Raw genomic sequence first — 144,179 nt, forward strand, 5'->3', positions numbered from 1 at the left:
TGGGTTTAATTCTACTAGCTTGGTAAGTATGCCTTCTTGAAGGTGTTGGGTTTAATTCTACTAGCTAGGTAAGTATGCCTTAAAGGTGTTGGGTTTAATTCTCCTGGCTTGGTAAGTATGCATTCTTGAAGGTGTTGGGTTTAATTCTCCTGGCTTGGTAAGTATGCATTCTTGAAGGTGTTGGGTTTAATTCTACTGGCTTGGTAAGTATGCCTTAAAGTTGTTGGGTTTAATTCTCCTGGCTTGGTAAGTATGCCTTCTTAAAGGTGTTGGGTTTAATTCTACTGGCTTGGTAAGTATGCCTTCTTAAAGGTGTTGGGTTTAATTCTACTGGCTTGGTAAGTATGCCTTCTTCAATGTGTTGGGTTTAATTCTACTGGCTTGGTAAGTATGCCTTCTTGAAGGTGTTGGGTTTAATTCTACTAGCTTGGTAAGTATGCCTTCTTAAAGGTGTTGGGTTTAATTCTACTGGCTTGGTAAGTATGCCTTCTTGAAGGTTTTGGGTTTAATTCTACTAGCTTGGTAAGTATGCCTTCTTAAAGGTGTTGGGTTTAATTCTACTGGCTTGGTAAGTATGCCTTCTTAAAGGTGTTGGGTTTAATTCTACTGGCTTGGTAAGTATGCCTTCTTAAAGGTGTTGGGTTTAATTCTACTGGCTTGGTAAGTATGCCTTCTTCAATGTGTTGGGTTTAATTCTACTGGCTTGGTAAGTATGCCTTCTTGAAGGTGTTGGGTTTAATTCTACTTGCTTGGTAAGTATGCCTTCTTAAAGGTGTTGGGTTTAATTCTACTGGCTTGGTAAGTATGCCTTCTTAAAGGTGTTGGGTTTAATTATACTGGCTTGGTAAGTATGCCTTCTTAAGGGTGTTGGGTTTAATTCTACTGACTTGGTAAGTATGCCTTCTTGAAGGTGTTGGGTTTAATTCTACTAGCTTGGTAAGTATGCCTTCTTGAAGGTGTTGGGTTTAATTCTACTGGCTTGGTAAGTATGCCTTAAAGGTGTTGGGTTTAAAGGGCGTTGAGGGCTAAAGTGTCTGGGGGGGGGTGAATGACGTCACGTTCTGAATGTGGAAATGTCAGCTACTGTATATTAGTGGTGATTTAGGATCAGGTTTCAGTCATGTTGTTTTCAAAGGACAACAGGTTTCATTCTATTGATTTCAGAAGCCTTGAAGATTAAACAGAAATGACTTTAAAGTGCCTGGGGTTTGTGCTCTGCTGGCATCACCTCAGGTTTTTTAAGAGGCATATGGGTTTAACAGGTGTTGGTTTTCACCTGTGGCACTCAGGTGATGCCCATCTCAGACCCTTACCCCCGCTCCCGCTCAAATCCCTCTCCCTCCCACCCTCTCTCCCCCAACCCCTTCACCCTCTCTCCCCAATCTGTCTACACTACCAGGGCAGGTGTACCCTTACAGGTGGCTTTCTGCTTTAAGAGAACAGCTCCGCTCCCACAACTCATAAGGTCACACAGGTGTCACTATCACACACATAATCCCCCCCCACCCCCCCCACGCCTCCCCCTCAGTCCCACGTCTTTATCTGGCTCACCAACTGCCCTCTGTGTTAGGTTTATGGAGGAACCACACACAATGCTCCTCTTACCCCATGAGAGCAGGCGTGGGAGCAGCTGTAGCCACGTGAGAGGTTCTTTGCCCTTTGGGAGGGAGACAACAGAGGGACCTGAGTCATTGTCCAGCCCACCATAACATGTCTCACTAGGGCTGTGACAGTCTTGGAATTAGAGGTGACTGTAATTGGCCAAGCCAATGGAGGGGGTCACAATTCTGTTCTGTACACTTGTTTACATGGAAATGCTTCTTAATAAAACCTATTACACTTCATTATTATCATGGCATTTCATTATTATTCAGGTTATTACATATAAATATTAATCAACAAAGAAATTCCAGGTTGGAGAGGATCTGTAGCATTTTCGTATTGACACAACATTAACGTAGTCAAAAGACATACGCCTAGCTTGTTCTCGTCATATACATATACAGATACTATTTTGACCCACAAACAATTCAAACGAAGTCCGATGGGTTTTCCCAAAAAATATTCACATAACTTCACAAACCCTGCTTCTGCAGTCATTCGATGGCATCGTCGTGACTTGACTTTAACATTAATCTGATGACTGTTATTTATCTAATTAACTATGTTTAATTGTTACCCGATTTAAATGAATCATGTAACAATTATCTCATTAGGATTTGGGGCACCACGAGAGCAGTTCTTTAAGAGTTACCATCTCCTGAATTAAACTCTAAAGGTATCACATCTATAAACAGTCAACTTATTAATCATAACCTCATATCGTATCATCATTCTGAACTGTTGTAACCTTTTTGCATCTGCAAAAACCAGAGCCTTACTTATGATTCAGTACTCCACAAATTGGTTTAATTATTTATTTACTAGCTAACTAAATGGTAACACAGGATGAAGACACTCTTAATACATTAAAAACCATTTTCGCGGCACACTTGTAAGGCTCTGATTGTCCAAAATGGTTCCAACATGTATTTTCCTGTTGTTCTTTGTGGATATCCGGTGACTTGTCACGTCGTCCTGAACAGAACTACAGAGTTTATTTTCCTTCCATTCACTCTTGAAGATGCTTCTTTGAAGATAGGCTAGCCAGCCGTGTCGATGGTTCCCAGTGGGGTGATGAGAGTAGCGTAGTACGATGGTTTGAGCAGTGTAGTAGAATGGTCCCACTTAAATTCGCTTATCTAGATATTTTACTGAGGACAGCTAATCAACCGTACCAGTGATTGTCCGCGAGCTAAGTTTATCGTCTCTACCTTGTGTTGAGATTCACAGTTCAAACCACTTTAAACGTGCAGCTGCAGCTCTACGTCTCTCTGGTATGATGTGTTAATTCTAAACCCAGCATTTCATACAGTTTGTTCGAAAGGGCGGTTCCGTCAGGCGAGACGTTCTCTGACCTCACTCGGGCGTGACTTGTCACTGTGCAAAGTTTATGTTAAAACAATTCTCTCTTATGGCTCCTAAAATCACATCCCTCTCTTAAAATAAACACTTTCATAATTGTTCATATTACATGCACAGCACATAGGATGGACACTTCATACATGTAGTGGGTATACTTTCCAAGTTACAGTATTCCCTGTAAAACACTTTTAATGACATCACAAAATAATAAACAAAATTACATTAGTGTTCTATAGATCGGCTCTGACCATTCCCCACGTTCTATGTTAGAAATATTGTTCCAGCATTTGCTTTAGAACATGTTAGAGTTTTGGTGGGAAAACTCTCTTGAAACAAATCCTGATCAAACCTATTTGGATTCTCGTGGACAGTCATGACAGCATTGTTCTTCAAGAGAGGATGATGCATTGAGAGAAATGATGTAGCCTAAGCTACTCATGACAGGAGCGTTTGATTTGTCATTAAATAGATGGAGTCCAGGAATGTTACTTTAGGAAACTTTCTGAATGAACATATAGGCCTATAGATATATAGAATCAGCGAACTCACACACGCACACCTCAGTAAAAGCACCCATCAATCAAAGCCACCAGAGTATGTCAGACACAAGCAAATATTTGTCCTTTCCTTAAAAAAAAATCCTGAAAGTAGGCTCTAAGATAATGAATTGACAGTAAAAGTATGAATGGGACGGCTATTCTATAGTATGAAGACAATTGACAATCATTGAAATAGAGACAAATACACGCAACATCTCTATAGCCTGTTCACCAGCAACTCTGATTATCCACGGGAGAGCGTTGGAAATATGTTTCAAATACTGTGAGGAACTACTTCGTTGACTGTTTGAGAGGAAGACAAAAATGTGCTGGGCACTTTTCTACATTTGACATCTGCAAGAATCAGGACAGGAACTTCTATGCCTGCTCTGTCAACATTTACAGGACAGGAACTTCTATGCCTTCTCTGTCAACATTAACAGGCCATGTACTTCTATGCCAGCTCTGTCAACATTAACAGGACAGGTACTTCTATGCCTCCTCTGTCAACATTAACAGGACAGGTACTTCTATGCCTCCTCTGTCAACATTAACAGGACAGGTACTTCGCCTGCTCTGTCAACATTAACAGGACAGGTACGCCTGCTCTGCCAACATTAACAGGACAGGTACTTCTATGCCAACATTAACAGGACAGGTACTTCTATGCCTGCTCTGTCAACATTGACAGGACAGATACGCCTGCTCTGTCAACATTAACAGGACAGGTACTTCTATGCCTTCTCTGTCAACATTAACAGAACAGGTACTTCTATACCTGCTCTGTCAACATTAACAGGACAGGTACTTCTATGCCTGCTCTGTCAACATTAACAGGACAGATACGCCTGCTCTGTCAACATTAACAGGACAGGTAATTCTATGCCTCCTCTGTCAACATTAACAGGACAGGTACTTCTATGCCTGCTCTGTCAACATTAACAGGACAGGTACGCCTGCTCTGTCAACATTAACAGGACAGGTACTTCTATGCCAACATTAACAGGGCAGGTACTTCTATGCCTGCTCTGTCAACATTGACAGGACAGATACGCCTGCTCTGTCAACAATAACAGGACAGGTACTTCTATGCCTTCTCTGTCAACATTAACAGAACAGGTACTTCTATACCTGCTCTGTCAACATTAACAGGACAGGTACTTCTATGCCTGCTCTGTCAACATTAACAGGACAGATACGCCTGCTCTGTCAACATTAACAGGACAGGTAATTCTATGCCTCCTCTGTCAACATTAACAGGACAGGTACGCCTGCTCTGTCAACATTAACAGGACAGGTACTTCTATGCCTGCTCTGTCAACATTAACAGGACATGTACTTCTATGCCTCCTCTGTCAACATTAACAGGACATGTACTTCTATGCCTCCTCTGTCAACATTAACAGGACAGGTACGCCTTCTCTGTCAACATTAACAGGACAGGTACTTCTATGCCATGCTCTGTCAACATTAACAGGACAGGTACTTCTATGCCTGCTCTGTCAACATTGACAGGACCGAGAAACTAGACATGCTCGGTGCGTAAATTATGGTGTGAAATAAACTCTGTAAACAACATTTCCACTCTGAGAATGAGAACGGTAAATTACTGTAATTAATACATGCATCAACATACATTTCTTTAACCAAATGATAGGGATTAATGATAAATTGTCTGTTTTACAAACGGTAGGCTACCACATGGGCATTCATGAAGTGCATTGTGGGCCGACACTGTATTTTGTATCTCCTAGGGCAGCATATCGGCCAGGACCGAGCTGGTCAGTCTTGATTAGTCTATAAATAAAGAAAAGATTCTGTATCTAATGATACCATGCCAGGTTGGAGAGGATTGGTGTGTTGTCCATTTGACACAACATTAGTGCAATATAGGCCTCATGCTACAACAACATTTTCGACTGCTGTTGAATAATTCATGAATAGTCAGACACATCCAAACTTTGACTGCTGTTGAATAATTAATTAATAGTCAGACACATCCAAACTTTTCAACTGCTGTTGAATAATTAATTAATAGTCAGACACATCCAAACTTTGACTGCTGTTGAATAATTCATGAATAGTCAGACACATCCAACTTTTTAAAAAATGTATGCATTTACTAGAAAGCAATGAAAATGTGCATTTGTATAAAAAAAAGTCCACACATCAAACCATTTTTTTACTGAAGTGTCATAGCCTGTAGTGCTCTACACCCCGCATCTAGCGCCTAGCTGCTCCATCATCTTGCGCCAAGCTGCTCCATCATCTAGCGCCTAGCTGCTCCAGTGTCTAGCACCTAGCTGCTCCATCATCTAGCACCTAACTGCTCCATCATCTAGCACCTAGCTGCTCCATCATCTAGTGCCAAGCTGCTCCATCATCTAGCGCATAACTGCTCCATCATCTAGCGCCTAGCTGCTCCATCATCTAGTGCCAAGCTGCTCCATCATCTAGCGCCTAGCTGCTCCAGTGTCTAGCGCCAAGCTGCTCCATCATCTAGCGCCAAGCTGCTCCATCATCTAGCACCAAGCTGCTCCAGTGTTTAGCGCCTAGCTGCTGCAGTGTCTAGCGCCTAGCTGCTCCATCATCTAGCGCCAAGCTGCTCCATCATCTAGCGCCTAGCTGCTCCAGTGTCTAGCGCCTAGCTGCTCCATCATCTTGCGCCTAGCTGCTCCATCATCTAGCGCCTAGCTGCTCCATCATCTAGCGCCTAGCTGCTCCATCATCTAGCGCCTAGCTGCTCCATCATCTAGCGCCTAGCTGCTCCATCATCTAGCGCCTAGCTGCTCCATCATCTTGCGCAAAGCTGCTCCATCATCTAGCGCCTAGCTGCTCCAGTGTCTAGCACCTAGCTGCTCCTTCATCTAGCACCTAACTGCTCCATCATCTAGCACCAAGCTGCTCCATCATCTAGCGCCTAGCTGCTCCAGCGCCTAGTTGCTCCAGCATACAGCTGCTCCAGCATACAGCTGCTCCAGCATCTAGCGCCTAGCTTCTCCATCATCTATAGCGCCTAGCTGCTCCATCATCTAGAGCCTAGCTGCTCCATCATTTAGCACCAAGCTGCTCCAGCATCTAGCTGCTCCAGCATCTAGCGCTAAGCTGCTCCATCATCTAGCGCCTAGCTGCTCCAGTGTCTAGTGCCTAGCTGCTCCAGCATCTAGCACCAAGCTGCTCCATCATCTAGTGGCAGCTGCTCCAGCGTCTAGCTGCTCCATCATCTAGCACCAAGCTGCTCCAGCATCTAGCGCCTGGCTGCTCCATCATCTAGCTGCTCCAGCATCTAGCACCTAGCTGCTCCAGCATCTAGAACCAAGATGCTCCAGCATCTAGCATCTAGCTGCTCCAGCATCTAGCACCTAGCTGCTCCAGCATCTAGCACCAAGCTGCTCCTGCATCTAGCATCTAGCTGCTCCAGCAGCTAGCGCCAAGCTGCTCCAGCATCTAGATGCTCCAGCATCTAGCGCCAAGTTCCAGCATCAAAGGACAGAAAGAGAAAGAGGAGGAGATGGAGAAAGTTTGAATTGACATACTACTTAGCAAAACAATTGCTTATCATCATTAGTAAACGCCCCTGCTATTAGGTCAAGTTGATCGACATTAGAAAAAAAGAAGGTTAATAAAAATAAATCCTAAAAATGTATATAGGCCTATTTAAACAGTTTTGCCGGTTATTCATTTTCATGACGGCCTTCATCCAATACTGTCAGTTACACCGTTATTCAATTACCGTCACAGCCCTGTGTCTCACATTCCACTGGAGAGGATTCTAGAATGATTAACACATTCCATGTTTTAAGTAAGTTCCTAGAGCGGAACTTGGGAAGTCTGCATGGATATGATAGGTGTGTGTTTTGTAGGGGATAGAATGAACATGTTGTGTGGCAGGCTAGGCTACTCACTGGGCACACGCTGGTTGAATCAACATTGTTTCCACGTCATTTCAATCAAATTACATTGAACCAACATGGAATACACTTTGAGTTGACGTTTGTGCCCAGTGGGCTCCTGTCTGCCAGTCAGGGAGAGGGGGGTTGGCGGAGTGGGTTGGGGTGGGGTAGCGGGTACCAGGACAGAGCTGCGGTATCCTATCATTGTTGTCTCAAGTACAATGTCACTCCAGTCACCAGCACCCACAGGAGCTTCTAGCCCAGTGTGGGAGCATGGGACTCTCATCTATCTGATAGTAACACGCACACACACACACACACACACACACACACGGAGCACCAAACACACAAACAACATGCAGGGTACCTGAACCTATTCAGCAGCTCAGCAATACACAACAGAGAACCAGGGAGGGACATCCCCTCTGTATGTGTCCCTCTCTCTCATTCCCTCTATCACGCTAAAAACGCAGTGGCATGCTCCTGTTTTCTTTGTTTGTGCAGAAAACAGCGTTGCCAGGCAACGGTAAAAGGCAGAGGGATGAAACTGCATGAACTGCGTGTGTGTTCAGCAGGAGCAGCCAGAACACACCAGTCCCCTTAAGAACTGTGTGTAACATGAGGTAGGTAGGTAGAGAGGTAGGTAGGTAGAGAGGTAGGTAGGTAGAGAGGGAGGGAGGTAGAGAGGGAGGTAGGTAGAGAGGGAGGTAGGTAGGTAGAGAGGGAGGTAGAGAGGGAGGTAGGTAGGTAGAGAGGGAGGTAGAGAGGGAGGTAGGTAGAGAGGGAGGGAGGTAGAGAGGGAGGTAGGTAGAGAGGGAGGTAGGTAGGTAGAGAGGGAGGTAGAGAGGTAGAGAGGGAGGTAGAGAGGGAGGTAGGTAGGTAGAGAGGGAGGTAGGTAGGTAGAGAGAGAGGGAGGTAGGTAGAGAGGGAGGGAGGTAGGTAGGTAGAGAGGGAGGTAGGTAGGTAGAGAGGGAGGTAGGTAGAGAGAGAGGGAGGTAGAGAGGTAGGTAGAGAGGGAGGGAGGTAGGTAGGTAGAGAGGGAGGTAGGTTGGTAGAGAGGGAGGAAGGTAGGTAGAGAGGGAGGAAGGTAGGTAGAGAGGGAGGAAGGTAGGTAGAGAGGGAGGAAGGTAGGTAGAGAGTGAGTGAGTGAGTGAGTGAGTGAGTGAGGGAGGTAGGTAGAGAGGAGAGTGTGGACTGGAGGAAAGGAAGGTAGGTAGGAAGGGAGAGGAGAGTGTGGACTGGAGGAAAGGAAAGTAGACGGGGAGGGAGAGGAGAGTGGACTGGAGGAAAGGACGGAAGGGAGTGAGGGAGAGGGATATGGAGCAAAGAAAATAAATGCCACATATTCTATGTTGGGTTAGGCAGTGTCCATAGTCACACACACACACACACACAGGCATTCTCATGGCACTAAGGCAAGCAGATTTTGAAGAAAAATCTGATGTAGCAGGAGATGAAATATGCATGAGCTCATTTAGTAAATTGGCACCAAACAGAGTTTCTTCTGTCTACAGTCGACAGCACAAATGTAGTTACAACCCATTGGAGGAGGACAGTTTCATCCCTCTCCTCCTCTCCTCCTCTCCCCCTCTCCCCCTCTCCTCCTCTCCCCCTCTCCTCCTCTTCCCCCTATCCCCCTCTCCTCCTCTCCCCCTCTCCTCCTCTCCCCCTCTCCTCCTCTCCTCCTCTCCCCCTCTCCCCCTCTCCTCCTCTCCCCCTCTCCTCCTCTCCCCCTCTCCTCCTCTTCCCCCTATCCTCCTCTTCCCCCTCTCCCCCTCTCCTCCTCTCCTCCTCTCCCCCTCTCCCCCTCTCCTCCACTGTTTCCATGCTTGTTCAATGAACCATAAACAACTGATGAACATGCACATGGAACGGTCGTTAAGACACTAACAGCTTACAGACGGTAGGCAATTAAGGTCACAGTTATGAAAACTTAGGACATTAAAAGAGGCATTTTTACTGACTGAAAAACACCAAAAGAAAGATGCCCAGGGTCCCTGTTCATCTGTGTGAACGTGTCTTAGGCATGCTGCAAGGAGGCATGAGGACTGCAGATGTGGCCAGGGTCCCTGCTCATCTGTGTGAATGTGCCTTAGGCATGCTGCAAGGAGGCATGAGGACTGCAGATGTGGCCAGGGCAATAAATTGCAATGTCTGTACTGTGAGACGCCTAAGACAGCGCTACAGGGAGACAGGACGGACAGCTGATCGTCCTCGCAGTGGCAGACCACGTGTAACAACACCTGCACAGGATCGGTACAGCCAAACATCACACCTGCTGGACAGGTACAGGATGGCAACAACAACTGCCGAGTTATCCCTCCATCAGTGCTCAGACTGTCCGCAATAGGCTGAGAGAGGCTGGACTGGGGGCTTGTAGGCCTGTTGTAAGGCAGGTCCTCACCAGACATCCCCGGCAACAATGTCGCATATGGGCACAAACTCGTCGGGTTTATGTCTATGGAACTTGTTCAGTTTATGTCTCAGTTGTTGAATCTTGTTATGTTGGTACAAATATTTACACATGTTAAATTAGCTGAAAATGAACGCAGTTGACAGTGAGAGGACCTTTCTTTTTTTGCTGAGTTTAATAAACCGTAGCAGGGTCAATTCAGATGGGTAGCTATCTGGTTACTATTTAACTAACTATTTAGCAGTCTTATGGCTTGGGGTTAGAAGCTGTTCAGGTTCCTGTTGGTTCCAGATTTGGTGCATCAGTACTGCTTTCCATATGGTAGCAGAGAGAACAGTCTATGACTTGGGTGACTGGAGCCTTTGACAATTTTTAGGGCCTTCATCTGACACCGCCTGGTAAATAGGTCCTGGATGGCAGGAAGCTTGGCTCCAGTGATGAACTGGGCCATACGCACTACAGACTGTAGCGCCTTGTGGTCTGATGCCGAGCAGATGCCATACTGCAGCCAGTCAAGATGCTCTCAATGGTGCAGCTGTATAACATTTTGAGGATCTGGGGACCCATGCCAAATCTTTTCAGCCTCTTGAGGGGGAAGCGGTGTTGTCGTGCCCTCTTCAAGACAGTCTTGGTGTGTTTGAACCATTATAATTTGTTGGGGATGTGGACACCAAGGAACTTGAAGCTCTCAACCTGCTCCACTACAGCACCGCCGATGTGAATGGGGGCAGACTCAGCCATCCTTTTCCTGTAGTCCACAATCAGCTGCTTGGTCTTGCTCACGTTGAGGGAGTTGTTGTTTTCCTGGCACCACACTGCCAGGTCTCTGACCTCCTCCCTATAGGCTGTCTCATCGTCGTCAATGATCAGGCCTACCACCGTCGTGTTGTCAGCAAACTTAATGATGGTGTTGGAGTTGTGCTTGGCCACGCAGTCGTGGGTGAACAGGGAATACAGGAGGGGACTGAGCACGCAACCCTGAGGGGCCCCTGTGATGAGGATTAGCGTGGCAGCTGTGTTGTTGCCTAACCTCACTGTCAGAAAGGATCCAGTTGATCCAGTTGTAGAGGGAGGTGTTTAGTCCCAGGGTCCTTAGCTTAGTAATGAGCTTAGAGGGCACTATGGTGTTGAACGCTGAGCAGTAGTTACCGAAAAGCATTCTCACGTAGGTGTTCCTTTTGTCCAAGTGAAAAGAGGGCAGACCAAAATCCCACTATTTTACCACGCCTTTACCATGCCTGCTTTTTATACTGTACCTGCATTTGCGTATATCTGAAAGGGGTAGGGGTAAAAAAAAAACATGGGAAATTGAAAACCAACCAAAGGACCTAGTCAATATTACTGCATTTATACCCTATAAACAAAATACATGTATTGGGGCTGTGTGAATGGTTCTCTGCTTTTTTTGCAGGTAAATTCACATGAACACTTCCATTGTTGAACAACTCCCTAATTAGAAATGGGTATCACAATCCTATTGTCCTCTTATTGTCTGGTACTGTATAAATGTAGTTACAGTCGTACAGTAGGATAACTGGTTGTTTATCAGTATAAATGTAGTTACAGTCGTACAGTAGGATAACTGGCTGTTTTTCAGTATAAATGTAGTTACAGTCGTACAGTAGGATAACTGGCTGTTTTTCAGTATAAATGTAGTTACAGTCGTACAGTAGGATAACTGGCTGTTTATCAGTATAAATGTAGTTACAGTCGTACAGTAGGATAACTGGCTGTTTTTCAGTATAAATGTAGTTACAGTCGTACAGTAGGATAACTGGCTGTTTATCAGTATAAATGTAATTACAGTCGTACAGTAGGATAACTGGCTGTTTATCAGTATAAATGTAGTTACAGTCGTACAGTAGGATAACTGGCTGTTTATCAGTATAAATGTAGTTACAGTCGTACAGTAGGATAACTGGCTGTTTATCAGTATAAATGTAGTTACAGTCGTACAGTAGGATAACTGGCTGTTTATCAGTATAAATGTAGTTACAGTCGTACAGTAGGATAACTGGCTGTTTATCAGTATGAATGTAGTTATAGTCGTACAGTAGGATAACTGGCTGTTTCTCAGTATAAATGTAATTACAGTCGTACAGTAGGATAACTGGCTGTTTATCAGTATAAATGTAGTTACAGTCGTACAGTAGGATAACTGGCTGTTTATCAGTATAAATGTAATTACAGTCGTACAGTAGGATAACTGGCTGTTTATCAGTATGAATGTAATTACAGTCGTACAGTAGGATAACTGGCTGTTTATCAGTATAAATGTAGTTACAGTCGTACAGTAGGATAACTGGCTGTTTCTCAGTATAAATGTAGTTACAGTTGTACAGTAGGATAACTGGCTGTTTATCAGTATAAATGTAATTACAGTCGTACAGTAGGATAACTGGCTGTTTCTCAGTATAAATGTAGTTACAGTCGTACAGTAGGATAACTGGCTGTTTATCAGTATGAATGTAATTACAGTCGTACAGTAGGATAACTGGCTGTTTCTCAGTATAAATGTAGTTACAGTCGTACAGTAGGATAACTGGCTGTTTAGCAGTATAAATGTAGTTACAGTCGTACAGTAGGATAACTGGCTGTTTCTCAGTATAAATGTAATTACAGTCGTACAGTAGGATAACTGGCTGTTTATCAGTATAAATGTAATTACAGTCGTACAGTAGGATAACTGGCTGTTTATCAGTATAAATGTAGTTACAGTCGTACAGTAGGATAACTGGCATGTTTAGCAGTATAAATGTAATTACAGTCGTACAGTAGGATAACTGGCTGTTTATCAGTATAAATGTAGTTACAGTCGTACAGTAGGATAACTGGCTGTTTCTCAGTATAAATGTAATTACAGTCGTACAGTAGGATAACTGGCTGTTTATCAGTATAAATGTAATTACAGTCGTACAGTAGGATAACTGGCTGTTTATCAGTATAAATGTAGTTACAGTCGTACAGTAGGATAACTGGCTGTTTATCAGTATAAATGTAGTTACAGTCGTACAGTAGGATAACTGGCATGTTTAGCAGTATAAATGTAATTACAGTCGTACAGTAGGATAACTGGCTGTTTATCAGTATGAATGTAATTACAGTCGTACAGTAGGTCAACTGGCTGTTTATCAGTATAAATGTAGTTACAGTCGTACAGTAGGATAACTGGCTGTTTCTCAGTATAAATGTAGTTACAGTCGTACAGTAGGATAACTGGCTGTTTATCAGTATAAATGTAATTACAGTCGTACAGTAGGATAACTGGCTGTTTAGCAGTCTGTCTACTCTTTTTTCCCTCCCATTCCATCTCTCTCCCTGTTTTATCCCTGTGTGTTTTCCTCTATCTATATTCAGACACTAATATGCTTTATTGGCATGCCGGATTGAAACATGTTCCGTCTCTGTCATTCTCTCCTCCCGCTAACCCCCCCACTCTCTCTCTCTCTCTCTCTCTCTCTCTTTCTCTCTTTCTTTCTCTCTCTCTCTTTCTCTTTGTCTCTCACTCTCGCTAGCTCTCAGCTTTCCCATGTTGATTCTCAGCCTCCTGCCCCTCCTCCTGTTGCCGGGCCAGGGTTGCCATGCCGCTGACATTCCGGAGGACACCACGGCAGAGTTCTCCGTCAGACTGTACCACCTGCTGCAGGCGCGGGGGGGGGACGACAACATCATCTTCTCCCCCCTGAGTGTGGCTGTGGCCCTGGGCATGGTGGAGCTGGGGGCCCGCGGGGCCTCCCTCACACAGATACGCCAGGCTGTTGGCTTCAGCCACCTACCTACAGGTATACACACTGCAGAACACACACACAGCCAACTACCTACAGGTATACACACTGCAGAACACACACACATCCACCTACCTACAGGTATACACACTAGAGGTCGACCGATTTATGATTTTTCAACGCCGATACCAATGATTGGAGGACCAAAAAAGCAGATACCGATTAATCGGCCAATTTTTTTATTTTATTTATTTGTAATAATGACAATTACAACAATACTGAATGAAGACTTATTTTAACTTAAGGTAATACAACAATAAAATCAATTTCGCCTCAAATAAATAATGAAATGTGTTCAATTTGGTTTAAATAATGAAAAAACTAAGTGTTGGAGAAGAAAGTAAAAGTGCAATATGTGCCATGTAAGAAAGCTAACGTTTAAGTTCCTTGCTCAGAACATGAGAACATATGAAAGCTGGTGGTTCCTTTTAACATGAGACTTCAATATTCCCAGTTAAGAAGTTTTAGGTTGTAGTTATTATAGGAATTATAGGACTATTTCTTTCTATACCATTTGTATTTCATATACCTTTGACTATTAGATGCTCTTATAGGCACTTTAGTATTGCCAGTGTAACAGTATAGCTTCCGTCCCTCTCCTCGCTCCTACCTGGGCTCGAACCAGGAACACATCGACAACAGCCACCCTCGAAGCAGCTTTACCCATACAGAGCAAGGGGAACAACCACTCCAAGGCTCAGAGCGAGTAACGTTTGAAACGCTATTAGCGCGCGCTAACTAGCTCGGTTACACCAACCTTACCTCTGGAGTTGATAGGCTTGAAGTCATAAACAGCGCAATGCTTGACACACAACGAAGAGCTGCTGGCAAAACGCCCGAATATGCTGTTTGAATTCATGTTTACACGCCTGCTTCTGCCTACCACCGCTCAGTCAGATACTTCGATACTTGTATGCTCAGTCAGATTATATGCAACGCAGGACACGCTAGATAATATCTAGTAATATCATCAACCATGTGCAGTTAACTAGTGATTATGATTGATTGATTTGGCTTACTGTATTTGCGTAACAGGCAGTCTCCTTGTGGAGTGCAACAAGAGGCAGGTCTTTATTGAACTAGTTAACTGTATGGTTGCAAGATTGGATCCCCCGAGCTGTCGTTCTGCCCCAGAACGAGGCAGTTAACCCACCATTCCTAGGCCTTAATTGAAAATAAGAATGTGTTCTTTACTGACTTGCCAAGTTAAATAAAGATTAAATAAAGGTGTAAAAACAAAAAAAAAGTCAAATCGGCGCCCAAAAATACCGATTTCCGATTGTTATGAAAACTTGAACTCAGCCCTAATTAATCGGCCATTCCGATTAATCGGTCGACCTCTAATACACACACACACACACACACACACACACACACACACACACACACACACACACACACACACACACACACACACAGACACACCTACCTACCTACCTACCTACCTACAGGTTTACACACCTCAGAACACACACACACACAGCCACCTACCTACAAGGTTGTGTGTCTCTGTCCGTCTCCCAGATGAGGAGTTCTCTCTGCTCCAGAACCTGACAGGGGCTCTGTCTGAAGACGACGCCCACTACATCATCCGATTGGCCAACTCCCTCTTCCTGCAGAGTGGAGTGACCTTTAACCCGGAGTACCTGCGGCTGATGAGGAAGTACTTCCGGGCGGAGGTGGAGACGGTGGACTTCAGCGAATCAGCCGCCGTGGCAGAGCAGATCAATGGCTGGGTGGAGAACCACACTGAGAGTGAGTCTGTGTGTGTAATCAATGCGTGTGGTTTGTATGTAATCAATGCGTGTGGTTTTTGTGTAATCAATGCGTGTGGTTTGTTTGGAATCAATGCGTGTGGTTTGTGTGTAATCAATGCGTGTGGTTTGTGTGGAATCAATGCGTGTGGTTTGTGTGTAATCAATGCGTGTGGTTTGTTTGGAATCAATGCGTGTGGTTTGTGTGTAATCAATGCGTGTGGTTTGTATGTAATCAATGCGTGTGGTTTGTTTGGAATCAATGCGTGTGGTTTGTGTGTAATCAATGCGTGTGGTTTGTTTGGAATCAATGCGTGTGGTTTGTGTGTAATCAATGCGTGTGGTTTGTGTGGAATCAATGCGTGTGGTTTGTGTGGAATCAAAATCAATTGTGTAAAAGGCTCATGATCGCCCGCTTGGAGTTTGCCAAAAGACACCTAAAGACTCTCAGACCATGAGAAACAATATTCCCTGGTCTGATGAATCCAAGAATGAACTCTTTGGCCTGAATGCCTAGTGTCATGCCTGGAGGAAACCTTGCACCATCCCTACGGTGAAGCTTGGTGGTGGCAGCATCATGCTGTGGGGATGTTTTTCAGCGGCAGGGACTGGGAGACTAGTCAGGATCAAGTAAAAAATGAACGGAGCAAAGTACTGAGAGATCCTTGAGGAAAACCTGTTCAAGACCGCTCATGATCTCAGACTGGGGTGAAGGTTCACCTTCCAACAGGACAACGATTCTAAGCACACAGCCAGAACAACACAGGAGTGGCTTCGGGACAAGTCTCTGAATGTCCTTGAGTGGCCCAGCCAGAGCCCGGACTTGAACCTGATCGAACATCTCTAGAGAGACCTGAAAATAGCTGTGCAGCAACACTCCCCATCCAACCTGACAGAGCTTGAGAGGATCTGCAGAGAAGAATGGGAGAAACTCCCCAAATACAGGCGTGCCAAGCTTGTAGAGTCATACCCAAGAAGACTCTGCCAAAGATGCTTCAACAGAGTATTGAGTAAAGGGTCTGAATACTTATGTAAATGTGACATTTCTGTTTTTTATTTTCAGTAAATTAGCACAAATTTCTAAATACCTGTTGTGCTTTGTCATTATAGGGTATTGTGATGTCATTATGGGGTATTGTGATGTCATTATGGGGTATTGTGATGTCATTATTGGGTATAGTGATGTCATTATGGGGTATTGTGTGTAGATCGAGGGGGAAAAACAATGTAATCAATTTTAGAATAAGGCTGTAACGTGGAAAAAGGGGTCTGAACACTTTCCAAAGTCATTGTATATAAGTTACCCCGCGGATGGGTGTGTGTGTGTGTGTGTGTGTGTGTGTGTGTGTGTGTGTGTGTGTGTGTGTGTGTGTGTGTGTGTGTGTGTGTGTGTGTGTGTGTGTGTGTGTGTGTGTGTGTGTGTGTGTGTGTGTGTGTGTGTGTGTGTGTGTGTGTGTGTGTGTGTGTGTGTGTGTGTGTCTCCAGGTAAGATCCGTGACCTGTTGTCAGCTGATGACTTCAGCAGTGTGACCCAGCTGACCCTGGTCAACGCTGTGTACTTCCGGGGCAGCTGGAAGAACCAGTTCAGACCGGAAAACACCAGAACCTTCTCCTTCAGCAAAGACGACGGGAGCGAGGCCCAGACACACATGATGTACCAGCAGGGAGACTTCTACTATGGTGTGTGTGTGTGAACTCTCATGTACCAGTAGGAATAGAAACAGGTCTGCCAGAAGACACCTGTATATAAATCTATCACACAAACAAACACACACACACTCTCACAAACACACACACACTCTCACAAACACACACACACACACTTACATAACCACAGACACACTCTCTCACACACACACACTCTCACACACTCACACACACTCTCACAAACACACACACACACTCTTATTAACACACACACACTCTCATTAACACACACACACTCTCACAAACACACACACACACACACTTACATAAACACAGACACACTCTCTCTCACACACACACACACACACACACTCTCACACACACACACACACACACACACTCTCACAAACACACACACACACACACACACACACACACACTTACATAAACACAGACACACTCTCACACACACACACTGTCACACACTCACACACACACTCTCAAACTTTAAACTCTGAAGACCGACCCCATGTCATGCTGCTACTCCCTCCAACCAGACGGCCTAATTTCAGAGTTTTACTGAAAGAGCTGAGCTAGTACTCACTGACTCTCACAAACACACACTCACACACACTCACTTACACTCACACACTTACACACTCACTTACACTCACACACTCTCACAAACACACACACATACAAACCCTTTTGCACAAAAAATGAAATGTGCTATTCTTATCTAGTCTCTCTTCTCTTTATCACAACCACAACCTCTGATATTGTCCTTATTTTAAACAGAAAATAAATATGTCTCTGAAATTTCCTACATGTTTGTGTGTATCTGTCTGTATGTGTGTCTGTCTGTGTGTGTGTCTGTCTGTGTCTGTGTGTGTGTCAGGTGAGTTCAGTGATGGTTCATCCGAGGCAGGTGGTGTGTACCAGGTGTTGGAGATGCCCTATGAAGGAGAGGACATGAGCATGCTGGTGGTGTTACCCAGACAGGAAGTCCCCCTGGCAGTCCTGGAGCCAATCATCAGAGCCCCTCTCTTGGAGGAGTGGGCCAACAACGTCAAGAGGCAGAAGGTGGAGGTCTACCTGCCCAGGTAGAGGACAAAACACACACACGCACATCTCTGTTTATCTGTTGTCAGGTTGGATGTGAGACACACACTGGCTCACACACACTTGTTCCGTTGTGTGTGTGTGTGTGTGTGTGTGTGTGTGTGTGTGTGTGTGTGTGTGTGTGTGTGTGTGTGTTGTCAGGTTTAAGGTTGAGCAGAAGGTAGACCTGAAGGAGGCTCTGCAGGATCTGGGCATCAAGAACATCTTCAGTAAAGACGCTGACCTCTCTGCCATGACAGGTGAGATGGCGAGTAAAAGCCTTGCCCATGACACACACACAGACACACACACACTGACAGACGCAGACACACACACACACACACATACAAACAAACAGACCTCTCCCATGACAGATGAGATGTTATTATTGGTATTTAATTGAAGTGGTTGTGGGGAAAAGTCTGAGGAACAAGCAGCGGTAGGTTTCATCATTCTAATGTAATTATACAATATGACGTAACATCAAACAGCATCAGAGAAACTGACCAACTTCCTGGAGAAAGATTCCAGGCTAATACTCTGTGTTTACATGTTCACGTGAATGATCCATGTGTCATCCTTGTAACCTTGGACCCTGTACTTTTAGGGATGCGCTCTGACATCACTTCCTATCAACAGAGAACCAGTACAAACTATTCCAAACCAACAGATAGCTCTGACATCACTTCCTATCAACAGAGAACCAGTACAAACTATTCCAAACCAACAGATAGCTCTGACATCACTTCCTATCAACAGAGAACCAGTACAAACTATTCCAAACCAACAGATAGCTCTGACATCACTTCCTATCAACAGAGAGCTAACCAGTTATAACCAGGGAGAATAGCAGACATCCCTCTGACACAGAGACCTATATTAAAAGCCTTCAGGTTTTAGAACCACACCATGTTGGTGCCTTTATTCTCTAAATGTCGCTGATGTAACAAAACATCAGAGTTTTGTTCCCTGTGACAGGACCAGCTGCAAACAGAGCCGCCAATTTAACAGACCTTTTGTATTGATTAGCATTGGGGATAATGTGTATCCAGGCCTTTACTGTGTTGTGACGTCAACACATATCTGCTTTCACTGGACATCTTCATAGGTTTAAAAAATGATCAGAAATCAACAGCACAACGCCGAAGCCGACACTATCACTTAGCAACGACCATGGAGGAGACAGTACACTATCACTTAGCAACGACCATGGAGGAGAAAGTAGACTATCACTTAGCAACGACCATGGAGGAGAAAGTAGACTATCACTTAGCAACGACCATGGAGGAGACAGTACACTATCACTTAGCAACGACCATGGAGGAGACAGTAGACTATCACTTAGCAACGACCATGGAGGAGACAGTACACTATCACTTAGCAACGACCATCGGTCGGTCTGAATATCTCTACCAAGGTACCGGGATCTGAGTGGGTCGGTCTGAATATCTCTACCAAGGTACCTTGAGCTGAGTGGGTTGGTCTGAATATCTCTACCAAGGTACCGGGATCTGAGTGGGTCGGTCTGAATATCTCTACCAAAGTACCGGGATCTGAGTGGGTCGGTCTGAATATCTCTACCAAAGTACCGGGATCTGAGTGGGTCGGTCTGAATATCTACCAAAGTACCGGGATCTGAGTGGGTCGGTCTGAATATCTACCAAAGTACCGGGATCTGAGTGGGTCCGTCAGATTGACAGAACAGCACCGCCCGTCAGAGGGTAAAAATAGACAGGGAGAGATCTTTAACCGTCTCCGTTAGAGTGGTAGAAACACTTCACATGTCAGAGTGTGAAATGAGTCTCCTCTTTGTGTTTATACTTTACCGTGTGTGTGTGTGTGTGTGTGTGTGGTCCAGATGGTAAGGACCTGTTCATTGGAAAGGCGGTGCAGAAAGCCTACCTGGAGGTGACCGAGGAGGGGGCGGAGGGAGCTGCAGGATCAGGTGACCTTATAGTTGCATCATCATCATTCCTGAAATGACATTCTGTTTGCAGGGTCTACCCTTACTATCTACCGTCTTTCTGCTCTCTCTTCGTCTCTTTTTTTCTTCTCAGTTTGACCTTCGCTTTGACAGTATTATTTCATTCTCTGCATCTCTCTCTCTCTTTTGCTGTTAAATGTTTTCTTCTCTGTATCCACCTGTTATATCTCTATCCCTCTCTCCACCGATTAGTCCCGTCTCTATCCTTCTCTCTATTTCTCTCTCTCTCTATTCCTCTCTCTCTCTCTATCCCTCTCTCTATCTCTATCTTTCTCTCCACCGATTAGTCCCGTCTCTATCATTCTCTCTATTTCTCTCTCTCTATTCCTCTCTCTCTCTATATTTCTCTCTTCACCGATTAGTCCCGTCTCTATCATTCTCTCTATTTCTCTCTCTTTCTTTATCCCCCTCTCCGCATATTAGTCCCCAGTCTCTCTCTCTATTCCTCTCTCTCTCTCTATCTTTCTCTCCACCGATTAGTCCCGTCTCTATCCTTCTCTCTCTATCAATCTCTTTCTTTCTCTCTCTCTTTCTTTATCCCTCTATCCACATATTAGTCCCCAGTCTCCCTCTCACTATCTCTATCCCTCTCTCCACCTATTAGTCCCCAGTCTCTATTTCTCTCTCTCTAACCCTCTCTCTCTCTCTCTTTATCTCTTTATCAATCTCTTTCTCTCTCTCTATCTCTATCCCTCTCTCCACCTATTAGTCCCCAGTCTCTATTTCTCTCTCGCGCGCTCTCTCTCTCTAACCCTCTCTTTATCTCTCTATCAATCTCTTTCTCTCTCTTTCTTTATCCCTGAGCAACTGAGATTCTTCCAGTGTGTTGAATGTTCTCTCTCTCTCCCTCTCTGTGTCCTGTAGGAATGATAGCCCTCACCAGGACTCTGGTTCTGTACCCTCAGGTCATGAATGTTTTCTCTCTCTCTCTCCCTCTCTGTGTTCTGTAGGAATGATAGCCCTCACCAGGACTCTGGTTCTGTACCCTCAGGTCATGAATGTTCTCTCTCTCTCCCTCTCTGTGTCCTGTAGGAATGATAGCCCTCACCAGGACTCTGGTTCTGTACCCTCAGGTCATGGCTGATCATCCCTTCTTCTTCATCATCAGAAACCGCAGGACAGGTGTGTGTTACACTGTCCGTCTGTCCGTCCCTCTGTTTGTCTCTGTCTGATTATATAACATATGTGCCTGACCCTAGTGTCTTCTCTGACAGTTTCTTTCTCTCCTCCTCTATGTGTCTGACCCTAGTGTCTTCTCTGACGGTTTCTTTCTCTCCTCCTCTATGTATCTGACCCTAGTGTCTTCTCTGACAGTTTCTTTCTCTCCTCCTCTATGTGCCTGACCCTAGTGTCTTCTCTGACGGTTTCTTTCTCTCCTCCTCTATGTGTCTGACCCTAGTGTCTTCTCTGACAGTTTCCTTCTCTCCTCCTCTATGTGCCTGACCCTAGTGTCTTCTCTGACAGTTTCTTTCTCTCCTCCTCTATGTGTCTGACCCTAGTGTCTTCTCTGACGGTTTCTTTCTCTCCTCCTCTATGTGCCTGATCCTAGTGTCTTCTCTGACGGTTTCTTTCTCTCCTCCCCTCCAGGTTCTATCCTGTTCATGGGAAGGGTTATGACACCAGAGGTCATTGAGCCTACCGACTTCGACAATGACTCCATGTAACTATGACGACGACCAATGGGATTCCAGTGTGCTGCTATCCTGCTATGAGGTCATATGCTCAAAGCCAATCAGATCCAGGCAAAACGACGCCATAAACGCAACCTTTCCTCTCCCCATCGTCGGCTGTGTTTTTATACTCTTATCGAGAATGTACATGATTCCTATTCTATATTCTATATTCTATTTGATATATATTGATATATACAAATAATGTGACTGTGTTTTGATACTGTAAGCTTTAACCACTTGGTAAGAGAGAGGGAGAGAGAGATGTAAATATATATAAAGAAAAGTTAAATGGTTTCTATGGTCTATTGGATCAGTAGACAGCCATTAGACATCTGTGCACTGCCCCTTTAATTTCACTAGCCTCACACACACACATGCTCTGTCGTTTCAGGTGTCTCCCAAATCAACGCCATTATATTCCTGTACATTTACTACCGTGTTATATATAAGACTAGATATTTATTGCAAAAAAAAAAAAAAAAAACTTGTGCAGATTAAATATATATATATACGTATGTAAACACAGAATCTTAGTAATTCTATTTTAGTCCCCCCCCCCCCCCCCCCCCCCCACGCTAGAAGTACCCGGCTAAAATACTGATGAACTAACATGCCTTATGAGTTGTTGATTTAGTGCAGGCTTTTGAAGACAGTTTAAAATAGTGTGGTCTTGTGAAGAGGCGTGCAGGTGGATTTGGAGACCAGCTATATTCACTCTTTTACGGAAATAAATATCAACGTGTTCCAGTTACAATTGTCTGATGTCTTTTTGTATGTAATTGCATTGAATTGTATTTGGTAAAACTACTTTACATTAAGTACCTGTTATACCAGTGTAGTAACGCTGTACAACAGTATTAGTAATAGTAGTTACATCATTTCTAATGATCTTCTGAGGTAAATGGACATATAACAGTCAAGATAAGACTGTAAATGACCTTGACAAGCCCTCTGGATACATCACTATACCTCATTGAAATACCACAATAGCAAGAACAGAGTCGGCCTAGGCCAAATCTGAGCAATGTTATTTTTGGCCAAGATAGAGCCATCATTTGGCATGGAGAGAGAGAGAGATCTGATCACAGAAGTAGTCAAGGGCACACTGGAGGACAGACAAGACTAGGGAATGAGGCTGCATCTCAGAGGCTAACCTCTTCTCCTCCCCCTCATTGCAGATGATGGAAAGAGAGCTGAAGGCAGAATAACCATATCATTACAGAACAATGTAGTACTCCTAATACAGGACTATTAATACAGGACTAGTAATACAGGACTAGTAAAGGCCTGTTAATACAGGACTAGTAATACAGGACTAGTAAAGGTCTGTTAATACAGGACTAGTAATACAGGACTAGTAATACAGGACTAGTAATACAGGACTAGTAAAGGTCTGTTAATACAGGACTACTAATACCGGACTAGTAAAGGTCTGTTAATACAGGACTAGTAAAGGTCTGTTAATACAGGACTATTAATACAGGACTAGTAATACAGGACTAGTAAAGGCCTGTTAATACAGGACTACTAATACCGGACTAGTAAAGGTCTGTTAATACAGGACTAGTAAAGGTCTGTTAATACAGGACTAGTAATACAGGACTAGTAATACAGGACTAGTAAAGGTCTGTTAATACAGGACTAGTAATACAGGACTAGTAAAGGTCTGTTAATACAGGACTAGTAATACAGGACTAGTAATACAGGACTAGTAAAGGCCTGTTAATACAGGACTAGTAATACAGGACTAGTAAAGGTCTGTTAATACAGGACTACTAATACCGGACTAGTAAAGGTCTGTTAATACAGGACTAGTAAAGGTCTGTTAATACAGGACTATTAATACAGGACTAGTAATACAGGACTAGTAAAGGCCTGTTAATACAGGACTAGTAAAGGCCTGTTAATACAGGACTAGTAATACAGGACTAGTAAAGGTCTGTTAATACAGGACTAGTAATACAGGACTAGTAATACAGGACTAGTAAAGGTGTGTTAATACAGGACTAGTAAAGGTGTGTTAATACAGGACTAGTAAAGGTCTGTTAATACAGGACTAGTAAAGGTCTGTTAATACAGGACTAGTAATACAGGACTAGTAATACAGGACTAGTAAAGGTCTGTTAATACAGGACTAGTAAAGGTCTGTTAATACAGGACTAGTAAAGGTCTGTTAATACAGGACTAGTAAAGGTCTATTAATACAGGACTAGTAATACAGGACTAGTAAAGGTATGTTAATACAGGACTATTAATACAGGACTAGTAATACAGGACTAGTAAATGTCTATTAATACAGGACTATTAATACAGGACTAGTAATACAGGACTAGTAATACAGGACTAGTAAAGGTCTATTAATACAGGACTATTAATACAGGACTAGCAATACAGGACTAGTAAAGGTCTATTAATACAGGACTAGTGCTACAGGACTAGTAAAGGACTATTAATACAGGACTAGTAATACAGGACTAGTAAAGGTATATTAATACAGGACTAGTAATACAGGACTAGTAAAGGACTATTAATACCGGACTATTAATACAGGACTAGTATTACAGGACTAGTAAAGGTCTATTAATAGAGGACTAGTAATACAGGACTAGTAAAGGTCTGTTAATACAGGACTAGTAATACAGGACTAGTAATACAGGACTAGTAATACAGGACTATTAATACAGGACTAGTAAAGGTCTGTTAATACAGGACTATTAATACAGGACTAGTAATACAGGACTAGTAAAGGTCTGTTAATACAGGACTAGTAAAGGCCTGTTAATACAGGACTAGTAATACAGGACTAGTAAAGGTATGTTAATACAGGACTAGTAAAGGTATGTTAATACAGGACTAGTAAAGGTATGTTAATACAGGACTAGTAAAGGTCTGTTAATACAGGACTAGTAAAGGTCTGCTAATACAGGACTAGTAAAGGTATGTTAATACAGGACTAGTAAAGGTGTGTTAATACAGGACTAGTAATACAGGACTAGTAAAGGTCTGTTAATACAGGACTAGTAATACAGGACTAGTAAAGGTCTGTTAATACAGGACTAGTAATACAGGACTAGTAATACAGGACTAGTAATACAGGACTAGTAAAGGTATGTTAATACAGGACTAGTAATACAGGACTAGTAAAGGTCTGTTAATACAGGACTAGTAAAGGTCTGTTAATACAGGACTAGTAATACAGGACTAGTAAAGGTCTGTTATTACAGGACTAGTCATACAGGACTAGTAAAGGTATGTTAATACAGGACTAGTAATACAGGACTAGTAATACAGGACTAGTAAAGGTCTGTTAATACAGGACTAGTAATACAGGACTAGTAAAGGTCTGTTAATACAGGACTAGTAAAGGTCTGTTAATACAGGACTAGTAAAGGTCTGTTAATACAGGACTAGTAAAGGCCTGTTAATACAGGACTAGTAATACAGGACTAGTAAAGGTCTGTTAATACAGGACTAGTAATACAGGACTAGTAAAGGTCTGTTAATACAGGACTAGTAAAGGTCTGTTAATACAGGACTAGTAATACAGGACTAGTAAAGGTCTGTTAATACAGGACTAGTAATACAGGACTAGTAAAGGTCTGTTAATACAGGACTATTAATACAGGACTAGTAAAGGCCTGTTAATACAGGACTAGTAATACAGGACTAGTAATACAGGACTAGTAAAGGTCTGTTAATACAGGACTAGTAATACAGGACTAGTAAAGGTCTGTTAATACAGGACTAGTAAAGTTCTGTTAATACAGGACTAGTAATACAGGACTAGTAAAGGTCTGTTAATACAGGACTAGTAAAGGTCTGTTAATACAGGACTAGTAAAGGTCTGTTAATACAGGACTAGTAATACAGGACTAGTAATACAGAACTAGTAATACAGGACTAGTAATACAGGACTAGTAATACAGGACTAGTAAAGGTCTGTTATTACAGGACTAGTAATACAGGACCAGTAAAGGCCTGTTAATACAGGACTAGTAAAGGTCTGTAAGTACAGGACTAGTAAAGGTCTGTTAATACAGGACTAGTAAAGGTCTGTAAATACAGGACTAGTAAAGGTCTATTAATACAGGACTAGTAATACAGGACTAGTAAAGGCCTGTTAATACAGGACTAGTAAAGGTCTGTAAATACAGGACTAGTAAAGGTCTATTAATACAGGACTTGTAATACAGGACTAGTAAAGGTCTGTTAATACAGGAATAGTAATACAGGACTAGTAAAGGTCTGTTAATACAGGACTAGTAAAGGTCTGTTAATACAGGACTAGTAAAGGTCTGTTAATACAGGACTAGTAATACAGGACTAGTAAAGGTCTGTTAATACAGGACTAGTAATACAGGACTAGTAATACAGGACTAGTAAAGGTATGTTATTACAGGACTAGTAATACAGGACTAGTAAAGGTCTATTAATAGAGGACTAGTAATACAGGACTAGTAAAGGTCTGTTAATACAGGACTAGTAATACAGGACTAGTAAAGGTCTGTTAATACAGGACTATTAATACAGGACTAGTAATACAGGACTAGTAAAGGTCTGTTAATACAGGACTAGTAAAGGCCTGTTAATACAGGACTAGTAATACAGGACTAGTAAAGGTATGTTAATACAGGACTAGTAAAGGTATGTTAATACAGGACTAGTAAAGGTATGTTAATACAGGACTAGTAAAGGTCTGTTAATACAGGACTAGTAAAGGTCTGCTAATACAGGACTAGTAAAGGTATGTTAATACAGGACTAGTAAAGGTGTGTTAATACAGGACTAGTAATACAGGACTAGTAAAGGTCTGTTAATACAGGACTAGTAATACAGGACTAGTAAAGGTCTGTTAATACAGGACTAGTAATACAGGACTAGTAATACAGGACTAGTAATACAGGACTAGTAAAGGTATGTTAATACAGGACTAGTAATACAGGACTAGTAAAGGTCTGTTAATACAGGACTAGTAAAGGTCTGTTAATACAGGACTAGTAATACAGGACTAGTAAAGGTCTGTTATTACAGGACTAGTCATACAGGACTAGTAAAGGTATGTTAATACAGGACTAGTAATACAGGACTAGTAATACAGGACTAGTAAAGGTCTGTTAATACAGGACTAGTAATACAGGACTAGTAAAGGTCTGTTAATACAGGACTAGTAAAGGTATGTTAATACAGGACTAGTAAAGGTCTGTTAATACAGGACTAGTAAAGGCCTGTTAATACAGGACTAGTAATACAGGACTAGTAAAGGTCTGTTAATACAGGACTAGTAATACAGGACTAGTAAAGGTCTGTTAATACAGGACTAGTAAAGGTCTGTTAATACAGGACTAGTAATACAGGACTAGTAAAGGTCTGTTAATACAGGACTAGTAATACAGGACTAGTAAAGGTCTGTTAATACAGGACTATTAATACAGGACTAGTAAAGGCCTGTTAATACAGGACTAGTAATACAGGACTAGTAATACAGGACTAGTAAAGGTCTGTTAATACAGGACTAGTAATACAGGACTAGTAAAGGTCTGTTAATACAGGACTAGTAAAGTTCTGTTAATACAGGACTAGTAATACAGGACTAGTAAAGGTCTGTTAATACAGGACTAGTAAAGGTCTGTTAATACAGGACTAGTAAAGGTCTGTTAATACAGGACTAGTAATACAGGACTAGTAATACAGAACTAGTAATACAGGACTAGTAATACAGGACTAGTAATACAGGACTAGTAAAGGTCTGTTATTACAGGACTAGTAATACAGGACCAGTAAAGGCCTGTTAATACAGGACTAGTAAAGGTCTGTAAGTACAGGACTAGTAAAGGTCTGTTAATACAGGACTAGTAAAGGTCTGTAAATACAGGACTAGTAAAGGTCTATTAATACAGGACTAGTAATACAGGACTAGTAAAGGCCTGTTAATACAGGACTAGTAAAGGTCTGTAAATACAGGACTAGTAAAGGTCTATTAATACAGGACTTGTAATACAGGACTAGTAAAGGTCTGTTAATACAGGAATAGTAATACAGGACTAGTAAAGGTCTGTTAATACAGGACTAGTAAAGGTCTGTTAATACAGGACTAGTAAAGGTCTGTTAATACAGGACTAGTAATACAGGACTAGTAAAGGTCTGTTAATACAGGACTAGTAATACAGGACTAGTAATACAGGACTAGTAAAGGTATGTTATTACAGGACTAGTAATACAGGACTAGTAAAGGCCTGTTAATACAGGACTAGTAAAGGTCTGTAAATACAGGACTAGTAAAGGTCTGTTAATACAGGACTAGTAATACAGGACTAGTAATACAGGACTAGTAAAGGTCTGTAAATACAGGACTTGTAAAGGTCTGTTAATACAGGACTAGTAAAGGTCTGTAAATACAGGACTAGTAAAGGTCTATTAATACAGGACTAGTAATACAGGACTAGTAAAGGTCTGTTAACACAGGACTAGTAATACAGGACTAGTAATACAGGACTAGTAAAGGTCTGTTAATACAGGACTAGTAATACAGGACTAGTAAAGGTCTGTTAATACAGGACTAGTAAAGTTCTGTTAATACAGGACTAGTAATACAGGACTAGTAAAGGTCTGTTAATACAGGACTAGTAAAGGTCTGTTAATACAGGACTAGTAAAGGTCTGTTAATACAGGACTAGTAATACAGGACTAGTAATACAGAACTAGTAATACAGGACTAGTAATACAGGACTAGTAATACAGGACTAGTAAAGGTCTGTTATTACAGGACTAGTAATACAGGACCAGTAAAGGCCTGTTAATACAGGACTAGTAAAGGTCTGTAAGTACAGGACTAGTAAAGGTCTGTTAATACAGGACTAGTAAAGGTCTGTAAATACAGGACTAGTAAAGGTCTATTAATACAGGACTAGTAATACAGGACTAGTAAAGGCCTGTTAATACAGGACTAGTAAAGGTCTGTAAATACAGGACTAGTAAAGGTCTATTAATACAGGACTTGTAATACAGGACTAGTAAAGGTCTGTTAATACAGGAATAGTAATACAGGACTAGTAAAGGTCTGTTAATACAGGACTAGTAAAGGTCTGTTAATACAGGACTAGTAAAGGTCTGTTAATACAGGACTAGTAATACAGGACTAGTAAAGGTCTGTTAATACAGGACTAGTAATACAGGACTAGTAATACAGGACTAGTAAAGGTATGTTATTACAGGACTAGTAATACAGGACTAGTAAAGGCCTGTTAATACAGGACTAGTAAAGGTCTGTAAATACAGGACTAGTAAAGGTCTGTTAATACAGGACTAGTAATACAGGACTAGTAATACAGGACTAGTAAAGGTCTGTAAATACAGGACTTGTAAAGGTCTGTTAATACAGGACTAGTAAAGGTCTGTAAATACAGGACTAGTAAAGGTCTATTAATACAGGACTAGTAATACAGGACTAGTAAAGGTCTGTTAACACAGGACTAGTAATACAGGACTAGTAAAGGTCTGTTAATACAGGACTAGTAATACAGGACTAGTAAAGGTATGTTAATACAGGACTAGTAAAGGTTTGTTAATACAGGACTAGTAATACAGGACTAGTAAAGGTCTGTTAATACAGGACTAGTAAGGGTCTGTTAATAAAGGACTAGTAATACAGGACTAGTAAAGGTCTGTTAATACAGGACTAGTAATACAGGACTAGAAATACAGGACTAGTAATACAGGACTAGTAAAGGTCTGTTATTACAGGACTAGTAATACAGGACTAGTAAAGGCCTGTTAATGCAGGACTAGTAATACAGGACTAGTAATACAGGACTAGTAAAGGTCTGTTATTACAGGACTAGTAAAGGTCTGTAAATACAGGACTAGTAAAGGTCTGTTTATACAGGACCAGTAAAGGTCTGTTAATACAGGACTAGTAATACAGGACTAGTAAAGGTCTGTTAATACAGGACTAGTAATACAGGACTAGTAAAGGTCTGTTAATGCAGGACTAGTAATACAGGACTAGTAAAGGTCTGTTAATACAGGACTAGTAATACAGGACTAGTAAAGGTATGTTAATACAGGACTAGTAAAGGTCTGTTAATACAGGACTAGTAAAGGTCTGTTAATACAGGACTAGTAATACAGTAATTGGAAAGGTCTGTTAATACAGGACTAGTAATACAGGACTAGTAATACAGGACTAGTAAAGGTCTGTTAATACAGGACCAGTAAAGGCCTGTTAATTCAGGACTAGTAATACAGGACTAGTAAGGGTCTGTAAATACATGACTAGTGAATGTCTGTTAATACAGGACTAGTAAAGGTCTGTTAATACAGGACTAGTAAAGGTCTGTAAATACAGGACTAGTAAAGGTCTGTTAATACAGGACTAGTAAAGGTCTGTTATTACAGGACTAGTAATACAGGACTAGTAAAGGCCTGTTAATACAGGGCTAGTAATACAGGCCTAGTAAAGGTCTGTTAATACAGGACTAGTAAAGCTGTTAATACAGGACTAGTAAAGGTCTGTTAATACAGGACTAGTAAAGGTCTGCTAATGCAGGACTAGTAAAGATCTGTTAATACAGGACTAGTAAAGGTCTGTTAATACAGGACTAGTAAAGGTCTGTTAATACAGGACTAGTAAAGGTCTGCTAATACAGGACTAGTAAAGGTCTGTTAATACAGGAATTGTAAAGGCCTGTTAATACAGGACTAGTAATACAGGACTAGTAAAGGTCTGTTAATACAGGACTAGTGAAGGCCTATTAATACAGGACTAGTAATACAGGACTAGTAAAGGTCTGTTAATACAGGACTAGTAATACAGGACTAGTAAAGGTCTGTTAATACAGGACTAGTAAAGGTCTGTTAATACAGGACTAGTAAAGGTATGTTAATACAGGACTAGTAAAGGCCTGTTAATACAGGACTAGTAAAGGTCTGTTAATACAGGACTAGTAATACAGAACTAGTAAAGGTCTGTTAATACAGGACTAGTAATACAGGACTAGTAAAGGTCTGTTAATACAGGACTAGTAAAGGTCTGTTAATACAGGACTAGTAAAGGTCTGTTAATACAGGACTAGTAAAGGTCTGTTAATACAGGACTAGTTAAGGTATGTTAATACAGGACTAGTAATACAGGACTAGTAATACAGGACTAGTAATACAGGACTAGTAAAGGTCTGTTAATACAGGACTAGTAAAGGTCTGTTAATACAGGACTAGTAATACAGGACTAGTAAAGGTCTGTTAATATAGGACTAGTAAAGGCCTGTTAATACAGGACTAGTAATACAGGACTAGTAAAGGTCTGTTAATACAGGACTAGTAAAGGTCTGTTAATACAGGACTAGTAATACAGGACTGGTAAAGGTCTATTAATACAGGACTAGTAATACAGGACTAGTAAAGGTCTGTTAATACAGGACTATTAAAGGTCTGTTAATACAGGACTAGTAATACAGGACTAGTAAAGGTCTATTAATATAGGACTAGTAAAGGCCTGTTAATACAGGACTAGTAAAGGTCTGTTAATACAGGACTAGTAATACAGGACTAGTAAAGGTCTGTTAATACAGGACTAGTAATACATGACTAGTAAAGGCCTGTTAATACAGGACTAGTAAAGGTCTGTTAATACAGGACTAGTAATACAGGACTAGTAAAGGTATGTTAATATAGGACTAGTAAAGGCCTGTTAATACAGGACTAGTAAAGGCCTGTTAATACAGGACTAGTAAAGGCCTATTAATACAGGACTAGTAAAGGTCTGTTAATACAGGACTAATAATACAGGACTAGTAAAGGTATATTAATATAGGACTAGTAAAGGCCTGTTAATACAGGACTAGTAAAGGTATGTTAATACAGGACTAGTAATACAGGACTAGTAAAGGTCTGTTAATACAGGACTAGTAATACAGGACTAGTAAAGGCCTGTTAATACAGGACTAATAAAGGCCTGTTAATACAGGACTAGTAAAGGCCTGTTAATACAGGACTAGTAAAGGTCTGTTAATACAGGACTAGTAATACAGGACTAGTAAAGATATGTTAATACAGGACTAGTAAAGGCCTGTTAATACAGGACTAGTAATACAGGACTAGTAAAGGCCTGTTAATAAAGGACTAGTAAAGGCCTGTTAATACAGGACTAGTAAAGGTCTGTTAATACAGGACTAGTAATACAGGACTAGTAAAGATATGTTAATACAGGACTAGTAAAGGCCTGTTAATACAGGACTAGTAATACAGGACTAGTAAAGGCCTGTTAATACAGGACTAGTAAAGGCCTGTTAATACAGGACTAGTAAAGGCCTGTTAATACAGGACTAGTAATACAGGACTAGTAAAGGTCTATTAATATAGGACTAGTAAAGGCCTGTTAATACAGGACTAGTAAAGGCCTGTTAATACAGGACTAGTAAAGGTCTGTTAATACAGGTCTATTAATATAGGACTAGTAAAGGTATGTTAATACAGGACTAGTAAAGGTCTGTTAATACAGGACTAGTAAAGGCCTGTTAATACAGGACTAGTAAAGGTCTGTTAATACAGGACTAGTAATACAGGACTAGTAAAGGTATGTTAATACAGGACTAGTAAAGGTATGTTAATACAGGACTAATAAAGGTCTGTTAATACAGGACTAGTAATACAGGACTAGTAAAGGTCTGTTAATACAGGACTAGTAAAGGTATATTAATACAGGACTAGTAATACAGGACTAGTAAAGGTCTGTTAATACAGGACTAGTAAAGGTCTATTAATACAGGACTAGTAATACAGGACTAGTAACGGTATGTTAATACAGGACTAGTAAAGTCTGTTAATACAGGACTAGTAATACAGGACTAGTAAAGGTCTATTAATACAGGACTAGTAATATAGGACTAGTAAAGGTATGTTAATACAGGACTAGTAAAGGTCTGTTAATACAGGACTAGTAATACAGGACTAGTAAAGGTCTGTTAATACAGGACTAGTAATACAGGACTAGTAAAGGTATGTTAATACAGGACTAGTAAAGGTCTGTTAATACAGGACTAGTAATACAGGACTATTAAAGGTCTGTTAATACAGGACTAGTAATACAGGACTAGTAAAGGTCTGTTAATACAGGACTAGTAAAGGTCTGTTAATACAGGACTAGTAATACAGGACTAGTAAAGGTCTGTTAATACAGGACTATTAATACAGGACTAGTAAAGGTCTGTTAATACAGGACTAGTAAAGGTATGTTAATACAGGACTAGTAATACAGGACTAGTAAAGGTCTGTTAATACAGGACTATTAATACAGGACTAGTAAAGGTCTGTTAATACAGGACTAGTAAAGGTATGTTAATACAGGACTAGTAAAGGTCTGTTAATACAGGACTAGTAAAGGCCTGTTATTACAGGACTAGTAAAGGTCTGTTAATACAGGACTAGTAATACAGGACTAGTAAAGGTATGTTAATACAGGACTAGTAAAGGTATGTTAATACAGGACTAGTAAAGGTCTGTTAATACAGGACTAGTAAAGGTCTGTTAATACAGGACTAGTAAAGGTCTGTTAATACAGGACTAGTAAAGGTGTGTTAATACAGGACTAGTAAAGGTCTGTTAATACAGGACTAGTAAAGGTCTGTTAATACAGGACTAGTAAAGGTCTGTTAATACAGGACTAGTAATACAGGACTAGTAATACAGGACTAGTAATACAGGTCTGTTAATACAGGACTAGTAATACAGGACTAGTAATACAGGACTAGTAATACAGGACTAGTAATACAGGTCTGTTAATACAGGACTAGTAATACAGGACTAGTAATACAGGACTAGTAATACAGGTCTGTTAATACAGGACTAGTAATACAGGTCTGTTAATACAGGACTAGTAATACAGGACTAGTAATACAGGTCTGTTAATACAGGACTAGTAATACAGGTCTGTTAATACAGGACTAGTAATACAGGACTAGTAAAGGTCTGTTAATACAGGACTAGTAATACAGGACTAGTAAAGGTCTGTCAATACAGGACTAGTAATACAGGACTAGTAAAGGTCTGTTAATACAGGACTAGTAAAGGTCTGTTAATACAGGACTAGTAATACAGGACTAGTAATACAGGACTAGTAATACAGGACTAGTAAAGGTCTGTTAATACAGGACTAGTAAAGGTCTGTTAATACAGGACTAGTAATACAGGACTAGTAAAGGTCTGTTAATACAGGACTAGTAAAGGTCTGTTAATACAGGACTAGTAAAGGTCTGTTAATACAAGACTAGTAATACAGGCCTGTTAATACAGGACTAGTAAAGGTCTGTTAATACAGGACTAGTAAAGGTCTGTTAATACAGGACTAGTAATACAGGACTAGTAAAGGTCTGTTAATACAGGACTAGTAAAGGTCTGTTAATACAGGACTAGTAATACAGGACTAGTAATACAGGACTAGTAAAGGTCTGTTAATACAGGACTAGTAAAGGTCTGTTAATACAGGACTAGTAATACAGGACTAGTAAAGGTATGTTAATACAGGACTAGTAAAGGTCTGTTAATACAGGACTAGTAAAGGTCTGTTAATACAGGACTAGTAAAGGTCTGTTAATACAGGACTAGTAAAGGTCTGCTAATACAGGACTAGTAATACAGGACTAGTAAAGGTATGTTAATACAGGACTAGTAAAGGTCTGTTAATACAGGACTAGTAATACAGGACTAGTAATACAGGACTAGTAAAGGTCCAGTGCACTACTTTAAAAAAATCGGTTTATTTCAGGGGATGCTGCATCCCGCTATGGGCATCACCCTTAGAACCTCTACATCCCGCTATGGGCACACTGACGTACCTTACACCCCCTGCCCAGAGGAGGGGTTTATAGACTATCGACATTCACTATTGAGAGGTCAATGTCAGAGATGGCATAGCCAGTCTGTTCAGTCACAGTGTATCAGCGAGTGGGATACGAAACACCTTTCTTCCCAAATATCTTTTCATTTGTTATTCAGGTCTAAGAATGTGCACCACCCGGCAGCACGTACGGTGCCAGGGGATGATTGATCAGCATGCGCATGACCCAGCAGTTAATTGAATCGAAGGTTGTTGGAGGTCTTACACCAGAACGAACGAACGATGGAAATACGTCATTCGCTTCACGCACAGAGACTGATTTCCTTTGCGCTCAAACTCAATCGTGTTTTTGGGAATGTAACATTGATCTCTCACTCTCTTACAGCGTATTTTATGGTTTTCTCCTACAAAACAAAACAGCTAATTCCTGTATTCAAAGGATGCAATAACACGAAATAAGAATGATCACCTTTGTGTCTAAAATAAATCAATAACATTCTTGTTTATTTATTGAAGGAATGCTACTCAATCAAAACATGACTACGTGACAACCCCTAGGCCGAGTCACAACAAACAGACAAGAGATTCCTTCAGTAATTGTACAAATCCCCCAAAAAGGTATTTATTTGAGTGTTAAGGGCTCCACAGGTTACTCTCCGTGGTAACTAGTGTAGGAAAGCTAACTGAGAATGTCCTGGTGAAATACATAACAGTCCGAATGCTTTTAACCTTTATGTATTTGATCATTTCTACCGCTGCTAGCCTGGCCTAGTCTATGTCTTTATGTACTGGAATCTAAATGACCCCTGTTCACTTCCCCCCTGCCTGTGAGACACGGAGATAACTATGGCACAACCTGCACCGGACTCACCGCGTTGCCAAGCAATGTGCACCTGCCCCGGTTGACCTGCCTCAGCCCGCTACACGAGTGCTACACCGAAGCTAGTGTCTGTGTGCATCCAGACACCGGAGCAGTCGTTACCTCGGGTCTAACAGGGCATTTCGCTCCCATGGGAAACCGCAGGGTTGTACGACTCCGCTCCGTTCATTACGCGCTAAAGGCCAAGGAAATTTGGTATAACTTTGGGAGATGTCAGAAAGGTAGGTAAAAGAGGTCATTTAATAGCTTTGTGTTGTCATTCTTCATTGAGCAGTGCTTCAAGTTGGAGAACGTTTACAAATGTACGCTTAACAAGCTAAATGCCTTATTTGGTTATTTGGTATGATTTTGAATTCTTCAGAATGTCATTAGCCTAGGCTGCATTATTTATGCCCATGGTTATTTTTTCATGCAACAAGCCTATAGGTTATATAGTCTAGACAATGTGTATATGACAAAATAAAATAAAAATCTCACAATTATTAGTACTTTACACGAAAACAGACGATAATAATTATGAAGACATTACTATCGAGGTTCCTTTTATGCAGCTATTATTAACTAATGACACCTGGTCGGGTATCCGCTGTTATGGCGACGGCTCTAATCCGGTGCGCAAGGCAGAGTTCACGGTAACCGAAACCTGACGGCTGCGTGTCAGGGTTTCAGCAATGTGGATGGACGTGAGGAGTTTCATTTCTACCAGCGTCCCTGAAGAGTGGGCGACAGAAACAGACAAAATTCTCCGAGGCTTTAGGCCTATGATAAAAAACATAGTCCTGAAGAGAATAATATGTTATGTTTAGGCCTATGATAGAAAAACATAGTACTGAAGAGAAGAATATGTTATGTTTATTATGTTTAGGATTATTTTAATTTGACCTTTCATTATTTATTTATTTACATTTTTCCTTTTGGCTCTGAAGCTGTTTATTTTCCCTCTCTCTTTCTCTCCCATCTCTCTGTTTTCACACTCCTCCTACCCTCTCCCCCCTTCCCCTCCCATTCCCTTCTCACTTTCATCCCACTCAATCCTTCCTACATCTTTCACCCTCAAACTCCCTCATTGTCCCTCTCTCCCAGTTCCTCAGGTGTGTTGTTGTCCCTCTCTCCCAGTTCCTCAGGTGTGTTGTTGTCCCCCTCTCCCAGTTCCTCCGGTGTGTTGTTGTCCCTCTCTCCCAGTTCCTCAGGTGTGTTGTTGTTCCCCTCTCCCAGTTCCTCAGGTGTGTTGTTGTCCCTCTCTCCCAGTTCCTCAGGTGTGTTGTTGTCCCTCTCTCCCAGTTCATCAGGTGTGTTGTTGTCCCTCTCTCCCAGTTCCTCAGGTGTGTTGTTTTCCCTCTCTCCCAGTTCCTCAGGTGTGTTGTTGTCCCCCTCTCCCAGTTCCTCCGGTGTGTTGTTGTCCCTCTCTCCCAGTTCCTCAGGTGTGTTGTTGTTCCCCTCTCCCCGTTCCTCAGGTGTGTTGTTGTCCCTCTCTCCCAGTTCCTCAGGTGTGTTGTTGTCCCTAACTCCCAGTTCCTCATGTGTGTTGTTGTCCCTCTCTCCCAGTTCCTCAGGTGTGTTGTTGTCCCTCTCTCCCAGTTCCTCAGGTGTGTTGTTGTTCCCCTCTCCCAGTTCCTCAGATGTGTTGTTGTCCCCCTCTCCCAGTTCCTCAGATGTGTTGTTGTCCCTCTCTCCCAGTTCCTCAGATGTGTTGTTGTCCCTCTCTCCCAGTTCCTCAGGTGTGAACACAAGCAGTGGCAGTTTTCCCAAATCCCACTCCTCCCAGTATTCTGAAATCAGCGTCACACACACACCCCTCTCCGTGGACCAGAGTCCAGATTCCGGAATCGTCAAAACCCCTGTGAGTGTCACGCTTTTCGTCACATTCTCACCCTCCAGTCCTCCGTCCTTGCTCTTGTACCCTCCTATCTTCTGACACCCCATTACAAAGCTCCTCCCCCCACAACATACCCCTCTCATCCTGCAACAGTATGCCTGGTCCAATACTGTCTGTTCTGAAAACAGCCTCAACCCCATAGCCCTTCCATGTCAAACCTAGACGCAGCCATCACTGTATTGCTCACACCTATCCAGTTCCTAGCTGCCAACACAGAAGGGTCAGGGCTTGTTTAGAATGCTATAGATGAGTCACAGGCTCCAAGGCTGGCTCTGATGTCAGGGGTCACCAAGCATGGGTCTAGTCCCCCACGTGGCTAGGTTGGGGGGGGGGTTATGGTCACAGTCAAAGCCCAGGTGTGGAGGCAGAGACAGGGACCCAACAGAGACCCTCAATAAAGGCTCTCATATTCAGATCCCAGTCTGCAAAACAATGCTTAAAACCCTTTTGCTCTTCGTCCTCCTTCTCCTCTTCCTCTTTCTCCTCTTATTCATCTCTCCTTCTCCTCTCTCTCCTCTCGTTTCTCAGCTGCCGTCCAGCCGGTTCAGGTTCGTGTCGTGGCAGCGGCTTGAGGAGAGTGATGTCAAAGGAGACCAGCTCTCCTGTCCCAGGGTCAGAGAAGGTCAGAGAGGTCACCACCTTGGCAACCTTTGACCTTTTAATAATTTTATTTTGCTCTCATCTCAGCTCTCATAAGTAACTGCTGTCATCATTATATCAACCAGGGCCATCAGTGGAGGACCTCTTTCTGAGAAAGGATGACATCCCCTTGGAAAGGGGGAGGAGGAAGAGGAGAGAGGAAGAAGGGCAGAGGTGGGAGGAGAGGCTTCAAGAGAACTGGGAGAATTGTGTGGTGAGTTACTGTGTGGTGAGTTACTGTGTGGTGAGTTACTGTGTGGTGAGTTACTGTGTGGTGAGTTACTGTGTGGTGAGTTACTGTGTGGTGAGTTATTGTGTGGTGAGTTACTGTGTGGTGAGTTATTGTGTGGTGAGTTACTGTGTGGTGAGTTATTGTGTGGTGAGTTACTGTGTGGTGAGTTATTGTGTGGTGAGTTACTGTGTGGTGAGTTACTGTGTGGTGAGTTACTGTGTGTGTGTGTGTGTGTGTGTGTGTGTGTGTGTGTGTGTGTGTGTGTATGGTGTGTGTGTGTGTGCATGTGTGTGCATGTGTATGGTGTGTGTGTGTGTGTGTGTGTGTGTGTGTGTGTGTGTGTGTGTGTGTGCATGTGTGTGCATGTGTGTGTTGTGTGTGTGTGTGTGTGTGTGTGTGTGTGTGTGTGTGTGTGTGTGTGCATGTGTGTGCTGTGTGTGTGTGTGTGTGTGTGTGTAACCTCTCCCTGTATTCCTGGTATTCCCAGGAGCTGAACCTGTCCTATCAGGACTTGGGAGATCCGTTCCAGCAGGAAAACTTCAGTCGGATCCTGAGGAGGCTGATCCGAGTGGAGAGACTGCAACTGATCAATAACTCCCTCACAGACCTGAGTTCTATATGCCTGCCAAGGTACTACACTACCCACAATGCCCATCTATAAGCCTGCCATTATACTACACTATATACAAAGCATCAATATACGCTTGCAAATTACTACACTAGCCACAATACAAATCTTCACTTCATATAGTGACAACCGTAGTTCTGTCCTCTTTCCTCTACACAGTAAAAATAAAAGTGTGAATTTAACTCCTATAGAGTTGAATTCAACACTGTTTCAGATAACATTTGGTCCCAGTCCACATAGTGTTAAAGTTACTCTACAGGTAGTATCACACTTTCAGAGTTAATTAGACTCAAAATGGTGTTAAAATTCACACATAAATGTCTAATAATATTTAACGCTGGTTTAGTTACACTCTCCAGTGTTATTTAATTACTGAATTGAGTTGAATTTACAACGGCAATGACTGCATCATTTTACACGATTTAATTCCGACACTAGGAGCTTATTGACTCCTCATAATGTTGAAAACACTCCTCCTGGGTTAAAATAAGTCAACACTAATTTTTTACACCCTGTCACACTCTGACCATTATTTGCATTGTTTGTTTCTATGTTTTGTTTGGTCAGGGTGTGATATGAGTGGGCATTCTATGTTGTATGTCTAGTTTGTCTATTTCTATGTGTTTTGGCCTGACATGTTTCTCAATCAGTGGCAGGTGCTTGTCGTTGTCTCTGATTGGGAACCATATTTAGGTAGCCTGTTTTGTATCGTGGTTGGTGGGTTATTGTCTATGTGATGTTGCATGTTAGCACTCAGTTTTGATAGCGGCCACGGTCATCTTGTTATTTTGTTTGTTTGTTTGTTTGTTTGTTTGGTTAGTGTACTTCGTGTTTTTTCGTCTTTCATTAAAAATATGTATTCACATCACGCTGCGCTTTGGTCTCCTCAATACGACGATCGTGACACACACTCTTTTTTACTGTGTAGGTGCCGAAGCCTGAATCTGCATCGTAACCACCTGACATGTATACGTCAGCTGCCAAAGCTTCCGGCCCTGGAGCACCTGTGTCTCTCTGAGAACAGCATCTCCACACTGAGGGGACTGGGGGCTCTGGGAACCAGCCCACTCCACTCCCTCACACTCAGATCTAACCCTGTCAACTACATACAGGACTACCGTGCACGGTGAGGGGGAATAGAGGGAGGGAGGGAGAGGAGGAGATGGAGGATGGAGGGAGGGAGAGGAGGTGGAGAGGAGATGGAGGTGAGGGAGAGGAGGTGAGGAGGATAGAGGGAGGTGAGGGAGAGGAGGTGAGGAGGATAGAGGGAGGATGGAGGGAGGGAGGGAGGGGAGATGGAGGTGAGGGAGAGGAGGTGAGGAGGATAGAGGGAGGGAGAGGAGGAGAATAGAGGGAGAGGAGGTGAGGAGAATAGAGGGAGAGGAGGTGAGGAGGATAGAGGGAGAGGAGGTGAGGAGGATAGAGGGAGAGGAGGTGAGGAGGATAGAGGGAGAGGAGGTGAGGAGGATGGAGGGAGAGGAGGTGAGGAGGATGGAGGGAGAGGAGAGGAGGTGTGGAGGATGGAGGGAGGGAGAGGAGGTGAGGAGGATAGAGGGAGGGAGGGGAGGTGAGGAGGATAGAGGGAGGGAGGGGAGGTGAGGAGGATAGAGGGAGGGAGGGGAGGTGAGGAGGATAGAGGGAGGGAGGGGAGGTGAGGAGGATAGAGGGAGGGAGGGGAGGTGAGGAGGATAGAGGGAGGGAGGGGAGGTGAGGAGGATAGAGGGAGGGTGGGGAGGTGAGGAGGATAGAGGGAGGGAGATGGGGATGCAGGGAGGGAGAGGAGGATGGAGGGTGGGAGAGGAGGTGAGGAGAATAGAGGGAGAGGAGGTGAGGAGGATGGAGGGAGAGGAGGTGAGGATGGAGAGGAGGTGAGGAGATGGAGGATGGAGGGAGGGAGAGGAGGTGAGGAGGATGGCGGGAGGGAGAGGAGGATGGAGGGAGGGAGAGGAGGATGGAGGGAGGGAGAGGAGGATGGAGGGAGAGAGAGGAGGTGAGGAGAATAGAGGGAGAGGAGGTGAGGAGGATAGAGGGAGAGGAGGTGAGGAGTATGGAGGGAGAGGAGGTGAGGAGGATGGAGGATGGGGAGGAGGTGAGGAGATGGAGGAGGGAGGGAGAGGAGGTGAGGAGGATAGAGGGAGGGAGGGGAGGTGAGGAGGATAGATGGTGAGGGGATAGAGGGGGATAGAGGGAGGGGGAGGAGGTGGGAGGGAGGGAGGGAGAGAGAGGAGGTGGGAGGGAGAGGGGGAGAGGGGAGGTGGGAGGGAGAGAGAGGAGGTGGGAGGGAGAGAGAGGAGGTGGGATGGATAGGGAGGAGGTGAGGGGGATAGAGGGAGAGAGAGGAGTTGAGAGGGAGAGAGGAGGTGAGGGATAGAGGGAGAGAGAGGAGGTGGGGGGGATAGAGGGAGAGAGAGGAGGTGGGAGGGATAGGGAGGGGGAGAGAGAGGAGGTGGGGGGGAGAGAGAGGAGAGAGAGGAGGGGGGGGGTAGAGGGAGAGAGAGGAGGTGGGGGGATAGAGGGAGAGAGAGGAGGTGGGAGGGATAGGGAGGGGGAGAGAGAGGAGGTGGGGGGATAGAGGGATAGGGAGGAGGTGAGGAGGTGAGGGGGATAGATGGAGAGAGAGGAGGTGAGGGGGAGAGAGGAGGTGAGGGGGAGAGAGGAGATGAGGGGGAGAGAGGAGGTGAGGGGGATAGAGGGAGGGAGAGAGAGGAGGTGGGGGGGATAGAGGGAGGGAGAGAGAGGAGGTGGGGGGGATAGAGGGAGAGAGAGGAGGTGGGGGGGATAGAGGGAGAGAGAGGAGGTGGGGGGGATAGAGGGATAGGGAGGAGGTGAGGGGGATAGAGGGATAGGGAGGAGGTGGGAGGGATAGGGAGGAGGTGGGAGGGATAGGGAGGAGGTGAGGGGGATAGGGAGGAGGTGAGGGGGATAGGGGGAGAGCGAGGAGGTGAGGGGATAGAGGGATAGAGGAGGTGAGGGAGAGAGAGGAGGTGGGGGATAGAGGGATAGAGGAGGTGAGGGAGAGAGGGAGAGAGAGGAGGTAAGGAGATAGTGGGAGACAGAGGAAAATTATAGAATGTCAAGAATTATTATATTTTTTTGTCTTAACCCTTAGTTGCCCTCTCCTCTCTGCAGTGTGTTCTCTTGTTTGCCAAAACTAAGAGTTCTGGATGGAATCCCCAAGCTGCCAGAAGATTCCATGCCCCCTGGACTCCAACTCCCAGCAGCCACCAGGATGTGTAACGTTCTGTGACATCAAACTAAGGGGCTTTGGAAATTCCATAAATAATAATAAAAGTAATTCCATAAATAATAATCAAAGTAATTCCATAAATAATACACTGACAACATTTTAGTAGGCCTACTAATACTGTATATTGTGTATATTTTATGACTGAATATAGAAGATGTTTTTATACTGTTAAGAGTTGTTTTTACTTGTACCGGGTTATGTGACTGGGCTGTTAGGCATTTGGCTGATCTAGGAAGACACTGAGGCTCATGTTGGAACTTGGCGTTGAGGGAGGGGGAGGAGGGAGGGAGGGTGGTGGGGAGGAGGGAGGGGGGGGGGGCGAGGGAGGGAGAGAGAGAGAGAGATTCTATCAGGAAGCTACATGACACTGTCCTACTGACACAGAGAACAGTGGGGTCAACAGTCAGCCTCCTCGAGCCTCACAACACATCCAACTGGATGTACAACACAGGCATCACAGACATCCCTCTGACCCTCCAACTCCCTCTCTCCTTCCCACTTTCCATCTCTCTCCCTCCCTCCATGTCTCGCCCTCCCTCCATCTCCTTCTCACTTTCCATCTTTCTCCCTCCCTCCATCTCTCTCCCTCCCTCCATCTCCCTCCCTCCCTCCCTCCATCTCCTTCCCACTTTCCATCTCTCTCCCTCCCTCCATCTCTCTCCCTCCCTCCATCTCTCTCCCTCCCTCCATCTCTCTCCCTCCCTCCATCCTTCTCCCTCCCTCCATCTCTCTCCCTCCCTCCATCTCTCTCCCTCCCTCCATCTCTCTCCCTCCCTCCATCCTTCCTCCCTCCATCCCTCCCTCCCTCCATCTCTCTCCCTCCCTCCATCTCTCTCCCTCCCTCCATCTCTCTCCCTCCCTCCATCCTTCTCCCTCCCTCCATCTCTCTCCCTCCCTCCATCTCTCTCCCTCCCTCCATCTCTCTCCCTCCCTCCATCTCCCTCCCTCCCTCCCTCCATCTCCTTCCCACTTTCCATCTTTCTCCCTCCCTCCATCTCTCTCCCTCCCTCCATCTCTCTCCCTCCCTCCATCTCTCTCCCTCCCTCCATGTCTCTCCCTCCCTCCATGTCTCTCCCTCCGTCCATGTCTCTCCCTCCCTCCATCTCTCTCCCTCCCTCCCTCCCTCCCTCCCTCCCTCCCTCCCTCCCTCCCTCCCTCCCTCCATCTCTCTCCCTCCCTCCATCTCTCTCCCTCCCTCCATCTCTCTCCCTCCCTCCCTCCCTCCATCTCTCTCCCTCCCTCCATCTCTCTCCCTCCCTCCATCTCCCTCCATCTCCTTCCCACTTTCCATCTCTCTCCCTCCCTCCATCTCTCTCCCTCCCTCCATCTCGCTCCCTCCATCACCCTCCATCCGTCTCGGCTTCTCTTTTTCTCTTTTCGACAGTACTCCTCTTATGATGACTGTTTAATGACCTCTGTGACTCAAGAGACAGGATACGCACGTTAACAGGTCACATTCAGAATGTCCCATCCTGTCTGTCAACAGCAGTTCATTCATTCATATCCAGTAGCGTCTGTATTCTTTTTTAATAATGGTGTTGATATCACTTCCCTGTGGTTCTGGACTCAAACAGACTCCTGCTCTCACGCACGCTCTTGATTGGTCCGCTTGGCCCATCCCCCTTCCTCCTCCTCCTCCTCTTCGTAGTTCCCTTCCTCATTGATCTCTCCTTCCTTTCTGCGTTCTCCCTCTTTTCCTGCTGGGACCTCCTGGTCTTTCACTTCCTCCTGTAGCAGAACACACACATTCACCAGGTGGGTAAGACCATAGACAATCAGAAACCTACAGAATATTTACATGGTAGTGGTAGTGTCTATGGTAGTGTCCATTACCTTGTTCTCTCTGGACAACAACTCTAGAACACTGAGTGTCCATTACCTTGTTCTCTCTGGACAACAACTCTAGAACACTGAGTGTCCTTTACGTTGGTCTCTCTGAACAACAACTCTAGAACACTGAGTGTCCATTACCTTGTTCTCTCTGGACAACAACTCTAGAACACTGAGTGTCCTTTACGTTGGTCTCTCTGAACAACAACTCTAGAACACTGAGTGTCCATTACCTTGTTCTCTCTGGACAACAACTCTAGAACACTGAGTGTCCTTTACCTTAGTCTCTCTGGACAACAACTCTAGAACACTGAGTGTCCATTACCTTGGTCTCTCTGGACAACAACTCTAGAACACTGAGTGTCCTTTACCTTAGTCTCTCTGGACAACAACTCTAGAACACTGAGTGTCCATTACTTTGGTCTCTCTAGACAACAACTCTAGAACACTGAGTGTCCATTACCTTGTTCTCTCTGGACAACAACTCTAGAACACTGAGTGTCCATTACTTTGGTCTCTCTAGACAACAACTCTAGAACACTGAGTGTCCATTACCTTAGTCTCTCTGGACAACACCAAGGCTGCATGATGGTACTTGCAATACTATTAGTAATACTACATAGTTGGGACATTCCTTTGGGGCTGAATACTGTTAGTAATACTACATAGTTGGGACATTCCTTTGGGGCTGAATACTATTAGTAATACTACATAGTTGGAACATTCCTTTGGGGCTGAATACTACATAGTTGGGACATTCCTTTGGGGCTGAATACTATTAGTAATACTACATAGTTGGGACATTCCTTTGGGGCTGAATACTATTAGTAATACTACATAGCTGGGACATTCCTTTGGGGCTGAATACTACATAGTTGGGACATTCCTTTGGGGCTGAATACTACATAGTTGGGCATTCTTTTGGGGCTGAATACTAAATTGAGGTGTATGTTTAAATCAAACCTTCATATAAATCATGCATCTTTGTCAAAATAAAAAAAACTTGGGGCCGCTAGGGGCACAATGTGCGACTGACGTGTTTTCCGTTTGCTCCCACAATATTCTTAAAGTTTATGTGAATTTTGCAGCAAAACCGTATTTATTTTCTAATATTAGTTTTGTGATCCCTTTCCGTAAAAGGTGGTTAGAGCATTGGACTAGTAACCGGAAGGTTGCAAGTTCAAACCCCCAAGCTGACAAGGTATACATTTTTCATTCTGCCCCTGAACAGGCAGTGTTCCTGTTCCTAGGCCGTCATTGAAGATAAGAATTTGTTCTTAACTGACTTGCCTAGTTAAATAAAGGTCAAATAAAAAACCAAGAACACTTTGCTTTCGAATGTCAGCATGGCCAAAAACATGACTTAGAAAAAACCCGGCCTACCAGATCTACTCTCATCACCGCCATCTCCTGAGTCTGAGGGCCCAGAGACTCACACTTTACCCGGGGGTGCGGCCTGGCCTGGCGGCGCTGAAATGAACATTCTCGAGGCCATCAAACTACTACGCTCTGAGATAGTTAAAATGAAAACGGAGGAAGTTGCTACGATTGAGGCCTGAATACAGGAGGTTTTTGATACTTTAAAAGCAGATCTAACCATCCTGCGGAACGAGACGGTGCCAATAATCACATCACTCAACACAACATCAGAGGTGCACACTACGACGATTGCAGCACTGGAGACCCCTGTGTCTCTGATTTAACTACCTCCCTGGAGGCTGACGTGAAATGCCTGGCTGCAGACCTGAAAAAGGTACAGGAGAGTTGTGATCATAGATCAGAAACTGTTGCTGTGGAACAGTGGATAGTAAGTAAGTTCCCCAACTGTGGTACATCTATGTTTAGTTATAACGTACTTTATAACGTACTAGTCTTGTATAGTTGGGGAGTTGGCGAACTCACTCAGACTTATTTGATGTGGTCTAATGTTTTGATCATCTAGTGTGCTTGGCCTTACAAGCATTCAGTCACTTTAATGTCAGTGTATTAAGGGTTTACTTAACTCCTTGGTTTCCAGGCTGTGTCAGTCCCCTATTCAGTTTGTTTACATAGTGTCTCAAATATATATATATATATATATATATATATATATATATTATCATCTTACTACGATTCGCTTACTTCCAATTAGGTTTTTGGTTGAGAGCCTTGATACATGTGATTTATTTTCTCTCTCAATGCCTGTTATAAGAATGGGAATATAATTATATACATGTACATCTGCAAGTGGTGCTTTCGTCATTTTGAGCACACGGGATTCATTGTTTATTTTTTTCTCTCTTTTTGCTGCTTGATCCACTAACACAAAACATGACTTTAAAGAGTGGGACTGTGGGTTTGTGTTTAACACCTCACTCTCACAGACATACTGTGCAAAGAGAACATGTTGTATTTAGGCTTGTACCTCGTTTGGGGGGGTATTGTCTGGGATGGGGGGGGGTTGAATTCTTCAGTTCTAATGTTCTCATTCTGCGTTCTTTTTAAAAAAATCTGTACTTTTTCAAAGTATTTCACACCATACATTATTACTCTGAGACAAGTTATTCTGGGGGTTTTCGGTCTTCATTGCTTTTCCACTCTATGCTCTAATGACAGGGTTGTATAACGGGAGTGTTCAGGGTGGCCAAAATAATACGATCAAGTACATTTTGTGGAACATCAAAGGGGTTAACAACCCTGTGAAACGTAAGAGGGTGTTAACACACTTAAAAGGGTTTGAATGCAAATGTTGCATTTCTACAAGACTCACTTGAGGACTGGTGAGACTTTTAGGATGCGTAAGGACTGGGTTGGTCAAGTGTTCCACTCTAACTTTCATAGTAAATCAGGAGGTGCTGCCATTTTGTTTGATAAATCTACTCGCTTTGTAGTTAGGTTATTGAGGATATTGATGATCCTAAGGGGCAAAATGTCATAGTAACCGGTAAACTGTTTTCTACCTCTCTTGTTTTGGTTTGTATTTATGCTCCCAATTGGGATGACACAAGTTTAATTTCTACCTTTTTATCTGCTATACCCAATTTAGATTCCCATTTGTTGATTTTAGGGGGGGGGGTTCAACTGTACAATGTCCCCAGTTCTTGAAAAGTACTCACAAAGAACTACAGGCCCATCTAAATGTGCCCTACCTATTCAATCTTTTCTTCAGAAATATGCTATGTTTGAGGCCTGGCGTTTCCTACAGCCTACAGATAGACAGTATTCCTTTTATTCTCATGTTCATCAAACATACTCCCGCCTTGATTACTTCTTTTTGGATAAAAAAACTTCTGCCTAACCTTCGGCGGTGTACTTATGAAAGTGTTGTTATTTCTGACCAATCACCATTAGTGCTTGAACTAGAGGTTCCCCAGCGACCTCCTATGTGTTATCAATGGCGCCTTAACCCCATTTTACTCTCAGATAAGGAGTTTGTCAATTTCATTTCTTCTGAAATCACCTTATTCCTAGAAACTAATTCAACACCAGTTATGTCCTGCTCTACCATATGGGAATCTCTCAAAGCATACCTACGTGGCCAAATGATTTCTTATACAGCCAACAAAAACAAAGCTCTCTCTCAGCGGCTTCGAGACCTGAGCGAAGTCATAGCTGCATTGGATGAGAAGTATGCTACGGATCCTTCCTCTGATCTACATAAAGAGCGCCAACTACCAACTAACAACTACTTGATGAGCTCTCTACCAGACAAGCTGAACAGTTACTCTTGCGAGCTCAGTACAGAGTGTATGAACAAGGCAACAAGCCCAGTAAACTCCTTGCACATCAGATCCGTAAATCTGAGGCCTCACGTTTAATCCCACAAATAAGGATCCCGTCTGGTGCCACCACAGTTATACATGAAGAGATCAATGATCAATTCAAACAATCTCACTCTGCGCTATACACCTCTGAATCTCCTCAAGAACCTTTGCTGATTGATTCATTCTTTAATGGTCTGAATATGCCTTCAATTGATACAGACTCCCATGACTGTCTAGATGAAGAATTGACACCTGAGGAGATTGCATCAGCAGTGTCCGCAATGAAAAGTGGTAAATCACCGGGTCCAGATGGTTTTCCAACCTAATTCTAAAGGACGTTTTCCGGTCTGATTTGCCCATTCCTGTCTCGATTATTTGCAGAGTGCCTTAATACATCAAAGCTACCGCCTAGATTTTTACCAGGCTTCAATTTCATTACTATGAAAGAAAAACAAAGACCCCTGGAATGTGGATCCTATCGCCCAATCTCGCTTTTAAACTGTGATTACAAAATCCTAGCCAAGTTCTTAGCCATCCGTATGGAAGGCTCACTACACCAAGTAATGCTCTCTGACCAGACTGGCTTTGTGAGAAATAAGCATTCGTTTTCTTCAATATTAGACGCCTTATGAATATACTGTAGTCCCCAGCGTCGGGGGACCCGGAGGTGGTGGTCTCGCTTGATGAGGAAAAAGCTTTTGACCATGTTGAATGGGACTACATAACAGCTGCCCTTTATAAATTTGGCTTTGGCCCCAGATTCATTGTGTGGATAAAGATTTGTTATTTTTCTCCCATGGCTTTGGTACAGACTAACATTTTGTCCTAATTTTCAGACATACTATTGGGCTGCACATTTCAGAGCCCTTCTGTACTGGCTGCAGACTGATCCTACTGGCCCGAGACCACTCTGGGTCCAGATGGAGTCTGAATCGTGTAAACCTGCAGCACTTTCCTCTGTGTTGTGCTCGTCTCTCCCAGTGTCCCTAGGCAAAATGTGTGTTGGAAAGCAGTCTCTTAAAACGTGGAATCAGATTAGTTTAGCCTTTAACCTCCCAGGCTTTTCTCTATCAGGCCCAATCAAATCAGAACATTTTATTTCCTCCATCTTTAAATGATGGGGCTTTTGGCATCTGGTACTCACTGGGCCTTCACTTGCCCAATTATTCTTTGATGATACATTTGCCTCTTTTGCTCAGCTACAGGAAAAGTTCAAGCTTCCCCAAACCCACTTCTTCCCCTATCTACAGACTAGGAACTTTGTCAGAGCTAGCACACCTGCATTTCCCCATAGGCCTGCGAGTGCAGCTATAGAGAGCTTCTTTGAGCTAAACAAGTTTCCTAGGGGGCGTAATTGCAGACATATATTCAATCATTGATGACTTACAGAACCCTTCTTTGGTGCCTTTAAAGACTCGATGGGTAAAGGATTTTGGTGGAGGAACTTGGGGAAGACGCCTGGGAATCTGTGCTGCACAGGGTGCACTCGTCCTCTTTTAGCACTAGACACAGCCTCATTCAATTCAAGGTGGTTCACCGTATCCACTGGTCGGGGGCCAAACTTGGAAGAATATTCTCTGATTTTGATCCTACCTGTGTCAGATGTAAGGTGGAACCAGCCAAACTGTATCATATGTTTTGGGGCTGTCATAAACTGTCAGGTTTCTGGGAATTAATATTTAAATGTTTCTCTGATATACAGTGCCTTGCGAAAGTATCTGGCCCCCTTGAACTTTGCGACCTTTTGCCACATTTCAGGCTTCAAACATAAAGATATAAAACTGTATTTTTTTGTGACGAATCAACGACAAGTGGGACACAATCATGAAGTGGAACGACATTTATTGGATATTTCAAACTTTTTTAACAAATCAAAAACTGAAAAATTGGGCGTGCAAAATTATTCAGCCCCTTTACTTTCAGTGCAGCAAACTCTCTCCAGAAGTTCAGTGAGGATCTCTGAATGATCCAATGTTGACCTAAATGACTAATGATGATAAATACAATCCACCTGTGTGTAATCAAGTCTCCGTATAAATGCACCTGCACTGTGATAGTCTCAGAGGTCCGTTAAAAGCGCAGAGAGCATCATGAAGAACAAGGAACACACCAGGCAGGTCCGAGATACTGTTGTGAAGAAGTTTAAAGCCGGATTTGGATACAAAAAGATTTCCCAAGCTTTAAACATCCCAAGGAGCACTGTGCAAGCGATAATATTGAAATGGAAGGAGTATCAGACCACTGCAAATCTACCAAGACCTGGCCGTCCCTCTAAACTTTCAGCTCATACAGTTAATCATGATCAGAGATGCAGCCAAGAGGCCCATGATCACTCTGGATGAACTGCAGAGATCTACAGCTGAGGTGGGAGACTCTGTCCATAGGACAACAATCAGTCGTATATTGCACAAATCTGGCCTTTATGGAAGAGTGGCAAGAAGAAAGCCATTTCTTAAAGATATCCATAAAAAGTGTTGTTTAAAGTTTGCCACAAGCCACCTGGGAGACACACCAAACATGTGGAAGAAGGTGCTCTGGTCAGATGAAACCAAAAGTGAACTTTTTGGCAACAATGCAAAATGTTATGTTTGGCGTAAAAGCAACACAGCTCATCACCCTGAACACACCATCCCCACTGTCAAACATGGTGGTGGCAGCATCATGGTTTGGGCCTGCTTTTCTTCAGCAGGGACAGGGAAGATGGTTAAAATTGATGGGAAGATGGATGGAGCCAAATACAGGACCATTCTGGAAGAAAACCTGATGGAGTCTGCAAAAGACCTGAGACTGGGACGGAGATTTGTCTTCCAACAAGACAATGATCCAAAACATAAAGCAAAATCTACAATGGAATGGTTCAAAAATTAACATATCCAGGTGTTAGAATGGCCAAGTCAAAGTCCAGACCTGAATCCAATCGAGAATCTGTGGAAAGAACTGAGAACTGCTGTTCACAAATGCTCTCCATCCAACCTCACTGAGCTCGAGCTGTTTTGCAAGGAGGAATGGGAAAAAAATTCAGTCTCTGTATATGACACTGTTTTAGATCCGTCTCCCCTTACAGCCCTTTTTGGAGTACTGCCCTTGGGTAAACCCCTGTCAAGAATCCAGTCGGACACTGTTGCTTATACAACTCTTTTAGCTAGACGGCTAATACTACAGAACTGGAAGATGGCAGCTCCCCCATCTGTATTGGGTGGGAGATGTGTGGTGCTCTCTGAAACTAGATACACGTGGGAACCCCAAACTGTTTTATCAGGCTTGGTTCTGGTCCCACTTTAAACAGTCCATCCTCTGATGTCATTCCTATTAAAACAACAATACGTCTGTATTTGACTCCCCTGTGACTTAGTGGTTGGATGAGCATTTCTTTGTTTTTTTGGGGGGGGGGGATTAAGGTTGATGATATTGATTCATAATGAATGTGACTTGCGGGTGCCTTGTTCATCTTGCCCTGTCAGAGACTAAAATGTGAGGTTGTTTTGCCCTGTTTTGTTTGCACTTACATTAACCAAAATATATATTTTAAAGCATTGTCAACTTTATTTTTGGTACAGTGGATGGTCGGTCTGTGGCCATGACTGTCTATGAGTGTGGTTGCATTTCTCCACCCTTATCCCTTGTCTGTTTACAGGAACAATGGCGAGGTGTTTGCTCTGTCCCTGTACTACAGATTGCCCTTTAAACGTTGTAGCCTTTTGCCAGGTGTGTTGAACACCTTCTTCGTAGCTATTCTTTTTTACATGTATTTCTTCTAGTTGAGTATATTATTTATATTGTTTTGTGTTGTCTTATGTGTGTAAAACTGTGTTTTATTGTTATGTTTTTTAAATAGAGGGGGGAGAGGGATTGGATATTTATTCCTCTCTCAAGTTAGGATTTGGCCTCTGGCAATAGGAGAGAAATTTAAATGATTCATGCCTAGTTATTCAACCATGAAATAATTGAAGCCATCCAATAGGAGAGAACAGCCTCCATGACTTCAGATGACAGGCCTTAGCATCACTGAACACTCCTGCATGACTGTAGGGTGTGTGTGTGTGTGTGTGTGTGTGTGTGTGTGTGTGTGTGTGTGTGTGTGTGTGTGTGTGTGTGTGTGTGTGTGTGTGTGTGTGTGTGTGTGTTGTCAGCCTGCTATTAGCACAGTAATGAGTCACCTCTGAAAATGTTCCCACTCCTCTAACATCCCAGAACCCCCCTGGGGAACACAGGAGTGTGACACCACAGAGGAAGAGGAGGCATGGATGATGAGATCAGCTTGGGCCTTGGGGTAAAGGTGGGAGAGAGGTGAAATGTGTGTTTCAAGTATTTTCCCCTTCCTTTTCTCTCTCGCTCTCACTTCTCTTATTTAATGTTGTTCTCTTCAGAGCAGTTTGATTTCCTAAGGGTGAGATGGACCGTATCATTTCACCTCTCTGTAGCTGCTCAGCAGGATTCAACATGTTGACTCACTATGTTTATTCCTCAGACACCATCCTCTAGGACAGCGTGTTTTAGTCCCGTACCCCTTCAAACACTCAACCTTCAGCTGCATACCAGGGTCAGCCCATCATTGTAAGCCTGCCAAACACTATATGATACAATTATTAAAGAATGAGTGTGAGGTTTTTGTCACAAAGAGCTCTTAAAGGACCAGGGCACAAATAATAATCAATCATTTTGCTCTTTATGTAACCATCTTACATATGAAACCTTATTTGTTCATCAAAACTTGTGAATAACTCACCACAGGTTAACGAGAAGAGTGTGCTTGAAAGGATGCACATAACTCTGCAATGTTGGCTTGTATTGGAGAGAGTCTCAGTCTTAAATCATTTTCCAAATACAGTCTGTGCCTGTATTTAGTGTTCATGCTAGTGAGGGCCGAGAATCCACTCTCACATAGGTATGTGGTTGCAAAGGGCGTTAGTGTCTTAACAGCATGATTTGCCAAGGCAGGATACTCTGAGCGCAGCCCTATCTAGAAATCTGGCAGTGGGTTCTGATTAAATAACATTTTCACAAAAACGCTTGTTGCAATTTCAATGAGGCTCTCTTGTTCAGATATCAGTAAGTGGACTGGACGCAGAGCATGAAAGGGATAACGAATCCAGTTGTTTGTGTCATCCATTTTGGGTAAGTACCTGTGTAATTGCCCACCCAACTCACTCAGGTGCTTCTCTATATTACATTTGACATGGTCTGTAAGCTTGAGTTCACTTGCACACAAAAAAAATCATACAATGATAGAAATACCTGTGTGTTGTCCTTGTTAATACAGACAAAGAAGAGCTCCAACTTCTTAATCAGAGCCTCAATTTTGTCCCACACATCGAATATAGTTGCGGAGAGTCCCTGTAATCCTAGATTCAGATCATTCAGGGGAGAAAAAAACCTCACCCAGATAGCCCAGTCGTGTGAGAAACTCATCATCCTGCAAGCGGTCAGACAAGTGAAAATTATGGTCAGTAGAGAACTTTAAACTCGTCTCTAAATAAAAAAAATTTTTAAACGTGTCAATACTTTGCCCCTTGATAACCAGCACACTTCTGTTGTATGTTGTAAAAGCGTTACATGGTCGCTGCCCATATCATTGCATAGTGCAGAAAATACATGAGTTCAGGGGCCTTATTTCAACTTAACCATTTTCACTGTAGTGTCCAAAACGTCTTTCAAGCTGTCTCTTGGTGGATGCTCCAGTGTACCCAAGTGGTGTCGTCAGGAGCAACTGCTTGCACTCGCATTACCACTCCACTATGTCTCCCTGTCATGGCTTTTGCGCCATCAGTACAGATACCAACACATCTTGACCATCAAAGTCCACTTGATGTCACAAAGCTGTCCAGTACTTTAAAAAATATCCTCTCCTGTTTTTTGCAGAAGAGGACGTCTTCCTTAAATGACCCCCCATCAACGTAACGGACATGTGCCAGGCCCGCCACGTCTGTTGACTCATCCAGCTGTAACGCATAGAATTCACTGGCTTGCAGTAACTGTTTCAAAACATCTCCTGCCATGTCACTGATGCGTCGTGAAACAGTGTTGTTTGATGAATGAATTGTCTGTATAGTTTTGGGGCTTTTCCCCCAGCATTGTTCCAGCCATATCTGCAGCAGCAGGGAGAATTAAGTCCTCCACAATAGTATGGGGCTTGCCTGTCCTAGCCAGTTGGTAGCTCAGCATATAAGACTCTTCTAGCCCCTTCTTATTAATGGAATCTGTTGCTTTTATACATCTCTTATTTCTCGCTCAAAAAAACTCCTGTGGCTTATTTCTCTAATTGGCATGTTTGTTTCTAAATGTCTGCGCAAGAGTGAAGGTTTCATCGAGTTGTGAGATGGTACTTTTGCACATATAACACACTGTGGCTGAGGAAAGGCACTTCTCCCAATATAGTTCTCATCATATTTGCTGCATCAGATCACAACAAATTTAGAATTACTGATACATTGGATGTGCTCGTGGAAGCAGAACAACTTGTGGGCTGGTGTTAGCAGTAGTACCAGCAGGGCTGGTGTTAGCAGTAGTACCAGCAGGGCTGGTGTTAGCAGTAGTACCAGCAGGGCTGGTATTAGCAGTAGTACCAGCAGGGCTGGTGTTAGCAGTAGTACCAGCATGGCTGGTGTTAGCAGTAGTACCAGCATGGCTGGTGTTAGCAGTAGTACCAGCATGGCTGGTGTTAGCAGTACTCCCAGCAGAGCTGGTGTTAGCAGTACTCCCAGCAGAGCTGGTGTTAGCAGTACTCCCAGCAGAACTGGTGTTAGCAGTACTCCCAGCAGAGCTGGTGTTAGCAGTACTCCCAGCAGAGCTGGTGTTAGCAGTACTCCCAGCAGAGCTGGTGTTAGCAGTACTCCCAGCATGGCTGGTATTAGCAGTACTACCAGCAGGGCTGGTATTAGCAGTACTACCAGCAGGGCTGGTATTAGCAGTACTACCAGCAGGGCTGGTATTAGCAGTACTACCAGCAGGGCTGGTATTAGCAGTACTACCAGCAGGGCTGGTGTTAGCAGTACTACCAGCAGGGCTGGTGTTAGCAGTACTACCAGCAGGGCTGGTGTTAACAGTAGTACCAGCAGGGCTGGTGTTAGCAGTAGTACCAGCAGGGCTGGTATTAGCAGTACTACCAGCAGGGCTGGTGTTAGCAGTACTACCAGCAGGGCTGGTGTTAGCAGTACTACCAGCAGGGCTGGTATTAGCAGTACTACCAGCAGGGCTGGTATTAGCAGTACTACCAGCAGGGCTGGTATTAGCAGTACTACCAGCAGGGCTGGTATTAGCAGTACTACCAGCAGGGCTGGTGTTAGCAGTACTACCAGCAGGGCTGGTATGTGTTTCTATGGACGCGGGCCTTACTTTTTTAAAAAACATTTTCGAGCAAACGGAATGAGCAGCAGCTACGTACGGCTACATATGGACCGTTAGCGGAATTCCCGCGAGAGAGTAACAGTTAATGTGATTGGATGTTAATTATTTGACTAGGTTACCTGTATTTGACATGCTGTTGATATTTCTCTCTACACTAAACGGTTAAAAAAAATTGGGGCAGTGAAACGAGGCGATTCAGGTGAGAAAACCTCACCCAAATGTACAATCCCATTGGAAAATATAAAATGGATCTTTTGAAAATGTGAAAAATAAATAAAATGTATTTGGCGTATCCCCCGACGGCGTTGAACGTAACCCAGTTTGAGAATACCTGGTCTAGGAGATGCCTTGATGTATGTTCAACCACATTATCTTTTTCTTGTTACCAAATAAACATAGAGGCAGGTGGATGTATTTCTCTATACATTGTACAATTAGTGTTAACGGATAGGGGTCAAAGGTCAAGTGGATATTTGTGATTTAGATCAACAGTCCGGGGTTCAAACTAAGATGATCAGAGAAACTATGAAAGGACTTTGTGATTTACTGGCAATGCTTAGCCAGTAACGTAGACAAGCAACGTAGACAAGCAAACAGAAGAATGAAAATGTTTGTTTTTTTTAGTTTTTTTTACTATTATTGGCATCAATGATAGTGTAGGTTTCTCCTGCAGTAATGACAATTACTTTCATAGAGCGTTCAACTCCACCCATAACGATCATCATATCTACAATAAATAAACAGAAGATTGGAAAGCAGGTCCTACTAAAACATACATTGAGAGGAATTTGCTGTAAAAAAAAATAAAATAAAAAAAAAACTGTAAATACAACTCTGTTAAAAACAAAAATGTAAAAGCCTGACACTCAAATAGACAAACGTTCAATCTGAGCACAAACACATAGCATACAGTAACATGACCTTCTCATGTCTGTCTGATGTCACTGGATGGACAGACAGACTGACAGACAGACTTATAGATTGTATTCCCAGTTCCAGTACAATAATTATGTTCAGAAGTTCATCAGTTTGAGTCCAACACAGAAGGGAATGACAAGTGGGTGACTTAGAGAGACACAATAGAGAGAGATCTGATTGGCTCCCAGTGATGGGGAAAGGCACTCTCATTGGTCAATGTCTCTATTCATCTCACATCTCCCTTCGATTGGGCCGCTTGTCCTGTCCAACCCCCACCTCTTCCTCGTAGTTCTCTTCCTCGTTGAGCTCTTCTTCCTTTCTGTGTTCTCCCTCTTTTCCTGCTGGGACCTCCTGGTCTTTCACCTCCTCCTGCAGCAGAACACACACATTCACCAGGTGGGTAAGACCATAGACAGGATGTGGAGTGGAGCAATGTTCTAGACTAGAGCAGCCTGATACATATACATAACTCTAGGACCTGCCACCGACCTAACACTCTAGAGCAGCCTGATACATAACTCTAGGACCTGCCACTGACCTAACACTCTAGAGCAGCCTGATACATAACTCTAGGACCTGCCACCGACCTAACACTCTAGAGCAGCCTGATACATAACTCTAGGACCTGCCACCGACCTAACACTCTAGAGCAGCCTGATACATAACTCTAGGACCTGCCACCGACCTAACACTCTAGAGCAGCCTGATGCATAACTCTAGGACCTGCCACTGACCTAACACTCTAGAGCAGCCTGATACATATACATAACTCTAGGACTTGCCACCGACCTAACACTCTAGAGCAGCCTGATACATAACTCTAGGACCTGCCACCGACCTAACACTCTAGAGCAGCCTGATACATAACTCTAGGACCTGCCACCGACCTAACACTCTAGAGCAGCCTGATACATAACTCTAGGACCTGCCACTGACCTAACACTCTAGAGCAGCCTGATACATAACTCTAGGACCTGCCACCGACCTAACACTCTAGAGCAGCCTGATACATAACTCTAGGACCTGCCACCGACCTAACACTCTAGAGCAGCCTGATACATATACATAACTCTAGGACCTGCCACTGACCTAACACTCTAGAGCAGCAAGGTGAGAACCAGGAAAACAGGCGGATCATTCTAGAACATTGTGGTGGAACGGTGACAGACTGACCATGCTGGAGCAGTGTCAGATCATTCACACACATGGGGGGGTAACTAGACATGGGGCATGTGCACACACCCAACCAACACACGACTATGCTGAGAGAGTCTGAAGGTTTATCCACAGTTCCCTGCTCTGGGACTATGCTGAGAGAGTGAAGGTTTATCCACAGGTCCCTGCTCTGGGACTATGCTGAGAGAGTGAAGGTTTATCTACAGGTCTCTGCTCTGGGACTATGCTGAGAGAGTGAAGGTTTATCTACAGGTTCCTGCTCTGGGACAAACCCACAGCTGTTTTCTCACTCAAGGTTCCACGTACAATATTCCATAGTGTTCCTAGACTCACGTGTTCTCCTTTCTCCTCGTTGTATGGCTCCTCCTCCGTCTTCTGCCCCCCGGCCAAATCCTCCTGCACCTAACAGGGTTAACCACCATCAGACCATGTCTTCTTCCTCCCCCTGTTTGAACCTCTGTGTGTGTGTGTGTGTGTGTGTGTGTGTGTGTGTGTGTGTGTGTGTGTGTGGGTGTGTGTGTGTACCTCGTCCTCCTCCGGATACTGGTCATCTAGGTTGTCTTCCTGCTGATCGGGGTTTACCGCCATCTGCAAACACAGAAACCATGACAACTGTTACCATGGCAAAGTCACCGGAACAACTTTTACCTGTTGCTTGTATCAGAGCCTAAGTTTGTCATCCTGGTATATCTCTGACTACTTCTGTTGTCTCCTTACTTCCTTTCCCTCTCTTCTCTCCTCCCTCCCTCCTTCTCTCACCACCAGTTCCTCATCTATGGCTGGGTGATTGGGGTTGAGATGTATGTCTGCCTCCTCTTCCTCCCTGTGCTGAAGATGCTGCTCCTCTGCCACATCAAACTCATCCTCCCCCTGGTTATTAGGGTCATCCTCTGGGTCCACCTCCCCCTCTACTGCCCCCTGCAGGACGGGAGGGATGGAGAGCGACAGATTGTCAGTGTGTGTGAAACTGTGCATATCACAGTTCAGATTGGGGTGGGTTTCTCTGCTCTACTATCTATGAAAGCACACACACACGGAAAGAACACTAGGCCAATACCCAAGAGGCTGTGGCTAGGGTTGAGGCTGATGTTTGTGTCAGGCAGGGAGAGAGAGAGCGAGAGCGAGAGAGTAGGCAGGGAAAGAGAGAGTAGGGGTTGAGGCTGATGTTTGTGTCAGGCAGGGAAGGAGAGAGTAGGGGTTGAGGCTGATGTTTGTGTCAGGCAGGGAAAGAGAGAGTAGGGGTTGAGGCTGATGTTTGTGTCAGGCAGGGAAGGAGAGAGTAGGGGTTGAGGCTGATGTTTGTGTCAGGCAGGGAAAGAGAGAGTAGGGGTTGGGGCTGGGGCTGATGTTTGTGTCAGGCAGGGAAAGAGAGAGTAGGGGTTGAGGCTGATGTTTGTGTCAGGCAGGGAAAGAGAGAGTAGGGGTTGAGGCTGATGTTTGTGTCAGGCAGGGAAGGAGAGAGTAGGGGTTGAGGCTGATGTTTGTGTCAGGCAGGGAAGGAGAGAGTAGGGGTTGAGACTGATGTTTGTGTCAGGCAGGGAAGGAGAGAGTAGGGGTTGAGGCTGATGTTTGTGTCAGGCAGGGAAGGAGAGAGTAGGGGTTGAGGCTGATGTTTGTGTCAGGCAGGGAAGGAGAGCCCTCCAGTGCCAACAGATCCTCCATAATTCACTACATCACTAACTACGGCTTTAGGACTCCTTAGAAAGACATGTACCGAGTCAGAGTCAACTAATGTCAATTCAATCATTTAACTTTGAAGGAGTAGAACATGTTTGAACATGATAATATCAAGTTTGAATATGATTCATAAATATAATAAAAACATGTCAAATAATAAATAACAGAGTGAAAACGAAAGTTCAAACTTGGGTCAGATTCACCTCAGACCATGTGACAGTCATTGAAATCAGTGGTTGATAGAGACTAGACATTTAAATATCTGTCTGACCTGTCGCTGTGGTACTCGGTGGTCCTCTTCCTCTTGGTTCTCCTTCTCCAAGTGGGTGTCCCTCTCTGTACACACAGTAAACCAACAGTGAGTCAGGGTAAGTATGCCAATACAATCACAATTACTCAGTCAAAAATGCAGAGGATTTTTTTTTTTACAAAAAAAAAACAAAAACTAATTTTGTCTAAATGTCAATAGCAGTCTCCCTCTTTAAAAATGGTTCCAGAATCCAGACAGAACATTTTGTGACTTGATTATCTCACCTTCGTCATCATCAATATGAGGTTCTTCATCACCCTGGACGATGTCATTGTTTGTGTTCTCATAGTCACTCTTCTTCCTGAACAATATAACATAACATATTGTAACATTATTCCATATGGGGTCAAATTGTTTTCAGTAAGTAATTGATTAATTGTATTGAATTTAACTAAATACCTCTTTGTGATCTCTACATAACCTTTGACCTCTGCCCCTTGCCCTCTGACCTGAGTTGCTCCTCCTTCAGTAGCTGTTCCCGACGGGACTCCTCTTGATGCTGGTGCTGTTCCTCTCTCTCGTGCTGAGCTCGCAGACGCATCTCTCTCTCCCTCTGCACGCTCATTTTCTGGGCCTGCAGGGCCTCCTGGCGCAGCTGGAGCTCCCTCGACCTCTGGGCCTGCAGGGCCTCCTGGCGCAGCTGGATTTCCCTCGTCCTCTGGGCCCGCTCAGCCTCCAGGCGCTGCTGCTCGTAGGCAGACTTCACACGCTCCACGTGGGCCTCCTGCTGGAGGTGGGTCTCAGGGACGAGATGGATGTCACTTTGTGGATCCTGGGGAAACCAGACAGACAATGAGACAATGAGACAACATGCTGTTCTAAAGATATTGTATTAAGGAGTACATTGGTGTGAAGTACTTAAGTAAAAATACTTTAAAGTACAACTTAAGTCGTTTTTTGGGGGTATCTGCACATTACAATTAACATTTGACAACTTTTACTTAATTCTAAAAGAAAATGATGTACTTTTTCCTGCATACATTTTTCCTGACACCCAAAAGTACTCATTACATTTTGAATGCTTAGCAGGACAGAACATGGTCCACTTCACACACTTCCCTGGTCATCCCTACTGCCTCTGATCTGGTGGACTCACTAAGCACAAATGCTTCATTTGTAAATGATGTCAGTGTTGGAGTGTGCCCCTAGCTATCCGTACATTAAAAAATTGTGTTTACTGGTTTGCTTAATGTAGGTCATTAGAAATTATTCACACTTTTGCTTTTTATTTTTGATACTTAAGTACATTTCAGTAATTACATTTACTTTTGATATTTAAGTATATTCAAAACCAAACACTTTTAGACTTTTACTCAAGTTGTATTTTACTGGGTGACTTTCACTTGAGTCATTTTCTATGACGGTATCTTAAATGGGGGGTACTTTTCCCACCACTGAGCAGTACTAGCGTGGTTCTAAAGACTTTGTATCAAGCAGTTCTAAGTGTCTCTAACTAGTTCTTACCTGTTGTGGTTGGCGTCTCTGACGGTTCAGAGCGTTGTTGTCTGGCTGGTCGTGTTCTGCCTCCAACCCCTCGTCCTCCTGCGGTTGTTCAGATTCCTCCTCCAGCTTCTGAGGCTGCCCCGCCTGCTCCATCTCTTCTTCTGCCAGCTCTCTCCTCCTCTCCGCCTCCCCCTCCGCCAGCTCTCTCCTCTCTGCCTCCCCTAGCTCTCTACTCCTCTCTGCCTCCCCCTCAGTCTCTCCATATCCCTCTTTCTCCTTCTCTGCATGGTGGGACCCGGCAGGCTGAGACTGGAACTCTGGCTCGCCCACCACCTCCTCCTGTATATGCAACTGGTTGGTAAAATAACAGAGTGGGTTAGAGAGGATGAGAGAGTGTGTGTGTGTGTGTGTGTGTGTGTGTGTGTGTGTGTGTGTGTGTGTGTGTGAGAGACAATGTGTCACAAAATAACATTGAAGGATGTGGCAAAAAAGAGCAGCCTCCTCTACCCTAGACTGTGTGTCCCCATGGTCTTCCTCGTGGGTGTGTGCTTCTATGTGGGGCTCAGCCAATAAGGCAGCTGGATGTGGTAGGGGTGGGCCCTGTTCATGGGCCTTGGCCAATAGAGCAGCAGGCTGGGCCTGTTGGTGGGCGGGGTTTTGACCATGTCGAAGGCTTGGCATTTTGATCAGGGTCTCTTTGAGATGCTTAAATTCATCTACCTGGACCTGAGGAAAGACCATCAGACAACCTTAAGTCAACTATTAAATAACCATAAGGAAACAGTGAGGTCAGGACATGCAAACAACATTAAGTCAGATTTATTGAAGGGCACTTGCATGAGCAAAGGTTAGCTGAAGGTTAGAAGAGCGTTAGGAGGCAGCCTCCTCAGAACCAGGAAGACAGCATCAAGGAAGCCAGAAGATCAGGGGTCAGAGGTTGAGAAATGAGAGGTCCTCTTGCAAGGGGGACAGGCAGCAGACATGCAGAGGGACAGCCCACCTACAGAAGGCAAGACATCTGAGTGAAGGACCATTAGCCAGGCTACATCACCCCCCCCCCCCTTTCCTGATTTAAACGGTACAGTCCTTTCTCCCCCTTGTCCAGCAAATGGACTGGACCAGTTAAATAACCCATTTATCAAACATTGCTTTTCTGACAGAAAGCTGTAGAATTATTACATTCTTTCCCTCTCACTCTCTTTCTCTCGCTCCAAATCGACCCATTATATTTTCCCGCTTGATTAGCTTAAAAGAACGCTTTTGATGTGCCGCTCAAGCTCAGACACCCCTTGGTGAACCAACCCACCCGATGCCCGTCCTCCCGCTGCCCAGACCCACACAGGCCCACACAGACCCATCAAGAGTCACGCCCTCCTGTCTTTCACCAGGATCGTCTCTAGATATCATGTTAGAAACCAGGATAATCTCTAGATATCATGTTAGAAACCAGGATAGTCTCTAGATATCATGTTAGAAACCAGGATCGTCCCTAGATATCATGTTAGAAACCAACCAGGATCGTCCCTAGATATCATGTTAGAAACCAACCAGGATCGTCCCTAGATATCATGTTAGACACCAACCAGGATCGTCCCTAGATATCATGTTAGACACCAACCAGGATCGTCCCTAGATATCATGCTAGAAACCAACCAGGATCGTCCCTAGATATCATGTTAGAAACCAACCAGGATCGTCCCTAGATATCATGTTAGAAACCAACCAGGATCGTCCCTAGATATCATGCTAGAAACCAACCAGGATCGTCCCTAGATATCATGTTAGACACCAACCAGGATCGTCCCTAGATATCATGTTAGAAACCAACCAGGATCGTCCCCAGATATCATGTTAGAAACCAACCAGGATCGTCCCCAGATATCATGTTAGAAACCAGGATAGTCCCTAGATATCATGTTAGAAACCAGGATAGTCCCTAGATATCATGCTAGAAACCAACCAGGATCGTCCCTAGATATCATGTTAGAAACCAACCAGGATCGTCCCTAGATATCATGTTAGAAACCAACCAGGATCGTCCCCAGATATCATGTTAGAAACCAACCAGGATCGTCCCCATATATCATGTTAGAAACCAACCAGGATTGTCCCCATATATCATGTTAGAAACCAACCAGGATCCTCCCTAGATATCATGTTAGAAACCAACCAGGATCCTCCCTAGATATCATGTTAGAAACCAACCAGGATCGTCCCTAGATATCATGTTAGAAACCAACCAGGATCGTCCCCAGATATCATGTTAGAAACCAGGATCGTCCCTAGATATCATGTTAGAAACCAACCAGGATCGTCCCCAGATATCATGTTAGAAACCAACCAGGATCGTCCCTAGATATCATGTTAGAAACCAACCAGGATCGTCCCCAGATATCATGTTAGAAACCAACCAGGATCGTCCCCAGATATCATGTTAGAAACCAACCAGGATCGTCCCCAGATATCATGTTAGAAACCAACCAGGATCGTCCCCAGATATCATGTTAGAAACCAGGATAGTCCCCAGATATCATGTTAGAAACCAGGATAGTCCCTAGATATCATGTTAGAAACCAGGATAGTCCCCAGATATCATGTAAGAAACCAGGATAGTCCCCAGATATCATGTTAGAAACCAGGATAGTCCCTAGATATCATGTTAGAAACCAGGATAGTCCCCAGATATGTTAGAAAGAACCATCATATCCCCACACAGTAGTGTGCACCTACCTGAGCTGCGGCCAGCGCACTCTTGTGGTCCTCTAGTGTCAGTGCAAGCTGATCATGGGCAGCCTTCAAGTCCTTATGTACTATCTGTAATAATAATAAAATATAATACATAACATGGTCATGGATCCTCCTAGCTATCCAATGGCCTTAAGAGAACTTCTTCCATATTTTATATCTATGTTTTTTTTACATAAACAATTCGAGGTTGACCAAGCTCTGTGGTTACCAGTAGGGCTGAATAACAAGTACTTTTTGAGGTCGGTTTGGTTTAGGTTCGATTAAAAAAATAATCTGGGTTTTTGATTATTTTTTTAAACATTAAATGCATTTTTAAATGAACGAAATAACAATAATTTTTCCAAAGCCAAAAATAGTGAACATTCAATTACCAAAACATTAAAAATATTCCATTGTCTCTGTCAGGTCCACATTTGGTAGACATTGCCATGACTGTCCTGTGAGGATCCAAATTGGTCAGATCAGGTTTGCAATGAATAACTTCAACCAGACCCCCAGAACTAGGGGGGGGGATAAACAACTCACTGCCTGTTGTAAATCAAGGACAGAACAATCAGCTCTCCGTCTCCAATGTTCACCAGAGGAATTAATTGTTTTCACGCTGAAACTCAAACACATTCGAAAGCGAATACTGGAACAATATTTGTAACATAGAAGGTGGGGAATGGTCAGAGCCAATCTATAGGACACTAATGTCATTTTGTGATGTCATTAAAAATGTTATACAGGAAATACTGTAACTTGGAAAGTATACGCACTACATGTATGAAGTGTCCATCCTATGCGTTGTGCATGCTATATGAAAAATGATGAGTGTTTTTGTTAAGAGAGGGATGTGATTTTAGGAGCCATAAGAGAGAATTGTTTTAACAAACTTTGCACAGTGACAAGTCACGCCGAGTGAGGTCAGAGAACGTCTCGCCTGACGGAACCGCCCTTTCGAACAAACTGTATGAAATGCTGGGTTTAGAATTAACACATCATACCAGAGAGACGTAGAGCTGCAGCTGCACGTTTAAAGTGGTTTGAACTGTGAATCTCAACACAAGGTAGAGACGATAAACTTAGCTCGCGGACAATCACTGGTACGGTTGATTAGCTGTCCTCAGTAAAATATCTAGATAAGCGAATTTAAGTGGGACCATTCTACTACACTGCTCAAACCATCGTACTACGCTACTCTCATCACCCCACTGGGAACCATCGACACGGCTGGCTATCTTCAAAGAAGCATCTTCAGGAGCGAACGGAAGGAAAATCAACTCTGTAGTTCTATTCAGGACGACGCGACAAGTCACCGGATAACGGACGACTACAGAGGACAACAATAGAAGACTTGTTGTAACCATTTTTGGAGAATCAGAGCCTTACAAGCATGCGGCGAAAAGGCCCAAACCCTTTTCCAAGGCGGCCCGTCGACAGAGAGAAACCAATACATTCATGATTTCTTACTCCAAGCAGGAGGCAGTTTGTGTGCAAAGTACAGGAGTACTATAAGTGAGAGTAGTTTCTAAATGTACCAACGTTAAGTGTCTTTGTCCCTCTCTCCCTCTCCATGTCTTTTGTAACAAGCAGCTATATTGTCGTCAGTCCACTAGGGACCTGTTTTAACGTGTTAAGTGTGTGTTTTTCCTGTGTTACCATTTAATTAGCTAGTAAATAAATAATTAAACCAATTTGTGTAGTACTGAATCATAAGGTTTTTGCAGATGCAAAGAAGTTACAACGGTTCAGAATGATGATCTGATCCGAGATAATAATTAAGAAGGAGTGTTATTAGATGTGATAGGTACATATCTTTAAGAGTTTCATTTGGGAGATCGTAACTCTAATGAACCGCTCTAGTGGTGCCCCAAATCCTAGTAGGTTAATTGTTACATGATCCATTGAAATCAGCTAACAATTAAACATATTTAGATGATTAGATAAATAACCGTCTTCAGATTAATGTCAAGTCACGACAACATCAATAGTTGTGTATCAGTTGCGTTTATTACTTAGTTTTTATTTTGATGACTATTATTTCTCAGCCAGCCAGCCAGCCAGCATCCCTCTTCTCGCCATACTTTAGTTATCCTATTTAGCTTGCCTGCCTAAGAATGCTGCAGAGTTATCTGACAAAATCATTTGACTAGTTATTCAAAATAGAGAAGGCATACTTTTGCGAACTGTCTATGTCCGTCGTTGTGTGCGGTCTTCGTGTATCTAACATAGTAGGCATAAAAGTGTATCCGTCCTGACATCTGTATGTAATTATGAAATGCTCATGTCTCCCCGCTCTAACAATGGGAGTCGTTGTCCCAAAAGGTGAGAAGGCAGGAAACAAGCTTAGGTCCAAAATAAGTCAAACGCCTTGGGATTATTTTGGACAAACTGTCGAGTGAAACCTCTCGCTTCGCCTCTTCCTCTCTGACCTCTCTGACCGGTGTCACGAGCAGGAAAAAAAACTGCCGCTATCGATTATGGTTGTTGTTGTTGTTGTTAATTACGACTTTTCTGCGCTGAACTAGGTTGAATATTTGTTTCATGAAACCTTCAACTCCCTTCAGCCCAGCGTCCCATAGTTCTAAAGTTGAATTCTCTCGTGAATGATTTGATTTCTCTCCAGAGAAACGGCACATTTGACCCCAAGAAATTATACATGTAATTCAAGTAATTGAACCGACGTCGGTCAATTTCTTGTTTAGTAACCGCCCACCCCCCAAAAAAACATGAAATTTGGGTTAATCGCTCAGCACTAATTCCCAGTACTCACCCGTGCATCCTGCAATTGGACATGGATGTCCTGGTGAGCTTTCCTCAGCTGCCTATTCTCCTCTCGCAGATTATACACATTCTCTACAGTAATAACACAAACACATAGACACCATGTACCATACTTATTACAAATCTTATTATACCATTGTATCAACTCCAAAACCGCTTAAAGTCAGGAGAGGGAGACAAAGGCATGCTAGTATTTACTCATGTCCTTGTGTGTGTGTGTGTGTCTGTACCTTTGAGTTTGGAGGCTTCCATCTCTTTGGTCTGCTGTAGTTTGTCGAAGCGGTCCTTGTGTTCGTCCAAGGCCTTGCCGTGGTCCTCTCCCTGAATCTGATGCTGCTCCTGCAGCTCATAGTGCTGCTTCTTCAGGTCCTCAAGCTGCTTCTAAAACAACAAGGACAGAGGATGGGTCAGTTTGTGTGTGTGTGTGTGTGTGTGTGTGTGCGTGCGTGCGCGCGTCTACTGACCTTCAGCATCTGGTGCTGCCCATGTAATGAGTTCAACCTGCTGCTGGAGTCCTGCTGTTTAACAAATGACAAACATTTACAATCCCTGTCTCCACTCCTCCTTTAATATCAACAACATTTACAATCCCTGTCTCCACTCCTCCTTTAATATCAACAACATTTACAATCCCTGTCTCCACTCCTCCTATAATATCAACATTTACAAACCCTGTCTCCACTCCTCCTTTAATATCAACAACATTTACAATCCCTGTCTCCACTCCTCCTTTAATATCAACAACATTTACAAACCCTGTCTCCACTCCTCCTATAATATCAACAACATTTACAAACCCTGTCTCCACTCCTCCTATAATATCAACATTTACAATCCCTGTCTCCACTCCTCCTTTAATATCAACAACATTTACAATCCCTGTCTCCACTCCTCCTTTAATATCAACATTTACAATCCCTGTCTCCACTCCTCCTTTAATATCAACAACATTTACAATCCCTGTCTCCACTCCTCCTTTAATATCAACAACATTTACAATCCCTGTCTCCACTCCTCCTTTAATATCAACAACATTTACAATCCCTGTCTCCACTCCTCCTTTAATATCAACATTTACAATCCCTGTCTCCACTCCTCCTTTAATATCAACAACATTTACAATCCCCGTCTCCACTCCTCCTTTAATATCAACAACATTTACAATCCCTGTCTCCACTCCTCCTTTAATATCAACATTTACAATTCCCGTCTCCACTCCTCCTTTAATATCAACATTTACAATCCGTCTCCACTCCTCCTTTAATATCAACATTTACAATCCCTGTCTCCACTCCTCCTATAATATCAACATTTACAATCCCTGTCTCCACTCCTCCTATAATATCAACATTTACAATCCCTGTCTCCACTCCTCCTTTAATATCAACATTTACAATCCCTGTCTCCACTCCTTTAATATCAACAACATTTACAATCCCTGTCTCCACTCCTCCTTTAATATCAACATTTACAATCCCTGTCTCCACTCCTATAATATCAACATTTACAATCCCTGTCTCCACTCCTCCTTTAATATCAACATTTACAATCCCTGTCTCCACTCATTTAATATCAACAACATTTACAATCCCTGTCTCCAGTCCTCCTATAATATCAACATTTACAATCCCTGTCTCCACTCCTCCTTTAATATCAACAACATTTACAATCCCTGTCTCCACTCCTCCTATAATATCAACATTTACAATCCCTGTCTCCACTCCTCCTTTAATATCAACAACATTTACAATCCCTGTCTCCAGTCCTCCTATAATATCGACATTTACAATCCCCGTCTCCACTCCTCCTTTAATATCAACAACATTTACAATCCCTGTCTCCACTCCTCCTTTAATATCAACAACATTTACAATCCCTGTCTCCACTCCTCCTTTAATATCAACAACATTTACAATCCCCGTCTCCACTCCTCCTTTAATATCAACAACATTTACAATCCCTGTCTCCACTCCTCCTTTAATATCAACAACATTTACAATCCCCGTCTCCACTCCTCCTTTAATATCAACATTTACAATCCCCGTCTCCACTCCTCCTATAATATCAACAACATTTACAATCCGTCTCCACTCCTCCTTTAATATCAACAACATTTACAATCCCTGTCTCCACTCCTCCTTTAATATCAACAACATTTACAATCCCTGTCTCCACTCCTCCTATAATATCAACATTTACAATCCCTGTCTCCACTCCTCCTTTAATATCAACATTTACAATCCCCGTCTCCACTCCTCCTTTAATATCAACATTTACAATCCGTCTCCACTCCTCCTTTAATATCAACATTTACAATCCCTGTCTCCACTCCTATAATATCAACATTTACAATCCCTGTCTCCACTCCTCCTTTAATATCAACATTTACAATCCCTGTCTCCACTCATTTAATATCAACAACATTTACAATCCCTGTCTCCAGTCCTCCTATAATATCAACATTTACAATCCCTGTCTCCACTCCTCCTTTAATATCAACAACATTTACAATCCCTGTCTCCACTCCTCCTATAATATCAACATTTACAATCCGTCTCCACTCCTCCTTTAATATCAACAACATTTACAATCCCTGTCTCCAGTCCTCCTATAATATCAACATTTACAATCCCCGTCTCCACTCCTCCTTTAATATCAACAACATTTACAATCCCTGTCTCCACTCCTCCTTTAATATCAACAACATTTACAATCCCTGTCTCCACTCCTCCTTTAATATCAACAACATTTACAATCCCCGTCTCCACTCCTCCTTTAATATCAACAACATTTACAATCCCTGTCTCCACTCCTCCTTTAATATCAACAACATTTACAATCCCCGTCTCCACTCCTCCTTTAATATCAACATTTACAATCCCCGTCTCCACTCCTCCTATAATATCAACAACATTTACAATCCGTCTCCACTCCTCCTTTAATATCAACAACATTTACAATCCCTGTCTCCACTCCTCCTATAATATCAACATTTACAATCCCTGTCTCCACTCCTCCTTTAATATCAACATTTACAATCCGTCTCCACTCCTCCTTTAATATCAACATTTACAATCCCTGTCTCCACTCCTATAATATCAACATTTACAATCCCTGTCTCCACTCCTCCTTTAATATCAACATTTACAATCCCTGTCTCCACTCCTCATTTAATATCAACAACATTTACAATCCCTGTCTCCAGTCCTCCTATAATATCAACATTTACAATCCCTGTCTCCACTCCTCCTTTAATATCAACAACATTTACAATCCCTGTCTCCACTCCTCCTATAATATCAACATTTACAATCCTTGTCTCCACTCCTCCTTTAATATCAACAACATTTACAATCCCTGTCTCCACTCCTCCTTTAATATCAACAACATTTACAATCCCCGTCTCCACTCCTCCTTTAATATCAACAACATTTACAATCCCCGTCTCCACTCCTCCTTTAATATCAACATTTACAATCCCCGTCTCCACTCCTCCTATAATATCAACAACATTTACAATCCGTCTCCACTCCTCCTTTAATATCAACAACATTTACAATCCCTGTCTCCACTCCTCCTTTAATATCAACAACATTTACAATCCCTGTCTCCAGTCCTCCTTTAATATCAACATTTACAATCCCTGTCTCCAGTCCTCCTTTAATATCAACAACATTTACAATCCCCGTCTCCACTCCTCCTTTAATATCAACAACATTTACAATCCCCGTCTCCACTCCTCCTTTAATATCAACATTTACAATCCCCGTCTCCACTCCTCCTATAATATCAACAACATTTACAATCCGTCTCCACTCCTCCTTTAATATCAACAACATTTACAATCCCTGTCTCCACTCCTCCTTTAATATCAACAACATTTACAATCCCTGTCTCCAGTCCTCCTTTAATATCAACATTTACAATCCCTGTCTCCAGTCCTCCTTTAATATCAACAACATTTATAATCCCCGTCTCCACTCCTTTAATATCAACAACATTTACAATCCCCGTCTCCACTCCTCCTATAATATCAACAACATTTACAATCCCCGTCTCCACTCCTCCTATAATATCAACAACATTTACAATCCCCGTCTCCACTCCTCCTATAATATCAACAATATTTACAATGCCTGTCTCCACTCCTCCTATAATATTATGAATAACATCCCCCAACCAAATCAGAGGCATTTCAGCCCACAGCAGAAAGTGACATCAGTGCCGCTGACCTAATAAAACCATTGGAATACAACTGCTCCTCAGTCTGGAGAGATGTTGGCAGTCAGACAGAATCATTTAACAGTCCCACTAAACAGATGGGCACATTAATGCTGAATTTAACTGCATAACTTTCCATCTCGACTACTAGAGTTGGGGACTCAGGCCTACCTTCTCCTTGTTCAGTGACTGTTGGGCTTCAAGTTTAAACACCTGATAATCTGTTGGAGACAAAAGGGGAAGACATGATGGAATCAACATGGTTGTAAAGAGTGTAAAATTGAGAATTAAAGTACTTCATGTAGTAATGTATATTCTATTGGCTGCCGTTTTGTCTCCCTCACCCTCTTTGGCCTTCTTGTGCTCCAGACGTTCCTTCTGCAGAGACTTCTCTAGACGCGAGCGATGCTCATACACCACTGAGAAAGAGAGGGAAAGAGAGAGAAGGGAGGGAGAAAGAGAGGGAAAGAGAGAAGGGTGGGAGAAAGAGAGGGAAAGAGAGAGAAGGGAGGGAGAAAGAGAGAGAAGGGAGGGAGAAAGAGAGAGAAGGGAGGGAGAAAGAGAGAAGGGAGGGAGAAAGAGCGAGAAGGGAGGGAGAAAGAGCGAGAAGGGAGGGAGAAAGACAGGGAGAAAGAGAGAAGGGAGGGAGAAAGAGAGGGAGAAAGAGAGAGAAGGGAGGGAGAAAGAGAGAGAAGGGAGGGAGAAAGAGAGAAGGGAGGGAGAAAGAGCGAGAAGGGAGGGAGAAAGACAGGGAGAAAGAGAGAAGGGAGGGAGAAAGAGAGAGAAGGGAGGGAGAAAGAGAGAGAAGGGAGGGAGAAAGAGAGAAGGGAGGGAGAAAGAGCGAGAAGGGAGGGAGAAAGAGCGAGAAGGGAGGGAGAAAGACAGGGAGAAAGAGAGAAGGGAGGGAGAAAGAGAGGGAGAAAGAGAGAGAAGGGAGGGAGAAAGAGAGAGAAGGGAGGGAGAAAGAGAGAAGGGAGGGAGAAAGAGCGAGAAGGGAGGGAGAAAGAGCGAGAAGGGAGGGAGAAAGACAGGGAGAAAGAGAGAAGGGAGGGAGAAAGAGAGGGAGAAAGAGAGAGAAGGGAGGGAGAAAGAGAGAGAAGGGAGGGAGAAAGAGAGAGAAGGGAGGGAGAAAGAGAGAGAAGGGAGGGAGAAAGAGAGAGAAGGGAGGGAGAAAGAGAGAGAAGGGAGGGAGAAAGAGAGAGGGAAAGAGAGAAGGGAGGAGAAAGAGAGAGGGAAAGAGAGAAGGGAGGAGAAAGAGAGAGGGAAAGAGAGAAGGGAGGAAAAAGACAGGGGGAAACAGAAAACAGTGTTAATGTGCTAGGTTGTTCTCCCAGAGCCATCTGGAGTTGAAGCTAAACAGAAAGACGTCTATGATACAAACATTTAGATTTAAAAACACACAAAAATGGCTTAGAACAAGCAAACAGATCCTTTGCTGCGTCTGAATGAGTGAGCGTGTTCAGTATTGGTTCAGAATGTGTATTCTGGCATTGCCATTGTTGATTGAAGGTCAGGTGTGGAACTCCACAGTATGTCGTCACAGAGCTCTCTCACACACACACACTCAGCAAAAAAAAGAAACTGACCTTTTTCAGGACCCTGTCTTTAAAAGATAATTTGTAAAAATCCAAATAACTTCACAGATCTTCATTGTAAAAGGTTTAAAACGGTTTCCCATGCTTGTTCAATGAACCATAAACAACTGATGAACATGCACATGGAACGGTCGTTAAGACACTAACAGCTTACAGACGGTAGGCAATTAAGGTCACAGTTATGAAAACTTAGGACACTAAAGAGGCCTTTCTACTGACTCTGAAAAACACCAAAAGAAAGATGTCCAGGGTCCATGCTCATCTTCATGAATGTGCCTTAGGCATGCTGCGAGGAGGCATGAGGACTGCAGATGTGGCCAGGGCAATAAATTGCAATGTCCGTACTGTGAGACGCCTAACACAGTGCTACAGGGAGACAGGACGGACAGCTGATCGTCCTCGCAGTGGAAGACCACGTGTAACAACACCTACACAGAATCAGTACATCCGAACATCACACCTGCGGGACAGGTACAGGATGGCAACAACAACTACCCGAGTTACACCAGGAACGCACAATCCCTCCATCAGTGCTCAGACTGTCCTCAATAGGCTGAGAGGGGCTGGACTGAGGGCTTGTAGGCCTGTTGTAAGGCAGGTCCTCACCAGACATCACCGGCAACAACGTCGCCTATGATCACAAACCCACCATCGCTGGACCAGACAGGACTGGCAAGAAGTGCTCTTCACTGACGTGTCACGGAATTTGATGGTCGGATTCGCCTTTATCGTCAAGGGAATGAGCATTACACCAAGGCCTGTACTCTGGAGTAGAGGTCGACTGATTAATCGGAATGGCCGATTAATTAGCGCCGATTTCAAGTTTTCATAACAATCAGAAATTGGTCATTTTGGGCACCGATTATAATTAATAATTATATATATTTTTTTACACCTTTATTTAATCTTTATTTAACTTGGCGAGTCAGTTAAGAACACATTCTTATTTTCAATGACAGCCTAGAAACGGTGGGTTAACTGCCTTGTTCAGGAGCAGAACGACAGATTTTCACCTTGTCAGCTCGAGGGATCCAATCTTGCAACCTTACAGTTAACTAGTCCAACGCAATAACGACCTGCCTCTCGCTCGTTGCACTCCACAAGGAGACTGTTACACCTGTTACGCAAATGCAGTAAGCCAAGGTATGTTGCTAGCTAGCATTAAACTTATCTTATAAAAAACCATTTTCTTCATAATCACTAGTTAACACATGGTTGATGATATTACTAGATATTATCTAGCATGTCCTGCGTTGCATATAATCTGACTGAGCATACAAGTATCTGAGCGGTAGTAGTCAGAAGCAGGCGCGTAAACATTCATTCAAACAGTACTGTCGTGTGTTTTGCCAGCAGCTCTTCGTTGTGCGTCAAGCATTGCGCCGTTTATGACTTCAAGCCTATCAACTCCCGAGATGAGGCTGGTGTAACCAAAGTGAAATGGCTGGCTAGCTAGCGCGCACTACTCGCTCTGAGCCTTGGGGTGGTTGTTTCCCTTGCTTTCCATGGGTAACGTTGCTTCGATGTGGTGGCTGTTGTCGTTGTGTTGCTGGTTCGGAGCCCAGGGAGGAGAGGGACGGAAGCTATACTGTTACACTGGCAATACTAAAGTGCCTATAAGAACAGCCACCAATGGTCAACGGTTAATTAAATACAAATGGTATAGAGGGAAATAGTCCTATACAGGCCTAGAAGGCCAGCATCCCGGAGTCGCCTCTTCAATGTTGACGTTGAGACTGGTGCTTTGCGGGTACTATTTAATGAAGCTGCCAGTTGAGGACTTGTGAGGCATCTGTTTCTCAAACTAGACACCAATGTACCTGTCCTCTTGCTCAGTGCACCGGGGCCTCCCACTCTTTCTATTATGGTTAGGGCCAGTTTGCGCTGTTCTGAAGGGAGTAGTACACACATCTTCAGATTCTTGACAATTTCTCACATGGAATAGCCTTCATTTCTCAGAACAAGTATAGACTGACGAGTTTTAGAAGAAAGTCTTTGTTTCTGGCCATTTTGAGCCTGTAATCGAACCCACAAATGCTGATGCTCCAGATACTCAACTAGTCTAAAGGAGGCCAGTTTTTTTGCTTCTTTAAATCAGTACAACAGTTTTCAGCTGTGCTAACATAATTGCAAAAGGGTTTTCTAAGAATCAGTTAGCTAATCCAAGATTATCATTTTAAAAGGCTAACACAACATGCCATTGGAACACAGGAATGATGGTTGTTGATAATGGGCCTCTATACGCCTATGTAGATATTCCATAAAAAATCTGCCTGTCTTCTACGCCAATGTATTCCATTTTTTTTAAATCTGCTGTTTCCAGCTACAATAGTCATTTACAACATTAAAAATGTTTACACTGCATTTCTGATCAATTTAATGTTATTTTAATGGACAAAAAATTGCTTTTCTTTCAAAAACAAGGACATTTGTAAGTGACCCCAAACTTTTGAACGGTAGTGTGTGTATGTGTGTATATAAATATACATACAGTGGGGCAAACAAGTATTTAGTCAGCCACCAATTGTGCAAGTTCTCCCACTTAAAAAAGAGAGAGAGGCCTGTAATTTATCATAGGTACACTTCAACTATGACAGACAAAATGAGAAAAAAAAAATCCAGAAAATCACATTGTAGGATTTTTTATGAATTTATTTGCAAATCATGGTGGAAAATAAGTATTTGGTCACCTACAAGCAAGATTTCTGTCTCTCACAGACCTGTAACTTCTTTAAGAGGCTCCTCTGTCCTCAACTCGTTACCTGTATTAATGGCACCTGTTTGAACTTGTTATCAGTATAAAAGACACCTGCCAACAACCTCAAACAGTCACACTCCAAACTCCACTATGGCCAAGACCAAAGAGCTGTCAAAGGACACCAGAAACAAAATTGTAGACCTGCACCAGGCTGGGAAGACTGAATCTGCAATAGATAAGCAGCTTGGTTTGAAGAAATCCACTGTGGGAGCAATTATTAGGAAATGGAAGACATACAAGACCACTGAATCTCACTCGATCTGGGGCTCCACGCAAGATCTCCCCCCGTGGGGTCAAAATGATCACAAGAACGGTGATCAAAAATCCCAGAACCACACGGTGGGACCTAGTGAGTGACCTGCAGAGAGCTGGGACCAAAGTAACAAAGCCTACCATCAGTAACACACTATGCCGCCAGGGACTCAAATCCTGCAGTGCCAGACGTGTCCCCCCCGCTTAAGCCAGTACATGTCCAGGCCCGTCTGAAGTTTGCTAGAGAGCATTTGGAAGATCCAGAAGAAGATTGGGAGAATGTCATATGGTCAGATGAAACCAAAATATAACTTTTTGGTTAAAACTCAACTCGTCGTGTTTGGAGGACAAAGAATGCTGAGTTGCATCCAAAGAACACCATACCTACTGTGAAGCATGGGGGTGGAAACATCATGCTTTGGGGCTGTTTTTCTGCAAAGGGACCAGGACGACTGATCCGTGTAAAGGAAAGAATGAATGGGGCCATGTATCGTGAGATTTTGAGTGAAAATCTCCTTCCATCAGCAAGGGCATTGAAGATGCAACGTGGCTGGGTCTTTCAGCATGACAATGATCCCAAACACACCGCCCGGGCAACGAAGGAGTGGCTTTGTAATTAGAATTTCAAGGTCCTGGAGTGGCCTAGCCAGTCTCCAGATCTCAACCCCATAGAAAATCTTTGGAGGGAGTTGAAAGTCCGTGTTGCCCAGCAACATCCCCAAAACATCACTGCTCTAGAGGAGATCTGCATGGAGTAATGGGCCAAAATACCAGAAACAGTGTGTGAAAACCTTGTGAAGACTTACAGAAAACATTTGACCTCTGTCATTGCCAACAAAGGGTATATAACAAAGTATTGAGATAAACTTTTGTTATTGACCAAATAATTATTTTCCACCATAATTTGTAAATAAATTCATAAAAAATCCTACAATGTGATTTTCTGGAATTTTTTTTCTCATTTTGTCTGTCATAGTTGAAGTGTACCTATGATGAAAATTACAGGCCTCTCATCTTTTTAAGTGGGCGAACTTGCCCCATTGGTGGCTGACTAAATACTTTTTTGCCCCACTGTACACACACACACACACATATACATATATAGCAAGAGAGAGAGATAATTAACCAAAAATCTGAGCAAACTGGAATGCTATTTGGCCATAAACAATGTGTGGCAGAATACCTGGCCATTGTGTTTCCCCAGACTTTAAAGGGTTAGAGTGACACCATGAAAACCCAAGGAAAATATCCCTGTAATACCACCTGGAAAATCTGAGCAGCAGATTCAACTTTTCCTTACAGGTACTGACACATTTCAGTTGAATGCATTAAGTTGTACAACTGACTAGGTGTCCCCTTTCCTTATCAGAGCGCCTTTACTGTTATCAGAGTGCCTTTACAGTGGCTTGATTACAATAGGCAGCTTAACAAAGACCTATTATACATTCATTATACAACATCACAGGTTTACAGTGTGTACTTATTAAACAGAGCAACAGTGCTTCTAACTCCCTTTAATGCTAGGGTTAAATTCCACAACATACACTCTGGGTAGGCTACATCTCAATACGGACACTGGACACAAGGGGAGTGGAAGCAATATGGCAGCCTACCTGTACTTTCACCTGTCCTCTTCTCAGATTAGTGTGGGTGAAGGAAATGAAGAGAGGAAGAAAGGTTAGACTATTGAGAGATACCCATAGACTGGGACCATCCTTTACAAGAGACCAAAACAGAGACATGAGAGAGCAGTCTGAGCTTTACAGCTCCACTGTGTTCCTTTCTCAGTGATCTCTCTTCAGTTAGGCCACGCATCTCTGTCTGTCAAGCCAGTCAGTGTTCAATAGATTGAGGAGAAGTCAGGAGTCAAACTGTGAAGAAAAAACTCACACTACTGGGAGACAGAAGAGAGAGGTAGGTGAAAGAGGTAGGGAGAGTAGAGGCTGACAAAGGGGAAGAGGGGCTGACAAAGGGGAAGAGGGGCTGACAAAGGGGAAGGGAGGCTGACAAAGGGGAAGGGAGGCTGACAAAGGGGAAGGGAGGCTGACAAAGGGGAAGAGAGGCTGACAAAGGGGAAGAGAGGCTGACAAAGGGGAAGAGAGGCTGACAAAGGGGAAGAGAGGCTGACAAAGGGGAAGAGAGGCTGACAAAGGGGAAGAGAGGCTGACAAAGGGGAAGAGAGGCTGACAAAGGGGAAGAGAGGCTGACAAAGGGGAAGAGAGGCTGACAAAGGGGAAGAGAGGCTGACAAAGGGGAAGAGAGGCTGACAAAGGGGAAGAGAGGCTGACAAAGGGGAAGAGAGGCTGACAAAGGGGAAGAGAGGCTGACAAAGGGGAAGAGGGGCTGACAAAGGAGAAGAGGGGCTGACAAAGGGGAAGAGGGGCTGACAAAGGGGAAGAGGGGCTGACAAAGGGGAAGAGGGGCTGACAAAGGGGAAGAGGGGCTGACAAAGGGGAAGAGGGGCTGACAAAGGGGAAGAGGGGCTGACAAAGGGGAAGAGAGGCTGACAAAGGGGAAGGGGGGCTGACAAAGGGGAAGGGGGGGCAAGGCGGAGAGGGAGAGGCACTGAATCAAGTCTAGAACAACAGTGAGTCAAGTGTTCAAACCCAGAGAAAGCCATGTTGTTCAAGGAACAAATCAAGTGAAAGCCCTGTTGAACCAGGAAAAAACAACCGTTTCCCAGGTCTCAATCTCAGCAGCTTCAAGGCATGTCCATGTAAAAGGAGCCATGAGCACCAACATGGGAAGTTCATAGGATGATTTCAAATTGGGTGTCAAGTTAAAGCTAAGAGTTTATACTTTGGGGAAATTAAAGGCAAATTAAAGGCAAATATAAATGTTTCTAAAACGTTCCATCTTAAAAATGAGGCATAAAGGCTTTGATTTAATGGATAAACAGATGGGAAAGGGGTCTTCGACAACATCTACCAGAAAAAGTCTTAAAGGTTTCAGAAATACATTAAAAACACAATCATGTTGACATAAAGACCCCTGCCAACTAATATCAACATCATTTGTTTTGGATAAATTGTTTACCGTCTGTAAATCTAAGAAATATTGCCTCTTAATCCCGTTACCAAAAAACCCACTTATCTGGAAGGTATTTTAACATTTTTTCCCCCTTGCTTAACAGTGGGGCAGCAGGGTAGCCTAGTGGTTAGAGCGTTGGACTAGTAACTGGAAGGTTGCAAGTTCAAACCCCCGAGCTGATGTTCTGCCCCTGAACGTTCTGCCTTAGCTGACATGCCTAGTTAAATAAAAGTAAAAACAGAAGTAACAAGTAATGGTTTGTGATTTTAGTTTGTGATTTTACTGATATCAATTGTGTTTATTAATTAAATCTTGTAACTGAGTTACCAATCTTGTAAGTGAATTACTGCAACTGGATGGCTACAATGGGAAATCATAAGTCACAAAACAGTTGGGTGACCTGCTACTGTCCTCCATTCAGTACAGTGAGTACAGTACAGTACAGTCCAGTTGGTTCACCTGCTACTGTCCTCCCTTCAGTACAGCGAGTACAGTACAGTACAGTCCAGTTGGTTCACCTGCTACTGTCCTCCATTCAGTACAGTGAGTACAGTACAGTACAGTCCAGTTGGTTCACCTGCTACTGTCCTCCATTCAGTACAGTGAGTAGAGTAGAGTACAGTACAGTCCAGTTGGGTGACCTGCTACTGTCCTCCATTCAGTACAGTGAGTAGAGTAGAGTACAGTACAGTCCAGTTGGTTCACCTGCTACTGTCCTCCATTCAGTACAGTGAGTAGAGTACAGTACAGTCCAGTTGGTTCACCTGCTACTGTCCTCCCTTCAGTACAGTGAGTACAGTACAGTCCAGTCCAGTTGGTTCACTTGCTACTGTCCCCCCTTCAGTACAGTGAGTAGAGTACAGTACAGTCCAGTTGGTTCACCTGCTACTGTCCTCCATTCAGTACAGTGAGTAGAGTACAGTACAGTACAGTCCAGTTGGTTCACCTGCTACTGTCCTCCATTCAGTACAGTGAGTAGAGTACAATACAGTCCAGTTGGTTCACCTGCTACTGTCCTCCCTTCAGTACAGTGAGTAGAGTACAGTACAGTACAGTAGTCCAGTTGGTTCACCTGCTACTGTCCTCCATTCAGTACAGTGAGTAGAGTACAGTACAGTACAGTCCAGTTGGTTCACCTGCTACTGTCCTCCCTTCAGTACAGTGAGTACAGTACAGTACAGTACAGTCGGTTCACCTGCTACTGTCCTCCATTCAGTACAGTGAGTACAGTACAGTTGGTTCACCTGCTACTGTCCTCCATTCAGTACAGTGAGTACAGTACAGTTGGTTCACCTGCTACTGTCCTCCATTCAGTACAGTGAGTACAGTACAGTACAGTCCAGTTGGTTCACCTGCTACTGTCCTCCCTTCAGTACAGTGAGTAGAGTACAGTACAGTCCAGTTGGTTCACTTGATACTGTCCTCCCTTCAGTACAGTGAGTAGAGTACAGTACAGTACAGTCCAGTTGGTTCACTTGCTACTGTCCCCCCTTCAGTACAGTGAGTAGAGTACAATACAGTACAGTCCAGTCAGTTCACCTGCTACTGTCCTCCCTTCAGTACAGTGAGTAGAGTACAGTACAGTACAGTCCAGTTGGTTCACCTGCTACTGTCCTCCCTTCAGTACAGTGAGTAGAGTACAGTACAGTACAGCCCAGTTGGTTCACCTGCTACTGTCCTCCCTTCAGTACAGTGAGTAGAGTACAGTACAGTACAGTCCAGTTGGTTCACCTGCTACTGTCCTCCATTCAGTACAGTGAGTACAGTACAGTTGGTTCACCTGCTACTGTCCTCCATTCAGTACAGTGAGTACAGTACAGTACAGTACAGTCCAGTTGGTTCACCTGCTACTGTCCTCCCTTCAGTACAGTGAGTAGAGTACAGTACAGTCCAGTTGGTTCACTTGATACTGTCCTCCCTTCAGTACAGTGAGTAGAGTACAGTACAGTACAGTCCAGTTGGTTCACTTGCTACTGTCCCCCCTTCAGTACAGTGAGTAGAGTACAATACAGTACAGTCCAGTCAGTTCACCTGCTACTGTCCTCCATTCAGTACAGTGAGTAGAGTACAGTACAGTACAGTCCAGTTGGTTCACCTGCTACTGTCCTCCCTTCAGTACAGTGAGTAGAGTACAGTACAGTACAGCCCAGTTGGTTCACCTGCTACTGTCCTCCCTTCAGTACAGTGAGTAGAGTACAGTACAGTCCAGTTGGTTCACCTGCTACTGTCCTCCATTCAGTACAGTGAGTAGAGTACAATACAGTACAGTCCAGTTGGTTCACCTGCTACTGTCCTCCATTCAGTACAGTGAGTAGAGTACAATACAGTCCAGTTGGTTCACCTGCTACTGTCCTCCCTTCAGTACAGTGAGTAGAGTACAATACAGTCCAGTTGGTTCACTTGCTACTGTCCCCCCTTCAGTACAGTGAGTAGAGTACAGTACAGTTGGTTCACCTGCTACTGTCCTCCCTTCAGTACAGTGAGTACAGTACAGTCCAGTCCAGTTGGTTCACTTGCTACTGTCCCCCCTTCAGTACAGTGAGTAGAGTACAGTACAGTCCAGTTGGTTCACCTGCTACTGTCCTCCCTTCAGTACAGTGAGTAGAGTACAGTACAGTACAGTCCAGTTGGTTCACCTGCTACTGTCCTCCATTCAGTACAGTGAGTAGAGTACAGTACAGTCCAGTTGGTTCACCTGCTACTGTCCTCCATTCAGTACAGTGAGTAGAGTACAGTACAGTCCAGTTGGTTCACCTGCTACTGTCCTCCATTCAGTACAGTGAGTAGAGTACAGTACAGTACAGTCCAGTTGGTTCACCTGCTACTGTCCTCCCTTCAGTACAGTGAGTAGAGTACAGTACAGTCCAGTTGGTTCACCTGCTACTGTCCCCCCTTCAGTACAGTGAGTACAGTACAGTCCAGTTGGTTCACTTGCTACTGTCCCCCCTTCAGTACAGTGAGTAGAGTACAGTACAGTCCAGTTGGTTCACCTGCTACTGTCCTCCATTCAGTACAGTGAGTAGAGTACAGTACAGTACAGTCCAGTTGGGTGACCTGCTACTGTCCTCCCTTCAGTACAGTGAGTAGAGTACAGTACAGTCCAGTTGGTTCACCTGCTACTGTCCCCCCTTCAGTACAGTGAGTACAGTACAGTCGGTTCACCTGCTACTGTCCCCCCTTCAGTACAGTGAGTAGAGAACAATACAGTACAGTCCAGTTGGTTCACTTGCTACTGTCCCCCCTTCAGTACAGTGAGTAGAGTACAGTACAGTCCAGTTGGTTCACCTGCTACTGTCCTCCCTTCAGTACAGTGAGTAGAGTACAGTACAGTCCAGTTGGTTCACCTGCTACTGTCCTCCCTTCAGTACAGTGAGTACAGTACAGTACAGTCCAGTTGGTTCACCTGCTACTGTCCTCCATTCAGTACAGTGAGTAGAGTACAGTACAGTCCAGTTGGTTCACCTGCTACTGTCCTCCCTTCAGTACAGTGAGTACAGTACAGTACAGTCCAGTTGGTTCACTTGCTACTGTCCTCCCTTCAGTACAGTGAGTAGAGTACAGTACAGTACAGTCCAGTTGGTTCACCTGCTACTGTCCTCCATTCAGTACAGTGAGTAGAGTACAATACAGTACAGTCCAGTCGGTTCACCTGCTACTGTCCTCCCTTCAGTACAGTGAGTAGAGTACAGTACAGTCCAGTTGGTTCACCTGCTACTGTCCTCCCTTCAGTACAGTGAGTAGAGTACAGTACAGTACAGTCCACAGTTGGTTCACCTGCTACTGTCCTCCCTTCAGTACAGTGAGTAGAGAACAATACAGTACAGTCCAGTTGGTTCACTTGCTACTGTCCTCCATTCAGTACAGTGAGTACAGTACAGTACAGTAGGTTCACCTGCTACTGTCCTCCATTCAGTACAGTGAGTAGAGTACAGTCCAGTTGGTTCACCTGCTACGGTCCTCCCTTCAGTACAGTGAGTACAGTACAGTACAGTAGGTTCACCTGCTACTGTCCTCCCTTCAGTACAGTGAGTAGAGTACAGTCCAGTTGGTTCACCTGCTACTGTCCTCCCTTCAGTACAGCGAGTACAGTACAGTACAGTCCAGTTAGTTCACCTGCTACTGTCCTCCCTTCAGTACAGTGAGTACAGTACAGTACAGTCCAGTTGGTTCACCTGCTACTGTCCTCCATTCAGTACAGTGAGTACAGTACAGTCCAGTCGGTTCACCTGCTACTGTCCTCCCTTCAGTACAGTGAGTACAGTACAGTACAGTCCAGTTGGTTCACCTGCTACGGTCCTCCCTTCAGTACAGTGAGTAGAGTACAGTACAGTACAGTTGGTTCACCTGCTACTGTCCTCCCTTCAGTACAGTGAGTAGAGTACAGTACAGTCCAGTTGGTTCACCTGCTACTGTCCTCCCTTCAGTACAGTGAGTACAGTACAGTCCAGTTGGTTCACCTGCTACTGTCCTCCCTTCAGTACAGTGAGCACAGTACAGTACAGTCCAGTTGGTTCACCTGCTACTGTCCTCCCTTCAGTACAGTGAGTACAGTACAGTACAGTAGGTTCACCTGCTACTGTCCTCCATTCAGTACAGTGAGTACAGTACAGTACAGTAGGTTCACCTGCTACTGTCCTCCAATCAGTACAGTGAGTAGAGTACAGTACAGTTCAGTCGGTTCCCCTGCTACTGTCCTCCATTCAGTACAGTGAGTAGAGTACAGTACAGTTCAGTCGGTTCACCTGCTACTGTCCTCCCTTCAGTACAGTGAGTACAGTACAGTACAGTAGGTTCACCTGCTACTGTCCTCCCTTCAGTACAGTGAGTACAGTACAGTAGGTTCACCTGCTACTGTCCTCCATTCAGTACAGTGAGTAGAGTACAGTACAGTACAGTCCAGTTGGTTCACCTGCTACTGTCCTCCCTTCAGTACAGTGAGTACAGTACAGTACAGTCCAGTTGGTTCACCTGCTACTGTCCTCCCTTCAGTACAGTGAGTACAGTACAGTCCAGTTGGTTCACCTGCTACTGTCCTCCCTTCAGTACAGTGAGTACAGTACAGTACAGTAGGTTCACCTGCTACTGTCCTCCATTCAGTACAGTGAGTAGAGTACAGTACAGTACAGTCCAGTTGGTTCACCTGCTACTGTCCTCCATTCAGTACAGTGAGTAGAGTACAGTACAGTCCAGTCCAGTTGGTTCACCTGCTATTGTCCTCCCTTCAGTGCAGTGAGTACAGTACAGTACAGTACAGTCGGTTCACCTGCTACTGTCCTCCCTTCAGTACAGTGAGTACAGTACAGTACAGTAGGTTCACCTGCTACTGTCCTCCATTCAGTACAGAGAGTACAGTACAGTAGGTTCACCTGCTACTGTCCTCCATTCAGTACAGTGAGTAGAGTACAGTACAGTCCAGTTGGTTTACCTGCACTGTCCTCCATTCAGTACAGTGAGTAGAGTACAGTACAGTCCAGTTGGTTCACCTGCTACTGTCCTCCCTTCAGTACAGTGAGTACAGTACAGTACAGTACAGTCGGTTCACCTGCTACTGTCCTCCCTTCAGTACAGTGAGTAGAGTACAATACAGTACAGTCCAGTACAATACAGTCCAGTAGAGTAGAGCACAGTCCAATACAGTACAGTCCAGTAGAGTACAGTCCAATACAGTAGAGTACAGTCCAATACAGTAGAGTACAGTCCAATGCAGTACAGTACAGTCCAATACAGTAGAGTAGAGCACAGTCCAATACAGTACAGTCCAATACAGTCCAGTAGAGTACAGTCCAATACAGTACAGTACAGTCCAGTACAGTCCAATACAGTACAGTACATTGTACCCTGTGCTCAGCTGTATTGTACTGCACTCTACTCAACTGTGCCGCACTGTGATGTCCAAACTTGTGAAACATCCGTAATTATGAATTTCTGTGCGGTACAGATCAGGGACCCAAGTTGTAATTCCGTTACTGTAATTCCGTTACCGGGTGTAAATCCACTTCACTTACTGTAGTTTGATAAGCAAAATAGATTTTTCAACAGTCAATGTGTCATATCATAGCCGACACCCCATTCTTTATGCAGGCATCTTTTAATCTTAATTCGGAGCAGAGATATAAAATAGTTTTTTAAATATGTGGTTGCATAAAACCCTGAGAGAGATTTTACCGTAATCAGTCACCAAAGTTCAGGATCTGCACAGACCAATTATGCATATTTTGGCAGACTCAAAACAACATTTTGAAGATACAGTGCCTTGCGAAAGTATTCGGCCCCCTTGAACTTTGCGACCTTTTGCCACATTTCAGGCTTCAAACATAAAGATATAAAACTGTATTTTTTTGTGAAGAATCAACAACAAGTGGGACACAATCATGAAGTGGAACGACATTTATTGGATATTTCAAACTTTTTTAACAAATCAAAAACTGAAAAATTGGGCGTGCAAAATTATTCAGCCCCCTTAAGTTAATACTTTGTAGCGCCACCTTTTGCTGCGATTACAGCTGTAAGTCGCTTGGGGTATGTCTCTATCAGTTTTGCACATCGAGAGACTAAAAAATGTTCCCATTCCTCCTTGCAAAACAGCTCGAGCTCAGTGAGGTTGGATGGAGAGCATTTGTGAACAGCAGTTTTCAGTTCTTTCCACAGATTCTCGATTGGATTCAGGTCTGGACTTTGACTTGGCCATTCTAACACCTGGATATGTTTATTATTGAACCATTCCATTGTAGATTTTGCTTTATGTTTTGGATCATTGTCTTGTTGGAAAATAAATCTCCGTCCCAGTCTCAGGTCTTTAGCAGACTCCATCAGGTTTTCTTCCAGAATGGTCCTGTATTTGGCTCCATCCATCTTCCCATCAATTTTAACCATCTTCCCTGTCCCTGCTGAAGAAAAGCAGGCCCAAACCATGATGCTGCCACCACCATGTTTGACAGTGGGGATGGTGTGAGCTGTGTTGCTTTTACGCCAAACATAACGTTTTGCATTGTTGCCAGAAAGTTCAATTTTGGTTTCATCTGACCAGAGCACCTCCTTCCACATGTTTGGTGTGTCTCCCAGGTGGCTTGTGGCAAACTTTAAATGACACTTTTTATGGATATCTTTAAGAAATGGCTTTCTTCTTGCCACTCTTCCATAAAGGCCAGATTTGTGCAATATACGACTGATTGTTGTCCTATGGACAGAGTCTCCCACCTCAGCTGTAGATCTCTGCAGTTCATCCAGAGTGATCATGGGCCTCTTGGCTGCATCTCTGATCAGTCTTCTCCTTGTATGAGCTGAAAGTTTAGAGGGACGGCCAGGTCTTGGTAGATTTGCAGTGGTCTGATACTCCTTCCATTTCAATGTTATCGCTTGCACAGTGCTCCTTGGGATGTTTAAAGCTTGGGAAATCTTTTTGTAACTTTAAACTTCTTCACAACAGTATCTCGGACCTGCCTGGTGTGTTCCTTGTTCTTCATGATGCTCTCTGCGCTTTTAACGGACCTCTGAGACTATCACAGTGCAGGTGCATTTATACAGAGACTTGATTACACACAGGCGGATTGTATTTATCATCATTAGTCATTTAGGTCAACATTGGATCATTCAGAGATCCTCACTGAACTTCTGGAGAGAGTTTGCTGCACTGAAAGTAAAGGGGCTGAATAATTTTGCACGCCCAATTTTTCAGTTTTTGATTTGTTAAAAAAGTTTGAAATATCCAATAAATGTCGTTCCACTTCATGATTGTGTCCCACTTGTTGTTGATTCTTCACAAAAAAATACAGTTTTATATCTTTATGTTTGAAGCCTGAAATGTGGCAAAAGGTCGCAAAGTTCAAGAGGGCCGAATACTTTCGCAAGGCACTGTAAATACAATGGTTGATTGGATCAGTCTAAAACTTTGCACATACACTGCTGCCTTCTAGTGGCCAAAATCTAAAGTGCGCTTAGAGTCCAAAGTCAGATAATGGCCTTTCTCTTGCCTTTCACGATGGGGGGGAAAATTCAAATAAATCACATGTTTTTTTCTTTGTATTATCTTTTACCAGATCTAATCTTTTACCAGATCTAATCTTTTACCAGATCTAACGTGTTATATTCTCCTACAATTCTCCCACAAACTTCAAAGTGTTTCCTTTCAAATGGTATCAAGAATATGCACATCCTTGCTTCAGGTCCTGAGCTACAGGAAGTTAGATTTGAGTATGACATTTTAGGCTAACATTTTTTATTTTTTTTAAAAGGGGCCAATCCTGTTAAGGGTTTTCTACACCCGCTTCAAACAGCTGAAAATATTTGTGGAAAAGACGTCACAGTAGTTCAGATGGTACAATGGTTCAATACACTATAGTTGATTGTTTTGTCAAACTGAAATTAGGCAAACTATTAGAATTTTTGCAAACAGGAAATGGCGGAGCGATTTCTGCATAGCGCAGCTTTAAATTCATTTTGGACATGTTTTGGTGAAAATGGTTAAAAGTAGTCCTTGTGCATAGAGTTGTATAGTTTGTTAAACTTTGAAATTAATGGTTTTTGTTTGGCATAGATTTTAAAGCGAAAAAACAAAAATGAGTCAAAGAGTAATTCTGTTAATGTGGAATTTCCCGTCATTTACACTATACCTTAAAAGCACCCAAAATAACAGCTCAGTGAGCATGGCAGAGGTCCCACAAGAGTGAGTCCCCCAATGGTTAATACAGTCCCTTATGGCGGATAAAGTGTATGGAGAGAGAGAACAGAAGGCACACTATGAAGTTGACCTTTGGAGTGAACTGGGCCCAGAGTCAGATCACACACTCTCATAGACCTCTCCCGGAACTCTTGGGCCTCGAGGGGAGGTGTGTGTGGTGGGCTGGGTTCCACCTCCATTGTAATTCTACTCACCTGAGCAACCCTATACAGGTGAGACAGACCAGTAGGGACTGGACCTCTGGTTGGTAGAGCTGGGCTCAAGTCCATCTATCCAATACGCTCTCACCTGGGCAACCCTATACAGGTGAGATCGGTCTCAATCTTCAAACAGACAGGGCATTCTACAGGTGCAGATGGAACCTGTGTAGTCGGCTACAATTCCCCCGTACTCCGACTACTCACCTGGCCAGGGGAGAAACCAGGTAGGTGTTGGTCTGAGAGGAAGGGCCTTTAGGACTTCTGGACACAGTGGTCTTATCATGGCGAGGTGAAAGAGGAGCCCTGACGTCTACATAATGTATAATAACAATTACATCATCTCTATGCACCATAGCCCTCCAGGAGGTCTTTAGAGTCACCTTCACCTGTCCCTCTCAGGTATCCCTAACTGAGCCGCTCCCTCTCCTCTGGGTGACAACTCCACACCTGGGTATCCAGACATGGCCACCTCCTCCAACACAACTGGTGAAGGCAAAGAGATGACTGAGCATGCAAGGTCTCTCTCCTCATGGCAATAAAATCCTTCTCTCTCCCTTTGTATTTCCCCCACACACACATACAGGAGTGAGTATGTGATAGGAGTGAGGGGTGAAAGGTTAGGACAGTTCCAGAGCCATCCTCAGTGGCCTCTTTCTCTTTCAGTGGGATATAAAATTAAACACTCGTCCTTATGTTTCACTGTCTAGTGTCTCTACAACATTCACCCTTCTGCTGTTTCATAAGAAAAATCACATTTCAGATTAGGGCTCCTAATATAACAATGTATTTCTGAATGATAAAAAAAAAAATCCCTTTGATTAAAACTTAGCTTCCCACTTCAATGCAGTTCTTGTAAAATGTTCCACATGCGTGTGTCTGCTAAATGCCTAGTAGAGAACCTTTAAATAGAGAGTAGTCTACTGAGTACAACTCGGCTACCAGAGCCGTTGGCAGAGTTGAGGCCAGCAAAAACCCTAGTAGCGTTCATCAGTTAAGAGCTGCTCTGTTGTAAAAAAAAAAAAAACTGTCAATCGATTTTCCCCCACAGGCTGTGTAACAGTCCATCTCTAAATATACTGTAGGTCACATTAAGGCTATTAACAGCAGAGAGTAGATATTGAATGACAGTGAAGAGAACATAATCACCCCTCCACACCAAAGTGAGGTGGCTGAAGTGAGTTACCCCCTGACAGAACGTGAGTGAAGGGCTATCCAATCCATTTGAAATGGTCCATGTGTTCTTACTTCACTGTCCAACCAGGCATACAGTACATGTAAAACATGGAGCAAGAACCATGTGTGTAGCCGTGCCTCAATTATACAACAAAGTATGTGGAAATTGAACAGTGTCCATGTTGAACTATCCTAGAAAGTACAACTGTACAACCAAACATCAGATTGGTGGTTTCATCATCCGAAGGCCAGGGCCTACTTAGAGAAACCGACTGTAGAGGAGTGACCTACGTGTTTAGGAAGCTAGCCTAGTGACCTGTCTGATGTTGAGCTGGCAAGTGAGGTTTCCAGAGGTGCAGAGCATGCCTTGGGACACTAAGGCCACCAAGTGTGTGTCCTACTATAGAGCCATTATTCCTTTATCAAGAAACTCCTCTTGACCAAACTCAAAATAACCTCTTAGGCCCCGGTACATATCTATTCTAGGCTATAGCCTAGCTTGGGGACTGATGTGTGCTAAACTCAGCTGATGAGTTAAATGGACGATTTTTTATTAATATATATATATATATATATATATATATATGTAATAAATGACAATTACAACAATACTGAAGGAACAATGAACACTTATTTTAACTTAATATAATACATAAATAAAATAAATTTAGTCTCAAATAAATTAAACGTGTTCAATTTGGTTTAAATAATGCAAAAACAAAGTGTTGGAGAAGAAAGTAAAAGTGCAATATGTGCCATGTAATAAAGCTAACGTTTCAGTTCCTTGCTCAGAACATGAGAACATATGAAAGCTGGTGGTTCCTTTTAACATGAGTCTTCAATATTCCCAGATAAGAAGTTTTAGGTTGTAGTTATTATAGGACTATTTCTCTCTATATCATTTGTATTTTATAGACCTTTGACTATTGGATGTTCTTATAGGCACTATAGTATTGCCAGCCTAATCTCAGGAGTTGATAGGCTTGAAGTCATAAACACTGCTGTGCTTCAAGCATTGTGAAAAGCTGCTGGCAACGGAGGAAAGTGTGGTTTGAATGAATGCTTACGAGCCTGCTGGTGCCTACCACCGCCCTGTCAGACTGCTCTATCAAATCTCAAATCATAGATTTTAATTATAATATTTTAACACACAGAAATACGAGCCTTAGGTCATTAATATGGTCAAATCTTGAAACTATCATTTCGAAAACAAAACATTTATTCTTTCAGTGAAATACGGAACCGTACCGTATTCTATCGAACAGGTGGCAACCCTAAGACTAAATATTGACTGACTCTGCTTACACTGATCGCAAGAGAAGTGACACAATTTCAGGCAGCGCATTGATTAAATGCAACGCAGGACAAGCTAGTTAAACTAGTAATATCAACCATGTGTAGTTAACTAGTGATTATGTTAAGATTGATTGTTTTTTATAAGATAAGTTTAATGCTAGCTCGTAACTTACCTTGGCTCCTTGCTGCCTGCACTCGCGTTGCCACGCAGTCTCCTCGTGGAGTGCAATATAAATTGGCCATAATCGGCATCCAAAAATGCAGATTACCGATTGTTATGAAAACTTGAAACCGGCCCTAATTAATCGGCCATTCCGATTAATCGGTCGACCTCTACGCTCAATACAGTTATCTGAGCCAGCCAATGCCAACTAAGTCAACAAGAAGCCACCGCTGTGACAGCTAAAAACTTTGACACTTGTTTTAAAAGCAACTGATACAATTGTATATTTTAGTAAAAGCAGATATCGGTAAAGAAGGCCAAGAAAGTAATTAAAATAAAGTCCCTGAGCTCCTCCCTCTCTCCCAGTGACGACCCATCATTCAGGGTTAGGTGGGGCAGAGACCCATCTGTTTTGAGCCCCACATTGTTAGCTAAAATAAATGTAATAAAAATATATACACTACCGTTCAAACCTTTGGGGTCAATTAGAAAATGTCCTTGTTTGAAAGAAAAGCACTTTTTGTCCATTAAAATAACAAATTGATCAGAAATACAGTGTAAACATTGTTAATGTTGTAAATTACTATTGTAGCTCGAAATGGATGATTTTTAATGGAATTTCTACATAGGTGTACAGAGGCCCATTATCCGCAACCATCACCCCTGTGTTCCAATGGCATGTTGTGTTAGCTAATCCAAGATTATCATTTTAAAAGGCTAACTGATCCTTAGTAAAACCTTTTGCTATTATGTAAGCACAGCTGAAAACTGTTGTTCTGATTAAAGAAGCAAAAAAACTGTCCATCTTTAGACTAGTTGAGTATCTGGAGCATCAGCATTTGTCGGTTCGATTACAGGCTCAAAATGGCCAGAAACAAAGACTTTCTGAAACTCGTCAATCTATTCATGTTCTGAGAAATGAAGGCTATTCCATGCGAGAAATTCCCAATTGCCATAAATTTGCCCACAAAGGACTGCTGCGCCACCTTCCTGTTCAAGTGAGCATAGCATAACAAGGCGAGTCCAAAAATGTATTGTATGCTGCTGCATAAATTATGTAATAATATGTAATTTCGCTCCCGAGTCACGCAGCGGTCTAAGGCACTGCATCTCAATGCAATAGGCATAACTACAGTCCCTGGTTCGAATCCAGGCTGTATCACATCCGGCTGTGATTGGGAGTCCTATAGGGTGGCGCACAATTGGCCCAGCGTCGTCCTGGTTTGGCCGGGGTAGGCCGTCATTGTAAATAAGAATTTGTTCTTAACTGACTTGCTTAGTTAAATAAAGGTTCAATCTAAAAATGTTTACAAAAATATTCCAGGGAGATATGTATACTGTAGCTAAGAAAGTAATAAGTGTATGTTGTGTAGTAAGCTGTTAGTAACCCATGTGCCTCACCCTAATAAATTGGTCTATTTCCCCCTCTTAATTTCACCTACTGTTCTGACGTGGTAGCCTATAACCGGTTTTAGAGAAATGTAATAATCGAATATTGTAAGAGCTTTCAATGTCTGCTTATATGCCCTGTTTATTTATCCTATGGTTCTGACTTGGAGTACAGGGAGAACACTAAGAACGGCCCATGTTCTGAATTCTGTCACTGTACATTTCAAAAGTGCTAAACAAAGTTATGACTACATCCATCCTAGCCCGCTCATTAAATGTCTTAATCGAAATTACAGATTGCCCCTTATCCGCTTGTCGTCCCGCATATGCCATATTTTGTACATCTCAATTGACATTAGAAACCACATAAATCAGCCATATATATTTTTTAAAGGCAGTAAATTAAGCTGAATGAACTGTTTCGCTGCCAGACAAGGCTCCGATAGCCAGTTGTAGCAGTGGTAAGATGTTGGGACAGCTTTATGTAGGCCCTAACAGTTTGTGGACACCATGTGTCACCGTTATACCACAAATGATCTATTCATCAGTGTTGCGTTAGTTAGTGGATTTGCTGGCATGCACAGTGTTTGTTTTGTTTGCCCCACCAAGATTAAAAATTCTAAAATCGCAACTGCTCTCTCCTTATCTTTTTAAAACGTCGGCTGGGGAAAACGTTTACCTTGAAGCTGCGCCGAGAGCGACTCCTGATGCTGCTGGTACTTGGCAGCCATCGCCTCTGTCCTCTTCAGCTGTTTGTGCATCTCATACGATATCATCCCCCCGTAAATAATCCCGAACACCACGGTGATTAGAAGGAGAGACTGGAAGATTCTCCGCTGCCTCCGAGAACACACTCCGTTCCCCATGGTTGAATAGCTCCTCTCCTCGCTGCCTGCACAAACAATCTCCCGGTCACTTCTGTGGAAAGTTCAGCTAAACTTTATACTACTACCTCTCAAGCCCCTTATCACTTCAGTCGTCCCCAAGCATTATTAGACAGAGGGCGCAGAAACACTTTAGAGTTGGGGAAAGTTTAGTGAAGATGTTGGACTCATTTTAGCCCACAACACGGTGTAGCCACATCCACGAAGGAATCCCAGTTTGTTGTTACTTCTCCTTGGATTTTTGCTTGACTACACTACACACAGCAAACTCTCTCCGATATTTCATAAGAAGCAGACTTTGTTAATGTGGGTAATGTAGAAACAATGCGCACTACTCTATTCCGAAACAAACCCAGATAGGATGTAATAGTGCAATGTGTTCAGACTTTGCCAAGCCCTGTAGCAGAAGTCAAAATCCAGATATTTCCGAGGCCTTTACAGCACCTTTAACTTTAGTTACGTGTCACCTAAGCAGCGAAGACACCACCCAACAGCAACTACTTAGGAAGTCATTCCCCAATGAAAGCCAACTACCCGCCCTCCACGGAATTTACTTTTCTCATTGGTCACGTAGGGTTCGGTCAAACAATTTTGGGATCGTGTGGGCGGGGTGTTGGAGGATTTGAGCACAGAGTTTCTAAACCCAGAGGCGCAACATCACGAGACTTCCGGGAACTCATGCAAAACAGACCAGGCCGGGGTTTGGGGATTGATAAATCAATAAGATAAGTAAAAAAAAATCTTACTTAACTATTTATTTTCTCGAAATCTAAAGCCACAACTTAGATTCGAGCAAACCTCTTACGTATTTGAACATGTTAGTACTCCAACCTCGTGAAAGTGACAAACTGATACGTTTTAATAGGAGTTTATTTAGGAGTTGCCTTTGAGTTGACGGGCTGCACATGCGCAGTTCGGCGCGAGACGACCGTTAGACCCGCCACGGCACAATCATTTTTAATTACATTTTTATTCCACCTTTATTTAAGTAAGAGAGTGGGGATCTATTTGGGGTAAAATGCCACCCTACCTCAAAATTATTTTTGGGGAGTGACTTAAAAAATTGTGATGAGACAGATTAGTTTTTTTAGTTCAGAAAGAGTAGTGGCAAGTAGTGGGAGGGGGGAATAGCGACAAAGTCGTTTCTGTGAGATGTACAGATGGATTACCCCACGTACAGATGGATTACCCCACATACAGATGGATTACCTCACGTACAGATGGATTACCCCACGTACAGATGGATTACCTCACGTACAGATGGATTACCCCACGTACAGATGGATTACCTCACGTACAGATGGATTACCTCACGTACAGATGGATTACCTCACGTACAGATGGATTACCTCACGTACAGATGGATTACCCCACGTACAGATGGATTACCTCACGTACAGATGGATTACCCCACGTACAGATGGATTACCTCACGTACAGATGGATTACCTCACGGCCTGCGGATTACCCCACGTACAGATGGATTACCCCACGGGTAATCATTTTACCAATATGTTATTGGGCTCATTTCTGGAGGTGGAATTTATATTTTAGCATAATTTTATTTTCATTCATTTTGGAGTAGAATGTCAGTCAGCAAAGTCACCAGAACTGAGCTTCTGTCCTTCACCCCCCCAACATTTTTGCCCCCACTGCTACACATTTTTCCAGAGGAAACACTGCTCCCAATGAAATCCGTTCGCTCCCTTGGGTCTAAAGGTGTGGTTGCCCTCATCTTCTCGACCCAAACAACGCCAATCTCAACCCATCAAACACCTCATAGCATTGGGACATTGGGACATTGGGACATCGGGACATTGGGACATACTGTATGATGTTGAATATTTCAATTACAAAATGCACATGATGTGTTGCAGAGACTGTGCATCCCATTTAAGGGTTAACCACCAACTTATCAAAGGCTACTGTAGAAGGTAGATGGTATAGGATGACTTAACCATATATTTATAGTTTGTAGATATATTTTAATTACTATATCTGTAATACATATTTTCTGAAACTGTGTGCCTGCCAAATATTACACAAAATACTAAATTGTGTGTGTTGTCTTGCCTCAAAAGAAAAAAACTAAACACACATTTGATATATATTGCATTTTATTGAGATGTTTGTTTGTTACATAAACATCATATTGGAATGCTTAACTTGTGTACAATGAGCTACAAAGCTGAGATACTGGGGCATATCTTTAATTAAATAAATATTGCATGTAACATAGGCTAAAGCATAAAGAAAAGAAAATACCATGTTATCTTAAAAGAGCAATACAGTGTCATTATTCAAGTAAAAACACTTTCAGACATTTTCCTTGTTCTTGAGACTGTAAATAAATAAATATCTCACTATTCCATTTTCTGATTTGGAAGATATCTATAGGAAACACTTTGAAGAAAGGCTTTGAGCTAACCAGAATTAAAACTTAATTTATCAAGAGAAAGGAAAAAAAAAGTTACATCTGATACAACCAATAATTCATTACCCTTTAAAATAATATAAAAATAAGAAACTACATTTTCAACTATCTACGGGGTTTATCACAGAGAAAATAAGTGTCATCATAATTTCTCTTCATTCATGGATTTCCTGCTGTTTCATGGCCACATTTATTTGCTGGTCAGCCATATTGCAAAAGCCAATTTTTCCAAAGCCTAAATGTTGATATTTTTCAATACTTCACGTAAAAGTAGTAATAGTCCTTATTTTACACTCATTTATTGCTTCATATTGTGGTTGGCTGAAAGTTTACATGGAAAGTCCACCAATCACAACTGTGCTTTTTAAAGCCCAGCTGTAACTCTAGACTATCTCGTACAATAAATACTGTACTTTGTCACATCATGTTTAATCACATTTCACTCCTAAAACACAAGCACTCCTTTATATTTCCTTCCAACGCTTAACTAGTCTGGACTACAGGAAAAGGAGGGCCGAGCACGTCGCCATTCACATCGACGGGGCTGTAGTGGAGCAGGTTGAGAGCTTCAAGCTCTCTGGTGTCCACATCAACAACAAACTATCATGGTCCAAACACACCAAGGCAGTAGTGAAGAGGGCACGACAACTCTTATTCCCCCTCAGGGGAGATTAAAGATTTGTCATGGGTACTCAGATCCTCAAAACGTTATACAGCTGCACCATTGAGAGCATCTTGACTGGTTACATCACCGCCTGGTATGGCAACTGCTTGGCATCCGACCGCTAGGCGCTATAGAGGGTAGGGCATACGGCCCAGTCCATCACTTGGGCCAAGCTTCCTGCCATCCAGAACCACCATACCAGGCGGTGTCAGAGGAAGGCCCTAAAAATTGTCAAAGACTCCAGTCACCCAAGTCATAGACTGTTCTCTCTGTTACTGCACGGCAACCGGTACCGGAGCACCAAGTCTAGGTCCAAAAGGCTTCTTAACAGCTTCTACCCCCAAGTCATAAGACTGCTGAACAGTTAATCAAATAGCTACCTGGACTATTTGCATTGACCCCCTACCTGGTTAAATAAAGGTGAAATATCTATGCATAGTTACTTTACCCCTGCCAACATGTTCCAAAGTTTGGGGTCACTTAGAAATGTCCTTGTTTTTGAAAGAAAATCACATTTTTTGTCCATTAAAATATCATAAATTGATCAGAAATACAGTGTATACATTGTTAATGTTGTAAATGACAATTGTAGCTGGAAACGGCTGATGTTTTATGGAATATCTATGTAGGTGTACAGAGACCCATTATCAGCAACCATCAATCCTGTGTTCCAAATGGCACGTTGTGTTAGTTAATCCAAGTTTATCAGGCTAATTGATCATTAGCAATTATGTTAGCACAGCTGAAAACTGTTGTACTGATTAAAGAAGCAATAAAACTGGCCTTCTTTAGACTAGTTGAGTATCTGGAGCATCAGCATTTGTGGGTTCGATTACAGGTTCGAAATGGACAGAAACAAAGAACTTTCTTCTGAAACTCGTCAGTCTATTCTTGTTCTGAGAAATGAAGGCTATTCCATGCGAGAAATTACCAAGAAACTGAAGATGTGTGTACTACTCCCTTCACAGAACAGCGCAAACTGGCTCTAACCAGAATAGAAAGAGGAGTGGGAGGCCCCAGTGCACAACTGAACAACTAAGTAAGCATTTCACGGTAAAGTCGACACCTGTTGTATTCGGATCATGCAACAATTGTTTTTTGATTGGCTTTGATTTACATTTTCACCAGGCATGACTCCTATGTCACTGAGGGAGTTCTATTACACTGGCTTGGGTTGAACCGGGCAATGGCCTGTCACGTCATCAGGCGAAAGCGGGGAGGGAGGAGTGCACTTCTCAAATCAAACAGTAATCTGCGCCGCTCAATCACGTTGTCAACAGGTCAGCTAGGTACATTGTCCAGAAACATACATCTATTTTCTATCAAATAAAATGTTAGAATTTTCAAACTAGTTTTTATTGGGAAGGCAGATAAAGGATTGTTTTTATCAATAGTAATCACTTTAGCATTTGAAAACACATAATCCTACTCATTACACGATGCTTAATTACATCACTTTTGTTTTGTGCCGACTTCGCCGCCGGCCAGAGCGGGGCACCTGGCTCACACCCGGGAGGCAGCCTGGTTCCAAAAGGAATACAATCACTTTTCACCCGGTTCAAACAAGATGGGGTAACCCGGGTCAGATAAACAACCCCCCCACCCCCACTGAAAGACAAGGTAGAGAACTCTGTGGTGTCAATCAACCAATCACAACCATGACAGACTAATAAAGTGCTGTGACCATCGGTAATCAGTAGCTCTATTCTCTCATCATGACTCCATGTTACCAAGTTATGGCACATCAACTTATGAAACAGTTCCTGGATACAACTCCACAATAAGGGGTGAGAACACAATGCTCAAGGCTGTGACTGAATGCTGCCAAAAACCCTCCCTCTTCCTTCCTTCCATTATTTGTGGCCACTGAAAGGTAACATAACTGGGCCATAACATAAGGAAAGGAGGATGTTTATCTAAAGGTTAGATTTCAGCCAAAGAACTGTCTGCTTTAAAAGCACCAGTGTGAAGACGTCAAACAGCCCTCCGACCTCCACTGCAACAACACAGAAATATATGTAGATGCAAGGCACAGGATATCAGGCTTAACCCACTGCATATTCACAATCTAAACACTGTGTAACACTCCAAGCAATTTACCAACTACAACTTATATAGGGATTCAATTACAACGGAATCTGCTCCTACAACAAACCAAGGTGAACTATAACAAATTCACCACAAGTGAAAAATAGATTACTGTTGGTGCAGCCCACTACTTTGTGGCACATCAATAGTCAATGTGATACACTACCATTGGTGCAATGTATGATCTTTTTAAACCTACATACAGGAACAATCCCTGTTATGATTCCTTCTTGTACTGTTTACCTAGACGACAATGCTGTGTGAACAGTTCAGAGTGTATTGACAATCTTATCCTGGAAAACACAGGACCTCTAACCATTGACAAACATAGACTAGAGGAATGTGACACTGAGACACACCCTATAGGCCTTTAGTGTAATAAGAAAAACATAGGGAATAGATCATATGAGCCCCCTTACAAAGATATAGAGAATGGTTCTACTGAGATTACATTCCTCAAACATAAGACGCCCCCTTTAATTCACCTGGATTTAAATGGAGGGAACATTGGTTGGATTATTCTAGGTCTCCACTCAGCATTATGGAGACGATTTCTGGAAATCTCTTACTGTTCTCACTCTAGAACTTCAATCATGTATTCTCACTCTAGAACTTCAATCAAGTATTCTCACTCTAGAACTTCAATCAAGTATTCTCACTCTAGAACTTCAATCAAGTATTCTCACTCTAGAACTTCAATCATGTATTCTCACTCTAGAACTTCAATCATGTATTCTCACTCTAGAACTTCAATCATGTATTCAATCAAGTATTCTCACTCTAGAACTTCAATCAAGTATTCTCACTCTAGAACTTCAATCATGTATTCTCACTCTAGAACTTCAATCATGTATTCTCACTCTAGAACTTCAATCATGTATTCTCACTCTAGAACTTCAATCATGTATTCTCACTCTAGAACTTCAATCAAGTATTCTCACTCTAGAACTTCAATCAAGTATTCTCACTCTAGAACTTCAATCATGTGTTCTCACTCTAGAACTTCAATCATGTGTTCTAACGATACACCTTCATTCATGTGTTTTCTAGAATGTGGACAGTTCCTCCTCTTCACAGAGCAGAGGTTCTACTTCAGGAACGTTCATCTTCTTGATGGTTTTAGCGGAGTGGTTCTTCCTATAGATGATAAACTGGGCGGTGACCTGGGAGAGTTAAGGCTCATTCAAACACACCACAACAAGTCAACAATATTCCAGAGACAAAAATAACACTTTCACTTCTTTATCCTTATCCATTTTTTTGTGAAATGATGATCTCGGAGAAAAAGAAAAGATACAAAGAAGTCTAGGAGGAGGACTCCCAGGCTGCCGATGAGCCAGGCCAGATGTTTGAGAATGAAGGCCTGTTTGGAGCCGGCCAGAGCTGGTAGAACCACAATGACACTGAGCCCGTAGGTCCCGTTGCCCATCATGGCCAGGGCAAACAGCATGTACGACGTGCCCTCTGTAGACTGTCGCTTAAACTGGAAACAACAGGGAGATGTTATCTTTTAGACCTCAAAACCAACAGAGAAAGTGAAGATTTAAGGCTTAGAGTCTTCAAAACATGTTATGTAGTTAATCATTTAACCCCATTCTATTACTTCTTCATTTTAACTACTTTTTTGTTAAATTCCAAAATAATATTAGTTCCGAACATATTTTCACATTGTTTGACAATGTGTTAGTATGCATGATTTGTTGTTGGTAAGTCATGCATGCTCACAAAGACACTCAATATATAAAAATGTGTGTGTGTGTTTGTACTGTGCTCTCCCCCTCCCCCAAGGCCATCCCTAGGAACTATTATCACATTGGGAGTGACAGTGAGTTCTCTGCAGGAGCCACCAGTCCAGATGCTGTGACATCACTCAGTACAAAACACCAGTCCAGATGCTGCGACATCACTCAGTACAAAACACCAGTCCAGATGCTGTGACATCACTCAGTACAAAACACCAGTCCAGATGCTGTGACATCACTCAGTACAAAACACCAGTCCAGATGCTGTGACATCACTCAGTACAAAACACCAGTCCAGATGCTGCGACATCACTCAGTACAAAACACCAGTCCAGATGCTGTGACATCACTCAGTACAAAACACCAGTCCAGATGCTGTGACATCACTCAGTACAAAACACCAGTCCAGATGCTGCGACATCACTCAGTACAAAACACCAGTCCAGATGCTGTGACATCACTCAGTACAAAACACCAGTCCAGATGCTGTGACATCACTCAGTACAAAACACCAGTCCAGATGCTGCGACATCACTCAGTACAAAACACCAGTCCAGATGCTGTGACATCACTCAGTACAAAACACCAGTCCAGATGCTGTGACATCACTCAGTACAAAACACCAGTCCAGATGCTGCGACATCACTCAGTACAAAACACCAGTCCAGATGCTGTGACATCACTCAGTACAAAACACCAGTCCAGATGCTGTGACATCACTCAGTACAAAACACCAGTCCAGATGCTGCGACATCACTCAGTACAAAACACCAGTCCAGATGCTGTGACATCACTCAGTACAAAACACCAGTCCAGATGCTGCGACATCACTCAGTACAAAACACCAGTCCAGATGCTGTGACATCACTCAGTACAAAACACCAGTCCAGATGCTGTGACATCACTCAGTACAAAACACCAGTCCAGATGCTGTGACATCACTCAGTACAAAACACCAGTCCAGATGCTGTGACATCACTCAGTACAAAACACCAGTCCAGATGCTGTGACATCACTCAGTACAAAACACCAGTCCAGATGCTGCGACATCACTCAGTACAAAACACCAGTCCAGATGCTGTGACATCACTCAGTACAAAACACCAGTCCAGATGCTGTGACATCACTCAGTACAAAACACCAGTCCAGATGCTGTGACATCACTCAGTACAAAACACCAGTCCAGATGCTGTGACATCACTCAGTACAAAACACCAGTCCAGATTCTGTGACATCACTCAGTACAAAACACCAGTCCAGATGCTGCGACATCACTCAGTACAAAACACCAGTCCAGATGCTGTGACATCACTCAGTACAAAACACCAGTCTCTCACGCCTGGTTCTCATTTTTAAAAATCAAACAACAGCATTCCTTTTTCTCTTCTGGCCCCAACTACATTCAGCCTTCCTTTATCACCCCTTCCTTCCCCTCCTGTCACCCTCTTCCCTCTCACTCCTCATGTCCCCTAACCCTAACCCTTTATCACCCCTTCCTTCCCCTCCTGTCACCCTCTTCCCTCTCACTCCTCATGTCCCCTAACCCTAACCCTTTATCACCCCTTCCTTCCCCTCCTGTCACCCTCTTCCCTCTCACTCCTCATGTCCCCTAACCCTAACCCTTTATCACCCCTTCCTTCCCCTCCTGTCACCCTCTTCCCTCTCACTCCTCATGTCCCCTAACCCTAACCCTTTATCACCCCTTCCTTCCCCTCCTGTCACCCTCTTCCCTCTCACTCCTCATGTCCCCTAACCCTAACCCTAACCCTTTATCACCCCTTCCTTCCCCTCCTGTCACCCTCTTCCCTCTCACTCCTCATGTCCCCTAACCCTAACCCTTTATCACCCCTTCCTTCCCCTCCTGTCACCCTCTTCCCTCTCACTCCTCATGTCCCCTAACCCTGCCATCCTGTCACATCTTACCTCCATAATCACACCCATAGACTGTCACTTACATTTTTGTAGAGCTGTGGAAAACGAGAGGAGAGGTAGAATATGGAGGCCACGTATCCACAGGCATAACCAGAAATCTCCACGCTGTTAGAGGCACTCTGAAGAGAGAGAGATATATATTATTATATATTATCTACCTCACTTGCTTTGGCAATGTTAACACATGTTTCCCATGCCAATAAAGCCCTTGAATTGAAATATATAGGATGAGATACAACTCACATGGGGTGATATCGCCTTCACACACACACACACACACACACACACACACACACACACACACACACACACACACACACACACACACACACACACACACACACACACACACACACACACACACACACACCTCAGTGTTGGCAGAGGTGTTGTTGTCAGTGATGAACTTGGGGAGAATCAGCAGGGCCACAGTGGAAGCCCCACACCACAGGAAACACAACCACTTCAACATGGGGCGCTCTGGGAGAGAGAGAGAGACACACATGGGTCACACACACAGACGCACCCACAGTGTTGCTGTACCTCACGTTTTTTGATTTTATTTTTTATTTCACCTTTATTTAACCAGGTAGGCAAGTTGAGAACAAGTTCTCATTTACAATTGCGACCTGGCCAAGATAAAGCAAAGCAGTTCGACACAAACAACAACACAGAGTTACACATGGAGTAAAACAAACATACACTCAATAATACAGTATAAACAAGTCTATATATGATGTGAGCAAATGAGGTGAGATAAGGGTGGTAAAGGCAAAAAAAGGCCATGGTGGCAAAGTAAATACAATATAGCAAGTAAAACACTGGAATAGTAGATTTGCAGTGGAAGAATGTGCAAAGTAGAAATAAAAATAATGGGGTGCAAAATACATAAATAAATTAAATACAGTAGGGAAAGGGGTAGTTGTTTGGGCTAAATTATAGGTGGGCTATGTACAGGTGCAGTAATCTGTGAGCTGCTCTGACAGTTGGTGCTTAAAGCTAGTGAGGGAGATAAGTGTTTCCAGTTTCAGAGATTTTTGTAGTTCGTTCCAATCATTGGCAGCAGAGAACTGGAAGGAGAGGCGGCCAAAGAAATAATTGGTTTTGGGGGTGACCAGAGAGATATACCTGCTGGAGCGCGTGCTACAGGTGGGTGATGCTATGGTGGCCAGCGAGCTGAGATAAGGGGGGACTTTACCTAGCAGGGTCTTGTAGATGACATGGAGCCAGTGGGTTTGGCGACGAGTATGAAGCGAGGGCCAGCCAACGAGAGTGTACAGGTTGCAATGGTGGGTAGTATATGGGGCTTTGGTGACAAAACGGATGGCACTGTGATAGACTGCATCCAATTTGTTGAGTAGGGTATTGGAGGCTATTTTGTAAATGACATCGCCGAAGTCGAAGATTGATAGGATGGTCAGTTTTACAAGGGTATGTTTGGCAGCATGAGTGAAGGATGCTTTGTTGCAAAATAGGAAGCCAATTCTAGATTTAACTTTAGATTGAAGATGTTTGATGTGGGTCTGGAAGGTGAGTGTACAGTCTAACCAGACACCTAGGTATTTGTATTGTAGAGGTGACCGATTTCAGACACACTTTCTTCCCTGCAATCTGTACTGGAACTGTGTTGTATAGCTACCAACGTTAGCCAGCAATCTATACTGGAACTGTGTTGTAGAGCTACCAACGTTAGCCAGCAATCTATACTGGAACTGTGTTGTATAGCTACCAACGTTAGCCTGCAATCTATACTGGAACTGTGTTGTATAGCTACCAACGTTAGCCTACAATCTATACTGGAACTGTGTTGTATAGCTACCAACGTTAGCCTGCAACCTGTTGTCGTGTCTTTGGCTATGCCGGATTAAGTGATATGACATGCTATTCTATAAAATCATTTCTCTGTAATTAATATTACCTGATTAAACTAATCATGTAATTGTAATTAACTAGAAAGTCGAGGCACCACGAAATAATGTTTCTAGAGCTGTTATCTTCTGAATAAACTCTTAAAGACCTGGTAATCTTTTACGTCAATACTTAATCATCACCTTGTTTAGTCTCATCTGAAAGTTGTAAATTCTTGGTTATCTTCACAAACCCTGGCTAACAAGTTTAATCAGCAATACAAAATTGGGTTTAATTATTTCTTAACTAAATATCCAACAAATCACACATAATCTTATATACCGAATGGATCACACATTGATTACAAATTATGTCATAAATGAAACATCCCTGGTGGATGGAACAGATACACGTCTGGTTACACAAGGGGGGGGGGGGTTGAATGAAAGAGAAGGAAGACTTGAAGACTTGCGTAACAAAGGGAGATGCTATGCTATCGTAAATACAGTATCTTATGCATTCTATTCTACAGTATCTTATGCGTCCATTTGGAAAAGGAAAATGCAATAAATATTTACTCTGAGCTGCGCTTCGGTAGGTTGGTGGTAGATAGAAGGCCGTGTTGCCCAACAGAGATCTTCCTTGTCCTTTGAAAGGTGTCTCTGGTTGTAAACTGAATACTCTGCAGTATCGTGTTGTTTGTTAGTGCAGGTCCTTTGTCATTTCCTAGCCCATGTTTACAGTGGCCGCTGCTAACTCAACGGCTAGGAGGTATCACTTCTGGAGTGAATAATAGTTCAAAGTTCATACCATTCACAGCCAAAGCTCACGCTGAGGATGGCTTAGTTCTGTAGTTGACATGTTAGTCCTTTTAACGTGGGACCGTCGTCCTCACGTCCTCGGAACAGTTTATAATCTGAACACTTTCAACATAGGACAGTCGCCCTTATGTCATCGAAACAGAAAGTTATATTTTCGTAAAGGGCTTATATAGTGGAGGGAGAGAAGGGTGTGCTTCATAGTTTTACAACCCATTTCTGTTCAGACTCTCTATGTTTAACATGTTTAAAGGCTATTCAAGAGTCCTTCTGTAGAGTCAAGAGAGGAAATAGAGAAAGGTATTCATGGGGGGTCATAAACCTTACCCACAGGCCAACGTCATGACACTATACTGGAACTGTGTTGTATAGCTACCAACGTTAGCCTGCAATCTATACTGGAACTGTGTTGTATAGCTACCAACGTTAGCCTGCAATCTATACTGGAACTGTGTTGTATAGCTACCAACGTTAGCCGATGCTGCTACCAACAGTACATGCAGAGACACTGCTTGCGTGCTCACCGCTGTGAGAGGATTTAAAGGGGGAGTGTGCTCTTGTTCACTTAGTTGAAAAATCCTTATAAGGACAGAGACATAGAAGCCCAGCTCGCCTAGCTGTCTGACAGTCTGAAATGGAAGTCGCTATTGAACGTTTTCAACCCTGCTGGAGCTGTGTTTATTTAGCTCTATTCAAGGACAATGTGGACTGCCCAGACTTTTAACTGTTTATTTGCAGAGGACTACAGGGGCAAAGTGGCTATTCTTAGCAAACAAGTAGTGAATTTACACCAGCTACTGGGGAATCCTACACCAGCTACCGGGGAATCCTACACCAGCTACCGGGGAGTCCTACACCAGCTACCGGGGAGTCCTACACACGCTACTGGGGAGTCCTACACACGCTACTGGGGAGTCCTACACACGCTACTGGGGAGTCCTACACACGCTACTGGGGAGTCCTACACACGCTACTGGGGAGTCCTACACACGCTACTGGGGAGTCCTACACACGCTACTGGGGAGTCCTACACACGCTACTGGGGAGTCCTACACACGCTACTGGGGAGTCCTACACACGCTACTGGGGAATACTACACACGCTACTGGGGAGTCCTACACACGCTACTGGGGAGTCCTACACACGCTACTGGGGAGTCCTACACACGCTACTGGGGAGTCCTACACACGCTACTGGGGAGTCCTACACACGCTACTGGGGAGTCCTACACACGCTACTGGGGAATACTACACACGCTACTGGGGAATACTACACCAGCTACCGGGGAATCCACACCTGCCTACTTTTTCTTTCTCCTCTACTCCAGTAGCCGGACGCCACTCTGGCCTGGTGGAAATGTCTCCGCCATGACGGCTCTCCACAGCCAACTGGACGTTTCTCGGCAGGGATCCCTCTCCGAAGGTGTCTGCCTCTTCCCTGGAAAATGGAGTCAGTAAGCTGCTTCTGGATGACTTGGTGGATGTTCCTGTTCTTGATCTTATCAACCAGCCATAAAGATACGTCACTCACTGTGGAAGTCGAAAGCAGAGGCATCTGGCAATGGGGCCCTCCTTGGTGATGGAAAGCCAGGACTGGACACAGACTTCAAACAGTTTCTTCGCCCTGGATCCAGAGGTTCCGGCACCTTCATCCCTGGGGGCTTCTGCTTCATGATCGGATCCAAAGGTACCTGCGCCTTCGCCCTCTGTTCAGTTTCCTTTCTAGCTTCATTCTAGCTTCTTAAAGTTTCCAAAAAGCGGCCAATTATTTCAGGCCCGGTACCATCATTGGGTCACGGCTGTGAGAGATTCAGCAGGCTACTGGCATTATACATCTGGCTAAAAGACTACTGTAACTCTGTTGGCATAACTTATAAGATGCTCTACAAGAATGACAGTCCATCCATATAATCTTGGCTCCTGGACTCTGTCCACGCATTTCAAGGCTGCGTTGAGAAAATGACTTATCAATGACCCAAGCCCTGCTCAGATAATCACTACCATTGTGTCACTGAGTTGTTGTAGTGCTGTAGAACAAAATGTACAATGTCCCAGGAGCGTTGGAAGTCCTAGTGTATGTAACCTAATTTACAGTGCCTTGCGAAAGTATTCGGCCCCCTTAAACTTTGCGACCTTTTGCCACATTTCAGGCTTCAAACATAAAGATATAAAACTGTATTTTTTTGTGAAGAATCAACAACAAGTGGGACACAATCATGAAGTGGAACGCCATTTATTGGATATTTCAAACTTTTTTAACAAATCAAAAACTGAAAAATTGGGTGTGCAAAATTATTCAGCCCCCTTAAGTTAATACTTTGTAGCGCCACCTTTTGCTGCGATTACAGCTGTAAGTCGCTTGGGGTATGTCTCTATCAGTTTTGCACATCGAGAGACTGAAATTTTTTCCCATTCCTCCTTGCAAAACAGCTCGAGCTCAGTGAGGTTGGATGGAGAGCATTTGTGAACAGCAGTTTTCAGTTCTTTCCACAGATTCTCGATTGGATTCAGGTCTGGACTTTGACTTGGCCATTCTAACACCTGGATATGTTTATTTTTGAACTATTCCATTGTAGATTTAGCTTTATGTTTTGGATCATTGCCTTGTTGGAAGACAAATCTCCGTCCCAGTCTCAGGTCTTTTGCAGACTCCATCAGGTTTTCTTCCAGAATGGTCCTGTATTTGGCTCCATCCATCTTCCCATCAATGTTAACCATCTTCCCTGTCCCTGCTGAAGAAAAGCAGGCACAAACCATGATGCTGCCACCACCATGTTTGACAGTGGGGATGGTGTGTTCAGCTGTGTTGCTTTTACGCCAAACATAACGTTTTGCATTGTTGCCAAAAAGTTCAATTTTGGTTTCATCTGACCAGAGCACCTTCTTCCACATGTTTGGTGTCTCTCCCAGGTGGCTTGTGGCAAACTTTAAACGACACTTTTTATGGATATCTTTAAGAAATGGCTTTCTTCTTGCCACTCTTCCATAAAGGCCAGATTTGTGCAATATACGACTGATTGTTGTCCTATGGACAGAGTCTCCCACCTCAGCTGTAGATCTCTGCAGTTCATCCAGAGTGATCATGGGCCTCTTGGCTGCATCTCTGATTCGTCTTCTCCTTGTATGAGCTGAAAGTTTAGAGGGACGGCCAGGTCTTGGTAGGTTTGCAGTGGTCTGATACTCCTTCCATTTCAATATTATCGCTTGCACAGTGCTCCTTGGGACGTTTAAAGCTTGGGAAATCTTTTTGTATCCAAATCCGGCTTTAAACTTCTTCACAACAGTATCTCGGACCTGCCTGGTGTGTTCCTTGTTCTTCATGATGCTCTCTGCGCTTTTAACGGACCTCTGAGACTATCACAGTGCAGGTCCATTTATACGGAGACTTGATTACACACAGGTGGATTGTATTTATCATCATTAGTCATTTAGGTCAACATTGGATCATTCAGAGATCCTCACTAAACTTCTGGAGAGAGTTTGCTGCACTGAAAGTAAAGGGGCTGAATAATTTTGCACGCCCAATTTTTCAGTTTTTGATTTGTTAAAAAAGTTTGAAATATCCAATAAATGTCGTTCCACTTCATGATTGTGTCCCACTTGTTGTTGATTCTTCACAAAAAAATACAGTTTTATATCTTTATGTTTGAAGCCTGAAACGTGGCAAAAGGTCGCAAAGTTCAAGGGGGCCGAATACTTTCGCAAGGCACTGTATGTCCCTCTAAGTCCCCTGAACGCCTCTGTCGATCCTATAGCTATTGTATGTAGTTATCATATGTCTATGAACCAGAGTTACACTGTTAGCACTGAGGCGTGTGTCCTAGTAGGAAGTCCACTGTGTGCAGCTCATTCTGTACTATCAGCTCCAACATACTGTAAATATCACTGGCATGTCAACTTCTGATAAGCCGATCATGTAAAACAATCAAGCATCTCAGAAAGGTGCTAAAAAATAGCCCACATTAACGTACAAGTATTTGGACACCCCTTCAAATGAGTGGATTTGGCTATTTCAGCCACACCCGTTGCTGACAGGTGTATAAAATCGAGCACACCGCCATGCACTTGCCATAGACAAACATTGGCAGTAGAATGGCCTTACTGAAGAGCTCAGTGACTGTCATTCCTACAAGTCCGTTCGTCAAATGTCTGCCCTGCTAGAGCTGCCCCAGTCAACTGTAAGTGCTGTTGTTGTGAAGTGGAAATGTCCAGGAGCAACAACAGCTCAGCCGCGAAGTGGTAGTCCACACAAGCTCACAGAACAGGACCGCCGAATTCTGAAGCGCATAGCGCAGAAAATTGTCTGTCTTCGGTTGCAACGCTCACTACCAATTTCCAAACTGCCTCTGGAAGCAACATAAGCACAAAAACTGTTCATCGGGAGCTTCATGAAATTGCTTTCCATGGCCGAGCAGCCACACACAAGTCTAAGATCACCATACGCAATGCCAAGCATCGTCTAGAGTGGTGTTAAGCCCGCCGCCATTGGACTCTGGAGCAGTGGAAACGTGTTCTCTGGAGTGATGACTCACGGACAACTCTACCTGCCTGAATGCATAGTGCCCACTGTAAAGTTTGGTGGAGGAGGAATAATGGTCTGGAGTTGTTTTTTATGGTTTGGGCTAGGCCCCTTAGTTCTAGTGAAGGGAAATCTTAAAGCTACAGCATACATTCAGTTTGACATTCTAGAGGATTCTGTGCTTCCAACTTTGTGGCAACAGAGCTTGACTGGCCTGCACAGAGCCCCGACCTCAACCCCATCAAACACCTTTGGGATGAATTGGAACGCCGACTGCGAGCCAGGCCAAATCGCCCAACATCAGTACCTGACCTCACTAATACTCATGGCTGAATGGAAGCAAGTTCCTGCAGCAATGTTCCAACATCTAGTGGAAAGCCTTCCCAGAGGAATGGAGGCTGTTATAGCAGCAAAGGGGGGACCAACTCCATATTAATACCCATAATTTTCGGATGAGATCTTTTATGAACAGGTGTCCACATACTTTGGTCATGTAGTGTATATAGCCTAAGGAACAAATCAAATCAAATTGAATTTGTCACATGCGCCAAATACAACAGGTGTAGGTAGACCTTACAGTGAAATGCTTACTTAGAAGCTCTTAACCAACAATATAGTTAAGAAAAAAAAATCTAAATTAAAATGTAACAAATAATTAAGGAGCAACAATAACAATAAGGAACAAGTTTCATGAAATCAATAACTTGCTATTAAACATTGACACTCATATATACTGACCCTCTCTGAAACTCACTTAGATAATACCTTTGATGATACAGTGGTAGAAATACATGGTTATAACATCTACAGAAAATACAGAAATGCCAACGGGGGTGGTGTTGCGGTCGATATTCAGAGCCACATTCCTGTAAAGCTTAGAGAGGATCTCATGTCAAGTAATGTTGAAGTAATATGGCTACAGGTTCATCTGCCTCACCTAAACCCCATTATTGTAGGAAGCTGCTATAGACCACCAAGGGCTTAACAGTCAGTATTCGTTATAAGTCAACCTACCAGCGTGTTTACGAACTGCACATGAATGAAATCCACATGTATTTATTACGTCTTTACTAATGCTGCATAAATCTGCTGTAAAGCAGTTTCCAAATCCATCTGATGTAGTGATCACAATATGGTATCCATAGCTAGGAAAACCAAAGTTCCAAAGGCTGGTCCAAATATTGTGTATAAGAGGTCCTACAAGAGGTTTTGTAGTAATTCCTATGTTGATGATGTAAATAATATTTCCTCGTCTGTGGTGTGTAATGAGGAGCAACCAGACGCCGCACTTGAAATATTTAAGAAATTGCGTACACCAGTTACTAGTAAGCATGCACTATAAAAACTGTTACATCCCAAAGGATTGATGAGGATTTGAAAAATGTTATGGTTGAGGGGGATGAGGCAAAAGGAATGACAAATAAGTCTGACTGCATAACTGATTGACAAAACTACTGCAAATTGAGAATTCATGTGACTAAACAGAACATTTTTTTTAAAGCTATTCTATGAGACAAAGATAAATTATATAAAGAGGGATAGCTTTGGAGCACCTTAAATAAAAATGTTGTACAAAAGGCAAAAAGCTCCATCATTCATTGAATCAGATGGCTCATTCACTGTAAAACCCACAAATATTGCCAACTACTTTAATTATTTTTTTAATTGGCAAGATTAGCAAATTAAGGCATGACATGCCAGCAGCAAACGCTGAATCTACACATCCAAGTATAACTGACCAAGTTATGAAATACAAGCATTGTAATTTAGAATTCTGTAAAGTGAGTGTGGAAAAGATTTAAAAAATTGTTGTATATCAACAATGACAAGCCACCCGTGTTGGACAACTTGGATGGAAAATTACTGAGGATGATAGACAATATTGACAATCCTATTTGCCATCTCTTCAATCTAAGCTTACAAAAAAGTGTGCCCCCTCAGGCCTGGAGGGAAGCAAAAGTAATTCCGCTACCCAAGAATAGCCGACCAATCAGCCTGTTACCAGCCCTTGGTAAACTTTTGGAAAAAAATGTGTTTGACTGGATACAATGCTATTTTACAGTAAATAAATGAACAACAGACTTTCAGCACGCTTATAGTGAAGGGCATTCAACATGCATGGCACTTATACAAATGACGGATGATTGGCTGAGAGAAATTGATAATACAAATATTTTGGGAGCTGTTATGTTTGTCTTCAGTGCAGCTTTTGACATTATCAATCATAGTCTGCTGCTGGAAAAACTTAGGATGTAATGGCTTTACGACCCCTACTATATTGTGAATTAAGAGTTACCCGTCTAACAGAACACAGAGGGTTTTTCTTTCATCTTTAATGGTAGCCTTTCCAACATAATCCAGGTAGAATCAGGAATTCCCCAGGGCAGCTGTCTAGGCCCCTTACTTTTTTCAATCTTTACTAATGACATGACTCTGAGTAAAGCCTGTGTGTCTATGTATGCGAATGACTCGACACTATACACGTCAGATACTACAGCGAGTGAAATCACTGCACCACTTAACAAAGAGCTGCAGTCAGTTTCAGAATGGGTGGCAATAAATAAGCTGGTCCTAAATATTTCTAAAACTAAAATAATTGTATTTTGGACAAATCACTCACTAAACCCTAAGCCTGAGCTGAATCTTGTAATGAATAATGTGGGAATGGATTGTAAATTGTCATGGTTAAAACATATTGATGCAACATTAGCTAAGATGGGGAGAGGTCTGTCCATAATAAAGCGCAGCTCTACCTTCTTAACAACAATATCAACAAGTCAGGTCCTACAGGCTACAGTTTTGTTGCAATAAAGAGGGACTTACAAATTACAACTGGCCCAGAACAAGGCAGCACGGCTGGCCCTTAAATGTACACAGAGCTAACATTAATAATATGCATGTCAATCTCTCATAGCTCAATGTAGAGGAGAGATTGACTACACGGAACTCTATTCCACATCAAGTAACTCACGCAGCACGCACTCCTCTTCCCTGTAACTATTCCCCAGGTCATTGCTGTAAATGAGAATGTGTCCTCAGTCAACTTACCTGGTAAAAAAAAAAGGTTTAATAAAACATTTTAAAAAAGCAGTAAAATATATTTTTTAAACGATACAAATACACCTTATGGAAAAGCGAGGACAGAAGAGTCACACACACAGGTACAAACACACATAACACACACAGGTACAAACACACATAACATACACACTACTATACACACACAGGTACAAACACACATAACATACACACTACTATACACACACAGGTACAAACACACATAACATACACACTACTATACACACACAGGTACAAACACACATAACATACACACTACTATACACACACAGGTACAAACACACATAACATACACACTACTATACACACACAGGCACAAACACACTACTATACACACACATACACACTATTCACACACTATACACTGGATTGTATGTTGTAGTAGTGTAGGGGCCGGAGGGCACACACTTAATGTATTGTGAAATCTGTTGTAAAATGTATTTAAAATGTTTATCATAATGTATACTACTCGCTTAATATATGCTGGACCCCAGGAAGAGTAGCTGCTGCCTTGGCAGGAACTAATGGGGATCCATAATAAATGCAAATACCTGTTAGATACCGGAGTTATGGAGAAAGTGGGGAAGGACCTCCCTCTCTCGGTTTTAATTGACCCACACAGCCACACACAAACACACACACTCGTACTGTTAAGTAATCCAATATGTCTTCCTTTTGTTTTACAGCCCTCGGCTGCAAACTGGACTGACAAAGGAGCTTTACAATGTGAGAATTTGTCAGTCATCAACTTTTAGTGGGAACTATTTTACTTGAAAACACACACACACACACACATACACACACACACATATACACACACACACACACACACACACACACACACATTAGGCATGGATAACTTGGCATAGCTGTTAGCATTGTCAATAAGGTATACATGTAACACAGAATGTGAGTACACAGACTGCACCCTCAGAATTACACTTACAATGGAAATATGAACCTACAGCACTCTCACTACAATGCAAGGAACAATGCTGATTCTCACACATACACAACCATGGCATTCTCTTGCGTTTCCATATTGGGCGGACAGTGTAATATCGTGATCCGGCAGGCCTTACTTTTAGATGAGTTGTTCTTTATCTTGTAGTAGAGGAACTGGGAGATGAGCAGGAGATCAGTGAAGATGTAGAACACTACTGTCACAATCTGAGAGAGAGAGAAATTAGGTGGAAACTGAGCTCCACTTTCTAACATCCTGCCCAATGTATGACCATGTTAGAGACATATTTCCCTCAGATTACACAGATCCACAAAGAATTCGAAAACAAATCCAATTTTGATAAACTCCCATATCTACTGGGTGAAATTCCACAGTGTGCCATCACAGCAGCAAGATTTGTGACCTGTTGCCACAAGAAAAGGGCAACCAGTGAAGAACAAACACCATTGTAAATACAACCCATATTTATGCTTATTTATTTTCCTTAACCATTTGTACATTGTTACAACACTGTATATACAGTGGGGCAAAAAAGTATTTAGTCAGCCACCAATTGTGCAAGTTCTCCCACTTAAAAATATGAGAGAGGCCTGTAATGTTCATCATAGGTACACTTCAACTATGACAGACAAAATGAGAAAAAAAATCCAGAAAATCACATTGTAGGATTTTTAATGAATTTATTTGCAAATTATGGTGGAAAATAAGTATTTGGTCTCAATACTTTGTTAATTACCCTTTGATGGCAATGACAGAGGTCAAACGTTTTCTGTAAATCTTCACAAGGTTTTCACACACTGTTGCTGGTATTTTGGCCCATTCCTCCATGCAGATCTCCTCTAGAGCAGTGATGTTTTGGGGCTGTTGCTGGGCAACACGGACTTTCAACTCCCTCCAAAGATTTTCTATGGGATTGAGATCTGGAGACTGGCTAGGGCACTCCAGGACCTTGAAATGCTTCTTACGAAGCCATTCCTTCATTGCCCGGGCGGTGTGTTTGGGATCATTGTCATGCTGAAAGACCCAGCCACATTTAATCTGCCCTTGCTGATGGAAGGAGGTTTTCACTCAAAATCTCACGATACATGGCCCCATTCATTCTTTCCTTTACACGGATCAGTCGTCCTGGTCCCTTTGCAGAAAAACAGCCCCAAAGCATGATGTTTCCACCCCCATGCTTCACAGTAGGTATGGTGTTCTTTGGATGCAACTCAGCATTCTTTGTCCTCCAAACACAATGAGTTGAGTTTTAACCAAAAAGTTATATTTTGGTTTCATCTGACCATATGACATTCTTCCAATCTTCTTCTGGATCATCCAAATGCTCTCTATCAAACTTCAGATGGGCTTGGACATGTACTGGCTTAAGCAGGGGGACACGTCTGGCACTGCAGGATTTGAGTCCCTGGCGGTGTAGTGTGTTACTGATGGTAGGCTTTGTTACTTTGGTCCCAGCTCTCTGCAGGTCATTCACTAGGTCCCCCCGTGTGGTTCTGGGATTTTCGCTCACCGTTCTTGTGATCATTTTGACCCCACGGGGTGAGATCTTGCGTGGAGCCCCAGATCGAGGGAGATTATCAGTGGTCTTGTATGTCTTCCATTTCCTAATAATTGCTCCCACAGTTGATTTCTTCAAACCAAGCTGCTTACCTATTGCAGATTCAGTCTTCCCAGCCTGGTGCAGGTCTACAATTTTGTTTCTGGTGTCCTTTGACAGCTCTTTGGTCTTGGCCATAGTGGAGTTTGGAGTGTAACTGTTTGAGGTTGTGGACAGGTGTCTTTTATACTGATAACAAGTTCAAACAGGTGCCATTAATACAGGTAACGAGTTGAGGACAGAGGAGCCTCTTAAAGAAGAAGTTACAGGTCTGTGAGAGCCAGAAATCTTGCTTGTTTGTAGGTGACCAAATACTTATTTTCCACCATAATTTGCAAATAAATTCATAAAAAATCCTACAATGTGATTTTCTGGATTTTTTTTCTCATTTTGTCTGTCATAATTGAAGTGTACCTATTATGAAAATTACAGGACTCTCATCTTTTTAAGTGGGAGAACTTGCACAATTGGTGGCTGACTAAATACTTGTTTTGCCCCACTATATAATTTGACATTTGTAATGTCTTTATTGTTTTGAAACTTCTGTATGTGTAATGTTTACTGTTAATATACAAAAGTGAAATAAACAATAAAAATGATCTACCTCACTTGCTTTGGCAATGTTAACACATGTTTCCCATGCCAATAAAGCCCTTGAATTGAATTGAATTGCGAGAGACAGAGAAAGAGAGAACAATAAAATATGATTGACAGTGGCACCCTCTGCTGGTAAGCATATAGGCAAGGGTCAGGGAAAAGTTAAAAGGAAAACATGCCTTTGGGATAGAATGTAAATGCAGTGACACCAACTCCATTGTGCTTCAATGCAGCAGCTATTCAATGCAGCAGCTATACAATGCATCAGGGCATGCCTGGGCAGAAAGTGATATAGTAATCAAACCAATAATTCCCTTATGCCTCTGCCCATACTCATACTTTGCAGACCAAGTTGAAGTTGTGCCTTTTGTTAGATACCTGGATGGGCAGCTGGCTGGTCAGGACGCAGCCTATTAGACTGCTGAGGTCCCCACTGAAGAGGAAGAGCAGAAAGCCAAACGACATGGCCTCCTCCACTTTACCATTGCGATAAGCCTCATAGATTTGTCTGGGGGGGACAACAAGATATTAAATGGAGGCAGAGAAGGGGTAAGAAAAGGAGAGTGATGTGGCATGTAAACAGATACTTGGATTAGATCTCTTGGATTAGAGGTCTCATAAACTTGGTTTTGCAGAGCCACACAGACTCTCTCTCATTGCTATGGTAATACATCAATAATGGGCTAATTCATCTGTCATTGGAGGTCAGAGAAACGTTGATCACAACATCTGTGATAATTTATTTGAATTAGTATTGTAAAGACAATATACTTTTTCCTTATATAACGCCTTCCCACTGCAGCAGTGGAAAATTTACGGAAGACAGCAAGAAACAGAACATTGAAATTTACGGTAGAGTAGACAGCAAGAAACAGAACATTGAAACTTACGGTAGAGTAGACAGCAAGAAACAGAATATTGAAACTTACGGTAGAGTAGACAGCAAGAAACAGAACATTGAGATCAGCCCGATGACTACGCTCCAGTATTCCCACACATTATCCACGCATTGCTCGAACAGATAGAGGATCCAGGGCGTCCCATTAGAGCACAGTGGTCGACCCAGCACCGGGGAAGTCAGGTTAGCAGCCACGTTTGCAATCCTTCCCGGGAAGCGGGCGTGGGCCATGGGGGCGTCCCACCTTCAGTCCCTCTGCCTCCGTGGAAGAATCCGAGCGCGATGATGTGGAACTTTTCGTTTGTTGACACAAAACGCCCTCGAGCCCACCATCGGATGCACCACACCTAGGCTACAGGCGTGTGGCGCTTTCCGAAATAGATATAATTTGATCAATCTGCAAGGCAATATACATGACCATGGATAGAATTACGAATTGGCAGTGGAGATTAGGAGGAGTGGTGTCGGGAGAAGTAAGAAATTAAATGCATTGTTACTGCTCTTTTGGTTTCAGCAACAAAATGCAACTCTGATACAATGTTGATACTTTGTTACGTTGTCAACAAAGCAAATGCAGCTCATCTCTCACCTGGTGTGTTGATTTCTCGACCTTCGTGTTACTGTGCGACGGCTCTCCATCTCAACACGGCTGTCGTGATGATTTGATTGAGCGATATATTCCGCTTGTCTATTTAATTTCCTATTAATGTTATTGTATTGTAATATATAAAGTCATGTTGCCTATTCCTGTCCTCCGGAATGGCATCACATTCCATTATTTCACTTCCGCATTTTCTGCCAAAAACACAGAACTGAGAACCACAAGAATAAGGATTTAGCACCATCTGCTGGGTGTTATGCAGTGGTGTGATAAGCATCCTACAGAGAGCCAACGTCCAGCCCATAACTAATTGAGTTGAAGTCTTTTCATTATCATTAACTTGGATAAATTTAGGGTAGCCTACAACCTATTATAGTTTGGAGAACGTTATTTGTCATTTTACATATTCTGTTGGTTTGTCTAATAGGCTATATGCATATCATTATATTCAATAGGCTATATGCATATCATTATAGTCAATAGGCTATATGCATATCATTATAGTCAATAGGCAACCTCAACAGTTGCTTTGCTCTTGTCTACCTCTAGTCCACCAGACTCCTTTAAAACATTTTTTTTTTTACCCCTTTTTCTCCCCAATTTCATGGTATCCAATTGTTAGTACAGTTTTGTCTCATCGCTGCATCTCCGTACAGACTCGGGAGAGGCAAAGGTCGAGAGCCGTGCTTCCTCCATAACACAAGCCAACCAAGCCGCACTGCTTCTTGACACAATGCCCACTTAACCCTTAAGCCAGCCGCACCAATGTGTCAGAGGAAACACCATACACCTAGTGACCATGTCAGCATGTACTGCGCTCGACCTGCCACAGGAGTCGCTAACCCGGACGACGATGAGCCAATTGTGCGCCGCCACATGGGTCTCCCGGTCGCAGCAGGCTGCGACAGAGCCTGGACTCGAAACCAGAATCTCTAGTGTCACAGCTAGCACTGCGATGCAGAGCCTTAGACCACTGCGCCATTCGGGAGGCCCGTTGTCCACCAGATTCCTGAAGATCATGCAAGACACTGGCCCCAGCAGACACCACCACAAGAAAACCCAAGGATTCATCTGACGCTCTTCTTCTCCTGGTGGGAAGCAATACCTCACTCACTCGTGTTTCAGTGCCAGCTGGTGGAGGGAGAGATGGGGAGGATGTGTTAAAAACCTGGTCTAAAGTCCCAGATAGATACGTCGAAACGACTGCATCCGACTCATTGGACTCACCTGGACTCCTTCACTTTGTTGATTTCCCCTTCTTTATCTGTCTGTTCCTCAGTTTGTTCCCCTTGTCAGCATTGATGTCGTTACGTTTTCCCCTGTCCAGACGCTGTCCTTGTTAGTTTCTTGTCTGTTATCCATTAAATGTTCACTCCTTGTACTTGCTTCTCCTCTCCCAGCGCCGATCCTTACAGAGAGATCTAGTTAATGAGTTGCAAAGGGGTTTGTCATCAAAGGTAAACAGTTCTCTCTAATTGTCACCTCTGTTACCTGTGATACTCCAGCTAGAGTTATCATCAAGACGATTAAGTCCCACACTGGCTATTCAGGTTGGGATAAATGCATCCAAGGAGATGTCTATGTTGCCATTTTCATTCTCTCATTTGTGCAGCACTTTAGACAATTGTATGGTCCTCCAGTATGTGGTTTACAACATTCATGGCCTAACCCATGTTTGTGAGGATGTCAAGTTAATTAAAAGCATTGAATTTAATGAAAATGTGCAAAAATAGGTGAAGTTACCATATCAACGCAATGTTGATGTTGTTCCTCTCCCTCACAGGAAGTAGAAAAGTGTCACAGGCTAGAGCAGCGGTTCCCAATCTAGGGGTCGTGACCCATTTGGGTCGCCCAATGTGAAAATGGGGTTGTGGGAGAATTTCCAAAATCCCTAAGAAAATAAAATATATACAAAAAAATATATGTATTATAATATCGTCTTTGTATCTCAAAATTATTGTAATGTGGTTAACCGTAAAAACCTTTCAAAAATTATTAAAATCTAAAAGATTAGATTCAACCGGAGAGCGCCCATAGATCATGGGAAAGGGCCGCACTTGACCGTTGCACTTGAATAATTCCCACAGTGAATGGCTAAGCCTGCAACACTATAAAACCACACACTATTGAAGAGACTTTGATATTACTGTCCGCAATTGATATGGTGAAAACAATGTGTGGGGAGGCAGAGGGACAGAAACTCACAACAATACCTTTGTCAGATAACACTGTTAAACGAAGAATGTATGCTCTGACTGAATGACTCAAAAACTCCCCAGCTTATGCTCTCCAAATGGACGATAGCTGTGAATGTAACAGATGTGAAACGGCTAGCTTAGTTAGCGTGGGCGCTAAATAGCGTTTCAATCAGTGACGTCACTTGCTCTGAGACCTTGAAGTAGTAGTTCCCCTTGCTCTGCAAGGGCCGCGGCTTTTGTGGAGCGATGGGTAACGATGCTTCGAGGGTGACTGTTGATGTGTGCAGAAGGTCCCTAGTTCGCGCCCGGCTATGGGCGAGGGGACGGTCTAAATTTGTACTGTTACATTGATGCTGTTGACCCGGATTACTGGTTGCTGCGGAAAAAGGAGGAAAGTCAACAGATGTGAAACGGCTAGCTTAGTTAGCGTGGGCGCTAAATAGCGTTTCAATCAGTGACGTCACTTCCAAGACCTTGAAGTAGTAGTTCCCCTTGCTCTGCAAGGGCCGCGGCTTTTGTGGCGCGATGGGTAACGATGGGTGACTGTTGATGTGTGCAGAAGGTCCCTAGTTCGCGCCCGGGTATGGGCGAGGGGACGGTCTAAATTTGTACTGTTACATTGATGCTGTTGACCCGGATTACTGGTTGCTGCGGAAAAAGGAGGAAGTGTGCACGTCGAGTGTAACAGATGTGAAACGGCTAGCTTAGTTAGCGTGGGCGCTAAATAGCGTTTCAATCAGTGACGTCACTTGCTCTGAGACCTTGAAGTAGTAGTTCCCCTTGCTCTGCAAGGGCCGCGGCTTTTGTGGAGCGAGGGTGACTTTTGATGTGTGCAGAAGGCCCGGCTATGGGCGAGGGGACGGTCTAAATTTGTACTGTTACATGAAGGCCGAGATGACCACGAACATTTTGACGAACAACAGGGAATATACCCTGCGGGGAACTGGGAACTCTGACAACTCCGACTTCCGTGTTTAATGCGTTCAAGAAAACTGTGAACTTGTAAAGAAACGAGCTCCGACTGGGAAAAATAGTTTTGAATAGTCATCCAACTCCGAATTCCAACTCGGGAATTCGGACCTATTTCTTGAGCTCCGATTTCCGACCTAAAGATCACTGACGTCATTATTTGACGTCGTATTTTTCAGAGTTCCCAGTTGCCTTGAAAGCACCATAAAACTCATGGTAGGCTACCAGTTGCCTGTGTGAAGCTAACCAAATATCGATCCAGGTTGGATGTGACAGCAGAGATGAGGTGCGCACTGTTGACCACGCCCCTTGACTTTGAGGAGCTTGGACACGACATGCGTCAAGCCACACCCATCTCATAAACGGTGGTAAGATACATTAATTATGTCATACTAATTTTCAATGGACTGTCATAGCTCCACATTAAAATGATGTGATGGTGAGTTGTGAAGACAGTCAGAAATACTTTTAGACTGCTTTTCAATTGCCTGCCATAGCCCCAAATAAAAAAGTAAACATTGGCTGTTAATTACATATTTGTTTTCATATGGTTGGGGTCGCGAGAAGTTTTATATATCAAAATGGGGTCGTGGGCCGAAAAAGTTTGCGAATCCCTGGGGTAGAGTATTGTAGAATTACGATTATCTTTAAACATTTATTCATAATTTTCCCCAAAAGCCCTTTACAAAGTTGTTGAATTTATGAAGAGAAATGAAAATGGAGATGTGGAGATGTGGAGGTGGAGTCGGTGATGAATGGCGTGTGCATGTGGCCATCCTTTAAACAGAAGATACTGGAATCAGCTCTGAAGCTTTGAATGAGGGAGACAACTGCAGTAGTTAAGATTAGCGACTGCATCGCTTTGGCAATGAACATCCTTCTGTCTCAGGACAAGGCTTACAGTGCCTTGCGAAAGTATTCGGCCCCCTTGAACTTTGCGACCTTTTGCCACATTTCAGGCTTCAAACATAAAAATATAAAACTGTATTTTTTTGTGAAGAATCAACAACAAGTGGGACACAATCATGAAGTGGAACGACATTTATTGGATATTTCAAACTTTTTTAACAAATCAAAAACTGAAAAATTGGGCGTGCAAAATTATTCAGCCCCCTTTACTTTCAGTGCAGAAAACTCTCTCCAGAAGTTCAGTGAGGATCTCTGAATGATCCAATGTTGACCTAAATGACTAATGATGATAAATACAATCCACCTGTGTGTAATCAAGTCTCCGTATAAATGCACCTGCACTGTGATAGTCTCAGAGGTCCGTTAAAAGCGCAGAGAGCATCATGAAGAACAAGGAACACACCAGGCAGGTCCGAGATACTGTTGTGAAGAAGTTTAAAGCCGGATTTGGATACAAAAAGATTTCCCAAGCTTTAAACATCCCAAGGAGCACTGTGCAAGCGATAATATTGAAATGGAAGGAGTATCAGACCACTGCAAATCTACCAAGACCTGGCCGTCCCTCTAAACTTTCAGCTCATACAAGGAGAAGACTGATCAGAGATGCAGCCAAGAGGCCCATGATCACTCTGGATGAACTGCAGAGATCTACAGCTGAGGTGGGAGACTCTGTCCATAGGACAACAATCAGTCGTATATTGCACAAATCTGGCCTTTATGGAAGAGTAGCAAGAAGAAAGCCATTTCTTAAAGATATCCATAAAAAGTGTTGTTTAAAGTTTGCCACAAGCCACCTGGGAGACACACCAAACATGCTCTGGTCAGATGAAACCAAAATTGAACTTTTTGGCAACAATGCAAAACGTTATGTTTGGCGTAAAAGCAACACAGCTGAACACACCATCCCCACTGTCAAACATGGTGGTGGCAGCATCATGGTTTGGGCCTGCTTTTCTTCAGCAGGGGCAGGGAAGATGGTTAAAATTGATGGGAAGATGGATGGAGCCAAATACAGGACCATTCTGGAAGAAAACCTGATGGAGTCTGCAAAAGACCTGAGACTGGGACGGAGATTTGTCTTCCAACAAGACAATGATCCAAAACATAAAGCAAAATCTACAATGGAATGGTTCAAAAATAAACATATCCAGGTGTTAGAATGGCCAAGTCAAAGTCCAGACCTGAATCCAATCGAGAATCTGTGGAAAGAACTGAAAACTGCTTTTCACAAATGCTCTCCATCCAACCTCACTGAGCTCGAGCTGTTTTGCAAGGAGGAATGGGAAAACTGTCATGTACTGTCATGTTGTCTTGTCTCTGTCCTTTCCCTTCACCCTGTCTCCCTCTGCTGGTCGTGTTAGGTTACCTTTTCTCCCCCGCTTTCCCCCAGCTGTCCCTTGTCTCCTCTAACTACCCATTCACCCCGTTCCCCACCTGTTCCCTTTTTCCCTCTGATTAGGTCCCTATATCTCTCTCTGTTTCTGCTCCTGTCCTTGTCGGATTCTTGTTTGTTTGTGTCATTCATGCCTGAACCAGACTGCCGTCATGTTTGCTGTAACCTTGTCCTGTCCTGTCGGAATCTGCCGGTCCATCTGAGCCTACCTATGTTTGGTAATTAAAGAAGCTCTGTTTAAGTTGATTCGCTTTTGGGTCCTCATTCACGCACCGTAACAGAAGAATCCGACCAAGAATGGACCCAGCGACTTCGGATCCTCTCCACTCAGCCGTCGAGATCCAGGGAGCGATGCTAGGCAGACACAAGCAGGAATTGTCTGCTGCTCGACATGCCGTTGAGACCCTGGCCACCCAAGTCTCCAACCTCACAGAACAGGTTCACCATCTCCGCCTCGATCCACCGGCCACTTCCAGGGCTTTCGAATCTCCGGAGCCCAGAATCAATAACCCGCCGTGTTACTCTGGGGAGCCCACTGAATGCCGCTCGTTCCTCACCCAGTGTGATATTGTGTTTTCTCTCCAGCCCAACACTTACTCCAGGAGCACTGCTCGTGTCGCCTACGTCATATCTCTCCTTATTGGACGGGCTCGTGAGTGGGGCACGGCAATCTGGGAGGCAAGGGCTGAGTGTACTAACCAGTATCAAGACTTTAAGGAGGAGATGATACGGGTTTTTGATCGATCTGTTTTTGGGGAGGAGGCTTCCAGGGCCCTGTCTTCCCTATGTCAAGGCAATCGATCCATAACAGACTACTCTATTGAGTTTCGCACTCTTGCTGTCTCCAGTGGCTGGAACGAGCCGGCCTTGCTCGCTCGTCTTCTGGAGGGTTTCCGCGCAGAGGTAAAGGATGAGATTCTCTCCCGGGAGGTTCCTTCCAGCGTGGATTCCTTGATTGAACTCGCTATTCGCATTGAGCGACGGGTTGATCTTCGTCACCGAGCTCGTGGAAAGGAGCTCGCGCTCTCCGTCGCCTCCCTCTCCGCATCACTACCATCTTCCTCTGCCGGCTCGGGTGCTGAGCCATGCAGCTGGGAGGTATCCGCATCTCGACTAAGGAGAGGGAACGGAGAATCACCAACCGCCTCTGTCTCTATTGCGGTGCCGCTGGTCATTTTGTCACTTCATGTCCAGTAAAAGGCCAGAGCTCGTCAGTAAGCGGAGGGCTACTGGTGAGCGCTACTACTCCTGTCTCTCCTTCAAGATCCTGCACTACCTTGTCGGTCCATCTACGCTGGACCGGTTCGTCAGCTTCCTGCAGTGCCTTAATAGACTCTGGGGCGGAGGGCTGTTTTATGGACGAGACCTGGGCTCGGGAACATGACATTCCTCTCAGACAGTTAAAGGAGCCCACGGCCTTGTTCGCCCTGGATGGTAGTCCTCTCCCCAGGATTCAGCGTGAGACGCTACCTTTAACCCTCACTGTTTCTGGTAATCATAGTGAAACCATTTCTTTTTTAATTTTTCGTTCACCTTTTACACCTGTTGTTTTGGGCCATCCCTGGCTAGTTTGTCATAATCCTTCCATTAATTGGTCTAGTAATTCTATCCTCTCCTGGAACGTCTCTTGTCATGTGAAATGTTTAATGTCTGCTATCCCTCCTGTTTCCTCTGTCTCTTCTTCACAGGAGGAGCCTGGTGATTTGACAGGGGTGCCGGAGGAATATCACGATCTGCGCACGGTGTTCAGTCGGTCCAGGGCCACCTCTCTTCCTCCACACCGGTCGTATGATTGTAGTATTGATCTCCTTCCGGGAACCACCCCCCCCCGGGGTAGACTATACTCTCTGTCGGCTCCCGAACGTAAGGCTCTCGAGGATTATTTGTCTGTAGCTCTTGACGCCGGTACCATAGTCCCCTCCTCCTCTCCCGCCGGAGCGGGGTTTTTTTTTGTCAAGAAGAAGGACGGGTCTCTGCGCCCCTGCATAGATTATCGAGGGCTGAATGACATAACAGTGAAGAATCGTTATCCGCTTCCTCTTATGTCTTCAGCCTTCGAGATCCTGCAGGGAGCCAGGTTTTTCACTAAGTTGGACCTTCGTAACGCTTACCATCTCGTGCGCATCAGGGAGGGGGACGAGTGGAAGACGGCGTTTAACACTCCGTTAGGGCACTTTGAATACCGGGTTCTTCCTTTCGGCCTCGCTAACGCTCCAGCTGTCTTTCAGGCATTAGTCAATGATGTCCTGAGAGACATGCTGAACATCTTTGTTTTCGTTTACCTTGACGATATCCTGATTTTTTCACCGTCACTCCAGATTCATGTTCAGCACGTTCGACGTGTCCTCCAGCGCCTTTTAGAGAATTGTCTTTTTGTGAAGGCTGAGAAGTGCACTTTTCATGCCTCCTCCGTCACATTTCTCGGTTCTGTTATTTCCGCTGAAGGCATTAAGATGGATCCCGCTAAGGTCCAAGCTGTCATTGATTGGCCCGTCCCTAAGTCACGCGTCGAGCTGCAGCGCTTTCTCGGCTTCGCGAACTTCTATCGTCGTTTCATCCGTAATTTCGGTCAGGTGGCAGCTCCTCTCACAGCCCTTACTTCTGTCAAGACGTGCTTTAAGTGGTCCGTTTCCGCCCAGGGAGCTTTTGATCTCCTCAAGAATCGTTTTACATCCGCTCCTATCCTTGTTACACCTGACGTCTCTAGACAGTTCGTTGTCGAGGTTGACGCGTCAGAGGTGGGAGTGGGAGCCATCCTTTCTCAGCGCTCCCTCTCTGACGACAAGGTCCACCCATGCGCGTATTTTTCTCATCGCCTGTCGCCGTCGGAACGTAACTATGATGTGGGTAACCGCGAACTGCTCGCCATCCGGTTAGCCCTAGGCGAATGGCGACAGTGGTTGGAGGGGGCGACCGTTCCTTTTGTCGTTTGGACTGACCATAGGAACCTTGAGTACATCCGTTCTGCCAAACGACTTAATGCGCGTCAGGCGCGTTGGGCGCTGTTTTTCGCTCGTTTCGAGTTCGTGATTTCTTATCGTCCGGGCTCTAAGAACACCAAGCCTGATGCTTTGTCTCGTCTCTTCAGTTCTTCAGTAGCCTCCACTGACCCCGAGGGGATTCTCCCTGAGGGGCGTGTTGTCGGGTTGACTGTCTGGGGAATTGAGAGGCAGGTAAAGCAAGCACTCACTCAAACTCCGTCGCCGCGCGCTTGTCCTAGGAACCTTCTTTTCGTTCCCGTTCCTACTCGTCTGGCCGTTCTTCAGTGGGCTCACTCTGCCAAGTTAGCCGGCCACCCTGGCGTTCGGGGTACGCTTGCTTCCATTCGCCAGCGTTTCTGGTGGCCCACCCGGGAGCATGACACGCGTCGTTTCGTGGCTGCTTGTTCGGTCTGCGCGCAGACTAAGTCCGGTAACTCTCCTCCTGCCGGCCGTCTCAGGCCGCTTCCTATTCCCTCTCGACCGTGGTCTCACATCGCCTTAGATTTTGTCACCGGACTGCCTTCGTCAGCGGGGAAGACTGTTATTCTTACGGTTGTCGATAGGTTCTCTAAGGCGGCTCATTTCATTCCCCTTGCTAAGCTTCCTTCTGCTAAAGAGACGGCACAAATCATCATCGAGAATGTTTTCAGAATTCATGGCCTTCCGTCAGACGTCGTTTCGGACAGAGGTCCGCAATTCACGTCTCAATTTTGGAGGGAGTTTTGCCGTTTGATTGGGGCTTCCGTCAGTCTCTCTTCCGGCTTTCACCCCCAGTCTAACGGTCAAGCAGAACGGGCCAATCAGACTATTGGTCGCATCTTACGCAGTCTTTCTTTTCGCAACCCTGCGTCTTGGTCAGAACAGCTCCCCTGGGCAGAATACGCCCACAACTCGCTTCCTTCGTCTGCGACCGGGCTATCTCCTTTTCAGAGTAGCCTCGGGTACCAGCCTCCGTTGTTCTCATCTCAGTTCGCCGAGTCCAGCGTCCCCTCCGCTCAGGCTTTTGTCCAACGTTGCGAGCGCACCTGGAAGAGGGTCAGGTCTGCACTTTGCCGTTATAGGGCGCAGACTGTGAGAGCTGCTAATAAGCGTAGAACGAAGAGCCCTAGATATTGTCGCGGTCAGAGAGTTTGGCTCTCCACTCAGAACCTTCCCCTTAAGACGGCTTCTCGCAAGTTGACCCCGCGGTTCATTGGTCCATTCCGTATCTCTCAGGTCATTAATCCTGTCGCAGTGCGACTTCTTCTTCCGCGATATCTTCGTCGCGTCCACCCGGTCTTCCATGTCTCCTGTGTTAAGCCCGTTCTTCGCGCCCCCGCTCGTCTTCCCCCCCCCCCCCCCATCCTTGTCGAGGGCGCACCTATCTACAGGGTCCGTAAAATCTTGGACATGCGTCCTCGGGGCCGTGGTCATCAGTACCTAGTTGACTGGGAGGGGTACGGTCCTGAGGAGAGGAGTTGGGTTCCCTCTCGGGACGTGCTGGACCGTGCGCTGATTGATGATTTCCTCCGTTGCCGCCAGGTTTCCTCCTCGAGTGCGCCAGGAGGCGCTCGGTGAGTGGGGGGGTACTGTCATGTACTGTCATGTTGTCTTGTCTCTGTCCTTTCCCTTCACCCTGTCTCCCTCTGCTGGTCGTGTTAGGTTACCTTTTCTCCCCCGCTTTCCCCCAGCTGTCCCTTGTCTCCTCTAACTACCCATTCACCCCGTTCCCCACCTGTTCCCTTTTTCCCTCTGATTAGGTCCCTATATCTCTCTCTGTTTCTGCTCCTGTCCTTGTCGGATTCTTGTTTGTTTGTGTCATTCATGCCTGAACCAGACTGCCGTCATGTTTGCTGTAACCTTGTCCTGTCCTGTCGGAATCTGCCGGTCCATCTGAGCCTACCTATGTTTGGTAATTAAAGAAGCTCTGTTTAAGTTGATTCGCTTTTGGGTCCTCATTCACGCACCGTAACAAAAACATTTCAGTCTCTCGATGTGCAAAACTGATAGAGACATACCCCAAGCGACTTACAGCTATAATCGCAGCAAAAGGTGGCGCTACAAAGTATTAACTTAAGGGGGCTGAATAATTTTGCACGCCCAATTTTTCAGTTTTTGATTTGTTAAAAAAGTTTGAAATATCCAATAAATGTCATTCCACTTCATGACTGTGTCCCACTTGTTGTTGATTCTTCACAAAAAAATACAGTTTTATATCTTTATGTTTGAAGCCTGAAATGTGGCAAAAGGTCGCAAAGTTCAAGGGGGCCGAATACTTTCGCAAGGCACTGTATGTTAATTATTGGGAGTATGAACACAAATAGTATTTATTTAACTACCCTATTCACTCTTGTGAGCTTGGAATATATGTGGTAACCAACCACTATCCGAATCTAAAAAGCATTGAACTTAATGAAAATGTACAGAAGTATCTCAAGTGAGGGAGACAACTGCTGCGAGAGGGGTATATTTTAGGGTGGAGAATGGTATGTGCCACCTGGTGGAGGGAGAGACGGGGAGGATGTGTTCATTTGACACTGAGGATAGACACATCTTCCCTTTCAACACACAGGTAGACTTCTCAGGGATTGTTATTATTAATAAATTGTTCTTACTTGAATAACTGATGGTGTGCTTTGTTAAAATGTTTAAATAGAATGTTCCCGAATAGCAGACACAGTTCAAAGTCAGTAGATTAGATTTTTTTATTATTTTATATAATTTTAGCGTTTGAAGCCAACTGGTGACCTCCATCCCTACTTACACTGGGCACACAAATAGTGTATACAATAGAACCGTGCAAAAATCTGATATTAAATACAGAAAAACAATGAATCCCATGAACATCAGAGGGCTTCCCATGGGAAGGGGAAACAGTAATTAAATGGATAGTTCAACCAAATGTTTTTACCCTGTAAACTGTCTATGGACCATATATAACAGCAGTCCATGCTTTTGTTGTTGTTGTTTATCTGGCTAACATTTTAAAATGCTCACCTTTTAGCATTTGTGGCACTAATCCAATTCTAGTCAATGTTACTTATTTTAGAAATATTTATGGGCTTTTGTGGGCTACACTTCATGTTCCCTGTTGCAACTTGTAATAAACCAGATTTTTTTGGTTTGACTTCATCTGCTCTCTTCTCTTTTAAGTACAGTATTTAATAGCAGAGTATCTGAAAACAATTTGGGGAGTAGAGTTGTTTTAATGCTGGATTAGCTGGTTTAATGCTGGTTTATCTGGTTTAATGTTGGTTTAGCTGGTTTAATGTAGCCTGCATCTTGTCCATATTTGGACTGGGGACCTAGGCGGGAAGTCAGCCATACCTTTGTGCAGTATGTGGGCCAGACATGGGGCGCATCTTTCTGTTTTACAATAATTTGTTTCAGATCTGGGCCATACCTTCAACAATCAATCATTCCATAATGTGTGGGTCAGAGCGGGGTCACACCATTCTAATTTGATGGTTTACAGTGTGTGGGCCAGATCTGTGCCTGACATTTTAAATCTGATGGTAATGCAGTATGTATACCAGTTTTGGCCAGGGGACACAGGCATATACCTGGCCCAGAAAATAACACAAAGTATGTAGCCCACAGTTGCCGGAATCATTTAGCTAACAGAGTCTAAAGGCCTATAGACAAGTGCACTTTTAGTCATTGATAATGTCTAACGTGTAATGGATTCATAAACCGTTTATAAACTAGTTTTACTATATAATATAATCTCGTACAAATTGTCCAAATTCCCTGGGAATGGATGAACAAATCCACCTGTTGCCCCGAGCGCGAATCTTTACCACCGGATGGCGCGCTTTTCACAGCGCACGAGGACTGTAAGTGAGGAGAAAACGTCTCGTGGGACCGCGGGTGAAGTCTATACGTTTAGTCGGTTTTTAACGGATTTTAAAAGGCTTCTTTCTTTCCCCCACAAAACTGACTGACTTCTACAGAATAAAGGGTGAGCGATTTAAAATGTTATTACCGGGATTTGTGCCGTTGTTGTTGTTTAGTAATGCCCGGTTAAACACGATAGCATACCATGGAAATGTGTGACATCTCTTGCTATGTCGGAAAAGTTTAAGGACACGGAGTGTGTGTCATCAAATGGATATTATAGAGGTCAAAAATCATACATAAAGGTCTGTAAATGTGGAATTGTTGAATGATAATGTAACAAAACTCCTGTAACGAAAAATGCTGGTCCATATGGAGGGAAACAAGTACATCCAGACAGAGGCGCCGGGTTTGTTTTGTAATTTGACGGCGCATTTGTATACTAGGCCATTTGAGAGAACATCGATATACTGGTGTAATTGATATGACCTACCATTTCTATTGTATATATCTAATGTTTTAAGTGTTTTTTAAAAATATTTTTAATGCGGAATGATGCTTGCGTTTCCATGGGTGTTATTTGCACCCCTCTCTCTTTCGCTGTCACTGCTGCCTGAGTGTCCCATTCTCATTTTTCTAGCGAGACCTAAAGGGCTCCATGCCATAGCTATGGAATGCCTCTCAGCCTCTGACATGGGAAGCTGAGGTGCAATACCTGACATGGTGAATGAACCATCCTGTGTTGTGTCATGCAGAGTTTCTGCGTCCCCTCTCCTGAGTGGCTGGCTCACATTCCAGTCTCTGCTCCTCAAGGTCATGGAGTTCTGAGCAGTGGAGTGGAGAGGGACACATTGCAGAGTGCACTCTACATTAGAGCACCAGCAGTGCTCAAAACTGTCTAGGTTTACCATACATACTTCTGCTTTTAGGCTAAGCTGCAGCCTGGACTATAACTGCCAACTGTCGAATCCAGAGGCTTAAATAATTAATGTGTGTGTTTGTGTGTGTTTTTGTGTGGATATATAGGCAGTAGCTCTACCACCCCCAAAACACCAGATCTCTCTCTCTCTCTCTCTCTCACCCCCCCCCCCCCCCCCCCCTCTCTCTCTCTCTCTCTCGCTCTCTCAATTCAATTCAATTCAAGGGACAGATGATGTAACCCTCACTGACTGCTTGACTTATGATGAAATGGGCTGCTGGTATCAAATAGTATGTGTGAGAGACATGGTGGCTTGTGAATGTGTTATGTTGTTTTATCTCTGTGTGTGTATGTTAGGGATTCTGGGACCCCTCAGTTGTCTCTGTTGTGACTGAGGTGGATAAATGGGGTTTGGGGGAGCATCTTCAAACGAGATTTGCTTAGAATTCCGTGGCATTATTATATAGTATGAAGAATACAATCAAAGGATATTTCTCCAAATTATTTGAGGGAGTGCGCACATGGCTATTCTGTGTTGAGCGGTTACCAAAGAAACAGGTACAACTATATGTTTAATTTAGAGTTATTTATGTAACTTTAGTTGTGATACAAATGTTGGGCAAATGTACATGTATTGATTTTAGTACATTTTAAGGCTGCATGATGGGACTCTATTGATGTTTTGAAAAAAGTCGCATGAAAGGCATAAGCTCTACTGTGTTTTTTTGCGCAGGCTGTACACAGTTCACTAATCTCTCATTGACAATTTGACAAGCACTTGATAATGCCTTGAATTTCCCGGCTGCATCCCCATTGTGTGGCCGTAATGCCCTCTAAAAATATCCATGTATTTTGTGGGCAGTGGTCGTTTTGCCCTTGGGCTAAATGTACTAATTATAATTCCCTTCTCCCGGCTGCGTGCCGAAGCACCTCTGACACCCATGGTTCTCCGTCATGTGATTGGGTCTTTCTCACAGGCTACAAGTGAAGACTGACACATCGGGGACACAACTTTGTGGCGCATATTGAAGATATTGGAAGAACTGTCATTTACTTTTCGTCAGCCAACAAGATGAGTAGGTCTAACGAACAACAAAAGGACAAACCTTTATCAATCTACTATCCCCCATAGTACAAAAGTTGATCTATTCTATTCTGTGCTAGAAATAAATATTCTAAACATAGTCTGGGACAGTTGTGGGATGCGATAGATCCCAAAATAATACAACCACTAGCATAAAAAACTGTTTTAAGCAATGAGCCTGACGCAATAGATCAGAGCGTTTAGCTTAAAATGTTGATAAACTATTAGGCTATTTCTTAACATTATAAGTGCAGCAATCCACACACAGCAGTAGGCTATAAGCATGAATATTCCATTAGCAGGAAAACATAATTCTCAGAAGTGACCGCAAATGCGATTATGCATAAAATGCTTTTAATATAAAGGTGCATTTTTATGGTGAAAATTATCTTCCTCAAACTTGAAACTCACGCGCTGCTTATGTATGCCAGTTAAGCTCTACTGTCACGACTTCTGCCGAAGCCTCTCCTTGTTCGGGCGGTGCTCGGCAGTCGACGTCACCGGTCTTCTAGCCATCATTGATCCATTTGTAATTTTCCATTGGTTTTGTCTTGTCTTCCTACACACCTGGTTTCAATCCCATTCATTACCTGTTGTGTATTTAACCCTCTGTTTCCCCTCATGTCTTTGTCAGAGATTGTTTTATGTTCAGTATTCGTGTTTTGTATTTGGTGTGCGACGGGTCCTTGTACCCACTTTGTCTCATTGTATTTCATGGTTTTGTAGTTATGTATTTTAAGTTATTAAACTACTCCATTCCAAGTTTTGATTCTCCTTCGCCTGACTTCCCTGCCACCTATACACACGACTGTGACATCTACACCCGATGTAAAGCGGATTAATGTGCTTAATTTTAAGAAATTATTTGGCCACTTTAGTTGTGATACAAACCTTATCAAAACATATAGGTCTATGGGCTAGGCTATATGAGGTGTGTGACTATGATTTGGAAAAGTTGCACAAAAAACGCATGGCTGTTGTCATGACTTTTCCTCCTGGGTGAGGATCAAAGAGAGCCCCCCCTCCTCTCTCTCCCACCAGAGACGAAGGGGGGGAAATGGGTCCGGATCTAGGACTTTAACGATCGGTTGTGAACTTTCTTTCTCATGCACAGCAGTATGGAGAACTCAAAAATCCTTTGTATGTAGAGAGAGAATCTGCCCAAACATCCAAAACTGGATAATGAAACAATATTTATTCATAAAGCATGTGGGAAATGGTTGGTGGGGCTCCAAACAATAATCATGTCAAATCACTTGTTGTTTTGTGATATCATTAAGGACGGTATAACTAAATAACTGTATCTCTGAAAGTGTATGCATTCAAAGGCTCTTCTAAATGTTGTAAAACTTATATGATTAAATATGAAACTATTTTTAAATTTTGTATTATTATTTATTGAATACAGTGAAGCCGCTCAATAACTACATCATACCAGTCATTCAACAGATTCCCATTAGCTTTCCCTCAACCATTTGAGACCCCTCCCACAGTCCCCGCCAGGAAGAAAAATAAATAAAAAATAAATAAAAAATACAATTACAATTCCATTCCCCCCCCAAGAACCCCCCCCAATGCACCAACAGCCAAGATAATGAACTAAAGAGAAAAAAGGAAAAGACAGAAGAAAACAGCAAACAACAATGCAAAACAAATGTTTAAAAATAAAACAAAATAATACATTTAAAACAAAGGACATCAAGGACAACTAAAATCATAACAGCAATGCCAACTGTATATGTTTGTGTGCATGGCACTATTACATGTGTGTGTGTGTTCTTGTATGTGTTTATTTGAATGAGAGTGTGTGTATATGCATGTGTACAAACAGCTGCACGGCATCAGCCTCAGGCAAACCGGCATTAGTTGTAAAAACACTGCCACTTAGTGTCATTCAAATGTACTTTTATTATGTTTTATTTTGACTTTTTTTTCTTTTTTACTTATATCTATGGACATCATTCTATCTCTCACACAGCAACTCCACTCCCACTTGTCTCCAATTCCACATACCAACCCTCAGCTTCCCTCAGCCCATCAATCAATCAATCAATCAATCAAATTTATTTTATATAGCCCTTCGTACATCAGCTGATATCTCAAAGTGCTGTACAGAAACCCAGCCTAAAACCCCAAACAGCAAGCAATGCAGGTGAAGAAGCACGGTGGCTAGGAAAAACTCCCTAGAAAGGCCAAAACCTAGGAAGAAACCTAGAGAGGAACCAGGCTATGTGGGGTGGCCAGTCCTCTTCTGGCTGTGCCGGGTGGAGATTATAACAAAACATGGTCAAGATGTTCAAATGTTCATAAATGACCAGCATGGTCGAATAATAATAAGGCAGAATAGTTGAAACTGGAGCAGCAGCACAGTCAGGTGGACTGGGGACAGCAAGGAGTCATCATGTCAGGTATTCCTGGGGCATGGTCCTAGGGCTCAGGTCCTCCGAGAGAGAGAAAGAAAGAGAGAATTAGAGTGAGCATATGTGGGATGGCCAGTCCTCTTCTGGCTGTGCCGGGTGGAGATTATAACAGAACATGGCCAAGATGTTCAAATGTTCATAAATGATCAGCATGGTCGAATAATAATAAGGCAGAACAGTTGAAACTGGAGCAGCAGCACAGCCAGGTGGACTAGGGACAGCAAGGAGTCATCATGTCAGGTAGTCCTGGGGCATGGTCCTAGGGCTCAGGTCCTCCGAGAGAGAGAAAGAGAGAAGGAGAGAATTAGAGAACGCACACTTAGATTCACACAGGACACCGAATAGGACAGGAGAAGTACTCCAGATATAACAAACTGACCCTAGCCCCCCGACACATAAACTACTGCAGCATAAATACTGGAGGCTGTCTATATCCCATCTATCTCTGCTGGCCACCCACTTTGGGTTTCTATGCAACACATATCTTTCAACTATGCTGTGATGTTTAACGTACAATTTCAATCTATCTAATTGAATAGAATCTACAGATTGATAAATACTTTTACTAAGAGTATTAGTATATTAGTAATTGACTGACCCGGTCTCTCCAGATCTCCTAACAGTACTATTTCTAGGGTCAATTTTAGATCAGTGCTATGCATTTTCAGCCATTCCTGAAGCTGAGACCAGCAATACTAAAATAAATGGTCTATTAATTCTGTATCCTCACAACAAAATCTGCAGAGATTCAATGATTTTATGCCCCAAATATTCAACATTTTGTTGGTGCAAGAATTATATATAATAATTTCAGCAAAAGCACAAAGTATTGAATCCTACGTTGTTTTATATATCAACTCATACCATGGAATTGGTACATCAAAAATCTCTTCACAACTATTTTGCAATCTGTATGGCACAGTTGTCAACATCCTGGTCCTCAAATTAAACTTGTATACTTTCCTATTTATGCTATGTTTTATTCCTCTGCCAGTTTTGATCCTTTATATTGGGCAGACAGACCAGTTCCCTTCCTCCTCCCGCTGCCACCCGCCTCCTCGATTTTTGGGGCAATGCTTTAATCAAATGGTTGTACTCTTGGATTGAGCAGACCTTTCCGTACAATTCTGATAACTCCATGAAGGACATAACTCTACCATTCCAATTTACAATATAATTTAAGAACAAAATACCCTTTCCCATAAATACATGTATTTTATCAACCAGCACATTTGATTTCAGCCATAATATTTATTGTAATTTTTGTTCTATCTTTTCAGGGGGGTGACATTGAAATTATAGCCAGTTCTGCAATGCTTGTTTGAAAAAGAGAGATACTTTGAAAAAAGTATAATTTTCAGTTAATCGAAAATGAGACATGGCAATCTGCACAAAGGCAAAAAGGCCATTTTTAAACAATGGATGAGCTTTTCTTAGTAATCTACTTGAGAACCATTTAGGGTTCAAATAAAACTTTTGAATGAGTGAAGCTTTCAGGGAGAGGTTTAGTGCTTTTATATTTAATAATCTCAACCCACCCAATTTATATTCATTATATAGATAGGCACATTTTTATGTTGTCTGGTTTAGTGTCTCAGATAAAGCGAAATATTTTTGCTCATATGATTTGAAAATCGAATCATCAGGAGAAGGCAGCGCCATAAGCAAGTGGGTAAACTGAGATATGACTAAGGAGTTAATCAGGGCAATTTTTCCATAAATAGACAGGCATTTACCTCTCCATGGTTGCAGGATCTTGTCTATTTTTACAAGTTTTCTTTTGAAATTCATTGTGGAGAGCTTATTTATATCTTTTGTGTGATGAATCCCGAGTATGTCTACTTCACCATCAGCCCATTTTATAGGTAAACTGCAGGGTAATGTAAAAGTTGTATTTTTTAAGGATCCAATACGTAATATTGTACACTTGTCATAATTAGGTTTTAGGCCAGAGAGTACAGAAAAGTTATCTAGATCTTTAATGAGACATTGCAGGGATCTAGTTTATGGACTTAATATAAAACTTGAGTCATCGGCATACATGGACACCTTTGTTTTTAAGCCTTGGATTTCTAATCCTCTAATGTTGTTATTGGATCTGATTTTAATAGCTAGCATTTCGATGGCCATAACGAATAGATATGGTGACAGCGGACACCCTTGTTTAACTCCTCTTGACAATACAAAACTCTTTGAGAAGTAGCCATTATTTACAATTTTACACCGGGGGTTGCTATACATTATTTTTACCCATTTTATAAGAGAATTACCAAAATTGGAATATCCAGGCATTTATAAATAAAATCCAGTCTTACTTTATCAAATGCCTTTTCAAAATCCGCTATAAATACAATTCCTGCCTTCTTATATGTTTCATGATGTTCTATTATTTCTAGTAGTTATCGTATATTATCTCCAATGCATCGTCCATGTAAAAAACCTGTCTGATCAGGATGAACAATACCTGGTAAAACCCTTGCATTTTGCTAATATATTTTTGCATCACAACATTGAAGTGTAAGGGCCTCCAGTTTTTTAGATTGACTGGAAACTACAATAATTATGAAACTATTTGTGATAGGGATGCACGATATATCAGGATTGGCCGATATTAGCTAAAAATGGCAACATCTGTATCGGCCCGATTGTCTAGTTTTACGCCGATGTTAAAAACCGATGTCAATGCTACCGTGCATACCTATATTACGTAGGTACATGACGTAATGACTCCACGTAAAATGTTGCGTTATATATGCAACACAGCATTCGTAACCTAGTGTTACGCGGAGTGGAATAAGGAATCCCAAGAGCAGACTCAGATGAGGAGACTGGGATGAAGTAACCAAGGTATTTATTGAAACACAGGGGGAAGATGGAGTGCAGGCCAGGGGAAGTTCGGGCAGGTTGCAGGAAACCAGGTGCTGAGGCTGGAGCGAGAGGGGTTGGGACAGGGTAAGCAGGTCCGGAGGGGAATCCAAGGGAGCAGTAAAGTGGGGAATCCAGGGCAGAGTAGCAGGATGAGGAGACGTGGGACTGGAGACAGGGACCAGAGTCGGAGCGGGCAGAACTGTAGCGGAGAGGAAAACCGTGTCAGGCGAGGAAAACAGGCACAACAGGATAACAGGATCTCAATAGTAACAAACGGCTAGAAACATAGACTGACTGATCAGAGATTACGATCTGGCAGTGTGGAAGTGGCAGGACTAAGTTTTTGTAGAGGTCTTGATTATGGAACAGGTTGCAGCTGGTGGGGATCTGCTCTGACTCGAGCACACCTGTCTCTGCCCACACAACCACGCACACACAGAGAGGGAGAGGGAGAGAACACTGGGGGAGAGGCGGCAGGTCAAGGAGACACAGGATGACCAGTAGAGGGTGTGGCAGGAGCAGATGTAACACCTAGCCCACACAATGTCTGCTGTGTGGATCGTGCAGTCAACAAGTTGAGGGGTCCATTTGAAAGAGTAAGAACATTTCAGCGAGACAACTCAAAGGCGAAATCCATTAAAGCCAAGATAATGGAATTAATTGCCCTTGACAATCAACTGTTCTAAGTCGTGGGTGATGTTGGCTTTCGCCAACTGGTTGAGCACAGGTACACACTACCAAGTGCGCTCGTTTTCAGATGTTGCCCTACCGGAGTTACACAGTAAATGCGTCACTACTATTATCTTCATGACATACATACTATGGAACGCCGTTTGGGTCTTTGCGTGTCAATAAAGATACATTAGAACTGTCAAAGCTGTACATGAAAGTCTGCAAACAAGAAAACACCGGCCACGAACAATGTGTCATCATTTGTTCGACCGCAACTTCTGGGGTAGCTAGCTTTAGCTTGGTACCTAGCTAGCACCAATACAACCAGCTTGAAAGCAATGACCAGTAGAAACTGCAGTCATTTTCATTATTCTTAGCAATGATTTAGGAATCCTTGTGAGTAAGTATTAGCTAGGTAGCCACTTGATGTTCGGCTATTGAAATTGAACTTCAATTCATGAAAATAAATAGCTAGCCAGCTACTTAACACTGTTGCCCCAAGCTAACGTTATAAGCAGCCAGCTAGCTTCATCTGGCCACAATAAGGATTAGGCACAATAGTGGAATTTGCAGTTTGCCTTCAAAATAGAAGTATGTCATTGACTGTGATGCAAATGAATACCAATAGTAGAATTATGCCATACCTTTATTTTGAAGGCTAACGCAAAGTCCACTTTTGTGGCAAGCTTCATATAGATGGGTCCGACCATCATTAATCAAATAAGAACTGTTTATAAATTAGGGTTATTTTTTCAGGTATGACCCAGATGCAGACAGTGTCGAAGAAACAAAAGTGTATTTCTAATATAGGGGTAGGCAAACGACAGGTCAAAGGCAGGCAGGGGTCAGTAATCCAGAGAAGGTGCAAATGGTCCAGAACGGCAGGCAGTCTCAGGGTCAGGGCAGGCAGAAGGGTCAAAACCGGGAAGGACTAGGAAACAGGAGCAAGAAGCAGACAGGAGCAGGGGAACAAACGGTGGTAGGTTTCACTAACAAAACAAACTGGCAACAGACAAACAGAGAACACAGGTATAAATACACAGGGGATAATGGGGAGGATGGGCGACACCTGGAGGGGGGTAGAGACAAGCACAAAGACAGGTGAAACAGATCAGGGTGTGACACAAACGGATTGGGAAATTTCAACAGAGGGAGACAACAAAGACATACAAGTGTAAATATGTACATTGCATTTCTAAATCTGAACGAGCGTTTGTTTGGGTGCTAAATATCCATATTTACGATGAGCGTATTATTCAACTGTATACACCCTGTACGACAGTTGCATTATTTTGTCTCTCCTTCTCCCTCTGTTTCGTTCCCCACCCCTTTCATTGTGTAACCAGCCGTCATACGGAGTTAGTCCACTGGGGACTTTTCATTGCATAATCTTAGAAATCAATTCAACCTATAATGTGGCTGTTTATGTATTTCTGTGTGATTTATTTAATTAGCTCGTAAATAAATAATTAAGCCAATTTGTGTAAGCTGTGTCATCATGTAGACTAGGGTTCGTGCAGATTTATAGAATATTACGACGTTCAGAATGAGACTGATATGAGGTAAAAATACATTCTCCAAGATCGCATAGCAGTTCAGACGTCTTTTGTCCTCGTCTTGTCGTGTCCTGTATATATATATATTTACAACTTTTTTTCACATACATTTTATTTTTATTTTCCATCAACTCTTCTTCTAAACACTCTCCTGCAACCAGCCTCACCAATTTATATTTATAAAAAAGTATTATTTACCTCAGATCTGCAATCCTTCAGGAAGCTAGCCAGAAACTCCAGGAGGCTGGCCAGAAACTAGCCAGAAGCTAGCCAGGAGCTAGCCCAGAAGCTAATCAGAAGCTAACCACGGTTTGTGGTCATCGGCTGTCCTTTAGTTCGAAAATCTATCGAAAATCTATCGCCAGTTTTGTACGGCGCAGCGCGGCTCGGGAAACGGAACATACCGGACCATTTTTTTTTTCTCTCCATGTCCCTGGATTTCAACTGCTCTCTGGACGTTCATACCCGGATCTCACAGCTAGCTAGCTGCTATCCGTGTGACAGTCGGCTTTCGTCGATTCCGGAGCAAACATCGATTGTTCCGGTGCTAGCCAGCTCCGTCAATCACGCCTGAGTTCCATCATTCACTCCTGGGCTGCAGTCACCTATCCGGACCCGTTTCACTGCCCACGCGGAGCCCCACCGGGCCTTCACAACCGGACTGCCGACGTTATCTACCTGAAGGAGACCCGGCTGGCTCCTCTGTCGCGACGTTACCGGAACGCCCATCTGCGGCCCGCTAACCGTTAGCTGTCTTTCCGGCTGCTATCTGAATAGACAATCGGACAATTTATTTATTTGAATTATTATGTTTTCTTCTCGGGCCTCTATAACTATATCTATTGTTCTTATTTTTGTTGTTGTGTGATTTGGATTAATCCCCTCTACCACACGGAACCCCACTAATCTACTGACCGAACGCAAGAGGTGGCTAACAACAGACTCCATCCTATGCTAGCTTGCTACCGGTTGGCTTGGCTAGCTGTCTAAATCGCCGTGACCCTAAACCAACCTCTCCACTCACTGGACCCTTTTGATCACTCGACTAAGCATGCCTCTCCTTAATGTCAATATGTCTTGTCCATTGCTGTTCTGGTTAGTGTTTATTGGCTTATTTCACTGTAGAGCCTCTAGTCCTGCTCACTATACCTTATCCAACCTATTAGTTCCACCACCCACATATGCAATGACATCTCCTGGTTTCAATGATGTTTCTAGAGACAATATCTCTCTCTTCATCACTCAATACCTAGGTTTACCTCCACTGTATTCACATCCTACCTTACCTTTGTCTGTACATTATACCTTGATGCTATTTTATCGCCCCCAGAAACCTCCATTTACTCTCTGTTCCAGACTTTCTAGACGACCAATTCTTATTGCTTTCAGTCGCACCCTTATTCTACTCCTCCTATGTTCCTCTGGCGATGTAGAGGTGAATCCAGGCCCTGCAGTGCCTAGCTCCACTCCTATTCCCCAGGCGCTCTCTTTTGACGACTTCTGTAACCGTAATAGCCTTGGTTTCATGCATGTTAACATTAGAAGCCTCCTCCCTAAGTTTGTTCTTTTCACTGCTTTAGCACACTCTGCCAACCCGGATGTTCTAGCTGTGTCTGAATCCTGGCTTAGGAAGACCACCAAAAATTCAGACATTTTAATTCCAAACTACAACATTTTCAGACAAGATAGAACTGCCAAAGGGGGCGGTGTTGCAATTTACTGCAAAGATAGCCTGCAGAGTTCTGTCCTACTATCCAGGTCTGTACCCAAACAATTTGAACTTCTACTTTTAAAAATCCACCTTTCTAAAAACAAGTCTCTCACCGTTGCCGCCTGCTATAGACCACCCTCTGCCCCCAGCTGTGCTCTGGACACCATATGTGAACTGATTGCCCCCCATCTATCTTCAGAGCTCGTGCTGCTAGGCGACCTAAACTGGAACATGCTTAACACCCCAGCCATCCTACAATCTAAACTTGATGCCCTCAATCTCACACAAATTATCAATGAACCTACCAGGTACCTCCCCAAAGCCTTAAACACGGGCACCCTCATAGATATCATCCTAACCAACTTCCCCTCTAAATACACCTCTGCTGTCTTCAACCAAGATCTCAGCGATCACTGCCTCATTGCCTGCATCCGTAATGGGTCAGCGGTCAAACGACCTCCTCTCATCACTGTAAAACGCTCCCTGAAACACTTCAGCGAGCAGGCCTTTCTAATCGACCTGGCCGGGGTATCCTGGAAGGATATTGACCTCATCCCGTCAGTAGAGGATGCCTGGATATTTTTTAAAAATGCCTTCCTAACCATCTTAAATAAACATGCCCCATTCAAGAAATTTAGAACCAGGAACAGATATAGCCCTTGGTTCTCCCCAGACCTGACTGCCCTTAATCAACACAAAAACGTCCTATGGCGTTCTGCATTAGCATCGAACAGCCCCCGTGATATGCAGCTGTTCAGGGAAGCTAGAAACCATTATACACAGGCAGTTAGAAAAGCCAAGGCTAGCTTTTTCAAGCAGAAATTTGCTTCTTGCAACACTAACTCAAAAAAGTTCTGGGACACTGTAAAGTCCATGGAGAATAAGAACACCTCCTCCCAGCTGCCCACTGCACTGAAGATAGGAAACACTGTCACCACTGATAAATCCACCATAATTGAAAATTTCAATAAGCATTTTTCTACTGCTGGCCATGCTTTCCACCTGGCTACTCCTACCCCTGTCAACAGCACTGCACCCCCAACAGCAACTCGCCCAAGCCTTCCCCATTTCTCCTTCTCCCAAATCCATTCAGCTGATGTTCTGAAAGAGCTGCAAAATCTGGACCCCTACAAATCAGCCGGGCTAGACAATCTGGACCCTTTCTTTCTAAAATTATCTGCCGAAATTGTTGCCACCCCTATTACTAGCCTGTTCAACCTCTCTTTCGTGTCGTCTGAGATTCCCAAAGATTGGAAAGCAGCTGCGGTCATCCCCCTCTTCAAAGGGGGGGACACTCTTGACCCAAACTGCTACAGACCTATATCTATCCTACCATGCCTTTCTAAGGTCTTCGAAAGCCAAGTCAACAAACAGATTACCGACCATTTTGAATCTCACCATACCTTCTCTGCTATGCAATCTGGTTTCAGAGCTGGTCATGGGTGCACCTCAGCCACGCTCAAGGTCCTAAACGATATCTTAACCGCCATCGATAAGAAACATTACTGTGCAGCCGTATTCATTGATCTGGCCAAGGCTTTCGACTCTGTCAATCACCACATCCTCATCGGCAGACTCAACAGCCTTGGTTTCTCAAATGATTGCCTCGCCTGGTTCACCAACTACTTCTCTGATAGAGTTCAGTGTGTCAAATCTGAGGGTCTGTTGTCCGGACCTCTGGCAGTCTCTATGGGGGTGCCACAGGGTTCAATTCTTGGACCGACTCTCTTCTCTGTATACATCAATGAGGTCGCTCTTGCTGCTGGTGAGTCTCTGATCCACCTCTACGCAGACGACACCATTCTGTATACTTCCGGCCCTTCTTTGGACACTGTGTTAACAACCCTCCAGGCAAGCTTCAATGCCATACAACTCTCCTTCCGTGGCCTCCAACTGCTCTTAAATACAAGTAAAACTAAATGCATGCTCTTCAACCGATCACTACCTGCACCTACCCGCCTGTCCAACATCACTACTCTGGACGGCTCTGACTTAGAATACGTGGACAACTACAAATACTTAGGTGTCTGGTTAGACTGTAAACTCTCCTTCCAGACCCATATCAAACATCTCCAATCCAAAGTTAAATCTAGAATTGGCTTCCTATTTCGCAACAAAGCATCCTTCACTCATGCTGCCAAACATACCCTTGTAAAACTGACCATCCTACCAATCCTCGACTTTGGCGATGTAATTTACAAAATAGCCTCCAATACCCTACTCAACAAACTGGATGCAGTCTATCACAGTGCAATCCGTTTTGTCACCAAAGCCCCATACACTACCCACCATTGCGACCTGTACGCTCTCGTTGGCTGGCCCTCGCTTCATACTCGTCGCCAAACCCACTGGCTCCATGTCATCTACAAGACCCTGCTAGGTAAAGTCCCCCCTTATCTCAGCTCGCTGGTCACCATAGCATCTCCCACCTGTAGCACACGCTCCAGCAGGTATATCTCTCTAGTCACCCCCAAAACCAATTCTTTCTTTGGCCGCCTCTCTTTCCAGTTCTCTGCTGCCAATGACTGGAACGAACTACAAAAATCTCTGAAACTGGAAACTCTTATCTCCCTCACTAGCTTTAAGCACCAACTGTCAGAGCAGCTCACAGATTACTGCACCTGTACATAGCCCACATATAATTTAGCCCTATCAACTACCTCTTTCCCAACTGTATTTAATTTATTTATTTATTTTGCTCCTTTGCACCCCATTATTTTTATTTCTACTTTGCACATTCTTCCATTGCAAAACTACCATTCCAGTGTTTTACTTGCTATATTGTATTTACCTTGCCACCAAGGCCTTTTTTTGCCTTTACCTCCCTTCTCACCTCATTTGCTCACATTGTATATAGACTTGTTTATACTTTATTATTGACTGTATGTTTGTTTTACTCCATGTGTAACTCTGTGTTGTTGTATCTGTCGAACTGCTTTGCTTTATCTTGGCCAGGTCGCAATTGTAAATGAGAACTTGTTCTCAACTTGCCTACCTGGTTAAATAAAGGTAAAATAAATAAAATAAATAAAACATTAGTAAGTAACTGTTATCTATACATATGAATATATCTTATAAGAGTTCAATTAGGGAGATAGTAACTCGTTAAATAAGTTTTCCTGTGGTGTCCCAAGTTACTGAGTTAATTGTTACATTATTAATATAATCACGTAATCAATTAAACATAGTTCATTGATTTGATAAGATAACCATCATCGCATTAATGATAGTCACGTCAGTCACGACAGCAGTTTCTTGCCTTAAGCTGGGCATCATTCACATGTGATAGGCTAATATGGTCACCCATCAGACTATTATTGATTTAATCTTGTCTTTACATATACAAAATAATATATGTGTGAAATTTGTTTGGATTTAGAATGGACTATTATCATGCACCTGTCTTGAAACAGTGCAATTAAATAGTGAATGAAGGACGCTTTTCCTATAGTTCATTTTCATGCCAGCCAGGTACACTATATTCCTGTTGTAAAGAGAAGCAATCTGCTTAATATTAGGAAAGTTGAGAAATAAATATAGTAGACCTAGCCTATAGAAAGCTGATGGGATCCTCCTCTTTTTAGTAGAGGCCATCACTCTGTTTTCTCACACAATTGCGCAGCCTATAGAAATGTTGCGCAACATGCGGTCATGGGCTCTCATGAAGTGTTTGATTCGATTTGCGATACATTTGCATTGACATCAGAGTGATTAGAGGGACAGTAGAGTGCTTAGTACCAGGCAGTTAGCAAGTTTGGCAGGCTACTAATAACCATCAGAGCTTGGAGATTACCGTGACTAAATGGTCACGTGGAATTTCACTCCCGTCATGACTCGTGACCGGCCGTGTGGCGGTAATACGGTCACCGTAACAGCCCTACTCTGTGCTCTGTTGCTGTAGCTGGGCTGTGCTTACTCACCACAAGTGCTCTCTCTGTCTCTCTCTCTCTGTAACTCTCTTTCTTGCTCTGTCACTCTCTCTGTCACTCTCTCTGTCACCCTCTCTCTGTCACTCTGTTTGTCTGTCTCTCTTTCTCTCAGTCACTCTGTCACTTTCTGTCTTTCTCTCTCTCTTTCTCTGTGGCTGAAGATGCTGGCCTCTAAAAGTGATGTGTTGCTTGTATGTGTCACCTTTGTGTGTGTTTGTGTGTTATACTCTCTCAGTATACCCATTCCCTGTCCTGACCGATAATTTCTTGTCATTTCTCCCTCTTGCTGCTCCACAGCTGTGTAACTGCAGGACATAAATAATAGAGACTGCAGAAGCATCCCTAAGTATGTACACACACACAAACACTCCCATGGTTGTCTACTCGTGCAGTTCTGCAGCATTTTTCTTCTATTCATTCATCCTGCGATGCTGCTATTGTCAGGATAGCCCCCAGGAGATCTATTCTCAGTTACTTTTTCTTTAGTAATTAATGAGACTCACACAATCAGTTACAACAAGTGCTTTACACAATTGTTGCAGAATTTGGCTTATTGTGTCAAAACTAGAGGTCGACCAATGACGATTTTTCAACGGCGATACCAATTTATTGGAGGACCAAAAAAAAATCTGATACCGATTAATCGGCTGATTTTTTAAAATGTATTTGTAATAATGACAATTACAACAATACTGAATGAATACTTATTTTAATTAATATAATACATCAATAAAATAAATGTAGCCTCAAATAAATAATGAAACATGTTCAATTTGGTTTAAATAATGCAAAAACAAAGTGTTGGAGAAGAAAGTAAAAGTGCAATATGTGCCATGTAAGAAAGCTAACGTTTAAGTTCCTTGCTCAGAACATGAGAACATATGAAAGCTGGTGGTTCCTTTTCACATGAGTCTTCAATATTCCCACTTACCCTAGAGAGGTTATGTGGGACCCACCTGGCCAACATCCAGTGAGATTGCAGAGCGCCAAATTCAAATACAGAAAAACTCATTATAAAAATTCAGAAAAGATACAACTATTTTACATAGGTTTAAAGATGAACTTCTGGTGAATCCAACCATGGTGTCAGATTTCAAAAATGTTTTACGGCGAAAGCATACCTTGCGATTATTTGAGAACACTGACCAGCAGACAAATCATTACAAACAGTAACCAGCCAAGTAGAAGAGTTAGACAAGTCAGAAATAGAGATACAATTAATCACTTACCTTTGATGATCTTCATATGTTTGCACTCAGAAGACATTCATTTATTCAATAAATGTTCCTTTTGTTCAA

At 43.4% G+C, this 144,179-nt stretch overlaps 5 protein-coding genes across 8 annotated transcripts in view; 3 read left to right on the forward strand and 2 right to left on the reverse strand.

Moving 5' to 3' along the window:
- LOC110508028 (serpin peptidase inhibitor, clade I (neuroserpin), member 1) overlaps window positions 1-22,504 on the forward strand; it is a 49,658-nt gene extending 27,154 nt beyond the window's left edge. Inside the window, exons 2-9 of one of the 2 annotated variants that reach the window (XR_016492528.1) lie at window positions 13,325-13,591; window positions 15,119-15,349; window positions 16,834-17,028; window positions 17,894-18,098; window positions 18,259-18,356; window positions 19,955-20,041; window positions 20,945-21,202; window positions 21,668-21,858. Coding sequence is in view for 1 of the 2 variants with exons in the window: in XM_090223994.1 (XP_090080120.1) it covers window positions 13,339-13,591; window positions 15,119-15,349; window positions 16,834-17,028; window positions 17,894-18,098; window positions 18,259-18,356; window positions 19,955-20,041; window positions 21,113-21,202; window positions 21,668-21,744 (1,236 nt within the window). In the remaining variant the exon portion in view is untranslated. Of the gene's footprint in view, window positions 1-13,324; window positions 13,592-15,118; window positions 15,350-16,833; window positions 17,029-17,893; window positions 18,099-18,258; window positions 18,357-19,954; window positions 20,042-20,944; window positions 21,203-21,667 lie in introns of both variants that reach the window. The other variant, XM_090223994.1, reaches the window with a different exon arrangement.
- A 12,967-nt stretch (window positions 22,505-35,471) lies between these two features.
- On the forward strand, window positions 35,472-42,141 carry LOC110507222 (uncharacterized). Its single transcript, XM_036964981.2, has 7 exons — window positions 35,472-35,683; window positions 37,173-37,302; window positions 37,867-37,960; window positions 38,064-38,191; window positions 38,697-38,839; window positions 39,766-39,963; window positions 41,967-42,141. The coding sequence occupies exons 1-7, from the start codon at window positions 35,673-35,675 to the stop codon at window positions 42,082-42,084; spliced, it is 822 nt and encodes a 273-aa protein (XP_036820876.1). The 5' UTR covers window positions 35,472-35,672; the 3' UTR covers window positions 42,085-42,141.
- A 13,470-nt stretch (window positions 42,142-55,611) lies between these two features.
- Window positions 55,612-92,241, reverse strand: LOC110508033 (Golgi integral membrane protein 4). Of its 3 annotated transcripts, none has more exons than XM_036964983.2 (16): window positions 91,473-92,241; window positions 70,605-70,679; window positions 70,432-70,481; window positions 66,504-66,557; window positions 66,270-66,420; window positions 66,029-66,111; window positions 63,256-63,339; window positions 61,033-61,251; window positions 60,547-60,876; window positions 59,532-59,854; window positions 59,307-59,383; window positions 59,044-59,108; window positions 57,855-58,013; window positions 57,621-57,683; window positions 57,429-57,497; window positions 55,612-56,288 (listed from the first exon to the last, which is right to left on the reverse strand). In XM_036964983.2, exons 1-16 carry the CDS (start codon window positions 91,657-91,659, stop codon window positions 56,151-56,153), a joined length of 2,127 nt encoding a protein of 708 aa, XP_036820878.1. In that variant the 5' UTR covers window positions 91,660-92,241; the 3' UTR covers window positions 55,612-56,150. The 3 variants fall into 3 exon arrangements, with proteins under 3 accessions (XP_036820878.1, XP_036820877.1, XP_036820879.1); XM_036964982.2 differs by having other exon boundaries at window positions 57,813-58,013; window positions 91,473-92,238; XM_036964984.2 differs by lacking the exon at window positions 57,855-58,013.
- A 1,535-nt stretch (window positions 92,242-93,776) lies between these two features.
- LOC110508032 (lysosomal amino acid transporter 1 homolog) lies at window positions 93,777-115,698 on the reverse strand. The gene is made up of 8 exons (XM_021588473.3): window positions 115,445-115,698; window positions 114,887-115,252; window positions 114,336-114,465; window positions 111,882-111,969; window positions 100,908-101,017; window positions 100,561-100,656; window positions 98,161-98,346; window positions 93,777-98,026 (listed from the first exon to the last, which is right to left on the reverse strand). The coding sequence occupies exons 2-8, from the start codon at window positions 115,084-115,086 to the stop codon at window positions 97,910-97,912; spliced, it is 927 nt and encodes a 308-aa protein (XP_021444148.1). The 5' UTR covers window positions 115,087-115,252; window positions 115,445-115,698; the 3' UTR covers window positions 93,777-97,909.
- Window positions 115,699-127,705: 12,007 nt separating this feature from the next.
- The window catches only part of LOC110507223 (ventricular zone-expressed PH domain-containing protein), a 170,117-nt gene continuing 153,643 nt past the window's right edge, over window positions 127,706-144,179 (forward strand). The window contains 1 exon segment of the mRNA XM_090223997.1: window positions 127,706-127,846. The gene's annotated coding sequence lies outside the window, so the exon portion shown is untranslated.

The sequence above is a fragment of the Oncorhynchus mykiss genome, chromosome 27 (genome assembly GCF_057628025.1).
Source record: "Oncorhynchus mykiss isolate SJ-2025 chromosome 27, ASM5762802v1, whole genome shotgun sequence".
Lineage (NCBI taxonomy): Eukaryota > Metazoa > Chordata > Actinopteri > Salmoniformes > Salmonidae > Oncorhynchus > Oncorhynchus mykiss.

Excerpts from the sequence above, each read along its gene's own strand:
- LOC110508033 (XM_036964982.2), bottom strand. The coding sequence starts at position 91,659 with ATGGGGAACGGAGTGTGTTCTCGGAGGCAGCGGAGAATCTTCCAGTCT. Across the intron at positions 66,421-66,503 it reads GGCAGCACCAGATGCTGAAG|AAGCAGCTTGAGGACCTGAA; the intron begins GTCAGTAGACGC and ends TTGTTGTTTTAG. Across the intron at positions 56,289-57,428 it reads ACGAGGAGAAAGGAGAACAC|GAGGAGGTGAAAGACCAGGA; the intron begins GTGAGTCTAGGA and ends GTTCTGCTGCAG.
- LOC110507222 (XM_036964981.2), top strand. Across the intron at positions 37,303-37,866 it reads CCGGAATCGTCAAAACCCCT|CTGCCGTCCAGCCGGTTCAG; the intron begins GTGAGTGTCACG and ends CTCGTTTCTCAG. Across the intron at positions 38,192-38,696 it reads AGAACTGGGAGAATTGTGTG|GAGCTGAACCTGTCCTATCA; the intron begins GTGAGTTACTGT and ends TGGTATTCCCAG.
- LOC110508032 (XM_021588473.3), bottom strand. The coding sequence starts at position 115,086 with ATGGCCCACGCCCGCTTCCCGGGAAGGATTGCAAACGTGGCTGCTAAC. Across the intron at positions 101,018-111,881 it reads AAAGAACAACTCATCTAAAA|AGCGCCCCATGTTGAAGTGG; the intron begins GTAAGGCCTGCC and ends TCTCTCTCCCAG. Across the intron at positions 98,347-100,560 it reads TTCCACAGCTCTACAAAAAT|TTTAAGCGACAGTCTACAGA; the intron begins GTAAGTGACAGT and ends TGTTGTTTCCAG.